We start from the raw sequence: 139,901 nt of genomic DNA, 5'->3' as shown, positions 1-139,901 counted from the left end.
GTCCCTTTTTGTGGCCCCTAGGCTTACGGTACAGGATGTGACATGCCAGCAATCCATTTTATTGACCCTTGGCCACATCCTTATATGATGAGACCATCAAAAAGTGTGACCCTTTTCAGCTGAATAAATGCTCTGGGCCCCCGGTCTAGATGCAAATATATCTGAGGAGATAGTGGTGTAATGATAATATATAAAATGATGTAAAGTGATTAAAGCTCATTCCCATGTAGATCGTCATGAAAATGATGCGAAGTTTGTACTACTGCAGGCTTCATGTAAAGGCATATTTTCCCCCAGTGTACTAGAAATGAAACGTCTGTTCCTGTGCACACTCATATATATCTATATAAAGGACCTACATAATATATATGTATAATTATAATGTCGAGACTCCTGAAGACGGCGTATGACGCCGAAAATTCGAGTCGAATAAACTCATGCTTAATTGGCCATAAATGCATTACCACTTTGTTTCTTTATTTCTTCGTGGAGCCAATACGTGAAATCTCAACATATTTGGATGTATATAGGCCTACATAATATGTGTATATATGCATACATTTATATATATATATATATACATATATATATATATATATTATATATATATATATATATATTTATATATTATTTATATATATATATATATATATAAAATATATATATATATATATATATATATGTATATATATATTATTTATATATATATATATATATATATATATATATATATATATATATATATATATATATATATATATAATAAACACTGTGGATCCAGCTTTAATAGGGAGAAAAGGCCAAAGGGCCTAAGGGAGACAATGTGTGTCTCCATGTCTCCTTAACGTTTTCAATCATATTGTAATATATCCCATTAAATTGCATGCATTACAACTTATCACTCACTGTGAGCACCTCACTCCAGGATTAGCCTGAAATATGCACAGTGTACTTTGACCCATTATGCTGAATGCCCTTTAATGGTGACATCATTTTCCGATTTAGAACGGACGACGAGGGAATGTATCGAGCGTGAAAGAGAGTATAGGGAGAGAGATCATAAGAGAACGAGAGAGCCGATGGAAAAGTACCATTTACGATTGGGGGGGGGGGGGGGGTTGGTGGGAAGGGCCCGTAAGGAATTCTTTGGAATAAATTGCCGGCGAACAAAGAGGTAATAAATCTCCTAGATCTTTAGTGATTACATGGAGCGTTGTATAGCTCCATGGTGTGAGTGTATGTGAATATGACTGTATACATGACATAATTGTGCCAGTAAGTGCGTTTGCCATTTTTAAGTGAGAATAAAGAGAAAGATATGGGCGTAAGGTATACAGCTGGGCTGTTCGTGTTGGACGCACAGGAGTGGGGAATTGCCAGTCAATATCTTCTTTTTGTTTGTGTATGGTCGACGAGCGAATATGTGGTAATGTGGTGCACAATGGTTTCTACCGTCGTCGCGTCTTTTATAATTCGTGCCTCGAAATGTTCTTTTCTTGGACTGCGCCAGTTTATTCTTTGCAACATAAAACACCCATTTTTTGTTTCCTCATGTTGTAGGTTCTTGGCTTTGTGTGTAGTACAAAAGGAAATATATCCTGAGTTTCATAAGATGATACGAATTTTGTGCAATATAAGTGTAGAAAGATTTTGCCTAAGTGACGAAAATGAGGCAAATTAACAAAGCAGGGTTTTATCTGTTTGAACTACCACTATATGTATCATTTATCAATGTCTCCAAAGACCAAAAAGAAAGAATGATGACATTGAAAGTGTTTGACAAACAACAAAATTAAGTTCGACGCTGAAACGAAATGATGGGTTTTTTTATATCCCGGGAGCTCCTATATTCTGGAAAATAATTTTCGCATTTTGTCTTGATTTCTATACTCCTACAGCCCTCCGTCAGTCATCTTCATCAGAGATTCCAGCTACAAAGATGATTGATACATGTAATATCATTGCTACCAAGGCTATACGATCACGATCACGATGACGAAACGACCACGATGATTTGAAAGGCCACAGCCAAAATGATGGGTGTAGAATACGACGACTGAATCTCGATCTTTGCTACGAGTCCCTACGACCATGATGGACCCAGGGTCCATCTACCACCAATTCAGCCAGAAGGTTGTGAAGCTACAATGTTCCATAACGACCCACCAGCTCGCGTTCGAAAAAACAAGAACCAGAAAGAAATGCCAGGTGTAACATAATGATATTATCTTCATCTTATTGACGAAAAAAATAATAAGGCCGCTTGACGGCAATGATATAACGGATAAATCTGTAGCACATGTACCTATATAGCATATCGTCGACGACCGAAGCGTCGTCGTCGACGATATGCTATAGGTGCGTGTACTACAGATTTTACTCAGTGACCCCCGTGGGTGAGGGTCATGTCATATGGATAAACATTGAACTATACCCTCTAGATTAATCATTTTATGAATATTGCAATGGTACTAACATGCCAGATACTCGAATTTTGCATTTCATTTTATTGATTATTTATTCCCCCCCCCCACCCCACCCCAGGAAAAAATGGAAATAAACTCAAACATACTAGCTAGACCTCCACCCTGCCCTCGGTTGATGTCGGTCCTAGTACACAGACGCCGAGATGAACAGTTTTAGCGCCAATGTCATTATCTTTTTTTAACATAACAGAAAAACAAAAACAAAAATGAGAGCGGTTGACGTTTCAAGCGTATCGATCGCCCATTAAACACAACATACGTATTATGATATTACGTTGCTGAAAGGAAAGACTGGTCGTGAATAAACGGAAGGGGAGAGAGGAACCGAGTTTGTCACCAACTGGTCACGAGATTCTACTCTAACGTTATGTACACGTACACACGGCCACATCAAACAACGCCGACGGTGTTGTTATTGTTTTAAGCTCTTTAGTGCCATTTCGCGCATGCGCTGTGCCACGAAGTATCGTTCGATCCTCTTGAATAGGTTGTGAAAGAGAAGCGGAAAAAATGAAGGAGAAATAGAAAGGGGGTGTCGGAAAGCAATCTCGTGACCAGGTTGCGAAAGCCCATGAATTTCGTTTTGTCGTTATGGTTGGTTTTTTTTTTTCTGTATTGCTTTGTCTTGTTTGTTTCATCAATAACATAATACTCTGTATGGCTTGGGCTAATATCAGTCCAACATGCCCGAGACATGACTGTATCAGGCATATATCTCCACACACAGTACGGCACGCAGGCGTCGTGTTGTAGCAGGGAGGTGTTCTACCTTTTCAAAAGTATTCCATGTGAATACGACGTAGTTCTTTTCGAACCCGTCTACCTCATTTCCAATCAAGCAAATCTGAGAACTAGCATCATTTTCTGTCTGGACGATAACTATAATTTTCTACCAAACAGTTATCGGTGTTGTCGTCGTGTACATACGCACTGAAATACTCACACGGGAAACAACAAGTAGGCCTACATAGAGCCTACATGTACTATAGATAAGGGAATATGTTAGTGTAGATGTCTGGATGAAACGTATGGGGCCTACGTGTAGTATATACATATACCTGAAAACGATCCCCTAACATTATGCCTGTGACAGTCAAGCGGTATAATTGTGAGTGATCTTCATGCACCAACCGACGTGATGCTAACTGTGTTACGTGGCACTATATCTTTGGTGGGCTCACCCCAAATGCGACCCCATTATGCCCTACACCAGGACGAACAGGAACCTAGTCATTATGTCCCTTACTGTTATGAAAGTGTTGCATTAGCGGTTGAAGAGGGAACAAGAGGACAGTGCACGCGATTGAAGAGGACAAGACCCTTTTCACACCCGAAAGATTACACGCGCGTCCAAGTCGCACTGCGGCTTATTCCTTCGCTCTAACTCCATCATGTGTAGGGTACCCTTACAATATAGGCTACGTTATTATAGTGTTCCGACTCCGAATCCAAACTTCGATACCATTGGAATTAAATCACATCCAAAAAACTGCTACATTGCAAACAGATGAAATTACCATAAAAGCATGGAATAAGTTTCCAAAAATATTAACGGGCAGAAGAACCATTGTTTCAGTTTATTTCAAGTCTTTCATCATGTGGATTATTAGAGAGGTCGGCACTCCAAAAGTGTGAGAAAAGTACCAATACAAATTTTATATTTGTTAGGGAATGTGGGATGATTCCTACCATGACATTTCCTGTAGCTGTGTGGTAGTGTACATCCTATATTTATATACTCCTTAAAATATTCATTCCAGGTATATAAGGAGTCTGTAGCAGAGAAAATAGATAAAATGTGACTTTGATGATCCGTAACATTTTGACTCGTTTGTAGAGCCTAAAGAGGACACTGCAGAACATACAAGTTGAAGGCTTTCAAAACTCGGAGACGACGTTTTCTCACAAAATCGACTAAGGAGCCGGAATAACATTCGAAATCCAAGTAATGCACAATGGTGATCTTTGGTTGGCGCTCAGGTTATTCAAAACACTCTGCGAAGAACGCTGTATGTAGCAAACAACAACAGTTCACCACCGCTCAATACACACAGCCATGCAAAGAAGCCATAGCGAAAGATTGTCCATGCAGACATTATCAACTGCTCACTGTAGAAATCGGCTGTAAGTAGATTTGCCATTGACGTCATGGCTTCCTGGTCACGTGATGGGCGTTGTCGTCAGGAGGAAATGTCACTCAGGTCGATTCATCAACCAATTTCATAATCAGTTAGACTCGCAAGAACAGGAGTTTACTGACGCAATGTGCGACATAATAATACAGACTCAAAGAAACGTTCTGTATTGCTTTCTGTTTATTCAAAATAATGTTACCGTTAGGGCTTCTTCAGAAGAAATCGAAACAGGAAGCATTTGTAGGTTTTTTTAGACTACTCAAATTATAAATATGTATTGACAATTGGGGGGGGGGGGAGTAGTTAGTAATGCTGAGGAGCAGAATATAGACCTACTAGTAAATCAATATCACCAGGGCTTATCAAACGAAGCCTGCAAACAAATATGAGAATGTCACCCAAGCTGTAAGCTGATCATAGAGCCGGATGTTTCAATAATAGGTAGTGGTATATTGGTATTTTGAAGATTCACCTGTTTTCATAGAGCAGTGGTGACTAACTCGGCCTCAAACACCATTGTAAGGTCATTGCTGTACAACTCGACTTTCTGCTTTGGTGCAGAAAAATTATTACGTGACAAAAAAAAATACATTGAAAAGATTCAACACCCACAACTCCATCCTTGTCGAAGTTGTAATCTTTTGTAACTCTCAAATGATAATGATGATGGTGACGATGATGATGATGATGATAACAATGATAAAATAATAATAATAATAATAATATTAGTAATAATAATAATAATAATAATAATAATAATAATAGTAATAATAATAATAATAATGATAATAATAATAATAATAATAATAACATGTGAGTACGTAAACGACAAGGATACACTGTGACCAACTTACATCAAAATCATGTGAAATTTAGAAAATGAATCATACAAGATTATGAAATAATAAACTTTATGTCCGATGTTGACGAAATCCTATGGTTTTGTTTGTCTCATTGTGTAACTCTTTGGAAACATAGATGCGATACATTGTAAATCCCTTCTCCCTGTCCTCTCTTATCAGCAGAACGGGATAACCTTGTTATGAAGAGGTCGCATACACTTTTATGACAAGATGACTTGCAGGTCTCAAATCTTTACATTTCTTTTGTTTTTGCACCCTGATGTATGAGTGAGAATCTAACTAGGAAATTGTCATGGTTTGTTTAGTTCTTGTTATAATGAGCTAGGTTCCCCTAAAGCTCTACACCTACCCCCCCCCCCCGCCTCCTAAGTACAATGTACAGTTATTCGAGCGTAATCAAGCACCAACATTTCTGGATGTCTATTGTATCCCTTCATGCTACGCATTGTGTTTTAATTTGCAAATAAAATGAAAACGTATTCCTTGTCATCGCATGCATGAACAAGTATGCATGTTGAGTTATGAGTGTATTGTGACGTAGTGGAAGCTAATAAATCATACCTGAATCGAAGAAAGATCATCTTGACGATCAATGGAGTGTCACTTTAACTCCCTGAGTCCCGTATATTATAGGCAGCATGTTTACATACAACGTGAATGGTACTTTTAGGAGGGTGGTCCTGAAATTTTGAAGAAGATGAAAGGAAGGGGGAATAATGTACGTCGGTCTTCATGTCTGCAAAGGAATATTTTCACATTAGAGCACTTTGTGCTTTCAACCTTATTATAATTTGCTCATACATCTATATGACAGGTGTACAAATTATATGCACACAAACACGTCTATGTAATAATTAAGATATTTGTATGCATATGATTATATGCACTAATTATATAACTATAGATTTTGATATTATATTATATATATATATATATATATATATATATATATATCTATATATATATAATGTGCATGTCTTCACAGAGTATAGCAATTCTGCCCATATTTTACACATTGATATAAAACATACAGTTTGAGATTGACACTGTCCAAAATAACATGCTGAATACGCAATTCTAATATTGGTTGATACCTTACTTATGATTGATTTTCTGCTTCAGTTTGATTGCATCTGTTTAAGCAACAGGCCCAGATGTAAAGTTTAGTTTGAAGATGTGTCATTCACCGCTTCTTGCATAGACGATGAAATAACATTGAGACGGACATCACAAGACATCTCCGTTCGTGGATGGGGGGGGGGGGGGTTGGTAGTTGGATCAGAGAATAAAAAATAATGGGCTAAAGATGGCGCTGTTACAATTCTATCTCATGCAACTCTATTGGCTCAGGCTTTTTATTCTATAGGCCCTACATGAAAAGAGCCTTGTTATCTGGCTTCTTGTGGTCTTCACAAAATAATTATTTTTGTTTTCTCCAACTGTTGTTTTGAAGAAGGTTTCTCACACTTTTTCAAAATTTTCTTCCCTTCGAATCATAGCTTGCATCAGTGTGCAACTTTGTAACATTGCTTCTTCTTCTTCTTCTTCTTCTTCTCCTTCTTCTTCTTCTTCTTCTTCTTCTTCTTCTTCTTCTTCTTTTTCGTGGGTTGTATGGCAGGTAATCGACGACGAAGTGTATTTACTTCAGTATTGTCAAATTTCTGTTGAGGAAGTTATCCTGTTTCAAAATGGCTAGGGGTCTATTTGAACACAGTGCTCTACAATTTTGCAGACGCCATCAAGCGGGCATTTGATAGGCCTGGGTCAATTAGTTCGGCATGAATATTGCATTATTCCTCCGCCTTCCAAGGTTGCCATTAGCATCCAATGATGGCAGCACTGTGTCACTATATACTTCTTATTGTCATGGCTCAGGGATCAACCATTAATAGCCTTCGATGGGTTGCCATGGTTCACAGTTATTCATCGTTTGCTAAAAATCAAACCATTCAACAATATTTTCTGCAAACTATTTTCTTACTATCATATTTTCTTACTTTCATATACTATCAGAACCCATCCAAATAATGAGTGATTTCTAGCGAATCAAAGACCGGAGGAGGAAGAGGAAGTAGAGGAGAAGGAGGGGAGGAAGAGGAGGAGGAGAAGGAGGAGGAGGAAAAGGAGGGGGAAGAAGAGGAGGAGGAGGAGGAGGAGGAAAAAGAGAAAGAGGAGGAGGAGGAGGAGGAGAAAGAGGAGCAGGAGGAGAAGGAGGAGGAGAAGGAGGAGGAGGAGGAAGAAGTGGAGGGGGAAGAGGAGAAGGGGAGGAAGAGGAGGAGGAGAAGGAGGAGGAAGAGGAAGAGGAGGAGGAAGATCGTTAACGATCGCCCCATCACTGTGCAGGCATGCTAACCTGGAAACATTGAACTGCACATTACTTGAATATGAGACCATTCTGAAGCAAATAATTTTCACACAACAATAGATATATAATTTACTCTTAAATGAATCCCACAAGGATTGGAACAATCATCCTCCAGCATTCCCACTGATTCCCACTGATCAGTTACTAGCCATCTCCCTAAGTAAGCCTATATCCCTTCCTCGCACTGCTCCCGACTGCTACAGCAGCACCGTTGTCAGATTATGAAGATGTAACTATATAATATCTGTTCCCCACCCCTTCCAAACAAAAGCATATTTTACTTCTCAGGTTACGTCTAAATTTGTGCAATTAGCTGTTATTCGATTTCCACTGATGGAATAAAACATTCACAACCTATCATGCAACTATACGGTCACGAGCAGGTATCAAGAGACTGCGCAATCAAAACAAGTGATGGCGCTGTTCATTTTCGGTTAGTTTTTATAGAGTGACTTTTGTATTCGCAGAGTCGATCATGGGACAACTTCTGTGTCTGAAGGACACTGCTGACACTCGTATGGTCGAGAGGCCCGAATTCACGAAGGTGGTACAAATGAAACCGTGATTAACTAAACCATGGACAAAAACCATGGAGCGCCAAGTGTCGCATGGAATATTTCGTTATGAAATCAGTCATTTCGTCGATGAAATGATTATTTTGTAACGAAATACTAAAAGAACATTTCGTCCATGAAATGATAATTTCGTTAACGAAACGGTCATTTTGTCGACGAAATGACCAATTCCGTAACGAAATATTCCGTGCGACACTTGGCGCTCCATGGTTTTTGTCCATGGTTTAAACCATGGTTTCATTTGTACCACCTTCGTGAATTCGGGCAAAATAAATGGTCGAGAATGCATGCGTCAATCGTTGGAGGCATATAGCACATTCTGATAATAACATGCAGAAAATGACTTTTGGTAGTGTAATATAGCTGTTGCATGCATTCACCTTACCCTCGTCAACACTGCATACATGGCTACATATTCGTATCCATGTCCTACAGGGATAAGATCAGGCACTACCACTACGAGTTGACTGTTTCGTTAGGTCCTCAAAATAATGACACATCATCTCTGAAGATACAAAGTTAACACCTAGTCCAGCAGGGAATTGGAGGTAGGAGGGATCACAGGAAGACTTGCCCTCTTTCGGCAAAATGATGATGATGATGATGATGATGATAATGATATAATAATAATAATGACAATGATAGTAATGATAATAATAATAATAATGATAATAATGATAATAATGATGATGATGATGATAATGATATAATAATAATAATGACAATGATAATAATAATGATGATCATAATAATGATAATGATAATGATAATAATAATGATGATGATATAATAATAATAATAATGACAATGATAATAATAATGATAATAATAATGATGATAATAATAATGATAATGATAATGATAATAATAATGATGATGATGATGATGATAATAATAATAATGATAATAATTAAATAATCAGAATCGGATGAAAACGAAATTAATTAAATTAAATTGAATTATATATATTTACCAAACAAATATCGCCAACATAATGAAAACAATGGGTTATAAAAAAAAGAAGAACCGGCAATAGCGTACAGGTTATTTGAGGCCAGTCCTTTCAATGATATATATATTATAATATAACGTATTTACAAAATTCACAGAAGCAATTTTTTTTTTATGTACATATTTGCAGGTTTTCATTGGTGATCATTACACATTACTTCATAGAGATAGGCCTGCTTTCGTAATGATTTCCGAAAAGCGTTACGGGTGCTCATCTTTTTTTTCTCTCTTTTTCTTTTTTACATCCTGTGGAAATCGTCTCCAAATTATACTGCTCGCATTTGACATAGATTTTTTACCAGTCTCAGATCTGATTTTTGTCGGTTTGTAATTCATATTTTTGTAAACCTTGTATCATAGTTTCAGATCTGATTTTTGTCGGTTTATAATTCATATTTTTGTAAACCTTGTATCATAGTTTCAGATCTGATTTTTATTGGTTTATAATTCATATTTTTCTAAACTTTATCATAATCATGCTCAATTTTAAAACAAATATAAAGGATAATGGAGTAGAGTAACACATAGTATTCTCTTCAATTTGAGCCCAATTCTCTTGTCACGTACAATCGAGTGTTTAAATCACTGAATATTTACAATGTAATTGATTCTTAGACTGCCGATATATTTTAGACGGTTAAAGATTTACCTTCATACACCTTCATATACATGTTAACTGAGAAAATGCATATACGCCTGCATGTTCAATGAAAGAATGCAGAAATGTTAGTAGAACACATTGGTGGAAATTATTGAGGAAAATCGGACAATCCGTTTAAAAGTTATGAATTTTTCAAGTTTCAGCGCCACCATCGCTGGATAGGAAGACTACTGCATCTTGTGATGTCACATGTGTAGAACAATACGTGTACAAGAAATTATAAAGACTATGTAACATATTTTCACTTTTCTTGCAAAAAATGAAAGAGCAATTGATTTTACCTCTTTCAGAAGGCAGGGGTAATAATATGACCCTTAATAGAGGTCTACATCAGAGATATTTAGTTAACAAAATGTGTACTTTTTTCAAACAAAAAATACATTCTGTGAAATTTTCTTTATAATTTCCGTATATCGCTTTACGCATGTGACAGCTGTGGCAGTCTTCTCATCCAGCAGTGGCTGCGCAGAAACTTTAAAAATCAATAACTTTTGAACAGATTGTCTGATTAACCTCAAACTTGCACTGATGTGTTCTATTAAATTAGGCCTACATGTTGCTGCATTAACTCAATCGACATGACATGTATAAAAGAGCCAATATGAAAGTGAACTAGTGCTTGTTCTTTAAGGTTAACGTTTCTGTCGCACATTCAATATCTATTGCATATCTAAAAAATATAGCAAGTTTTTCTCAAATTATTTCCAGTGTAAAGTAAGCAGCAATATTTTACATCTGATAATTGAATGGTGATAAGATGATGGTTTATGCAACAAAACTGCTCAAGGACGTCATTGATCTATAACGCCGCTCAGTTCAATACAACTCATTTGACGGTGTAATATGACTTTGATGCGAGTTCAAGTAACCTGTTCAGCCAAAATACGTACTTTTCCATCAAGCTGTAAATGATATGATTTGAGCCCCATCTTCTCATGATGTCATTTTTGTTGTTGTTGTTGTTGATGTTGTTGTTGTTGTTGTTGTTGTTGTTGCTGTTGGTTGTTGTTGTTGTTGTTGTTGTTGTTGTTGTTGTTGTTGTTGTTGTTAAATGTACGTATTAATTTCTTAACGTCCCTCAACGGAAGCACAAAACTCCTGATCGGTTTCTGACAACACAACCGACACTGCATGCTTCAGATATAGCATTATAGCGCCATCTACAGTTGTCTACACCAATATTTTGCCTGTCCGGAAGCGTAATCACGGGGGCATTCATGAAGCGTTTTGTCAGATAGTTCGTCTGACAAACTGTTAAAAGCTACAGAAATCCTTGCATCTTATTGGCTGAAAGCAAAGTTGTCGGACAAAATGCTTCATGAAATGCCCCCGGAGAGCCCGGAGATTGTTATCATATTTGCCGCATCATGAAGTGTGCATTCGCTCAAAATATAAATGGGAATACACGTACCATGAATAATGCTTGAATTGAGAGTGTGTGTCAATCATATCGCTGAAACTTCTTTAACTTTCCATATCGAATATTACACAGCTGCGTTGTGAGAAGGTGGTAAATCGATTTCAATGTAGAATAAAATGCAAAGAGACCAACTTTCCCTGAGGGGGAGGGGGGGGGGGGGATTTGACAATGAAATGATTTTAATCCCGGAGATTAAGGTCTTATCTCAATCGGCTCATATCAATGTGAGGTGATATCTATCCCACTAAAGAATCTGATATATCACATTGATTATAAGGGAAATATGTAGAACTCTGATATTCATGTGATGAAGGTACTTTTTTTAATTTTTTTTTTTAACGATGTATGTGTAACGTAGAGATGTGCTCTCCAACAGGGTAAAATGTACCTATGAGATTACTAAAACGCACATTAGAAATCAATAAAGTTTTCCGGCTTCTTTACCTGTAGCCTTGATTTAACATTGAATAAATGAGTGACTCATGAACGATGTTTGTTCAGTCTTTACTTTGAACCATTTTGGTATATTATGTAGTCATACTTCCTTATGCAGGAGGAACTTTATTTCGGCGCTTTCAGTGAATAATACAATTGATATTTCACAACATAGCATAATGCTCATTAACTGCAGAAAGAAATAAATGAATTAAGGCATATAAATGACAAACTTACTCAAAATAAAAAATGTATTATATAAAAGTGGACTTAAATCAGTATTGCATTGTTTATAGGATCATAGGTATTGATAAGACAGGCAAAGAAAGCACAGATGGCCGCTCTCTTGGCATACGCTTTGTCACGCATCCAATTTTGGGGACGTAAGTAATAAAAGTTGTGCGTTTAATTCAGCCTTCACCCTTTTGTTCTTATTATACCATTATTACATAATTATTACCATTTGTTGCTAAAGTATGCGTCTCGTCTCTCTTTTAAACAGTATGAAACATAAAATATCATTGTACAGTATTGTAATAATCGGTTACAGTTCGTTGTTCCGAAGGTTCTTTAGTCCGAAGGTTTGTTATTCCGAAGATTCGTTATTCCGAAGGTTCGTTAATCCAAAAATGTAATAAGGTTTGTTATTCCGAAGGTTCATTTATCCGAAAATGATATAAGGTTCGTTATTCCGAAGGTTCGTTAATCCGAAAATGAAGCAAAGCTCGTTATTCCGAAGGTTCGTTACGGACCCTATTTCATTTCGGATCAACGAACCTTCGGAATAACGAACCCCATTTCATTTTCGGATTAACGAACCTCTAGGTATAGGGACTTTTTGTGTTTCGGATTAACGAACCTTAGGAATAATGAACCTTCGGATTAACGAACCTTCGGAATAACGAACAGCACCCGTAATAATCATTATAATTCAGACGTTTTTTGTTTAGTTTTCTGAGAAGACAAAGTGGAAATAAATTCAAGTCAATCAATCAATAACCAATAAACATAGATAACCAACACCATTTTTATGTGCACGCGTGTGTATGTACAAAACTGTATAAAGTTTCAAAACCTTGTAGAATATGAACTAAGCATATATACATACATATATACATATATATATATATATATATGCATGCATATATTATGTACAGTATATACAGTATAATGTTTGTGTGTGTTTGTGTGTGTGTGACAAAAGAGGCATAATGAAAAAAAAATGGAAAAGTTACACATCACAAGCGCTTGATTAAAAAAAAATAATAATTTGACGTGTATGTTTTTGCCTTTGTATAACGCCTAGTATAGAGTAAAACAAACCGTCATAAAAGAGCTAGCTCTTGTATGCATTTGGAAGCGATAAACACATCAGTCATTCGTAACAATAATTAATGTATTATGTCAAATTTTATTAATCCATTCTTTTATTATTGTACAAGTTGGCTTACTTATCCTTTTTTCTAAAGGAGAATTTAATGTCAAAGGCAAAAGAATTATTGAAGAAATTCTGAGATTAGCATATCGACGATATCCATGCTTTACGAAGTGGATTTTTCAAAGTTGTTCGTGAGAATTCATTTTTTTTTTCAGAGTTTATTTAGAATTTCTATAATCCAGGCGTGTTTTTCCTGTAGCCATTTGCTCAAAACATGGACTCTACGACTTAAACATTATATTCGTATACCTTATCCTGCTTGCTTGATATACTACACTGAATACACAAATTTAGTATCATATGTATATATGCATTATTTTGTTTGTTTTGTTTTTTATTGTTCCATATTCCACATTTCAAGAAATACATAAAACATAAACATCACAATACAAAAGCCTGGATGAATTGTCAAATACAGCTTATAAGGCAATAAAACATGTGAAATATGAGGAATCTACATAGAAGCATTGCTTGTAGGGTGTAGATTCCCAGATGCGGATGTGAGATTATTTCTTACTTGGTATATGTAATTTAAGGAATGACAATTTGTGAATTGGAGAAATATAAACGCCCAAAAGTAAAAAGAAAAAGAAAAAACAAAGAAAACAATTATACATACATACATACATACATACGCACACACACACACACACACACACACACACACATATATATATATATATATATATATATATATATATATATATATATATATATATACATATATATACGTATATGGTACATAATGTACAGACCCTGTTAAATCTAGTATACGTTCTTATCATTTGTTATATTGTAATAACATTCAGATCATTGAGGAAAATTAACTGCTGTATACTAAATTGATTGAGAATATAGGGATATGAAAATATACTCGCCGATTTTATGCAAAGTTTCTTCCTAAAAATAATTTCATATCAAATCTGGGGGAAATCGTTTCAAATGATAAAATACGAAATAAAGCATAAGATGTACATTTTATTTTATAATGTATTAGCTGAATGCTTCTTATGATTTGATTTGCAAGAATAGAATGTCTAGTTTTAATGAAACCACAGAACAACAGTTTTCCTGCAAGGTGGAAAAAGTTATTTGAATTAAAGACAAAAAGGCGTAATAAAAATAATGAGACATAAAGTTCACTTGGTCGTTAAGACACTCTAATTTGGTTTGTATACAGATACAGTGGCAATAAACTTTCATTACTTTTTTTTTTATACCAAATCATTATGTTGCCACGACTGTATTTTAGAGTGCAGAAAAGTGTCCGAGGAAAAAGAACAATGGAACATATTAAAATATCCACTGATATAAAGAAAATTACGAAAATCCACCCCATAACGATGGACAAAACACGTCAGTGCTTATAAATGATTCTCACGTGTTTGTCCCATTCACTTTGAAACCCATTATCAGTCCAACTAGAGAAGCGTTTAGTGAAGTAACACCTGATGATTTACAGAATCGGAAGAATAGCCTGAATGAAAAAAAAATGGAGAAAAGTATAATGACACTGAGTGATATTGATTAATCGTTTTATGTTTTATGAAAATCTTAAATTCCCATTCAGATAAGTATGTTTCTTCGGTTAAAGGCATTATTTATTTACCATTTGCAGATGAAACAAAAACCCAGCTTTAGTACTTTAAATAGTTTTAAAAAGTGAGTTGGGGATAGAAACAATCAATGTAAAAATTTGAATTAGTGTAATTAATGCTAAGTATTGTTAAATATACAAAATGGGAACAATGGTTATAATAAAAATGTTTCTAGACTAAACCGTCTGCAGTTATGGTTTAGTGAGGAAAATAGTCTTTAGTCTTTATTTTTTGACATTTTTACGTTGTAGGATGTTTTGTGATACAACAGAGTTTACTGACGTACACAATTTATATGCATCAAAATGTGATATCTTGAACAGTTTTTAAAATGACTGCTCCCAATGGTAAACAGTACCTTTAAATTTTGATGATAAAAAACATCCTATACTTCCATGGATAACAAAACTCTTTTACGATCTATAAATAAAAAAAAATAGTGTTAATATGCAGATAGAATCAAACGCACTGAACAATTCAATCGTACAGAAATATACAATGTATAAATTATTTGTACAAGAATTTTGCGTCAGGACAGACGAAGCATTTTAAGGATGAGATATTTCATTATAAACATGAAGTAGATAAGACTGATTATATATGATAATCAGTGCCATTGTTAAAGACAATGATAAACCCTGTACAATTAAAGTTAGGTGATATGGAAATAAGAGACCCTGTGTTGATAGCCGATGCATAAAATGTTTATTTTTCTCAGATTGGACATGATCGCGCCAAAACTATTTACATGTCTTAAAGGTCCTTCACACACCCAAGTCTAATTACCTTTTTTTTTTTTTTTTTTGCTGACCCGGTTATAAGTTGTGAATCAAGATTCCGGTATGTTTTTTATGAAATTAGAAAGTTAAAGAAGTACCGGACCAGATGGTACTGACAAAGTTGTTTCAAATAATATAAATGAGAATATTGTTGAACCTTTAACTTATATTTTCAATCTGTCATTGAGTAATGGTGTTGTCCCGTTGCCAATGAAAGATACAAAGTAATTCCAGTATATAAGAAAGGTAAGATAGAAGACATTTGTATAGACCTATTTTTTGTTGTCTCCGATTTCTTTTTAGAAAAAAACGTTGTTTACTCACGACTCAATACATTTCTCAGTGGTCATAATATTATTTCTGATTCACAATGGGGATTTCGCAAAGAACACAGCATCTCTCAAGCAATATTCTCGTTTGTTGAAAGGGTTGCCACAGCCGTAGACCCTGAACACGCATGTTTTGTCATACAGTGGGTATCTTTCTGGACCTCTGGATAAATGACTTCGATGCAATAACTATAAATTATTACTTTATAAACTGTGCTACTAGAATGGTATCCGTGGTGAGGCCTTGGATTGGCTCAGGAGCTACCTTGCTGATCGCAGGCAATACATTTCGTATATTACGCACAAACTCTAGCAAATAACTTGTCCACTGTGGTGTTCCTCGAGGCAGTTTATTGGGACCTCTTTTGTTCATTTCGTAGGCTGCATTACTATATAAAAATGCGTCTAATATCTCATCTTTTTTTTACTGTTTGCAAATGACTCAAACTTGTTTTTTTCGCATTCACAGTTTGATGGATACCTTACATTCTGAAGTAAAAAAATGGCTTTGTTGGATAAGGTCAAGCAAATTGTCTTTAAGCCTTCTTAAAACTAAGTGTATATTATATAAGACTTTGAATAGTCTCCCCGATGATATAGTATTGATGAAAAAGTTATAGATAAAGTTACATCAATCAAGTTTGTAGGTTTGATAATTGATAAACTCTCGTTGAAGCCATTTGTTTGTTATACAATATCTCGTAACATTGGTGTTATTAATAAAGTTAAAATATATTTTCCCACCAGTTTCGGTTGAGGGCGGCTTCAGGTTTCCAACATGTTTGATGATGATGTTTTTGAGATAATGAGAAACTTCTTCTGAAATATGAAAACGCATATAATTCTGAAAGGAATTCAAAGTTTATTTAATGGAAATTCAGGTTTTGAAATTGCAAAGATATCCAAAACAAAGCCATGACAGCCATTCTAATAAAATGTGGGACTCACCTTTTATTATAGGATCGTTTTGTTTTGCTTTGTTTATGGATATCTCAGCCATTTCAAAACCGAATTATATCAGGTAAATTTTGAATTCCTCTTAGAATTGTATGCTCTTTGACATTTCATAAAGTGAATCCTATATGCATTTTGCAAGAAGTCAAAAGGTGAATCCTCATCTCAACCAATACTATACTTACCATCCCTTTAATGTTATATTCAACTTCAATCCTGCCTTATCTGAACGACGTTTTGTACTCAGTTATAACATGAGAGAACACTTGTTCAACTTATTTCGTTATAGACTACGTCACGTCTCCAGAAAATAAAAAAGGCCTTCGTGTAATTTGCCACGCATCTTTGAGATCTGTCATCGATGTTTTATTCTCCGAAAACAAGATTTTAAAGGTAACTCTATAGTCATTATTATCGTCTTGGTCAATTCATGTACAAACTCATAAATAGTTTATTACCTCCCATTTTCACTGGCATCATTTTTGCGAGAAACTGCTCCTTCCATTATAAATGCCCAACTCGTCACTCTTAATGAATCCCATTTGCATTTAACTATAAAACACAGGACTATTTTCACACAGTATGCATTTGCATTTGCTGTATCTATAGCTATTACTCAAATTTTGGAATGGTCTTTGTGATAGTATTAAAGCGTCCCCAAATTTGAGTTCTTTCAAAATTAATTTGAAGAAGAAAAAATGATTATCTATAAACATCTGTCTGAACCTCATCATCAAAGTTAACGTTTTATATAAATATTAACATTATGAAATCGTAAAATGTTGCGAATCCTTTAATTGTTGCAAAAGAACCGAAACATCAAACTTTACTTTCTTTTAAAATTAAGCAAATGCTCAGCGGCTCCAACCATCAAATTCTTGGCTATAGTCCTCTACTTTTTTTTTTTAATTTCTACACCACTTCATTAGGTTTCTCTCATTCTCTCTCTCTCTCTCTCTCGCTCTTCCTTCTCTGGAATGAGGATGAGGAAGACTACTGAGGTTATGATGTTGTATCATGTGGACAACAATATAAGGAAAATATAAAGGGAATTCCGCAAAATTTCACTTTCAAAGCATAATGAAAAAACATTTGATTAACCGCTTTCAGAAAGCAGGGGGAATAATCACCCTTACCATATGCCAATATTAAGTTGATGGAATGTGTAATTTTTCATGAAAAATGAATTTTTTTGGAATTCCCTGTATTGTTATCCAGACATACGTCATAATCTCTAGTAGTCTCTTCATCAGATGGTTCCAACACGAAGACTTTAAAAATTCATAACTCTTGCATCGATTGTCCGATTTTCCTCAAACTTTCACTGATGATTGTGTTCTACCAATGTTGCTGCTTTCACTCAATCCATATTTCTCTTTGGGTTTTCGTTTCCTTTAACAGTATAATATCATTCATTTGATTTGTTACATTGCTTTGGAGCATTCATCCTCATTTTCTGCATTTACGTACATATAGTTTGTAATCTTATAAATTTCGTTTATTATGTACATTGTAATGCAATATATTCATGCATTCAACTTCTGTGAAATATTCATATATTTATTATGTTTCTGTTGGAAATGCAAAAACAAATAACTGATGAAAACGATGCAGTTCAAAATGTTCATATACAAAAAGACTCTACTGAGTTTTGAGAGTGAGATATATGCTTCAAAATCAATTTCACTTTTCCTTTCTCTTATCATACTTCTTCAGTTTTTGAGACGGAACTCATGCAGACAAAATGGCGAATTAAACTTTTGAAGGGCAAAGAAAGAGATATATAAAGTATAACATTGGCCAAAATAAAACCGCCTATACTTAGATGTCCAAAGAAGCGAAAATTAAAAATACTGTTTTTGTGTGTTTTCAGGCAGTATTATCTATATTAGAAAGGCGTCCACATGGATGTCATTTATAGTATATAATGCATAGAATTATTTGTATATAAGATTTATGTGATATGGTGAGATTTGCTCTTGGAAGCTTTTATATCAGGCCTCCATCCATTTCAAGCTTAATCGCTTATGATGGTGGTCTCCTGCATTCATTGATCTCTGTTGTTTACTGAAAAAAATACTGTATATCTTATTTTATGTTTCTGTGTATCTACATTGCTCAATGCAATCACCTATGTGTATCTATTTACTGTTATCGATTTATTTCACTGCACCTGTTATTCTTTGTTCTTTGTACTTTTTGAAGTTTGTATTCAAATTGCATCTGATTGAATGCAGAAATAAAAGCAAACAAACAAACAATATCATGATTTTGTCAGTGCGTGTAGTACGTCTCAACGGTTGAAAATGAAATTCTTATATTTTTCCCCCATTTTTTCCCCAGTCGAATTGAACTGACCGAATTATTGAATGCAAGTGCATGGAATCCAATACTACGAATACATGTACTAGTACAAGTTTATTGAAAGGCATAACAAATATCGATTTTACATGGATTATGCGAGTGCTTGTGTGTTTGTTGGTGGCTTATGATGATGTGTATTTTCGGGTAGTCCGTATGTCAAGTGAACTAACCACTGAAACCGTCCATTTTTTTTTTCCTGACATCACCGAATCACGTGTATACTGTACATCTTGAAGACATGCACATCTCTCTTTTCATCCAAGACAAAATCTAATACTAGTACTTTGCTGAGACAGGTTACAGCACAACTGAAGTAAAATCTGCAACATAGCAGGGTGAGGTGGTGTATCATTTAATCCCATTAGATAATATGACCTTGAAAAGCTTGTCGTACATCAAACACAGCACGGTGTCGGTGTACGCCATCAACACACCATTGAACACGCAGCACATTCAGAACGGTGTACGTACAGAGTGCATTAGGTAATCAAGATCCATTCAGGATAACTTTGTCGCCTTCGTGTTCACCCGTACCAACACAAGTGCAATGTAGACACGGTATCGACGTAGGAGAAAATCTGTATCCATCAGGAGAGCCGCATCCCGTATTGATTTCATGTGTGCATTTGATGGAGACACTTAAATCCTTTGAAGACTGTCAATTTCAGTGAAGACGGACAGATTTTCGTGTTTGGACCAACTGAAGGTAAATCCTACGAGTAGTAGTGTGTGTAAATTCGTATTTACTCTCGCATGTTTATGCGCGGGGGCGTCTTGTCTTCGCACCGGGCCGTGTGTGGGTCACTGATGGGCTCAGGCAGGGGGCTAATGGCGCTCATGTGCGGAGGATGTGGGGTAAAGGGCTTGCCAAGGTAGACGTGATGACAGCGTGCTCGTAGACCTCTGCATGCATTTCGTGAGATGTTAGTGATTGAGACTTATACCATCTACAAGTCATTCTGTCAAACTGCCTCTGCCAATGTTTAGAGAAAATGATTTAATATCACTTTCCATGCATTGATATCATAAATGAATGTCTATCAAGACTTGATAGATTAGAAGTGTTTGTAGGAAATTATAGAGTCTATCGTTAGTATCTGGTACATGGTGGTAGTGCTCGGTAGATAAAGTCTTCTGTAAGACTGTATCATGCTTGATGTTGCAAATTTTAAAGGTTATATCCGACAAATTAATTTAGTAAATGCATGATTTTTGTATTTCACATATTGCACCAGCTGGCATAAACTAGATATCTTGTACCACTTACTAATTAGATTCATGTAACATTACACATTTTATGTATTCATGTTTATACTCTGTGCTGTAGGTACAATGTACTGTAGCTAGAATTTAGAAATCTGTGTCTACATTTGAAGATATATCTTCATTAAAAATAATTTTCTTAATGGGTACTCCCATGTGATGATGACACTTGAGACAATTCTCCTTTCTAATTACCCTGCATGATTTTTTCCTTTCCAATACACAAAGAGTCATTTGTTGCATACCTCGGTATTGATGATGATTGAAGCCTGTACGTGATTGCAATTTGGAAGCGCAAAATGCTTGTGTGCAGTAATTTAAACTGCCAAGGGCCCAGTATGGCATGTTTTGCACTAGCACTAAAATGTGATCTAGAAACATAGCTAATGTGGGTGTGTTTGCAGAAAGTGATGCAGGAATGTCAGTCTTCAGAGATAGAAAGTTATTGTAAAATCAGCAGATATTGACTGTAGATTTTTTTTTAAAAATAATTTTAATTTTTTTTTTTACTAACCCAATGCGGTTTTCTTTGCATTTCTCGCTATCGCATATAATATATAAAAACTCAGAAATGGCCGTGGTGCTATTTAATTTCCATAACAGTGAGTCAACAATGCTGTGTCAGTGCACAGCGCATGCTCTATTTGATCATACATGAATAACACGGATTGCTATATCTACATTGTGTATCTGGAAACTACAGTAGTGTTGTAGTTTTTCTTAATAAATGCTACATTTGTATGGTGGTAAAATAGATACATGTATCTTCAATTTTAAGCTCTGAAAATGCATACAAGGTACTGTGAAGCGAGAATATTTTAGTCATGATACATGTAAAAAGGGGAAATAAGATGTGATTACAGCATTATGCTCTGTCCATGCCTGCTGCACAGTAAATTGGTATTACTGGAAATATTTAAGAATGAACTGCATAAGTATTACTCTGCCTGCTCCGCACAGGTGCCTGAGATCACCTCATTCATTTGCACATAGCGTGTGGCCAGCATAATATGGACCAGACCGCTAGCGACTGATTGTGTACGTATTTATGTTAACCATCAAATCTGACCCATGCTCAGTTTGATGCTAACTTAGGTTCAGTATTTTTGCTTCCATAGAATGTATATGGTACTCTAACATAACAGGGCTCTTAATGTCCAGGAAATCCAGTATAAGTGAATGTAAAGATGTGATGTTTGCTTAGAGTTTACTGGCTAAGATTTGGAGTTGTCTTGTCCTATATGATTGTACTATGACTTGGTGGCAATCAACAGTAATACTATGCATTTGTTATGTATGGCACCAAAGATTTGTTGCATCTGATGGCAAGTGGATTTCTTGATTAAATTCTTTACAATAGTACATTTAAATTCCTCTCCTCTCTTGGGCATATTTTATTACAGCATGCATGTAATTACTGTACCTTGGGAGTATGGCTCTGCGTGCAAGATGCAATGCCTTATGTGAGAAACCATCATTGTGCGAGCAGTGTATCTAACAAAGGTCTGTGGGATTTACGTCATTAGTTGCTGTGAATGTGCAGCAGTTGATTGTATAGCTATGGATGTACAATTGTGTACATGTAAAATGGGGAGAGTCCTATGAGATATAACATCACGTTCTTTTATGCTTTAGAACTTGTTTTGATTTTGAAGATTGGAAACTATATGCCTTAAGTGGAAAGGAGGCTGTGGCATAAAGAAATGTTTGCATGGATTCTCTCACTTTCCCTTTGAGATTTACATGGTATTGTTAATTACTTGACCAAAAGAAAAGGCATTGAAAACCACAAGTTCTCCTCCTCCTCTCCATCTTCTTTTATCCTTCTTCCTTTTCATCGCAATTCACTTCTTTCGAATGAGGCACAGCCCTTTGCATAGAATATGGAGTGTGCAATAAACCACAGTCTCTTGTACTAGTGAAAACCGATCCCAAGATTGTACAGGGGAAAGTGTTGATTAATGGTCAGTCCTAATGGCAAATAATTTGATCTCTTCTCAGATGAACAATCATTTGTCCCATGGGTTAAAAATGTGGGAGAATGACCATTACACTCATGTCATGTTTGATGTTGTACCATGCATGATTTCTTACCATGCATTTTGTAGATGAAGCAGACCATGTCGTTGTACATATGTAGGTCCATGGGCAAACCAACTATCACCATAAAACCATTCAAAGCAAATTTCTGGCATTTACCCGGTGTCAGGTTCCCTCTCACTGCCTAACTGATGGTTAGTTTTATCATTGAATTACAGTTCTGGTTGTTTGCGAGTGTTCTTGAGGTTTCCCCCACTCAGGAGAAATTTCCATGGTAACTCGAGACTTAATGTAGTGGTCTTCGGGATGGCCTCCTTGCAGCCTCATGTAGCCACTGCAGCAGCCAGTGGTGTTCTCTGGTTGAATTTTATGCAAATGTTTTCTCCTCTGTGGTTGCTAGCTGATACATCTCAATCTGATCGATTCTCAGAAGTGTCTCCCTTCGACAACATCCTTTCCTCCTCTAGAAGAATAATTGCAGAATTTAAAAATCTGTGAGTTTTTCTCCCCATCCAGTTGGAATGGTGGCTTTGTTTTAAATAAAAATTTGCTTCCATGTTATATGAACATTTCATCATTAAAAACTCCCCACTTTGAAGTACCAGAATTGATATCGCAGAGAAACTCGGCTATTCGTAAGATCATCGTAATCAGTAGTGATAAATTACATGCATTGCATATTGAAGTGATATTATATGCAGGAAAGAGAACATCTTTGAACTGGCTTATCTCCACAAAATATGTGCAATACCTTTCATGCACATGGTGAGAGAAAATTGCCGTCACCTCCATTCCGCATACATCTCATTCAATATTGGTGCTGGGGATACACCCCTTCCCTCCAGCGAATTCCTCTTTTTGGTGGAAGAATGGGGGAGAAGTCAGATTGTGTGAGATATTTTATTCTAATGAGCAGACATTTATCATTCCGTCTGACTCAAGCTGTGACTCAGTGCTCATTTCTCTTGTATCTCAAAAGACTTAGAACCCCCCCTCCACCTGCCATCCTTAAAGGGGTATTCCAGACAATTCATGTAATTTTATACCATATAGGATATAATCCATGGTGCCATGTAGGCCTATAGATTAGTGGAATTTATTGTGGCTATTGAGTAGATAAACCAATACCCTGAAACTCCCCCCCCCCCAATATAATACCATAAACAGGGATGATGACATGGTAGGCTTATATTCCAATAATGTATCGCTGTCCATTACAATACCATGTGCCTTTTAAGTTTACCCATGGAGCTACAATATGTACTTTGTAGATGTCCATGGTTCACCTGAGCAGAATGTAATGTTTTCTTCTTGTGTTCTGCTTCCTAGATCACCCAATGGTTTGCAATCATACATTCCTATATGAAGCTGTTATGTCATAATCCTTGCTCATTGTGATTTGTTATAACTTTTGAAAATAAGTCCTATTCTTCATCCCAATCACTATAAATTCAAAAATTCTGTACCCAGTTTAACCAATTTAAAGTGCAAAAGTCTAAAAATTATTTGGAGGTCTCCTTTTTAATGATTTCAGCTTTTTTCTCCCATCTTTGTAGAATTCTAGCTTGCAAGCTCATTATCTGCAGAAGGTATAGCTGCATTAAACTATTGGATATCATTTTACATTGTAGTAGCTCCAAAAAGCAACAGTTATTACAGTAGAAACTACAGAGTCATTTCATTCTGATACTTTTCTGGTTTGCTATTACAGTTGTGTCATTTGCTTGTTTGTTTGTTTTTAACTGCTGAAGGTACCAGCATCTTTTAGTGACCCCAAAATGGAAGGGTTGCACTGATTATTTTATTATGATTATTTTAAGTGTTATGCTGCATGATGATCTTGAATTTCTAGGTTGGGGAAGTGTTGATTTGTGGCAACAGTATGTATATAATGTGGGGAAAATACTTTGGTGGTACTTTTCAAAACTGTTGTCCGTAGAAGTTTAGATGTTCAGTAATAGGTCCTATGTACGTTATGCCATACTTATATGATCATGTATGATTTCTGGACTTACAGGATTTGAGTCATAAGTCTGTAAGAAAATTTTGTGCGTGAAAAAACAAGCAGTGAGTGTTAAATGCCTTTTCAAGGGGCAAATTTGGCAAAATGTCATTTTGGAGATTATAAAAATGCATTGAATTTATATGATGGGAGGGAATACATTGTTTACATAATTATGTAAGTGTATTGTTCATTACAAGAATATATCATCAGTTGACTTTCATGAAATTCATGAAAATAAACCACTGTGAAATTATGGGATTTTACAACAGGGGTCCTTATCGAGCTGGAAATTGAGCTGGTAACACACAACAATTCTGAATTTTCCCCAAAATTACGTACCAAGGAAGGGTAACATCCTTTAAACAGATGGACGACCTCATTAGCCAATCATGGTGGAGGGTCTCGGTGAGAAAGGAGAATCCTCTTACAGTAGGTTCATTTGGGTGACTCATGTTACGTGCAGGCCTAGAAATCTTCATCTCAATGTTTAATGCCATAGAACAGCGCATATTATTGAATATAAAGGACTGCAGGCAGAGAATTGGTAATGCCTATGGGGTCTTGCAAAAATCTTTTCAATTTGATACACAGGAAGCCAGCAAAACATGCCTCAGTAATTTTGATGATTAGATCTAAATAAAGACAAACAGCAACACCACCACCACCATCACCACCACCACCACCAACAACAACAACAACCAAACCTTGGAGGACATACACACACACAAAAAAAGAAGAGAATTCCAGCACAATTCCATTCAGTACTGGATTGTAGAAATTATTGGCATAAACACTTGTGTGTTGCATAAACTTCACATTATTACTTTAATGTACTTGCCTTTAGAAGTGTTTCTTCACACTCTTTTTTGATGATTTACCTATAAGTGATGACTGCTCGTGGCTGGAATGATGCATACAATGTACATACATGATACATATTCCAAAGTTTTTACTGGCTTGCTTTGTAGGTAAACAAATATCTCAGATTCAATCTTTTGTCATTTATCGATAATGCAACATGAGAAAAATGTAATATGATTAATTTCTATGTAAGTTGCCAAGCTACACTCTTTACCTGATATGTTTGCAATGTAGGTTTGTGTATCAACAGATTGTTCATAACAACCAAATAGCCTCTCAAAGGCTATAATCTACTGAACCAATGCTTGTAAAATGCTTTTAAAGGGGATGGCTAGTAAACTGATCAGTGGGAATCAGTGGGAATGCTGAAGAATGATTGTTCCAATCCTTGTGGGATTCATTTAAGAGTACATCTATTGTTGTGTGAAAATTATTTGCTTCAGAATGGTCTTATATTCAAGTAATGTGCAGTTTAATGGTTTTGGTCCAGGTTAGCATGCCTGGTCAGTTATGGGGCATTAATCTGCACATTACTTGAATATTAGACCATTCTGAAGCAAATAATTTTCACACAACAGTAGATATATAATGTACTCTTAAAGGGTGTGTACAGTTCTGGTCGAGGTGAGGATTTAGCTTTTGACGTTTTGCGAGATATTCAGAAACCACTCTATGAGATGTCAAAGATCATGCAATTCTAAGGGGTATCAAAAGTTTATTTGATGAAAATCGGTTTTGAAATGGCTGAGATATCCAAAAACAAGGTGAAACAAAGAGATCCTAATAAAGTTGTGGCCTGTCGCCTTTTATAATTATCACTTTTTTGTTGTTGATATCTCAGCCATTTGAAAACCAATTTTCATCAAATAAACGTTGATTCCTACTTAAAATTACATGCTCTTTCATATATCATAAGAGGTTTCTCATTATTTCACCTGAGAATGTTCAAAACATGAATTCCCACCTCAACCAGTACTGTACAGTCCCTTTAAATGAATCCCACAAGAATTGGAACAATCATCCCTCAGCATTCCCACTGATTCCCACTGATCGGTTACTAGCCATCCCCTTTAAAGTACTTGAATGTATCTGGTAGGAACATGAAACCTATTATTAACATTGAATACTAGGTCTGAGAAGAAGAGATAGTCTGTGGTTTGCATGTAAACTGGCCTATTTTTATTTCTCAAGCAAGTCTTAGGGAGCCTCAAGATATCATGCTATGATCTTCGCAGTGTTGCTACATTTGTATTCTGTTGATGGATGTGAATGAGATCTGGTGCTTGTGTATCAAATCTGCTACGAAACACACAATACATGGTTGTACATATGTGGGAATATACTGTGTATACACCTTCATGTAAATTTTTAAAGCAAATTTCACGGGCAAAAAACCCCATCTTCCATTACTATACACTAACTTGGAAGGACACTGTAAATTATGAACCCATATTTATGTTGAATCATCCAAGCATACATATTACATAATATGTCTGTGTTCCGGTGTAAAAGATGTTCACATGTACGTGTAGTTGCAGATATCAGCTCCTTTCAACTGTTGGTATTGTGCAGAAAAACATTCAAACTATAGTTTTATATTATTATTTTATTATCATTTTATACTATTATTGGTAAAGTGCTGGGATAAAAGTCTCTTTAAGACTGGAAGAGTCTGGGTATCTTGATTTAGTGAATGGTTTAAAAAAAAGATGTTGTTTTCTTTCAAACAGAACTATAAGCATATTGTGCACTTGTGCATGTATCTGAAGGGGTATCAACTGTCATTTAAAATTGATTTGAAGACTTTTGTACACATTGTACTGCTGTTTTAGTGCAAATGAAGTGTGAAGATATGAAAAGAAATCAAAGCCAGGAACTAAGAAAACTGTTATTTCTTCTTCTTCTTCTTCTGATTTTTACTGTGATGGAGAAAGAAACATTGCAAATACCTGAACACACTTAAAAATGGTACTGAACAGATGAGAAAAAAAAAAATGCTTGTGATCGTAGCTGTAACGATAAATGTACTGATATACCATATCATTTTTTGCTTGTCAAGAGATGAAAATAAAGTGATTGTTTTAGTTTCACATATATCCCTTTGAGATACACAGTAGTGCATAAATTTATGCTGTGCGTGTACATAGTATTCAGGATATTTAATGATTTCAGAGTAATTTTGCCAGTTCCTGGAAACAATGTAGAACAGAATTTGACTGAGTTCTCTCGTATAATGAAATGTTGTAACCATAACAACACATGAGTTGTATGATTTATGATATGGTGCCATTTATGGAGGGTAGTCTCATCAATTGACACATCAAACCCTGGAATTCTTTTGTCATGGAAATGATCATCCTGAATCCATTGAATTGGTAACTCTGAAGTTTACTGCATTTCCTATTTGGAGAGATATTAAAAAATGAAACTGGTTAGTTCTTCATTTAATTTGCAGGAGAGATTTCCAAGAATTTGCCAATGTAAACATGAATTTTCATATTCTAAAATGTGCCGTCAATTTTAGAATCAGTTATAACTCAATACAGTTGAATAGGCCCTGTACATTTCAGCAGTTGAAACAATCATATGAACAACTAAGGGTTTAAATTTTTTTTACTCAACCTCATGAAATATGAACCTTAAATATTATAAATCATATTAAAAGGATTCAGCTTCAAAGCATGAACAAAATGGTGTCAGGGAAATGAATCTGTTGCATTAGCAGCTCTGAAGTTTATTGTGTTTCCTATTTGGAGAGATATTAGACATACCGTGTAACTTGTTATATTCATTACATAGATGCAGGAGAGATTTTTGCAGGACTTTGCCAACATAAGAGAGAGAAACAGGAATTTTCATCTTTGAAAATGTGCTGTCAATTTTTAGAATCATTTAACTTGGGGAGTTAATAATCTTTTCATATTCTGAAACTGAAACAATTATATGAACAACTAAAGGGATTTATTTTATTTTACTCATATGAAATACTATCCTTGAACAGTGAAATAAAGTACATTTTAAAAAGAGTTCACACCATGCCAAAAATATGTAATTTCTCAGATTACTACAATATATGGGTTAAGGCAGATCGAGGTCTCTGCCATTATCGTTATTACCCCAGCATTGCCAGATTGGCACCTACACACCTGGGTCAAGAATAAGGCATGATGGGTAGCTATATCCTGTCATGTCCGAAGATGAACACATGATGCAGGTTGGGTGTCGTCGACTGTTAAGGATTGGTATAGTTTTGGTTGAGATGGGGCTTCAGGGTTCTAACTTTTTGTGTGTGACATAATGAGAAACCTCTTATGAAATATTAAAGAGCATGCATTTCTGTTAAAGAGGAATTCAAAGTTGATTTGATGAAAATTGGCTTTGTAATGGTGGAGATATCCTAAAACAAAGGGGTTTGAATGAAAGGTGACACCCGTGTTACAATTAGGACCACGTTGTTATATACTTTTTTGTTGATATCTTAGCCATTTCAAAACCAATTTTTATAAAATAAATGTTGAATTCTCCTAGAATTGTGTGCTCTTTAGTATTTCATTTAAGTTGTTTCTAATTGTCTCACAAAAAGTTGGATTTGATTCCGCCATCTCAATGAAAACTAATAGGTATTTGAAGACTGGATGAACATTACTCTTGCTCTACCTTTTAACGTCAGTCAATTGTAATAATGCACTTACTTTAATGTAAAACAGTTTAGCTGTTGCTGATTAAAGGGAATTATTATTTATAATTATATCATGATTGTGATTACTTTGTGATTATGACATTTAGTTGGTTCCTGTGTCAATTTATAATATTTGTGAAATACACATGACATAATAATTGTATGATGATGATAACAATATATTTATATAGCTCATTTCCCATAAATGCATGTTAATATGCACTTTACCATTAGATTATTAACATTAATGAAACAAGTGAGTTTTTGGATGACACTTACACTTGTATTTTGAAAAAAAAACTTTTGTGACCAAGACTTCACAGGTCTGTATGAGAACAGTAGAGACATCACCAACTTTTGAGAACACAATTCAATCATTTCCCCTGAAATTATTGATTCAATGATGATTTGAGGCAAATCAAGTGTAAGGTACAATCACTTGACTTCAGTCTGCTAGCTGAAATGCTCCCACTTCAATGGGGCTGAATTTGTGAGTTCCTTATTACCTATGTGTTTGCATTCGTCTTAGTCATGTGGATGTCGTGTTGTTCCTTCCCCGTTTCATAATGCACACACACTCTTCTACTCATCTTTGGACTTTGTGCATGTCTCTGTTTATTGTGTTTGGTCATTTCCCTCCCCCCCCCCCCAAGCTGTCGCCAGCCACTTCAGCTTGTCATGTGCTCCATGTCCTCACTGTACAGTGTGAGATATTAAAGTCATAAATGCCTGGAGATATCATAATGGATTGAACTTTGATGTATGCTGTCCATTCTCGTATTGTTACCTACCAAATTCAGGCAGGACGGTAGAAAGCCGATGTTCATTTTTTTTTTTTTTTTTCACGGTTTGTGAGCACTTTGTATGCAGCTCAAAATGTTATGCTCATCAACACTGAAGGTTGTACATTCATACCATGCATATATTTCTTTCATCTACATGTTTTCATCTAAAGAGGAACTGCAGACCCCATTTGAAAACAGTTTTGTTGGAAATTCCCAATGGTATACAATTTGTACTATAAAGCAGCATAACAGTCAAAAGAGAGAAATGTAGACAAATTAAGAGAAAATTGTAGTTGTCAGCATTTAAACACCAGCAAATCCTTAACTGTAGCAATCTAGTGGAACTTCAGATTTACAGTGTTGGCATGGTAACCATAATTTCATGTGTGCAGAACTTCTAATTTGTTGTAGAGCTAAACCTTGAGGAAAACAGGCAAAAAATCACATATATATGTATACATGTACAGCTGTATATATTTTTTTCTTTATTTGAAGCTACTGCCTTGAATTCATTCTTCAAGAAATATAGATAATGTGTAGGACATTGATGTCTGTGTTGTAGTTAAAGCAGAATTTTTGTTCAGCTAAAGGTACATACTGCTATCACAGAGCCAGTGACAAAACCTATTCACTTGGGTGCAGTCTGATTTCAAGCTTTCCACAGACACTTGGCTGATATATGTAAGACCCCATAGCGTGTCAGGAGACTTGTCAATATCCAAATGGCCTATAAATTGCCTGATTTTCTTTTTCAGTCAAGTCTGCTTGGAGCCTTTGTCTATTTTGCTTGAATTGAATAAATAATGATGCTAAAGTTTACTTCACAATCCATACTCCTGTCATTTTCATCGTACATGTACATTGTCATAAACTGTGAGTAAGTATGTGTTATTGTCAAGAAGCATACAATCTATAAATTTAAAAGTCTATCAACAGCAGAAATATACCAACAAAAAGAGGTGCCACATGTGTCCAAATTTGAGTCCTTTACATTTCTTGTGGGTGGTTAGTTAGCTTTCATGTAGATGCTCAAAACACAGTGCAGTTTGAAAACATTTTAGCTACTGTACAGTGATATTGCATGCTGTAAACGCACCAATGGAGCCAAAAGACTGGAGCAGGGGGTGGGTTGTTGGATTCAGTGTTGCATTTGGTTGCTCATGTGTAATCATCTTTCACTGTAGAATGATCTTCTTTTATGATCAAATTTGAATATTGTGGAAGTTTTGAAAACCAGCATGTAAACTACACTGTACTTTAAAGGGAAGATAAACCCCAAGAACAATGTGGATTGAGTGAAAGCAGCAACATTAGTAAAACACATCAGCGAAAGTTTGAAGAAAATCGGACAATCGATGCAAAAGTTATGAATTTTTGAAGTTTTGGTATTGGAACCGCTGGATGAGGAGACTACTAGAGGTTATGACGTATGAGTGGACTACAATATCAAGAAAATATAAAGAAAATACTACAAAAATCCATTTTTCATGAAAATTACAAATTCCATCAACTTGATATTGACATATGTTAAGGGTAGCAATTATTCCCCCTGCTTTCTGAAAGCGGTTGGTCCACTGCTCTTTCATAATTCTAGAAAAGTGAATATTTGTTGAATATCCTTTATATTTTCTTTGTATTGTTGTCCACTCATACGTCATATCCTCTAGTAGTCTCCTCATCCAGCGGTTCCAACACCAAAACTTTAAAAATTCATAACTTTTGCATCGATTGTCCGATTTTTCTCAAACTTTCACTGATGTGTTCTACTAATGTTGCTGCTTTCACTCAATCCACATTGCTCTTTGGGTTTACCTTCCCTTTAAGTACAGAAGTAATTGGAGCCTTTTATGCATTACCGTTGACTCCCGTTGCGACTAGTATAAATGGATCCCCAACCACACTTTTGGTAAAGTAGATTGTGGTATTATTCAAAGGATGCACAGATGAATTATTTAACTCGACCTGGCAATTAAAAGGGAGTTTACCTGACAGGGTCTTGGCTCAAGGACTTAGTGAATTAATTGCCCTAATTAACTGTGTTTTTATGTGTGTGTGTGTGTGTGTGCAAGAGAGAGTTAGAATACCCATGCATATTCTATGTGTGATATGGTATGCAGAGTGTGTGTTGAAGTGTATAGGGCTAAGAATCGTTGGAGATACAGTATGCCTACCTGTACCTTAATACAAAAATACAATATAAAACTATTTTTAACAATTTTTTTCTCTTTGCTGATACAATTTTGAAAATAGAGTGTGTCAGTGCTGAGAATTTAAAGTTGGACTCCCAATTTTGTTTTTTTCATTGTATATAAACTCCTGGGTGATGGGCCAGCTTACATGTAGATCCCAAAGGATGCTATTCTATCCTTTTAGGCTGTTTTCCTTCATTTGCATAAATTTAATATGCATTCTTCTCGTAACCTCATGTATATATCTTGCACATGTACTTGTGCCTAATTGTAATGTTCACAGAAGATGTTTATCTGGTTTTATACTGACAAACTTAATATAATTAGATTAAATTAAGCATGTGTAAATCATTTAGAATGAAGCAAAGTTTTGCTTTAATTCCAATTTCTAATAATATTTGACGTAAATGGTCTTTGCTATGATTGAAATAATCATGAATTGCAAATTGACTGTGTTGCGAATTTTCGCTCTGCACAGCTAATGGACAAATAAGAATCACCAAATTCGGTAAAACCAAAAGTGATGACAGCTCTATTTGTGGTGCACCATCTTTGCTTCTTGTTTTCTGTGGTTTTGTGGTCAGAGCAAGACGCAATTGACTGGCAGTGGAAATGGGGCTTTGAATAATTCATTCGTGCTCTGATGCGCTAAATGGATAGCGAGCCGGATAACTGTGGTCAGTCCTGGCTCCTATCAAAACTAGCCCTTACCTGCACTACTTTGCTCACTTGTCAACCATTCCTGTACTCATCGTAGACCTTCCCTTGAGTTATATGTTTTCATGTTCATGTTAACTCATTGAAATATAGCATGGTGCAATGCAACACATAAACTTCCAATTTTCGCTCTCGACATAATATCAGAAATTCTCTTTGTGTCAAAGAATGCCACTTGATTTGCACATGAGCCAATACCTGCTGGTACTGTTGGGGTTAAGGCACTGTTGAACAGTGATCATGTGAAATGTTTCTATTGTCTGACGAGCCTTTTGTTTGCACCCCCCAGAGGTAAGGTAATGTAGCCCCCCAGCACTTTGCTTTGTCATCTGTAAATATTTACCTGGAAGATCATTTGCCCAGCCTTCTATGTATGCATGATCACTTGTGGGGGATTGTCTACCACTTCATCAAGCAGGCCTTTTTTAAAGATATATTTTGTCTGTGTGATAATTGCCATTAAAAGGTTCCCAATTACACTAAAAGTCTGAGTAAAAACTGGGACAGTACAGCCTGAGCTGATCTATCCTTGCCATTACAAGAGTACAATGCAACATTCTTGCTTTCGTGAAGCTTTAGAAGAAATCTGTATCTTGCAGGTTTTACAATAGAAAGTGCTGCTTAATATTACTTGTTGTGTAATTTGCTCACATGTATTGAGTGTATAGTATAATCCATGCATTCAGTGGTCTATAATGAATCAAACACAAGAATACTCAGAAGTGATCAGCAACTTCTTGAAAGAGGGACTGCTATGTGATCAGTAACTTGCTGTAATCCAGTTACCATGGCAACTGTTAGAAATTCTTAGTATATCTTTTTAATTGGGGTTGAAAGTACTATTGTTCTTTATTCAAAACACATAGTGTGAATTATATGAGAAAATTTTGCATACAATAATAGGAAAAATTTATTTAACAATACAGATGTACAGTAGATACACTGTACCAATACACACAATGAAATCAACTCAAGGAATAGAAAATATGAGTATACGCCAACTTACAGTATACCCCAAAATTTATCAATGTATTGTTTACTTTCAGGATGTGCCAGTTAGCGTATGTCTAAAGTACATCCAGAGGTCTAAGCTTGCCTGGGAAATCATATAAATTTGTTAATTAATGTAGAAGATTGTCTGTGTTATTGAAGTGATTTCCATTTTGAGTAATGTTTAATAAATTTGTGCTTGTCTCTCCTCTTTGATCGCAGTTGTATTGCTTGTATTATGTTGTTATAAAATCCAGTTTACAAATTTTGCCATTTATTGACATGAGATTTTATGCCTGAGTTGTACAGCTATTGCAAATATGTGTTGTAATTTCTATTGCTTCAAGAGTATTATGGTCCAAAAGGGTGACACAAGAGTTACTCTGTGACACTTGCTGTGGTCTTATTTTCTCCAAGGACTTTAGGGTTAGGGTTGTGATAGGGTTGTAGGTGTAGTTGGATGTAAGGATGAGGATGAGGGATAGGGATAGGGTTTGTTAGTGAGTAGAATTTATGTTGGCTTAGTGTGCAGATATTTCATTGTAGCAATATTATTGTCACATGAGCAAACGTCAAGGAACTGCCCAAAAGACATGTGTGACTGTATGCAAACTTCAACCAAATAGAGCTATGTATATTTGTGTGTCACTGTCATTCACAAAATGTGAATATTATTCATGTGTACTCTATTGTTACAAATTTCATAAAAATGAAGCTTCAGTTATGCTGCAGAGGTAACCGTTGCAAATGATTGACAGTCAAAGTGCAGTGCTGCTTGACCAATAGCAATCAGAATCAAGCATTCAGATGCTTTAATTTATTTTTTTTTTCCAGGCAATAAAAATGTTCTCTTAGCTGGTGCCACTAAAATCAGTTTAAGAATAATATCAGTGTATAACAAAACGCTAGTTCATTGTATGAACAGTTTTTAATATGGTTTGGAACTGCAGTCGCTGCTACACTTGTATAGCTACAGGTCAGAATGAGATGTGATCATGATTCTAAAGAAAGGGGGTGGGGGGGGGGGGGAGCACAGCAATGATAAATTTCCCTATCCAACCTGTCCGTCAGCTTTCTCTGATTCCGATCTACTTGGGAAAAGGCTGGTTTTCGTGGGGCAATGCCGTGGTTTGTTTGATGGGTAAATAGCAGTGTGATTGCGTGACGTGACTGACAGGCGGGCGAGGCAAGATGTTGCTCATGTCTCAGGTCGTCAGCTTGGACGGAGCAGTCTACATTCTACATCCGAGGCACATGATGTCTTGAGATTGGAAAGGAGGAGAGAGACATAGGGAGAGACATGAGAGAGATATAGAGGAAGAGATAAGTAGAGGTAAAGAAAGATAGAGGTAGAGATAGATAGAGGTAGAGAGAGAGGGAGAGAGATATAGATGACGAGAGAGAGAAAGAGGTACAAGAAAGAGATAGAGAGAGAGAGAGAGAGAGAGAGGGAGAGATAGAGGAAGAGATAGATAGAGGTAGAGAGAGAGGCAGAGAGATATATAGAAGAGATAGATAGAGGTAAAGAGAGAGGGAGATAGATAGATGAAGAGATAAATAGAGGTAAAGAGAGAGAGAGAGAGATATACCTATAGGGGAAGAGGGGGAGGTAGATTATATATATGTAGAGAAAGAGAGGAAGAGATAGATAGAGGTAGAGAAAGATATATGTAGAGGAAGAGATAGATAGAGGTAGACAGAGAGAGATACAGACAGACAGAGGGGGGAGAGAGGTGAGTGGTAGATAACTCTTGAGCTTACATTTGCGGCAACCTCCGGAAATTGGAGCGGTGCGGTGGAATATCTCACCAGACGTTTGGAGCAGCGTGCTGAGGTGATAGGCATTGGACTTGACTTTGATTAAGGTTGCTTTTTACACAGACCAACGTCAGTCCCAACACGCTGTCAGATACAAGGCTGCATATGATTTAGAGCAGTAGATTGGGCAATGTCAATACCTGTATGCTTCTGGAACAAGTATGTACAGTGTATTACTGCCCTACATCTGCATCCCACATTGTGCAATGAGACCACTAAATTTGCAGGGTGCTTTTTGATTCTTGTGAACTTTTTTTAGTTCTTTTCGTATTGTGACGATTTACTTTGTACATTGCAGTGATCAGTATCAAATTTGAAATAATGTATGCTATCCATAACACTGTCTATTATTGTTTGTGTCAATAAAACTTCAAGGAAACTTCAAAAGACAAATTTGAGGGAAGCTCACAGTTTGATTAAAGAAATTTGATATTCACCTTTTCTCAGTTCACGGAAACACAGAATATAAAGAACGAAGCAATTCATCACATATCTTTCAAGGTGTTGACCATATTCCATCAAGAATTATTTCAGTCATTTTGATTTGGTATGAAAAACAAGTCAAGTTCGTGTCTATGATATCTTTGTGGTGAAAAATTGCAGAAATGAAATTATACTGAAACTCACTTGAAACTGATACTCTATTGTGAAATTGTAGGAGGATAATCAAGAATGGAAATTATGGTGTCTGTGATAAAAATCATGCCTTAAAGGGGAAGTCCAGGCGATTTTCATAATTTCACATCATGCAGTAAATAAATTGACAGCTCCATGTATAGATTTGTAGAATTTATTGCAGTCCTTAAGCAGAGAAACCAATAATCTGCAAAACTCAAAACAAATTACTCTGAATAGGGATGATGACATAGGAGGTTCACATATTTTAGAAAAGTAGCAGTGTATACTGTAATTCTATTTATTACAATACTGCTTGCTCAGCAAGTTCACCTGTGTAGAATTCATTACATGCTTTCTTCTTTTGTTCTGTTTCCCTTAGCCCCAACTCATGCATTCTTATGGTGAAGCTGCCATGTCATTATCCTTGTTCATGATGATTTGTTATGAATTTTGAAAATATTCTTTATCATCAACCCAATCACTCACTATAAATTCTGAAACTCTTTAACCAATTTTAATAGCTGTTCAAATGTAAAAGTCTGAAAATCATCCTGATTTCTTCTTTAATAACCGCAAGTATACACTTGCACATACACATGTACGTAAACAACACCTGAAGTCATCGGTGTAAAAAAAAGAAAAGAAAAGAAAAGAAAACAAAAAATTGGTGGTTATTGCATCCTGCTATCTCAAGGCACAAGATATGATTTGATTTTGTGTGTGTGTGTGTGTGTGTGTGTGTGTGTGTGTGTGGGTGGATTTCCCACTCTGATGTGTTCTTTGATTAATCCAATTGTGCCTTCCTCCAGTAAAGAAAAGAAATCAGGTCTAGATGACAGTAGTCGGAGTGAGATTATGCCCCAATCTTATTTGTGGGCATGCGGATTGAGTTTTCTAAGCATGTCTGTTTATTGTGTGTCGTCTTTACTTGCAGGGCAGTTTGATTAGTTGAGGACATTCAAATGAGGGACTGAAGGGCTGCAGTTTGTGACAGACACATAAAAGGAGTATTTCGTGGTATTTCCTGAGTAAGCTTCGCCTACTAATACATCGTTCGGATACAGTATATGTGAGCATACAGACATTGATATGCGTGGTATGACTAAATAGGATAATCGAATGAATCAGGAGTCAAACGATGCTTTGTTATATATTGCACTATGTATATTCATTCCACGTACTAGTGAACAGGCATTCAGACACAGAGGCCCAAATTCACGAAGGTGGTACAAATGAAACCATGGTTTAAACCATGGACAAAAACCATGGAGCGCCAAGTGTCGCACGAAATATTTCATTATGAAATTGGTCATTTCGTCGACAAAATGACCGTTTTGTTAACGAAATTATCATTTCGTGGACGATATGTTCATTTAGTTACAAAATGTTGTCATTTCATTACAAAATAATCATTTCATCGATGAAATGACTGATTTCGTAACGAAATATTCCATGCGACACTTGGCACTGCATGGTTTTTGTCCACATATGGTTTAAACCATGGTTTCATTTGTACCACGTTCGTGAATTCGTGCCATATTGTATTTTATGTTCTCTATCCATCTACATTGTACTTTGTATACTGTAAAACCAGAAATTTTTGTGTGCATGAAACTTCAGCGAATTTCTTGAGGAGCCAAGATTCATGAAAGTAAAATGCACTCAAAAGTGTTTTTTCTACACAATGCATTGAATGCCAGTTAATTTAAAGATGACCATACTAGTAGTATTCAAAATTTCATGTGTGAGGAGAACAGTTGGGAAAGAGCATTGTTCCCCCCCCCCCCCCTTAAAAGGAGCAGAAAGCTTTCTCTTGAAAAATTGATACGATTTAGAAGTCTGATATTCCTGGACCACTTTGAATAGTCCCACATATTCATGTCTGTGTGGACTGCGCCTTGTTGTTTAATGAAAGAATGTCAGTGTTTCAATAAATGCTCTGTATATACAGAGCAGATTACTGTGAAGGTATTATCTAGAGCACTTTAGTCCATAGACAGAATGAAAATGACTGGGAGAATGGTAACAGAATGGAACCAGAGAAACGGTGCTACTGTACTTGAAGTATTTAGAGAAAGCCATGAATTGAAATTGAACAGCACCCTTCTGCATTTTGAGGTCATTGGGTCGGGATGGGGAATATGCTTCCAGTTTGTCGACGGTGCGCCCTCAGTGTCGCAGATCAAAAACAGAAGCGGTCAGATCGCATGTCAGTAAGCTGATGCACCGGCGAAAACCGACGCCCACGAACCAGTCGATCCTGCGGCATGTGCTGATCTGCAGGCCTTGTTTGTCAGACCGGGACTGAGCTCTGTATTGTGTGCAGTCGTCGCGGCGCACACACACGTCATAATTAATCTCCAGTTTCGGGTTTGGAGGGAAGATTTCCAGATAATGTCCACAAACGTCTTTGGGCGTCATGTAAAGAGGGGAGATAAAAGCTGCCTTTCATCAAGACCGTGTCCTCAATTCTAGGATCGCATCTTCCGGTAACCATGGAAATGGACATAATTGCACAACTGTTTATGCTTTAGGTAAATTTAGGTAGATCTGCCTTTCTTTGAATTTTCCATCGCAAAAGTATCCCCGTTTAATTACAAATCCTCGTGTCAAAATGTGTAGTACGTTGGCATCTGTATTTTTTTTTAAAGTTAGGTAGATCTACCTTTGTTTAAAATTCTCCATTATAAAAGTATCCCCATTTAATTACAAATCCTGTCAAAATATGTAGTACATAGGCATCTGTATCTTTTTTTTCAGTCAGGTAGATCTGCCTACGTTGTTTGAATTCTCCATTGTAAAAGTATCCCCATTTAATTACAAATCCTTCTGTCAAAATATGTAGTACATCTATAGGCATCTGGTGTTTTTTTTTTCAGATAAAAATTATACAAAGTAAAGTTCTTCCACCTTTTCTAGATATCTTTAAGCTTATCTGGTACTGTTCATTTAGAAATTATATTCTATCCATCTTTTGTTTCTTTAGCTTAAAATTCTTTTGATGATGAAACCTAAAGACCTTAACCATGCAGATATTCACATTCCTTCTGAAAGTTATTGATATTGAAAAGAGTATGTAAGATCAGAAAAAAAAAAAATACCATTTGAAAATTGCCAAATCAAAGTGGAATGTGTTATGCAGGAAAGGTCAAGCAGATTTGATTACTCTGTTGAAAACCAAGTTTCTGTGATGAACGATGAAAAAAAAGTTTTCCTCGATAGATGAGTTACATGTAAAAAATGTATGTATGTGTGTGTGTGTGTGTGTGTGTGTGTGTTTGTTCGTTCCATACATTCATGAAAGAGGAGGCAAGCAAATGAAGAAAGTCATTGACCAAGTTTGCCTCCTCAGTGCAATAAAGTCTTTGTGTCATGGCCTCATTTTTGTTGAAGAAGTGGCTCCTTGCAACTGATTGGGCGACGTTATTGCTTCTCTCTCAAATTATCTGTAATGAGCAAGCACTAGGCTCTGTTCAAGACTCATTCTAATTGTCTTTGATTCCCTCTTGGTGTAGAATTTGTGAAAAATCAAAAGGGATATGTATGGACACAGTAGGATAGAGTACTACAATGTACTCTTCTTATATGTCTTTTGACAAACTTTTGCCTGTTTTCTTAGAATTTCTCCATGATTATCAAAATCTAGCCCCTCGTGTCTCCAGATTCTAAAGCACTGACCATTGACCGCAAGCATTGACACCATGCCGCTGGTCATGTTTGACATTATTAGCAAGGTGGTATAAAAGTAGATTGCTCATTATCTCATCATTCTGTATATATATATATATATATATATATATATATATATATATATATATATATATATATATATATACCACTGTCTTAAAGTATTGTAATTCTCCTGAAGGAAAAGGTCAGTTTGAATTCTTACAGTGGCAGGTGCTGTGAGGTATAGACTCAAATAAAGCGGTGGTCACATGACCAATACTGCTAATTTTAGAAATCTAGAGGAAACTGAAGCAGGTGGTTTACCAACAGTCAAATATCATTTCTTTCTCACCAGTTTCTCTGACACGACACACTTTTTATTTTAGCCAATCTCTTTCCCTTTCCCTGTGTTTCTAAAGTTTGCTGTATAGGTTAGATTGCCCTCTCCCATTTCTGTGATGAATATCATAGGTATAGAAATTTTGAGCGTAGAGATGTTGCATCATAAATGGCTGTGACTGCTCTATAAGGTTAGTTGGTAGATTACTGTCCCTATGAGGTCAGACAGATAAAGCACATGACGTCAGCTACCTGGAAGACATCTGTTTTCCCTTTTTTTTTTTTTAATAAACATAGTTTTTATTTATGTTTGATTTGGTTTAGTTCTGCATTAAAGCAAACACAAATTCCACACAAATTTTTGAAGATACAAATAATGACAAATGCACTGATTGATATAACAAAATATTAAACAAGTGAATTAACATAGGCAATAGTATCACACAATAAACATTTACAAAACAAGAAAACAACAAAAGTATATGGTAATTTTTTTCTGGTAAAGGAGAGAGATAATTGAATGCACGAGATTGTCAGCGTGAGTGGTTTAGCCTGGAAATGGACATGGCCTTTTAAACAAAGAAAGTCTTGAAGAAAGTCTAAATCTCTGGTGGGGGTTGTTCGATAGACACTCTCATTTGGACCATCCCCGTTCACGGAGGAGCTTGATTTGGTCAGCCAGGGCTCCGCCCGGACCGGTAGACTGAAATCCGGCACGGTCAATTAGTGTGCAGACTGCGATCCGAGGGCATCGGGGAACTATTTGGTGTGGATGACCGTCTTCCCCAGTGGACGATATGCCCTTGAAACATGGTGACCTTCTCCGAACTCACAAGTTGGGGGGGGGGGGGAGGGGTGACGGATGTGGGAAAGGATAGTAGAGATGGGGAGATGTCAGTTTTGGCTTACGGATATCAGTTTTTAATTTGGAGCAGAAAGGTGAACGAGGGGCAAGCGGTGGGGTTCGATAGGTGCCTTGGCCCCCATGTTTGGATGTTGGCGAGGAACGGCACCTAATTGAGATTTGTTTATTAATTTGGGACTCTTTCTCCCAGAAAAGGAGAACTAGAGTAATAGAGATAGAGGGAGAGGGAGAGGGTGAGAGAGAGAGAGCAAGGAAGTAGATACTATACCAGAACCTTGTGAGCATAAGGGGGGGGGGGGGGGTAAATAAATCTTTCAAACTCCCAAAAGAAATCATTAAAAAAAATCGTTGAGAAATCATTGAGGGTTCACAAGCATAATAGACAGAAAACAATATGACTGGAATGTGCTGCATATGAACAAAGCTCTTTTAGCAGTAAGAGTTATACTTTAGGAAGAAGAAAGTATAGTTAGATGCACCTAAAGTCCTTACATATTTCCTGAAATGGGACTCACTTTGGATGCTGCTATTCCAGTTCACACCAGGGAACCCGTGGCTTTGATTTTGCTGTCAATTAGCATTTTTCCATTTTCAATCTCTCCCGGCCTCATCTTGGCCGTGACATTTCCAATTGAAAAGTGGCAAATATAATTGAAAAGCCCTCAAACATCAGAACTGGGGGCACTAATGCAAAGTTTTGTCAGTACAGTTATTGATTTTCTATATCTTTTTTTTTTTTTTTACCCCAACAGCAAAAAAGGATGCTGAGTGCATTAACGGTATAGTTCTGTTTATCAGAGGCGATCGCGCTCAATATCGTAATCAATCGATCAGAGATGAACGAGAGAGTGGAATTGTCCTTAGATATCTTCATAACAGATCAATGTTTCCCCAATCCAATGCCGATGACTCTTTTACATCACCTGCTGTGACTTTGTTGTTGTTGTCCTTGTTCTTGTCCTGGCTTTCATTTGCAGTGACACCTTGCGGACTGATGAGATCTCCACAAATAGCGATTTTTTTGATTGACCCTCTGCATATAATAATCACAGATGAGAGATCGGCTAGAGAATAAGTGGCCAGGTTACTCTGTATTGCTCAGAGCAATTTACTGATATTCCTTCCAACTCATCAATACCTTTTGCGCAAATCTTACCGGGCTCAGCACTCTTATTCCAGAGGTGCATATATTCATTTGGGGGAATTTTCTGTCTTGAGCCCTCATATAAACTCAAATGTTATTGACTTTTCTCTCTCTCATTCTCTCTTGGTTTGCATCACTCTATAGCTTTGTCCGTCCAGATTGGCCAACAGCTAGTTGCTGTAAGAGTGGAAAAATTTTTGCACAAGTAATTTTTCATGCTCTGTTGGGTAAAAGGAAGTTTTTAAAATTCTGCATTAACTTTTTAAATTCTGCGGAATAACAAACATGAAATAATATTTTGTACAATAAGCAAAAAAAGAGAAAACTGTGAGTATCTTTGCAATACTTTCTTGTCATGCAATATTCACTAAAATTTCCACTCTGAAAATGTTCACTTTTACAGTATTAAACCCTTTGTTTGCCATGCCACTCAGCTGTAACTTGCTGCATACTTTGCCATCAGTAGTCTGTTACTGTAAATGCACAAATTTTCATGGTGCATTAATTTTTGTGCATAAACTTTTGGCTAGTGCAAATTCTAAAAGCTGCAATTTTCACATGTGTTAGGATGCTATACACAGTATGTGAACAGTGTACATGATAATTTGTTGTATTCCATGACTGCAAATTTGACCATTTGCAGAATAGTCTGGAAGAACCCATTTGGGAAGAATTAAACACGCTGAATATATCGTCTGTTGAGAATGATAAGGGCGTTAAGTTACCACAAAACCCATAGTGTTCAAGACCACTTAACGCCCTTCTCATTCTCAACAGACGATATGGCGTATACTGTATGTGATGCATTTGTTATATCATAGAATGTTGTTTTCAGAACTTAGCAGTCATCCAGGAAACTCTCTTCAGTTTTTGAAAGCTCTAGTTCTTAAACATGATCAGACAGGCATTAGAAATGTGACTAAAAATGAGAAATATTTGCAGTCTGAAAGCTCTCTCATATTACCTACTCCTCTCACAGCAATCATAGCAGTCATTCCCAGTGTCATGTGGTAAAGTAATCACACTCTCACATCTCGTCTACTCTTGGACCTCTGGACATTCCTACCATGGGAATCACCTGTCAGATTCATACAGCTCTTGATTGAGATGGATCCCAATATTTCCCAAATGGTGCCATATTCATATTTTCATCCCCCCCCCCCCCCCCCCCCCGCTAGTCGCTTCAAGCAGTGTATCAGAACGGACAGATTAATGTAAAGTTTGATGCATGGAATCAAATTGGTCTTTCTTATTCAACATAAATTCTCCTTGTTCTCCTTGCACAAACTATAGTCAGTGGTTCTGAAGAAGGAATTCTATAAATGCCTATCAAGATCAAAGTCAATATTTTCTTGTCTTGTCAATTCAGTGTCTAAAGTTGCAAAGCACAGAAGCATTTTGCCTGGAGTTTTTGATGACAATGGTATTAAAATAACAGTGATGTTGTAATTTCTTTAACAGTGTCATGTACAAAAGAAACGCACATCCTTTTCAAAAATAATGATGTTAAACAATATATGCACTTACTGTTTGAAACAAGATATATGGTACCCTTGCAGAATAGATAAGTGTAATTTGGTAATATTTGAAGTCGTGACGTATACATCCCCTCTATGTTGTTATCTTATGAAATGATACCATTTCATTCCTTGTTTGTCTCTAAAATGAACAGTGTGTTTGATGGGAGAGCCCTAGTAAATGGCTCACAAGAAAAAGCATTTGTAGATTGAATATTAACCCGCCCTGTCGAACTAGATGGGCGCAATATATTTCAGTGCCTTGAAGTGAGCCGCTCGTGCTGAAATGGAAAAAGAAAGAAAAATCCTTGCCTGTGGGGTCAACAACTATTGATGCATTTTGTTTTCTTCCTTTTCCTCTCAACCTTGATGTGTCCTCTTATTGCTGTTAGAAACCTTGGCTTGAAGATATCAATTTGCATAAGTGCACTCCTTTCTCATTTAGTCCTTGCTCTTTACTGATTAAAAAAATAGTGCTCACAATATCTTTAACTGTCCTCATTTTCTCCGGGTTCATATCATTTCCGTGTGACCCCTCTTTTTTTTCCACACCTGCATGCCAACTTTTCTGTGACCTGTTGTTTTACTGCCGGTCAGATCTTCCTTTTGTTTATTCATCTGTTCATCTGTCAATCCATCTGCCCATCTTTCCATCTCTCTGCTCATCTTTTTGACCTTTTGTTAATCCAACGTATGTGTGCGGGTCTGTTTCTACTGTGTATGTGGTATATGTGGTATTTAAGAATGAAACACTTACGACTGAATCAAACATGAAAAAGTGTGATAGGCCATCCTGTCAAATATAAATCACCTAAAAAGGAATGCCGAAAGTGGACCAGCTACCAGATTGAACCAACCCTTGAATTACAACATTATTCAGACCAACAAAGATTGTTATCACTCACTTTACCCAAGAACAATCCCAATCTGGAACACACTGCCAGCAGAAACTAAATCGATACTTTGAAATCCTGTTTGTCTAAAAAGAGATTTTAAAGTCCTGCAACTGTACATGCATGAGGGACTGCATGTCTATAGCCCAGCAGTGGCGGTTGGTGCAGTACAAACAAGACAAGACAAGTGGATCAAAGCTTTCCAGTTTAAATTGTGGAACGTTTTTGAATGTTTTATATGAAGTAAGATTTAAAAGAATATAGATAAGAAATAGATAAATGTTTAAAATGTTACGTGAGAATAAATGGTCCTTGATGGTGATTGTTTGAATGGACATGAGCCCAATGTATTAAATGTAAATGACTTTTCATATGTGTCAAGAGACGATTCTAAAGCATTATATGACACACAAACACACAGTGCTTTTGAGAAGTGGATATAAAACCTCTAGCCTGAGGTATAACAGAAACAGGGAAGGGAACATTCCTAGGAATTTTTGGTGAGAGACAGTATGAAAAAAAAAGCCTCTTTTTTAGAATAATCTGTCACTGTCTGAGTATGGCATCATGAATACAGACTCTTTGCAAGCCATTCTCAGAAATCTTGCGCTCTTCCCGCACACAGGAAACATTAGGAGGCTACAGGATAAGGCACTGGTATTGTTGCACACTCATTTGATTAGTGAGGAAAATTTGTTCCTCGGCTAGCAGGCCGCTTGGAGTACTAGTACATCGACAACGCGTGTGGATGCAAATTTGTCTGCCGCTTTGTGCAGCATGCTGGTCTCGAGGACGCTGTGTTGAAACAAGCATATTTGAAATCAAATCTAGGCAGGAGACATGCCATGCTGCCCTGCATCAGGTTAGGACTAAAGGGACGTTGGTGCTTTATGACAGTTGTCAGAGATGCGCCCTTCTTCTGCTCATTTTGCTATCATTTCCCTTCGATAGAGAGTTGTCCTTATTATTAACGAAGGGTCACAAGGAGAAGGGAATTATCTGTATGTAGCAAAGTGGCATCGTTTTTTTTTTTGGAAAACCATAATGTGATGTAATGTATACCTCTGCCATATGGAGAGACACAGAGGATCTGATCTGACTTTTTGTGAATAGACCTCATGGCGACTCTCCCACAGTCAATGAACTTCTGCCTGTTAATGCCATCTCACCACATCGAGGAACATTTCCAGAGAATCGTCTTGCATACTTAATTTAAAACGCGATACGTTATCAGTGGCACGAAGTTGTCAGTTAATCAAGCTCAGACGATGCAAAAGAGAGTAATAGAGTACTAGCAGCAGACATCTCCGGGTTTTTTTTTCCTGAAATGAAGTAGCATTAAACTTTAAGTTGTGATCCGCAAATAGCATTCCTTTTGTTACCAATTATAGACTGCTTTCCTTTGAACCACTGTAAGGCCACCTATCCTAGAATATTTCATTGACATCTTATGCAGCAGGGGAAAAAAAATTGAAATTGATTTGTCTCCTGAAGATGTGAAAGTATTGAAAATTAAATAAGTGTTTTTTTTGTTGCTGTTTTATTCTTGCAGAGTTAAGGAAACAAGTTCTCTTACATGATTGGACAATTGCTGTCTGTAATATTTGTTGCCTTTTCAGATTGAAATTGTTCTTTTCCTTTTTTATATATTGCTCTTTATACAAACAGATGCTGAACATGTAACATTATAAGCTGTGGTGAGAAACAAGGTTGAAAAAAAAAGAGCCCACTAGCTTGCAACAACCCAGCACTCTGCCTACAGATAAATAGGTCTAGAGTAAGATGAGATGAGTGTAAGTGCTCCTTTAAACCTTCTCTCATTACAAGTCAGAGCAGAGGGGAGCTGTGAATATTGATGCGATCCCTGTTACCATGACGTCATTCTCCATCCCTCGGCTGGCTCCCTGCCACGGGTAATTGCCGTCATTCGGCTCCGATGGACCATGCAGCATCACGCTATAACCACGCGCCCCCACGTCTCCGGTGTAGACAGCAGTGTGGAGGCTCACATTGCCATCTTATCAATACCAGGGACTATAAATATTCCAAGTATGCACTGGTGTACCATTCCCATCAGACAGTTCTGTAGACATTATGTAATACCATCCCCCAACCTCCACCAGCCTCCCCCTTCCCCTGTGGCTATAAAGGTAATTCGCCAAGAAATCTTGCCTATCACAGAACTGCTAGCTTTTCTGATTTTAGTTGCAATCAATAATTAACATGTGCTCTTGAGAGAGTTTGTAATGCTTTTAAACCAAAAAAAAAAAAAAAAGGTTTACCAAAAAGGTAGTCCATCTATGTAACTTGCCTTTAAAAGCCATGATTGATTAGACTATTTGCCCTGAAGCGAGGTCACCGTAGAAGCGTTACATCAGAGATTAATATGCAAGTTTATATTTAACAGAATCCAGCAATGTATATCCAGTGCCAACAGTCTAGCAAGATACCTGTGCTATCTTTGGTAGATGGTAAACTATCGTAGATGAGCATGAGTAACAAGCGACAGTACTAGTTACTTGTACTGAATGTTGTTACTCAGTGATTCCCTTGACATGAAGTTTGACGTGAAGTTTTGTATTTTAGTGTGTTGTTATACCCCAGATATCGCTACTTCGTGGCCCATGCAATGTGCTTGATGCATACAATTGTAGTAGTTGGTAGTTGCACATGATTTACCGCTTTTTTAAAGAAACAATATTTTTTGTGTATTTCTCATTCGTGCATTTTTTTTTCATGGTTCAGAGGTGATTTGCAAAGTTTGTGAAAATCATACCACAGCATATATGTCAGCTTATAAAGTATTTATTGCATTTATGAATTCTTTATTTTGTATTTCACCACTTGTCAGATTTTTGAAATAAAAAAAAGAAGTTCAGGGAGAAAGATTTTTAGTTCCCTTATATAGTGATTTTTTTTTTCTTGTATTTTGTGTGTGTGACTGTGCCAAACTTGTTACCCATTTCATCGATGCTTCAAGATATAAAGACTGCCTCAGGTATGTACAAAGTAATGACTGGATGTATGGAGGCTTTAAAGTACAAATGAATAAAGAGGCTGCTGAAAGTTGCCAGCCGTATTGTAGATCACTTAATCTCCCTCACTTATTTTCCCTGAGTACTCCGTCCATTAGGAGCTCGATATTCTTCTCTTACTAGCACGTAACGAGCTTTTACTTTCTTGAGAGAAATGGGGAAACAGTAAGAACTCGCCATGGATCTTAACAAAGAGGATCCCAACATCAGTCCGAGATGTTTTGCAAGAATCGTCCTAATGCCGATTTGCTGTGCAGGTGAGCTCACCTCTTGTTACCCCTGGATTTCTGTCGGAGCTGTAGATGACATTGAGGTGAATGCAATATCTTGCCCTTTTATATCAGGTGACCCAACTTTTTTTTCCCTCAATCTTTCTTTATTCATTTTTCTTTTCTTCACGTGTGTAAAAGAAACTTTAATATCTTGCGTACATCAAGTAAATTTATTGGTTTTGTTCAAGTAGGTTACCATCGTCAACAGAAGTCTTGACATCGATGGCAGTATTCTAAATGATGCAAGATTTTGGGCTTTCAAGGCCACTGCATGTCTTGATATTTATATGTAGAGTTTTTGAGAAACTGGTGACATAGTGCAAGCACATCCCATTTGAGATTGTGCAAGGATTTTCTTGTCCTCTTTCCCAGAGATCGTGGCCGTTTCAGATGCGAGAGACAGCGATTGCAGCTGCTCTGGCCACAATTTAAATTCTCAAGAGTTGATCTTTTGTACCTTGCTTTAGTTCCTGGCAAGGTGAACAGCATTCACTGACAGCTTGCAGTTGTCACAGTTTGATAAAGCTGCTGCAACTCTCTACACAGATGAATTCCCAATCTGTATTCAACTTACTGAAATGTTTTCATTATCCAAATTGCCAGGCAATTTGTTGTCTGTCATGTATTCTGCTTTGAACGTACATACTTCGATTTTTTTTTTTTTTGGGGGGGGGGGTTTCGTTCATCACATTTTTTTTTTTTTAACTACTGACTATTGAAATTAGTTGTTAAAGTTCAGTCATACTCAAAATGGTGCCCCAGTTTGCTTATATGGAAATGCTGTGGATGGATGAGGAAATATGAATGAAACTGAATGGATGGATAAAACTGGTTTTGGTACCAAAAGGAAGCAACATTGACATTAGACTTGCAGTGAATGGCTCTCCCGAAATATCACAAAGGGGCGTAAAATGATGCCAGAGTAACCTTTGAGTTCAGCTTTTGTTATAAAGAAATGCTTCAAAGTCTTGAGTAGATAGTTCAAAATGAAAATTCAAATGTATAGTCAGAGTCAAGGATTTTCTGTGTGATTACAATCAAAATTTAATAACAAGAGATTGGTTTACCATCACATTTGAATTTTAACTCTGCATTGAATTACAATAAAGTTTGTTCATGACAACCTGAAAGCTTGCTCCGAAGTTTGTGTGACATTGAAAAATTCAATACTTTCACATGGATAAGTTCACTTGTTGATTAAATCCACAGGGCCAATTCTAGGGAAACTTGCTTGTGTTGAACTTTGGGGATGAGATCATTTCTGTTAAAGATTTGATATGAATAAGAACAAAGGGAGTTAAATTGGTTTTACGATAATTCAGTCAGGTGCAGAATTGATACTAATTTTCACAACGCAAAGAAAATTTTATCTGTTTCATGATCCCGAAGCCAAGAATTTTTGTATGTGAATGGGCCTATCGAGCGACATGGATCAAGTTATAGTTTACTCCACCCCACCAGTGTATTCATTCAGTAGTAGGTCATGCTGCTATTAAATGTCCATTCATGAACACCAACTCTGTTGAGATGCTGTTCAGAGATCGGATAACACCCTGGTAGGGGTGGTGTAAGCCATCACTGGTCCGTCAGATGCAGGATCCTAGTCTTTAGACTCCAGACTTGTGTGACATAGAAAAATTTAATACTTTCTTCACATGGTTAAGTTCAGTTGTTGATTAATTTCTCTTGGCCAATTCTAGTGAAACTTGCTTGTGTTTAACTTTGTATATGAGATCATTTCATTTTAACCCTATCTCTGTCACGGGCCGATTAAATCGGCCCAAAAACTGCAATAGAAATGCTTCGGCCGATATTATCGGCCCTATTTTGATTGACAGATTACTTCAAAGGCTATGACACTACCACTCTATAAACTCATTTGTGATTGGCTGACAGTGTAAGGAAACGATTTCCAGCGTGAAAAAAGTTCCCCACCTTTAACCAATCAGGACAGCTTTCTCAAAGTCCAAGAAATTGTGGTGGCCCCGCCCATGTTCATTTGCATTCAGACTGCAATGTTTTGTGTACAGTTGTGCCATGTGTGGAGAACTTACACGAATCTGTATATGTGGGACTGTAATAGAGATCGCCGCGAGCGATGAAAAGATCATACACGTGGGTCAATTTTCATCTATTTTATCTAAGTCAAAATAGTAAAACATGAAGTGAAAACATTCAGATTAGGGATTTCAACATCTCTGAATTCTATGAAGGGGTATAGTTTCAGTAATATCGGCCTCATAAATGATCTGAAGAATAGATGAACACTGCACATTCGGTGCAGCAGTTGCAACTGTTTACTCAGCACTAACAGCAGTGCAATGGGTCTCTAGTTAGCCGGGGCCAGCGGGGCAGGTGTAGGGAGCAAAAGGGTTACAGTAGCTTCCTGCTGGCGGCCTGAAGCTGTACAGTCTTGATGTTGGGGTATGTTTGACTGTTTATTATTATTACATGATGAAACCGTCAATATGCGAAACTTCAGTTCAATGCAGGTTTATCATAAAGAAAATGACTGCTGTGATAGTTAATTCTGTTTCAATAAGGAAAGTGCAGAAAGTCATAGACTAGCATAAAAAAATGATCAACTGGAAGGCATGGACACTCCAACGTCTGAATATTGTCAATAACCAAACATTTTTTATCCTTAGGTTATCTTATCATTATGGCATTATTATAGGACAAGATTAATATAAATTTGAAAGAAAAAAGCACAATTCAATTTATATTTTCAGCTTGACAAGATACAAACACGAATTGTCTACTTTCAGGCCAACATCAGTCACAAAATCAGAAATTACACAAAATGTGTGAAATCTAGGTTGTAATTGCCACAGACTTTTGTTCATAAAATGAAAAGTACTGATGCTACTGATGAAAAAATCATACCATCTGAAAGCTGAATAAATTCTCTACAACATCTATGAGACCTTTTTGTGATGCAAGCTCATGTTGTATGGAAAAATGAGGTGGTAACATGTAGAAATAAGTCTGCATTGATAATTATGTGACATAAGAGGGCGTCCTACTTAAAATTGAAGTGCGCCCTCACTCAGAATATTATGGAAAATGAAAGTTTAGACCATAAGCTTTCAAATGATGTATAACATGACACATTTATGTCAATAATAATAATCAGAAATGGCCATCAACAATCTTGTGTCTGTGCACTGCAAAATGTCTGAGTAGTCTGGCTACAGCGTATGTGACAGATATAGGGTTAAGATTTAATTGATATTAAAAAAAGGAACAAAGGGTGTTGAATTGTTTCTACAATAGTTCAGTCAAGTGAAAACTTGATGCTATTTTCACAACATGAAGAAAATTTAATTTGTTTCACGATCCCAAAGCCGATAATTCTTGTATGTGAATGGACCTATTGAGCGACATGGATCAAGTTATAATTTACTCCACCCCACCAGTGTATTCATTCAGTAGTAGGTCATGCTGCTATTAAATGTCCATTCATCAACACCAACTCTGTTGAGATGCTGTTGAGAGATAGGATGACACCCTGGTAGGGGTGGTGTAAGCCATCAGTGGTCCATCAGAGGCAGGATCCTTGTCTGTAGACTCCAGACTTGTGTCTCTGTATCGCTGTGGTGTAACCAGATCACGGCAATGCAGTCTTCCTTTAAAGCTCAAGAAACTGTAGACTGTCTCCAAGATTCTTCTGGACTTTGGTCTACATACGAAAACAATGATCTAAATCCTGCTGCTTAAACAGCAGAGGGTCTTAAATAGCAAGTGCCCTTAAATCTTCACAAAGTTCTATTAGTTCATGGGATGTCATTTCGTGAGTGCCTTGGCGTCAAAATGTGTCTCAACATGATTGCAGATGAACAGTCATGTGACACAATTGAGTACCGGTTTGTAGACTTTACGGAGTCAAGGCCTTGTTTATAATACCAATACATGTGTACAGTGTGTACAACAACTTTGTATATGGACTTTGTATAAGCCACCTGTATGTGACATACAAGAATGTTGTGTGTCAAGGGTCAAAGTGAACTGTGGTATACGAACAGTGCAGTAGTGTGGCACGGAAACTACTTGTGCTTTTGCACTAGGGTGTTAATTCTGCCATACTACAAATGTGTACTGTACCTCCAACAGTTGAATTTGATACTGTGGATCCACAGATTAATTCATGCATGAATACCAAGCCACATGAGGCAAAGTTTTGGCTGTAGGTATGGGTATTGATGCATGGCTGTCATGTTGAAAGTTGCATAAAAGTGTTTGATATTTTGTTATGTTGTAAAAGGAATTATAGTCTCATCTTTGCATAGTTATATCAAGGTGTAGATTTCATAGGCTGTTGATATACCAGCACTGCTTGGAATGGAGTGTGTCTCAAATATGAAATGGATAAAGCTATTCCAAGCCGTTCACTGATGGTCCTGTATATTTCATAACCTCAAACTTTCAGAAGACATTCTTCTGATGTGTTTCGCAAATTTGGTTTCTCTCAGTTAATCTTCCCACAGGACAGTGCATAATTATAGTCTACAGTGTTTTGCCTTGAGGGGTGCGTTTATCAATCACTTCTGGTGCAGAATTAAGGTTTCCAAACAACTTTCAGGGAGTTTGGGCAGTTATAAAATGCAAAACTGTTTTGACAATGGGGTTAGAAACATGTTTCTGAAACACTGAAAAAAGTGCTGTCGCAAATGTGTTTGAATTAGAAACGTGTTTCTATAGAGTTGATAGACACAAAGTCATTTTGAATGCACTTATAGCTCAGACCTGTCCATGCCAACCACTGTCAACTACACATTGTATCTCTGCTCCTCGGGTCAAACTGTGCAGTGGAGCTTTGTAGTGATGAGGCCTCCCGATCGTCTCACCGACAGAGTTAATAAACAACTCGAGAAACGTGATCCTAAAGGCGTTTGCGAATGCATCTTGATAGTGGGTATTGAAACACGTTTCAAACATGGGAAAGATGATGATAAACGCAGCCTCAGAGACATCACACTGAGTTTTGATGCCGCTCGCTCACTCCAGGCTTTTGCTGGAAATCACATTACTTCCCTGTGTCCAGAATGCTGTCTGTTGCGCCGTCTACATAATGCATGACCCTTGATGTCGTGTGGACTCGGTACAACCTCAACAAATTGTTCAATGTGCTCATTAGCTGACAACTTCAAGTCACATGGGTGATTTTCCGGGGGAAAAGTACTCCCAACATTTGCCCTGTGCGAATGAGATACCCCCCGAGTCATTGCAAGTCGTTTGCCCTTTGAAAAATTTCAGCGGATGATGTCAATATGGCATTTCAACTGCAGCCAAGGCCAGCTGCACTGTTAAGTGGTTTCTTGGAAATTGTCCAGACGGGGAATCTCCATTCCTAACGGACGGAATGTGCATGAACCCTATTTGTTGTGTCATGTGATCATCACATTGCAAACGTAGCAGATGCGCCCTCGCGACTGACAGTGTGCACAGTTAGTGTTGGAGAGAGACTGTACTGTTGCATTAGCTTATGTAGTGTGTGCCTTGGTGAGGATTGTGTGCTTAAGTAGCGGAGGCCAAGCAAATGAAAGTGGCAGGAACAGATATGCATTTTATTGCAACTGATGGACAAATTGCCCTATGGTGACATAAATGAACACTTAAGTGTTTTAGTAGTAGCCATGATATTATTCAAATGCTGAATAATTATGCCTAATAGACTACAAAGACACTGAATGTTATGGCTACTACTAAAACACTGAATTTAATCAGTGCTTATTTGCGTTGATGAAGGGCAATTTGTCAATCAGATGCCATAGAAACAACTCGAAGCAGAAATCATTAATTTGAATAAAAATGCATTAATTTTGTTCTACTTCAGTCCATTAAGAAAACAACACATTTCTCTTACTTGATGCCATATCTTTTCATCATATAAATATTCATGATAATAATGATAATAATCATTGCTAGGATTTCATATGGTAGAGTGGAAAAAATCCTTATCAGAAACCTGTAAATTGGTAATTTTATTATCAATTCTTTGATTGGCAGCTCATTTCAGAAGATTAATATAAATGTTTCTGCTTGAAATTGTCATATATCATTTGTGTGTGTGTGTGTGTGTGTGTGTGTGTGATTTTATGCAGCTTTAACAACCAGTTTATCCAGTTTCGTCTTATTTCTGTTCAATACAAGACATGCAGTGAAATCCAGAGTTGCCAGTTTGAGGAGGAGAAAATGATACTTAATACTGGAAAGAGATTTTTGCTGTTTTATCTTGTGTGCTATCAATTCCATTTGCTTGGCTAATATTTCATGGTTCCCTTTCATACCTTATTTGTCCCCGCCGAACGATTTCGAGCAGGGGACTATGAAACGGGCTCCGTACGTGTTTGTGTCCGTGTGTCCGTGTGTCCGTCCGTGCGTCCGTGTGTCCGTCCGTGCGTCCGTCCGTGCGTCCGTGTGTGATCAAAATGTTCAAAATGCTACTCCTTCGCCATTTCTAACCCGATTTTGATTCTGTTTGCTTTATATGATAGCACTACATGGGAGCTTTGAAACTTCTATAAAGAATTTCAGTTGTGACCTTTGACCTTGACCTTTGACCTATATTGTACATTTTGCTTCAAAATGCTACTCCTTCGCCATTTCTAACCCGATTTTGATTCCGTTTGCTTTATATGATGGCACTAGGTGAGGGCTTCAAAACTTCTACACAGAATTTTGACCTTTGACTTCTTTGACCTTTGACCTTGATTTTTTGCCTATATTGTACATTGGCTACAAAATGCTACTCCTTCGCCATTTCTAACCCGATTTCGATTCCGTTTGCTTTATATGATGGCACTAGGTGAGGGCTTCAAAACTTCTACACAGAATTTTGACCTTTGACTTCTTTGACCTTTGACCTTGATTTTTGACCTAAATTGTACATTTTGCTACAAAATGCTACTCCTTCGCCATTTGTAACCCGATTTCAATTCCGTTTGCTTTAAGTGATGGCACTTGGTGAGGGCTTCAAAACTTCTACACAGAATTTTGACCTTTGACTTCTTTGACCTCTGACCTTGATTTTTGACCTGTATTGTACATTTTGCTATTAAATGCTACTCCTTCGCCATTTCTAACCCGATTTCGATTCCGTTTGCTTTATGTGATGGCACTAGGTGAGGGCTTCAAAACTTCTACACAGAATTTTGTCCTTTGACTTCTTTGACCTTTGACCTTGATTTTTTACCTATATTGTACATTGGCTACAAAATGCTACTCCTTCGCCATTTCTAACCCGATTTCGATTCCGTTTGCTTTATGTGATGGCACTAGGTGAGGGCTTCAAAACTTCTACATAGAATTTTGACCTTTGACTTCTTTGACCTTTGACCTTGATCTTTTTACCTGTATTGTACATTTTGCTACTAAATGCTACTTCCGGCGGGGACATATATTACGCACCGCGTAATTTCTACTTTTCCTTGTCTTAAGCTGATGTCATCAGATTACTTATGTGTTTGCCCTTTTATTCTGATGGGAGCATTGTATCCAAGTGGGATGTTTTCAATTTGGAATGTGAAAGGGCACCGTGATGGGGTTAAGGGGAGCCATTTGAAAGCCTCAGCACCAAATGACCAGTGGTGACTGACCATCACAGATTATATCATCAATCATCTACCCATCACAGGTATTGACATACCGAGGTCTTGTGAGGAGTATCCCGGTAGAATAAATATATCACTGGATGCTCGGGCCTCAGAAGGGGGAGTTCAAGGGGAGGGAAAGAAAAGGGGTTTCAGACTAGAAAAAAGAACATGTTTAAGCCATGCTTAAAGATTTTATTTATGGTATTCAAATTATTTTGCAAGTCTGAAAGCAAATTACAACCATGCTCCTTCCGAACATGTTACACAAATAATGTTAGCTACCTTGCAGTCTTGATAGATCTGGAGGTTTTATTTAACCCTTTCTCTGCCAGGGACTTTGGACAGTGTGTGCAATGCTATGGGGTTTTCGGTGCCAATTGGCACTCAGAGCATAGAAAGGGATAATGCAGTTTTACCTGATTCTTAGTTTGCATGTATGGTTTGAACAGCCTTACCCATAAAATGCGCTCCAGAAAGGGGGAATGTAGTGAGCCGTATTTGCTTTGGCAATGGTGAATGCATTATTGAGTACAACTTCACAGTTACTTCATGGAGAGTAGCACGTTTGCTCAATAGCCCGTAGAGTTTGTATGGGCTGTTGTAAAATATATAGATTGTCACTACCAGAAGTGGTCAGTTCTGGGCGATTCATTGCTGCGTCTGAATGCCTTGAAACTTGAAATGCGATTATAAACAAGATTTTCATGGAGTCTGAAACTCCGGGGAAAAAGAAGAGGTCAGAATTAATGATACGCTACACACGAGGGGGCCATGCCCTTCTTGCCGGGACTTGGCTTGGGCATGCATACAAATGAGACCAGCTGAATTTTCAAGGCCATGTCGAGATCTCGTGTGCAGGTTGTTTCTGGGCCGTTTGAAATGAGAGCCGTTGCGAGAGAGAGCTGAGTGGTTGGAAAGTGTAGCAGTAGCTCGTCAACGAAGGGGGATGATTTACATAGATGCACGTATCGTCCGAGTGACAGCTCGAGATGTAAGGCATGCATTTTGGCTTGTAACTGATATTCCCGCACCTCAAACGCAGAGCAGAGAAACTCGGGAAGATGGGCAGTAATTCAGTGGACGAGCCAGGGACATAAAAGCAGAGAAATAAATCAGATGAGATGAATGATGTTAGGATAAAAGGATACATCCATGAGCCTTCAACAAGATATCATACAGTATGGGGAAAAGAAAGAAAGAAAGGAAAAATAAAAAGAAGGCATGAAATTTACTTCTAGCAATAGACATGTCACGTATAAAACCACTGCATTCTTTATGCTTTTCTAATGCGGAGATGCTTTAACTGAGACAAATAACAATGGTTTTCATTTATTCTCTCTGATAAGTTTTCAGGGTAATTAAAAAAGAAGCAAACACACTATCTGACAGTTAAACAGCTAATAATTTTTCCTATCTTATATGCAGATTGACAAAGAAACGCTTATCTGATTTGCTACAATGTTAGAGAATCAAAAATATAAATGTTTAATTGAGTGATTTTCTTTCCCCCTCAGGGATTCATTTTATACCTTAATCGTGCCATGAATGGAACCTTTGAAATGAAAATCATGCTTGAGTAGCCACCATATGACAGATTGCACCCATTGAATAGGTAATCTGCATATCATATCCATCTACAGGTCATTACCCTGCTTGGATCAATATAACCATCGACAAGTTTGAAAGCTGCTGAAGTTTGTCCACCTATTTGACACTGATAATGCATACAGTCAACTTTGCCTGAGTTGAATCTATTTGGACTTAAAAAAAGCTTAGACCTAGAGAAAATCCAACTCATGAGGGATTAAAATCAATAGAATATAAATACAATATAGATATAATATAAATACAATATAAATATAATATAAAAAGGATATAAATATAATATAAATAGAAGAGAACTTGAAAAGACCTGTGACTTAGGCGATTGTTCGACTTATGTGAGGTCCACTTAATAAGGTTGACTGTATTATAAATGATCATTCCAGCCATCATCAGTGAAAGAAGGCTACAGTAACCTCACATGATATACTTGAAGAAACAGTGTTCATTTTCTTGAACAGTTAATGCAACTCAGCTTCTAAATATTGACTAAAGTGCCTTGGAAAGACCAGCTCTGTAGACAGTGTTTACCAGAAACATTGATTGGGGTCATGCTTCTGTGTAGTGTAGAAGTTCTGATAGCTGGAATTCACAAGGCATTGAGATTTTTCAAAGACTAAAATGGCATCAGTGAAAGAAACTGACCACATGAAAAACCCTGTTGTGGGAGTATGTTGAATCATCATTGATATTCAGCATATTTTGCTAGATTCCCAAACATTTATGAAAATTGTATACTTACACAAAAATGAGACATGATAAATACCCCCCCCCCCAAATGTTGAGCATGACGAGAATATGATCCAAAGCCTTTAAAGGGATGGCACTGTTCTGGTTGAGATGGGGATTCAGGTGGGTCCCACATTTTGTTAGAGCTAATTTGTCATACTTTGTTTCTGGATGTCTCAACCATTTCAAAACCGATTTTCACCAATTAACTTTGAATTTTTCTTGTGAGAATTGTATGGTCTCTAATATTTCATATAAGTGGTTTCTAATTATCTCACAAATAGTGCAAACTTGAATCTGCATCTCAACCAGAACTACACTAATATGTGGGTTATCAGGATCGTGTTAGAGAATATTCTCTATGAGAAAAAGAGAATATAAGAAGGAAGAGAAATTGATTGATTTGAGCAAATAAACACTTCCACAAAGAAGAGGGTGAGGAGGGTTTGGGAGGACTGCATGAATGCATGTATGAGGCTGTCAGATGGAAGAGACATGAGGAGCTGTTGAAAATGGCTGGTATACTCCCCCTAGCAGGGGCGGAGAACATTTGAGCGGAATATTTCTTCTCCTGGCCGTCCTGGATGCCCGTTTAAGAGTGAGTGACCCTAGCTGGTGGCAGGGGGGGGGGGGGCGGTCAACGGGATACGTCTGTGGTCGCAATGTCAACAAGCGATGTCAGCCCTTTGCACATCAGTCTGCATATCACACCCCTTCCTCAAGAAAACCAAAAGTCATGGGATGATTGATGGAGAGAAGAATTGGAAATGATGATGAGAAAGAGAGGAAGAAAGAAGAGCTATGGAGGTGAGAGAAGAAGGAGGAGAATGAAGTTAATAACTTGTCAAAGAAGAAGACTGTGCTGAAAAGTCGAGGTGAAAGATATAAGGAGGTGGTAGAAGTTCTGCTGTAAAGCCAGGAATATTCGCGGTGTGGAATTTTTGTGAATTGGAGTTGACCGTCTTTTTCGTGGCACGACATCTTTGCGAATTATCACTGGCATTCAATGTATTGTGTAGGTAGACAAGAATTTTTGCATGCATTTAAATTTCACAAATCTTGGCCCCTCACGAAATATGCAAAAATATCACAATTGCGAATTTAACCACTAGCGTTAATTCGCAAAAAGCTAGAGTCGCTACGTATATGGTGTAAACAGTAGAGCAAAATGAGTTGTTGAGGGATCAGAGGAAAGGGAGAAAAAGTTGGCAATGATGATTGGTGTTAAAGCAGATCAGAGAAAAGGGAGAAAAAGTTGGCAATGATAATTAGTATTAAAGCAGATAAGAGAAAAGGTAATGAAGATGGGAAAAGCATGGAAACCGTGGGAGGAGAAGATGAGAAGTGGGAGGGACGATAAGCTTTGAAGCTCACTTATTTAGCGAGACCTAGAAACATTCTTCAGTAAAGTATGTGTGTTTGCATGACGTGATCGATATAGAGGGGAAGAAGAGAAAGAGATTGCGAGAGAAGGAGAGAAAGAGAGATAGCACTCCGAGACAGACAGATAACTGGAGGGAATTTATTCCCTCGGTCACGCCAGAATGAAAATCTTGACATTTTTTTTTTCTCTCTCTGCACTACGCTCTCCTCCTCTCCCCTGAATAAAAAAAAAGGGAAGAAGTCTAAACAAAAGAATTGTAAAGAAAGTGGGTCGCTGGTTCTGGCTCCAGTTTGCCTAGATATCGGCGACCGTTTGCCTCCGATCACGTCCCCTCACGGGCCGGTCAAACAGGGCCGGGGGAAAATGTCAGGGGCCAAGAGGAACTCAGCCTTGCAAACGTGGTTGAAGACAGCTCTGTCTTCCTCTTCCTCCTCTTCCTCCTCCTCCTCCTCCTCATCTCGCCCCTCATACCATCCCACGCCCCCGTTGATATTGCTTGCGAATGAAGCTTTTTTCCATGGGACACCCATTTGGAGAGGACATTTGCAGAAGAGGACAAGTGGTTACCTGACCTACGCAGTCCGTTGAGCTGGGATGCAGACTTGAGATTTAGGGAAACATTACATTTTTCTGTCATTTGCCGTAATCTTTGGGCGCATCAGCGGCGTTGAGAGTGAGATGGTTTTGCAAGGGTAAAAATGGCCATATATTGACCCCATTTCTCGTATACAGCTGATTGCTACATGATACACATTTTTGTGCTTTGCCTAATGCATCTTGTGGATTTAAAAAAAGAAATTTTTTCAGAATATTAGATGTGTCATGCCACTGGAATATAATATATATATATAACATACATTATTTCTTCACGAATCAAAGCATGTAATAAACAATCCTAGGTTACTACCTGCCCACATTCAAGTAAGTAAAAGGAAAAAAGAAATACAATGGACCATTACAACACAGTGGACAGGGACACAAATATAATTATATTCAGCACATAAGAAATTCAAATGAAAGGAGAAAAGGCTTGTGTTAATTGTATCTTGTGATATCCCTCATGTAAGACTTACATTTTTTCTTGTGTGTGGTGTGTTTATGGTAAATACATTTTATCACATTGGGCTGAATTTTCTATGGCTGTCAAGACCAACAACAAACTCCAACAACAATCAAGCAAGCAAACACTTCATAAGTAATGCTGCTACCATTACGATATCGGTGACCAAAATCACTAATTAGATTTCTAATTGAGCTGTTTCCATAACAGATTATTTTAAAACATTCTATTGGTAAAACCTTGTTCATGGTAAATCAAACTGCTAGTTGATTTTCCCTTGTTTGAATCTCTCAGCACCAACTTTTCAAACACAGTTTTTCATAGCTCCATCTGTACACAATAGTATTAACCCCTTGAAGTCGAGTTCCGAGAATACTTGGGCAGGTATCTATGGGAAATGGATGCTATAGCAAAATTAGTCTGTCCTCAATGGGTTAAAGAATCTGGTAGCATGCACAAGACCTTGCAGCTCAATTTTTTCAAATTGGAAACATTGCTACAGTTTGTGTGTCCATTTTGCAACTTCCTCAACAATAAAGCTTGAAACTTCTTCGTGATGGAGGGGCAATAAAACTTTAGATTTGCATTTATTCAGACCCTGAAGAAATTCCAGTTGTTGCTGTAGGTACTAAAGGGGAGCTTATTCTCAAGTGATGTGGATTAGTTTTTCATTTCATTTAAAAAGTGAGGTTTATTACTGCAAGATTTCATACGCAATGTTGGGAGACATTATTCTTTAACCATGCAAAATTTTGTGACGTTTTTAAAAGGGATATACACCCTTTAAACAGTGCATTGAGTTGTTGTTGTTTTTGAGGGGGGGGGGGCAATTGTTGAAGGGGCATCAGGTGATCGAACTGTTGATGCTGTGAAAGGATGCCTGCAGCATCATTGTCACTACTTCCCTTGGCAATGCTCCCCCCCCCCCAAAAAAAAAGAAGAGATTCTCTGTCCATTCTAAGTCAGTTACTGTCTGTTAAGTTCTTGGGATCAATGAGCTACAAACTGGTGACATTTAAACAGCTCTTTTGGTATGGAAGCAGGTCTCTCTCTTTTTTTTTAAAATCTTCTTTTTTCATTTTCTGTCTCTCTCTTTCTGTCGGCATCAAGGAGCATTTCAGTTCCCCGAACTTGACATCTCTGTCTTCTGAATTCTCTGTAGGGTCTGTGGCCGAGAGACGTGCTGCCCTGACTTGTGACTTGATCCTGGAACCAATACCTGCCTGCTGGTATTTGGACCAACCTGATCTTTATCGGACATCTCTCTGGACATTTAAGGTAAATGAAACTACACTTTTTTTGTTTCTCACTCTCTCTCCCCATCCCCCTCTATATCTATTTCTCTTTCTCTCACTCTCTCTTCTATATCTATTTCTCTTTCTCTCACTCTCTCTTCTATATCCACTTCTCTTTCTCTCACTCTCTCTTCTATATCTACTTCTCTTTCTCTCTCTCTTCTATATCTCCCTCTCTTTCTCTCACTCTCTCTTCTATATCTACTTCTCTTTCTCTCACTCTCTCTTCTATATCTACTTCTCTTTCTCTCACTCTCTCTTCTATATCTCTCTCTCTTTCTCTCACTCTCTCTTCTATATCTACTTCTCTTTCTCTCACTCTCTCTTCTATATCTACTTCTCTTTCTCTCACTCTCTCTTCTATATCTACTTCTCTTTCTCCCTCTCTCTCTTCTATATCTACTTCTCTTTCTCTCACTCTCTCTTCTATATCTACTTCTCTTTCTCTCACTCTTTCTTCTGTATCTACTTCTCTTTCTCTCCCCCTCTCTTCTATATCTACTTCTCTTTCTCTCCCACTCTCTTCTATATCTACTTCTCTTTCTCTCACTCTCTCTTCTATATCTACTTCTCTTTCTCTCTTCTCTTCTGTATCTACTTCTCTTTCTCTCCCACTCTCTTCTATATCTACTTCTCTTTCTCTCACTTTCTCTTCTATATCTACTTCTCTTTCTCTCACTCTCTCTTCTATATCTCCCTCTCTTTCTCTCACTCTCCTGTATCTACTTCTCTTTCTCTCACTTTCTCTTCTATATCTACTTCTCTTTCTCTCACTCTTTCTTCTGTATCTACTTCTCTTTCTCCCCCCTCTCTTCTATATCTACTTCTCTTTCTCTCCCACTCTCTTCTATATCTACTTCTCTTTCTCTCACTCTCTCTTCTATATCTACTTCTCTTTCTCTCACTCTTCTCTTCTGTATCTACTTCTCTTTCTCTCCCACTCTCTTCTATATCTACTTCTCTTTCTCTCACTTTCTCTTCTATATCTACTTCTCTTTCTCTCACTCTCTCTTCTGTATCTCCCTCTCTTTCTCTCACTCTCCTGTATCTACTTCTCTTTCTCTCACTCTCTCTTCTATATCCACTTCTCTTTCTCTCACTCTTTCTTCTGTATCTACTGCTCGTTCTCTCCCCCTCTCTTCTATATCTACTTCTCTTTCTCTCCCACTCTCTTCTATATCTACTTCTCTTTCTCTCACTCTCTCTTCTATATCTACTTCTCTTTCTCTCACTCTTCTCTTCTGTATCTACTTCTCTTTCTCTCACTCTCTCTTCTATATCTACTTCTCTTTCTCTCACTCTCTCTTCTATATCTACTTCTCTTTCTCTCCTCTATATCTGTTTCTCTTTCTCTTACTCTCTCCTTATGTTTCTCTCAGTGTTCCTTTCCCTCCTTGAAAGATTACTTCTCTCTTTCTTAACCCTCTGGGTGCTTTGAGTGCCAAGTGACACAGAAAAGTTATTGACTTGTGCACACTGTCCAAAGCTCAGAAAGGGTTAACTTATACCTGGCTGCCACTGTTGAAGTATTTTCCAGTGAGTATCTTCTCTTCATTCTCTATCATTCTTTTTTTTTTTGTGTGTGGTCTCCATTTGTCTTTCCTTCATCCTTGAAAGTGTTTGTGTTGAGAAAGAGAGATAGATAGATGAATATATATGTATGTGTGTGTGTAGAGAAAGAGAGAAATGAATGAATAAATTAGTATACATTAAAGTGTGTGTATATGTTCTTGTAGACAAAAAAAAAAGAATATATGTATATGTGTGTATTTAGAATATACATTGTATGTATGTTTGTGTGCATACAGAGAGAGAGAGAGAGAGAGAGAGAGAGAGGGAGAGAGATAAGTGATAAATGTATGTATTTGTGTGTATTTAGAAAAAAGAAACATGAATATTGAATATATATGTATGTGTGTGTATAAAGAGAAAGTGAGAGACAGATGAATATATGTTTGTATGTGTGTATAGCAAAAGAAAAAGATAAATGAATTAATTTAAGGGTGTGTGTGTGTATAGAGAAAGAGAGAAATTATGAAGAAACAGTGTTGATGATGATGACAGTGAGAATGGATCACCTGTGCCTATAACCATACAGCGAAAATGTGACAAGGAATGAGACATGCACATGCCCAAAAAAAAGAAGAAGATTGTCCATCAGATATATATACAGTCATGTCTATTGGTCTATCTATTTATCTGTCTGTATAATTAAACGGTATGTATATAGACATAATAATTAGTTGATGATATCTATCTGAGTGTGATTATATATCATGAAGAAAGGTCATTAACCAATTTTACGTGAGCATGAGTTATTCTAGTTTCAGTGCATTTCATCCTCTTTTGCAAAGCACAAATAATACTTTCTCAAAACAAACCTCTCCCATGTGGGCCATTTGTAATGTATCATGCAAGGAATACAGAATGACTTGTTTTGTCCCGACTGTTGGCTTGCTTTCCTGTGGATTTTCCTCTTTTACTGAGATGACAAGTTCACGTAATGGGAGCACCATACAGGGAAGAGAAGGCCTTTTCAAAGACTGTCATTCATTCATTCTTCCTTTAGCATTTAATCATCTCATCTTTCCATTTTGTTTCTTTGTTTTCTTCATTGACAATCCATTCATTCATTTATCTATTTTTCTATTTTCAACAAATAGAAATCATAAACACTACATCTGAATACAAAATATTTCAAATATTTGCTTCTGTACTTGTTATATGTGTCCATGCTTCATAAACCAACAAAAAGTCGCACGCCCCGACTTTACATGAGGACTTAAAACAAGTTGAATAGGTGAACGTGATCACTCTTTAGTTTTTTCTGTATTTCCTGAAAGAGAATTCTTCTTTGACATGATTGTTAAGTTTGAAATTGACTAAGAAATTGTTAATTTTGTAGATCTTCTACAACACTTTATGGTAGAGTGCTGTGATTATGTGTTTTTGACTATCCCCTTTTTTCTTCTAAATCCTATACATACTCTTCACTCTCAATACTAATAGGTTTTGAAAGGACACTGCTGCTGCTTTGAAATTTAGTAGTAGTCATGAATACAATGTACTTATATATTGTGCAAAAATTTCAGGCTAATCTTAGAATCTCATCATTGTGGTTACTATGGAGTCTATCATCCAGTTTTTTTTTTTTGTCCTATTTATTGCACAAAGTGGGGCCTAATGAGGATTATGCGCTCGAATTAACCCTGAGTTGAAAAGGCTCTTTTCTGAGTAAACACTTCTCCAGAGTGTGTACATTCTTTCCCTTATTTAGATTGTATCAAGTAATACCTCATTTGAAAGCTTAGAACCTGCTCTTTTAGAATCTGTCCTTAACTAAACATTCTTGTCTGGCAACTTTTTGGTGCTGTTGTGGTGCAGGGTCACATATATGATAGAGGTAGCAAAATTTTAACAAAGTCACATCTGATTTCATTCATTTCATCTATTCATTTTCATTTTGAACAAAAGAAAATGTGCATTACATGTCAGGCTTATCAAACAACAATATTCATATGATTATTATGAATATATCAAAATAAAGTGTAATCACAATATGATTATTATTGTATAATTATATTGTAAATGAAATCAATTTATGTTGTCTTAAACAATGGGTAATTAGGTAGGCTGTTGGAAATGAAGGGGACTGCTAAAAAACATAGAACTTGTGTTTTACAGTCCCCTCAGAAAAAAAAAAACAAACAAACTTTGAATCTAAACAACCCTTTGCTGCTCATGGAAAAAAGTGGAAACATAAAGGTGCACCTCTGTTCTAGTATTCTTCTTGTCTCCTCCTATCTCTCTCTCTTTTGTATCCCTTTTTATCTCATCTCCTTTCTCTCTTCATCTATAATTGCATCTTTCTCCTTTCAGTGATCTCTTTCTCTCCCATTCTTCTCTCCTGTTATCTCTCTTTCCTCCTTGTCTCTGTGATTGTGCCTGTTTCATCCATCTCTCATCTCTTCCGGGTCTCTTCTTTTTGTCTTGTTTCTCACTCCTCCCCATTCTCTTTCTTTCTTGCATGTCATCATTCCTTCTCTTCCCTTTTCTCTTCCTATGTTCCTTAATTTCCTCTCATCTCTCTGTCTTCCATCTCTCTCTCTCTCTCCTTATCTCCTGTCTCTCATCTACCCTTTCTTTTTATTCTCTCATATGCTTCTTATGTTTCTACTTCTCTCTCTCTCTCTCTCTCTCTCTTTCTTCTCCTCCCTTGAATATTAACCTCAAGTAAGGCTTCCCAGAACTCAATCTTACTCCCTTTGGCTGCTCCAATTTTCCTCCCGAGCAACTTCGGAGAAGGTCCAGGGATGAGGAGAGTACAGAGCCAGAGCCGTGACAGACCCTGGATGCACCCCTAAGGACTAGTTTAACCCCCTTCAAGAGGTTTATAGAGGGGAAGGAGGAAAAAAATAAAAGAAGAAGGGCTCGTAGATGTTGTGCATTATGAAATCACCATCATCAAATCATAGTGCCCCTCGAGGTTGAGGGTATGATGGAGTAGTTTCACCAGAGTAAACTATGATGATCTGTTTGCCCTTTTGGAAGTTTACATGTGGGAATGAGTTCCTTTTTTGTTGTTGTTTTTGTTTGCTTCTGTATTGGCTCTTCTTTTCATGCTGTAGGCCGTAATGGATGGAGCTCTTCTAAAATTCAACTATTTCCATGTTGTGAGACTCTTGTGAATTTCAAAATGAAAAGAGTTTTGTCTTGATTCCAGGAATGATGAAGACTTTGTAGTTGTCGAGTTGATCAAGTATATTGAGTCTGTCTGTGGAGGCTATGATTACTATACATTCTGAATATGTTTGATTTATACAGTATCTATCAAATATTGAAGCTGGTACTTACAGTAAAGAACAATGTGAAGAAAAAGTGTCATGCTCATTAAATTAACGGAAGACAACTGCAGGAAAATAAGATGTTCAATGATAGTCCTTTAAAGTGTACACATTGATTCCCCCTGCCAAAAAAACCCAAGAAAAAACAAAACAAAACAAAACAAAACAAAACAAAGCAAAAACAAAAACAAAAAACAAAACAAGATTGGAAGCTGATGAAGCGATCTCCACAGATTCTTAATCATGTGAGATTGACTCGTAATTATGGTTAGGGTTGGGTAATTACTGAGTTAATCAAGCGGTAACCAACCATAGTGCAGCCTCAGTGTGCTAGGTTACAGGCCTCAGTGCTGGGGGGATTGGGGGTATATTATGAAAGAGATGATGAGATCAAAGTAGATGGACAGATAGATAGGAAGATGGCTAAATTGGTATATCAAATATATGACTGGAAAGATAAACAAATAGCAAGCAAAAGATACACAAACTTGTGCTTTTGTTATGATTGATAAATGTATTTAAGCAATTGTTTGTATATATCTCTCTGAATATATATCATATATAAGTATATTATATATATGTATATCTATATATATATCTGTATTTTATGTAGGTGTATGTGTGTGTATGCATGTATGTGGATAAATATACCATAAGCAGATGAGTCTGTTAAAGAGAAAGAGAAAGAGAGAGAGAGAGAGAATAGGAGAGCAGGGAGAGAAATTGACATGCAAATGCCCAACTATATAAAAAAAAATGAAAACAAAAACGGACATGACAATTTTATTTTCTTATATGAATACACAGGTGAATGGACAAAAGATATATATCATTTATTTGTTTTCATATCCAAATGATACAAAATTATTGCAAAGTAGCATTAACAATTTGTACAAAAAGGTGAAACATCATGAAGCAAAATACTGTTACAAACAATTTTATAGTAAACAGAAGTGTAATACATGTACAGCTGCACCTACAAGCACATATGAATACACATAATTGACATAATTTGATCTTCATGAAATCACCATGAGTTGAAATAACTCTAGATAGTAAAGGAATATGGAGAATATCAAAGCATTAAAAACAGATAAGCAGGAAAAGGAGAAGATAATTTCCAGATAGGACTGTAAAAGAAAGTAGATGTTGCCATGTTAAAGTATGAAAAATTCTGAATTCTAACCTCCCTTGTGCATCTTCCCTTTTACATGTTACGCAGGTGAGTAGATATTTGCTAACTGTCTGAAATCCTTCTAGGAGGTTGGCCACAATATATAAAAAAAAAACAAAAAGAAAAACAGAAAACCCCCCAAACAAAACATGTGCCATGTTATTCATGTAGATGGCGCTGTGGCATGAGTAGAGCAATCACGAATGTCACTTTGGGACACATTTTGCCCCCGTAAAATGTCAGACAGCACAGTCGGGGCGCACGGGCCCACTCCGTGCCCGGAGGCTGGACAATCGAGCAGCAGTAAGTTGACACAAATGTGAAGGAGTGGAGAGGCATTTGCGTAATTCCTTTCTGAATCGCGGATCATTCCCATGCCCTGTAATGTCCTATCAGGGCGTTCAACTGCATCTCACATTGTGGTTCTCGATTGATGCAATAAACAAGAAAAGTGTGCTCGCGTTCTCTCGTAGGACCGTTATAAATAGAAGCTTTGGATTGAAATGCTCTGAACATGTCCCTGACGAGTCTGTGATGATTTCATGCCGTCATGCAAAGGCAGATCTCTGCAGTAACACATGGGCAGTCTGGACCGTGGCAGTCACCTGGGTGGACGTTCACATCTGGGCTTCCTGTCAGGGATGTGTCAGGTATGTGAAGTCTTGACAGAGAATCAACAGAACGAGTGCTGAGTATAAATGTATCTGCACCATGTGGACAACACCTTCATCATCACCATCGTGATCATGATCATCCTTATCATCATCATCCTTGTCATCAACTTCACTGACATCATCATCATCCATACCATCTTCATTGTCATCATCATCCTCATCATCATCCCTATCCTCTTCCTCCTTCCTCCACATTATCATCATCATCATCATCATCATCATCATCATCATCAATCATCATCATCATCATCATCATCATCATCATCATCATCATCATCCTTATCACCATCACCCATCTCTTCCTCCTCATCACCATCCTTATCTTCTTCTTCCTCCTCCTCCTCATCATCATTGTCATCTTCATTCTCGTCATCCTTTTTATCACTCGATCATCTCTCTGTAGCATTTCGGTTTTTTTTATTTCATTCCATTTGTTTGCCCTGCATGGTCCAAACAGAGGGTCATGAGGCCACAAACCTACATCTTGTCTTGCCTGGGGCATCAAGTCACTGACTGCTTGTCCAGTCAAAAGGGCCATGCTTTCATATTTGCAAATGTTTTGAAGATCTCAAACTCATCAGATTAGACTGCTCTGTTCACACTCAGTAAAATATCAGAATGCCTCAATATTCTTGCAGAGTTTTTGGGCATCTAACTGCACTTATTTCTGGTGGGCCTGAGATGTAAATAACAGTATTTGACAGAAGGTGTTAAATGTCGTGTGATTAAAGAACAGTGAGAGTTCCATGCTATGGGAAATATTCACAAAGCTTGTGTGCAAAACCTTGATGAGCATCCAATAATTCTAAGATAAACATGGTTCTTTCACATTGGGATATTTTCACAGTGAAACTTCTAAAAGTGTGAAAGGTTAGCTCAATATTTTAGATTCAGTGTGAATGACCCTGCTGAGGAGGATTCAAATTACAGTAAAGTGGTATGTTCCATATAATGTAGATTTTATACACTTTTAACATGTCATTCTTCTATCGCCACTAGAGATAAAATTTAGACACCATCCCTGCCCTGTCTATGTGTTTGAGCTCCCTATTGCATACACACACACACACACACACACACATGAGTATTAAGGGCAAATCACACACACCCTTTTTGGTTCGCTGCAGGAGACTTGCTATAGTCAGTAAACCGAATCAACCTGTTACACTGTGCCATATCAATGAAGGAAACAATAACCATAACACATGCCAGAGCACTTAGCAGTTATACTTAGCAGTCACCTCACCGCCGGCATGACTTTTCAAGGAAGGAAAGCGTAGGCTGTAAACACCAAGAAGTCATTGCTCTTCCGGAAGATCCGCCACATTCCATTGAGACGTAATTGTGTTGAAGTCCACGTTGACTAGTCTTAGCTCTCCTGGAGCCGTGGTGGCTGTCCCTTCGCAGGTTCTTCAGGTTGCCTCACCTGCGGTGGGACAAGCAAGCCATGCGAAAGAGGGCAACAGCCTGTCTGAGAGTGTCGAGAGAAATCGGGTCGCGTAACCATGACAACGTCTTCCCTGCATCTAGAGGGGTTAATGGTCTCGTATACTTCTTCTTTCCCCATCTTTGTGATTGAGATTCTACCCCCCTGTGGGAGTGAACTCAACGTGAATTGGTGCTTTTTGTGTGCGTGATGTGAGTTTGACATCATGTAGAGTTACGTTGCATGGATGATGTGTAATTACTTTGTATCCATAAGTGGAGAATATTGAGTTTTTTTCAAACGCTCGAGGGCTAAAAGTGGTAGAGTTATTATATCTAATGTCAACTCTGACATAAATGAAAACTGACGTGTGCTGCTTCTTTAAACCATGGAAGACACCTTTAAAGCAGCATCTTATCTTTATCAGATGTGAAAGAAGTGATGTTCTTGAGATAGTTATAATGCGTAATAGAGGAATAGAGGAAGGAACACAAATATGAAAATTTTTCTCCTCTGTAGACTCAAGAGATGTTGGCCCGGCTTGTAAAATAGACTAAAAATAAAGATTTCAGATGTCTTCTACAGACCAAGGTGTTGAATTCTCTTTTCCCTCGTTTGTATGCATACATTACTGTAAAAGTGGATATTTTTGCGCAGCTAATTTTTCGCGCTTGGCCGGGTGAGAAGAGTTTCGCGTGTTTTTAATTCCGCAGAATCAAGACATCACGCACGGGAACATATGGCAAGCAAAAACTACTTGCATGATTTTATTTTCGCGCTAGTTTCTGGTTGCGCGAAATGCGCAAAAATTTCAACACCGCGAAAATTTCACTACTCCACAGTAGGGCACAGATGGCATATTGTGTATAGATTGAGGACTATACCATCAATACAATTTAGGGGAGAGTGGTAGGGATGCAAAAAAAAAAAATAGATGTATGTATTGGATGTGTATAGAAAACAGGTCATTGGGGAATTTAGGTATATCTGCTTTTTCTAATAAAAAGAGTTTTTTTTTTTCTCATTAACATACATAATTTAGTGGTATAAGATGCATTTTGTGCTCTTGTCAGTTCAATTCTGCATTCGGCCCACTACACATCTGTTTCAGCCATTAAAATTTCAGATTAAAAGATTTTAGTGGCTCATCACTCTGATACATACTATACATTGACAAACACACACACATACAATTATTGTTTGTTTTTTCTGCACAAATAAGGTAATTAAGAGAGGAGGGTTGGGTAGGATGATTATGTTGAAAATGAAAATGAATTTCGTTTTGATCGATGGAATCATGGTGTAACAGTTCACATGCCTTTTTAGTGTATAATATTTTTTGTCTTTGTGGCTGTGATTTTTGTGGCATGGAATGAAATTTGAATAAAGAATAAAAAAAGTGTGTGCGTGTGTGTGTGCGTGCGTGCGTGTGTGTGTGTGTGTGTGTGTGCGTGTGTGTGTGTATGTGTTTTATTTATAAGCAGTCCAAATTCATGTTTTGAATATAGTTATACTTTGCTGTTCTTTTGATAAAGGACATACAACTCTTCTTTCTCATGACCCTAAGTGCTTTCTGGAATTTTCTATTTTCCTGTATGGAATCTGCATCTTGAAGTGCTGAATAATTCTCGAGAATAAGTGAAAAAGACAAAATACACAGAAGGGAGAAAACAGATATATCTGCCCGAAAATACCCAGCGAACTTTGTAAACAAAAGTGTTTACCGAGACTAATGCCTCGGGAGGCGCTTATGGTAATACTGAGGGTCGATGGCTACTTTTCGAGAGGTTCATTTCCGTTAGCAACGACAACGTGACCTCTTTTCTCTGGTAGGAACACTCATGAGTCCCTTGGACACATTTTATGCAATCTCTCCTCTCCCCTCAGGAAGGGATATGAATTTTGTTTATCTGTCCTTTTGTTAGCATATATACTATATATCTCCCTCTCTCACTTTTTCTCTCTCTTTGTCTGTCATCTGTGCCTAGCTTTGTGTTCTATGTTCCTCACCATTTATTTCATTTTGTATCTCATTCACAGCTTCTCTCTGAAGCTTGCATCCTTTCTGCTGTTTAATTATATTGACTGTTTCCTGTAATCTCTCCCTCTCTCTCTTCCTCTCTTTCTCTATCTATCTATCTATCTACAGTGTATGTCTCTATTTCTATCTCTCTCTGTTTCCATCTCTCTATTTCTTTTATATATCTTTCTCTATTTCTATCTCTCTCGATCTCTATCTCTCTGTCTATCTACGTCTCTTTCTATCTCACTCTGTTTCTATCTATTTCTTTTTTTATATCTCTCTCTATTTCTATCTCTATCTCTGTCTATCTCTCTCTCTTATCTAGTTCTCTATCTCTCTTTATCTCTCCCTATCTCTCTCTCTCTATCTCTTTTCCTATCTCTTTCTGTTGTTCATTTGTCTGTAGTACTGTCTCTCCATCTCTGCCTCGGGTGAATTTTGTATCTTATCATGGAGCACATTATTTTTTTCGTCTCTACTTTTCTCTCTACTACCTTTTTCTCTGTATTTCACCGATGGTGGAGGAAGTTTTATCCATCCTCCAATGTTCCTGAGTGTGTGTTGCCGCTGTTGTCTGTACTCACCCAACATGAATGCACCTGCCGAAGGAATGTCACACTATCGATCAGTCCACCGCCCCAAACACTCCCCACCACCCACTGTCCTGTCTCCTGTGTCGTAGATTTCTTCGAGGATTACTAAATTATCATGAAAAAAAGAAAAATGTGTTCTGCACAGCTTGTAAGTTGAGCCGTTTTGATGATTATGGTGGTGAATGATCTTGTCTCTGGGCTGTAAAAATAGTTGTCTTCAAACTATTATGGGATACTTTTGAGACTGATATTTGGTCTTCTTCTGTGCACTTACAAAGGTAAAACAATACCCTTTCATAAGAAGAGTTTTCATGAGCCTAATACATGCTGTTTTGTGCTGTTCCTTCTAAATCAAATTGATTTTAGTAGTGAAAAGTCTCATTTTGATATCTATTTGCTCAGGACTCCTTTGTCTTCTTGAATTCAATGTCAGGAGTTATAAAAGCAATTCTGTAAAGAGTAAAATTTGTGGGATTTAGTGACTTTTAAGTATAATTGATATTACTGTTTTCAGATTTAATTTGATGCAGATCAAGCACTCTAACACTAAATATGTGGCTTCCAGTAGAGACATGAATAGCAATTGTCGGTATTATACCATTGTTTAACCCATTGAAGACGAGTCTGGAGTATACTCGGGCATGTTGTAGCAAAATCAAACCGTCCTCAATGGGTTAATGAACTGCTGTGAGTAAACAGTCCACCTCATGCTTGGAGAAGGCATATGTGACAAGACAGTTTCCAGACACGAATGCATATGAGTGGGATTGGCAGGTGTGAGGATTGACAGGTCAGTTTTACCCAACAGCAGTAATGTATGTGTGGGACTAAGGACGTGCCAGCGATTCATAATGAGTGGTGGATCCTTCCAGGTGTTGCTCCCGCTGTGTTGATACAGGAGGACCCGTATGAAGATTTTTGCAAGCCCGGGCGCGCTCAGTGCGTACCATCTGCTGCCGTGAATTTGACGATTATCGATGGACTCTTAACACGATTTTACGCCTGATGTTCTAACACTTTCCAAGCAGTGGCAGATAGAGACATAGCATTTGCTCTGTACGATGGATGAACATGGAAAAAGAGGAGCTAGTAGAGGAAGAGAGGGAGGGGGTAGGAGAAGGGGGAAAAAAAAAATTGCGTGGATGCACTTTCAAAAGGTCAGGATAATATATCCCCAAGCCATGACAAGCGGGGGAAAAAAAACAACATATTGCAAGATTGAACAACCTCTTTTAGGCAACCTGGTGTGGGAGAAAGTCGCCGCAGACCCCGTGTCTCGGATGCAATGTGATACGGATGAAATGCACAAGCAAGCTGTTGTCATCGTCATGAACGTTACCGATGTAACCTTTTATGCTTCTTTTAGAGGTGGGGGGGGGGGGCAGTCTTGATGGGATGGTTTCATATAATGTGTATTTCTTAGGGCTGTTATAGGGCTTGTACCGTGGACCATTTCTACCAAGCTTTTAGCTCGCTCGCGTACCTTTTTGTCGCTAGCTGGTAGCATTGTGATGGACTTTTAGATGAAGCATTAGGTTCCATCTTGAGTTGAAATCACTTGGTAGTGGAACCGAGTGGAAGAAAGCCATTAGTCTATCAAGGTAGAACAGACTTAATGGCCTTTTTGTAATTTGTATTTATTGCTAATGACGCAAGTAGCATACTCCAACCTTTTCTTGAAATGGGTTGAAAGGGCTGTGTAGTCTGTATTCCAGGTGTCTTCCTTTAATTTCATACCACTCTCAGTCTCCACAGAAAGTTTGTACCTGTCATTGTTTCGTACACATACACTTGTGTCGAGCATGGACTTTCCCCAAAAGCACTTCTACCATTCTTGGACAACAATTCCACAAATAGGGTAGTGTATACACCATTAAATAACAGGTCTAGGTTTTTTTTTTTTTTTTTTTTTTTTTTTTTTTTGCGAATCGAGACTTCCAGACAATTTCATGAGTGGTTGAATACAGTAATGGCTGGAGACATGTATGCAGGCTTACTGCATTCATGTCGGGATCAGAGTTGATAATTTGGAGTGTTTTTAAGTTTGTGAAAAGCACCAGACTCGCAAAAATTCACAAAAATAAAAACCTTGCAAAGTCTATGGAGTATACAGTAGTTGGTATGTCGTCATCTTGGTAAGATGTTGCTCAAGTTATTGGCTGAAAAATATGTGTGAAATTTCTCTGAGGGCCCCACCAAAAAAAAAATTATAGGATATCTGTCGTTGAATTGAGGTAGTGAGCCAGTAGAGAGGGTATCAATTTGTTAAAGGGTAGAGGGTCATCTGGCCATAGGGTCATCTGGCCATATCATCATCAGAGTGGCTTTGAAATGTGGGGATACCAATGCAGAGGGGTTTATTGCCACTTGGTCTAATATCAGATTGTCTACTTCCTAGTTCGTCTAAAACCACTATGGCTTAACTCATTTGGTTTACTATCAATTTTGTCTAATGCCCATGTGGTCTAATCCTCACTTGGTATAATGTCCAGTTTGGCTAATTATCATTTCATCTAATGACCAGATGGTGTAATTGCAATTTTGACTCCTTGGATATTTTTTTTTTTTCCATTTTGTCTAATAAACTGTGGGTATGAGATGAAATCGTCATAGCCCATCTGGAAGTAGACCAACTGGCAATGAGGCTAAGTGGCAATTGGACTAAATGGTCATGAGACAAACTGGTTGTAGATGAAACGGAATTAGACCATGTGGGTTAAGACTTGGTGACTATACGACAGAGTGGGAGTAGACTGTAATAGATCACCTACAGAGGTGGGGGGGGGGGGGGGGGAGTTTGCATTTTGATGATGTATTGCTGTTGTTACAGGCAACATTTCATGGAATGAAAGCCATGGAAGGCCATTAAGGACAGAACATTGAAAAACGGCAAAAGCGGAGGAGCATTCTTCAGTGTTCATATACTGTCATAGTTCGGTTCAAGTTGAGGCCTGATCGCACCTGCCATTTATATTTTCTTGTCATCTCGAGGTGAATGTTTTGATCCACTGTGATAAAAATTGTCCAGAAAAAGACATTAGGGATGACAACTATGATCTCAGTATTTCTTTCTTTTCCCCCATTCATGATTTATTGTTTTGGCTATATTTAGTATCTTTCCCATCTTGAAGGTAGGGTTATTATACTTTAGCTCTATTACCCCCTGGAGGCCAGTGTCACATGCTTCATTTCTGCAATAGAGATGTAACTTTTTGTGGTTTTCCATGGTTGTTGCAGTCTTCCGATTCTCTCCCCCCCCCCCCCCCCCCCCCCCCCCCCCCCCGGCCAATGATTGTGTATGCATGTGGCTGGTAATTTTCACTAAATTACCATGGCGATTATCTTTGCCTGAATTTGGAGCAGAAATGACCAATGAGTTTTAATACTTCGCAACTCACAATAAGAATGCTCTCATTTGTGCATTATTGCCATACTGTATTATAAATTAGAGTTTTTCCCTTCTTTTCTCTTTTTAACTACAGTTGAACCTCTATTATCCGGCCTCCCTTTGTCCGGATCTCTCTATTATCCGGACGCAATCTCGCCGTGATTTTTTTTAAATAATTACGGGAAGAAAGGGGGATTCCCAACTCCTTGAGAACTCCTACCCAAACACACATGAATTACATATTACTTCCAATATGATTAACATACATTGCATCAAATTTCCTTCCAAATTGCTTACCTTCAGACATTTCAACATCCCGAAACATCCCCAAATGTAACAATGAAAAGGTTGCAGTATACACATTACTACATGTGGTACTACAATGGGCTACATCAGTACATGTGTATGTATATGTACATGTATAAAGCATTGAGTCTCTCGTATCCGGCCAAATCCCTTATCCGGACGAGCCCCGGTCCCGACTTGTCCGGATACGAGAGGTTCAACTGTATGTAGAAAAGTGAAGATTCGTATTGAGCTGGGCAGTCACACATGAAATGGGACCCTGTTGCTTTTAGGTGAATATCTTACTCCACCAAGACATTTTTCCTTGATAAGTAGAGTTTTTTTTTGTTTCCTTTTATGAGCACTAAGAAGTCAAGAATTGCTCAGCAGGGGGAAGATTGTGAATAGTATTCAATGGCACATTTCACCAACGGAGTGCAATCTTGCGCAATCCTAACGTGCTCTGATATTTCGCTTAACCCACTTCATTGTGCAAACCTGGAGCACTACCCAAAATTGCAGTGGACGGAATTGTAATCGCACCACTCTCTCAAACACCAAACCGCCCTGCGACAATGCAACGGCCACAATCTGCCCGTGATTAAATACGTCCCGGCGAAAATTCGGCGGGGAGCCAACGCAGCGTGACATGAATGGGTGTAGAGCCGCAGCTCTGAAGACCGGGGGCAGGTTTTTGGAGTTGACGTAATGAACCGGTGACTTTGCCTGTGGTGGTGTCCGGTACCTGGGAGAAAAATTTGTGGGGAGGAGTGTAATGATTTGGAGAGAGATAAGTAGTTACAGAGGAAGATAGATAGTGACAGACCGTCCAAAAGTGAGAGATAGAAAGAGATAGATAGATATAGAAGGATAGATAGATAGGTAGAGGGAAAGAGAGAGAGAGAGATAGACACACACACCCACCTACCGACACACACACACTCACCCACACACACACACATACATGCACACAATGTATGCCACTTGATTCATGAAGAGTTTCCATTTTATAGACAGTAAATAAATGGAATGAAATGAAATGAAATGAAATATATAGAAAGATAAAGATAGAAAGAGGGAAAGGATTGCAGTAGAATTGAAAAGAAGACGGATGAGGGGTCTAAAAAAAATGTAGAACCAAGAGATAAATACAAAAAGTTATGGATAGATAGATAGATAGAAAGAGGATTGGAATGAAAATGAAAAGAAGAACGAGAGGGTCTTAAACAGTGTAGAACCAAGAGATAGAAATATATAAAGAGATACTAGATAGATAATATATAAAGAGATAGATATATAAAGAGATACTAGATAGATAATATATAAAGAGATTGATGGAGAGAGAATGTGTGTTTGAGAGAAAGAAGGGGAGTATGGTCAGAGAGCAGGAGGAGAAAAGAGATACACCTGATATGATGAAAGTGACGCCCCACCAGCTGGACAGTGCCTTTGATGTCGTGCCGCTCTGAAAACAGACCCCGGGAGTCCTCCATGAGATCCGTTCATCGGAAGAGTTATGATATACTCACTGTCATATTGCAACATAAACCGTATTCGCAACGGGCACGCATGAAGTATTTTTAGAACAATATTTCTTCCTCCCCCCCCCCCCCCCCCCCCAATGCCGGGATGCAACATTTAGCAATTTACACCCTTATGTGTGACTGTTTAGATAGGGATGCTGCAGTCTGCACTGTGGAAAGTGAGGAAAATACGGTAATGAAAGAAATTCTGACATTTGAGAAATATTGCCTTTGTGAGGATGAGAATAACTTCTGGAATAAGTAGACCCGGGTGGTTATCTTTCAAATTGAATTACTGTTGAAGGGAGCAGAAGATCCATTGTTTCCATTAGTTTGAAACTCTTTAATTATCACTGAAGTCAGGATATTCTGCCAATATTTTGGGCTATTCTTGGATATGAAGGTAGAATTGTAGAGGTCTGATGAGCCCCAAGGGAGAAATTCTGTTCAGGTCATTTGGGGGCTAAATCTTCCAGCAAGGAATTGCTGTTTTATTGGCAGTTCTTAACAACACTGACACATGCTACAGCATTGTGCAGAACGGACTTGACACAGCCATACATTTGTGACAAAAATCATTTGACAAGAATCATGCAGTAGAACTTGGTCTGTATGCATTACTGTAAGTTGCTCCCCCATCCCATCAACTTGTGTAAAAAAAGTCGTATCATCACTTTATGATGATTCATGATGGCGTCACAACACACTCTGCAATGCATGGTCATAAGTATGAAATGAGGATTGGATATTTATCATACATCGTGTTGATTTAATGAACAAAGAAACGAATGTAGAACAGAATTAAAGAACAAAGATTGAAACTTGGACAAATGTATTTTACTCTTGCCTGACTAAGGAACATTTCATATCTTTTAATAATTTCACAAAGTTGTTCTCAAATTATTACCATTTTATGTTGATAGAAGAAAGAAAGTGTATTTATGTGATTTAGCTGTGGTGATATAATTTTGAATTATATGTACTTGTCTAAATGTTAATTTTCAAAACATAGTATCTGATATCATAGATATTGGATATGTAGGCCTTATGATTTTCAGAAAATAGTGTTGTCCAACAACATTTTACGCATATCAGTTTAAAGCTGAAACAGCTGTATGATTAATTGCATAACAGTGATTTCTGTCTCATGGTCACCAAGTGCTTGTTGTACTTCTTAGGTCACGTGGAAAATCTGCATTGATTGTCTTTGGTAGAAGACAACTCTGGCACATTAGCTAGGCAAAGAAGAACGGTAGGTCTGCATGAATGAATAGATAGATAGAGAAATAGGCAGGTAGATAGATAAACTAATAGATAGTCAGGCAAAGGAGAAATATAGAGCAAGATGAATGAATACATGAATAGTTGGTTAGATAGGTAGATAGATATATAGATTAAAAAAAAAAAAAGAAGAGAGGTTGATCTAGATGAATGAATAGGTAGATACTGTAAATGCCATACATTTAGCGAGTCTAAATTTTTGTGAATCGGGACTTCTGGGGCCCGTTGCATAAAAGTTACTATTATGGTAACTTTGCCATCCAATGGTAACTTCCATGGAATTCTTGATTGTGATTGGTTGTTGAGTATTGTTGCCATGGTAGTTACCATTGGATGGCAAAGTTACCATAATTGTAACTTTTATGCAACGGGCTCCTGGACGATTTCCCAAGCAGTTAATTCGCGATCATGGAGTACAGTACTAAATGGAGAAATGAATGTGTGCATTCATATGGGATCAGAGTCAATATTTTGCGTGTCTTTAAATTCGCGAGTAGCACCTGACTCGAGTAGTTAATTTCCCGAGTAGTTAATTCGCGATCATGGAGTACAGTACTGAATGGAGAAATGCATGTGTGCATTCATATGGGGATCAGAGCCAATATTTTGCGTGTCTTTAAATTTGCGAGTAACACCTGACTCGAGTAGTTAATTTTCCGAGTAGTTAATTTGCAGTCATGGAGTACAGTACTAAATGGAGAAATGCATGTGTGCATTCATATGGGGATCAGGGTCAATATTTTTGTGTGTCTTTAAATTCGCAAGTCGCACCTGACTCGCGAAATTCACAAAAATAAAAATGTCATGAGATATTCAGCGTATACAGTAAATAAACAGATGAATAGATTGGACAGAATAGCAAAGGAGAAAGGCAGTTCTAAATGAATGAATACCAAGATAGGTAGACAGATAAATAGATATCAAGACAAGAAAAAGGGTACATCTAGATGAATAGATATATAGGTAGGTAGATAGATGGATAGATAGATAGATAGATAGATGGATAGATAGATAGTTGAATAGATAGATAGAGAGATATGGTGATGAGAAAGAAGCAAACAGTAATAAACACTGGCAGTCAAAGTGGGTCAAACAGAAGTGACACTGTTGCAGACCTTCCTCATCTTAATCCCCAAAGACATGACCAGAATTTGATTTATACCCATGGATACTTTCCCTAGTCCCCCCCCCCCCCCCTCTTCGGCACCCTAACCCCACCCCACCCTCCCAGCCTCCCCCCTGCAGCACGTCGCGGACTCATCAGCTCGTGCCGACCGAGACTTAATTTGATTAAGCGGTGATGTAACGGGTGTATTCGTCGCTATTTGCGGGGCTCTTGATTTAATTCCGGAGAGCCGGAGTCGCTTTGAACACCTGGCTTATTCAATTAAGGTCCTCCCTGTTGTTCTTGTGCTGGTCACTGGTACAGCGATATAATCTCCCCCTTCTCCCTCTCTTTCTCTTTCTCTTCCATTTTTCTCTCTCTACGTCGTCTCTCGTCGAGGAACTTCGGTGTGGTCTTGACGCGTGCATGTCTGAATTTCGTGCGGCAGAATTAGGGAAGATGTCAATATGGCGAGCAAGTTTGGAGAGGACACCCTTCTGTGTAAATTTTCGGCTGCCATTACATGGCTTTTGAGCACCTCGGCAGTCTTTGATTGACAGTGCTGAAAAGCTGCCATCCAAATTAGTGGGAGGGCGCTATTTAAGGACTCATATCTCACGTGCCTGTTGCTGGCATGTTCATTTTCATTTAATGAACTAATTGCAGTATTTGTCGTGATAATTTTACCAGACATTTCGTTTACATCCGTGTCATATCTATGCATGAAAGATGGTTGTCAGTTGCAAAGCACACAATCAGTGAAGACTTCTTGCTGACACTAGGTTGTCATAATTATTTGTGTGAAATGTAGTTCTTAAAATATCAACGTTAATGCATTGGAACATATTTCTGCCAGAAGCACTTTCATTTCCTTTTTGGTAAGATTAATGTTTGGTTTAATATTTTTGTACAATGCTGTATTGAGGTAAAACATTTGCTGAACTTTATGTGTGATTCATAATTTCTGATTTTCTTCTTTTTTTTGGCAGAGAGAGAGAGAAAGAGAGAGGAAAACAAAGAGAGATAGAATAGATTTGTTTTGCATTCTTCTATATTAAAGGGATGGTACAGTATTGGTGGAGATGAGAATTGGGCTTTTAACTTTTTGCGAGATACCAAGAAAACACTTATGATATAGTACAGAGCATACCATTTTAAGAGGAATTCAACGTTTATTTGATTAAAATCGGGTTTGAAATGACTGAAACATCCAAAAACAAAATAAAGAAAGCGATCATAATAAAGTGTGGGCCCCACACTTTATTAGAATCGCACTTTTTGTGATATCTCAGCCATTTCAAGACCAATTTTCATCAAATAAACATTGAATTCCTCATAGAATTACACGCTCTTTCATATTTCATAAGAGGTTTCTCATTATCTCACCAAAAAATGTTAGAAACCTGAAATCAGGTCTCAACCAAAACTATACCATCCCTTTAAGGGATATTTTCTGTCTTCATGGCACTAACAACTTTTTTTTTAATGATATAGTAGGAACACTTTAAGCATGATTGTCTTTGTTGAGAATGAAGTATTCTACAACAGCCATATCTTTTTTGGTTAATTTTAAAGAAGATATGATTTTTTCTTTTTGCAAGACTTCAAAAACTTCTATTGCATGTGATTTCCTTCTACGTACGTGTATGTGTCCAGATTTTTGTTTAAATAACAATTTGTTGATACAGATGCTGATTACAATTTATTTTACATTTATTGTAAGATGATTGCAAAAGAATAATTCATTTGTGACACTCTTCTTTATTCTGTATTTAAGTTGTTGGGTTTTTTTTTTTTGCAAATTTGTTCAGATATATTCTGCATTAAAGAACAAAAACAAAATGACAATGATTCGTCCATGTCTATAAAATCATCAAATCTTACAATAAAAGGATGTAACTTTATGATCTTGAAACTAACTCACCAATATACTGGAAAAAATCAACTGGTATTGCTGATGAAGTTGTAACTGTATGTTGATGTCAGCATCATCTTTAGTTGAATGTTTTTGTAGAGGGCAAGAACTACTTTGAACTAAATTGAGTTATTTATTAAGTAGTTTGATGATGCTTTATTTCTTTGTCTTCCTTTTCCATCAAAACAAGGATAGAGTGCGAATCAACTAAAAATTAATCTTTTATGATAATAATAACCTCACAAACATGTCAATGAAATTACCAGAATCAAAGATGGCTGACATGGCTCAAAAGTGTACTAACTTTAAAACATTGGAATCATGCAGACTCATGTGTCCAGTCTGACTAGCTCATACTTGCCCTCAACCCCCTGATCAGTTTCAATTAATGGAGGTGTGGGTAAAGCAGCTGAAAACTAGCTGGAGTGATTTAAAAACTGCCAGTGATTATAACTTGGTAGAGGTGTTGTGGCATTGGGAGCGTTATCCTTTCGAATCTGAAGATTGTTCCGTTTGATGCGTTTGCTGCTAAAGTGGCCCCAATTTATGAAGCAAATCTACCTCTTTGTTAACCCATTGAGGATGAGTCCCGGGTATACTCAAGCAGGCATCTATGGGAAATGCGTGTTGTAGCAAAATCAGTCAGTCCTCAATGAGTTAATAGAATTATTTCCAGTTTATTATGTTCTCCGCACACTGAAACTAGATGGCATTAGGTAAAAATGATGACACAACATGTTAGGGGTTGGGCTGAGATTAGCAGGTGCTAAGCAATTTTAGCTAAATTCTTCTGCCGTCATTTGCGCACAGAAAAGTTTATGAATTGTTAAAGACCGGAAATTTTAGAAGCCCTCGGAATGGTAGAGCAACAGAGATGAGATATATATAGAGGTGAGATAGAGTAGAGGTATTTGCATGCTTATTATATGTATGTATGTATGTGTAAAACTCACAAACCCATGTACACACATTCATACACACAATACATACATGTGTATTTGTGTGTGTATTCCATGTAGACATACACACATGCACATGTACACATAAACTTAATACATACAGTATAACTACAATTATACATATAGTGTAACTACATAATTATATACATATAACTGCTCTTATGTTGTGTTTGTCTGTTGTGAAATTGTTGTAAGTTGGACATTTTGTCCCTGTATTGTTCCAATGTTCTACTTTGTATTTATCGTTCCTGTATTTTTTGTAAATGCTTTTTATCATGATGTGGAAAGTAAATGAAATGAAATGAAATGAAATGAAATATACTGTAGATTAACTACATATATAGTGTAACTACATTCATATATCAACAAACATAGGGAGAGACAATGAAGTGAATAGGAAAACATAAGGAACACAAAATGTAGTTTAACCCTTTCTGTGCAAATAAGTCAAATATATAATGCACAAATTTCAAATGCATACATATAGACAGGTAATCAAAGTGGCGTGCAGTGGGTTGATTGAAAAATGACACTAAATAGATCTGGGCCCTGTTTAATGAAGACTTATAATTGATCATATAGTTGATATCTATCATAAGTGTGTGGCAGCCTGTGTGGTAAGGAAATTTATAATCGCTTATCTTTTGATTAAAATGGGACCTTGACCTTCTATAAAGATTAAATTGGTACATAGAAATCTAAATTAATGCTAGCATTTTCCCCCCTGGATTAGAAAAAAGGAAATATAAAGAATAAGAGAGAGAAAAAAAAAGTATATTTTTTCACAATGCTAAACAGCCCTTCCATTAGTAAAATGACTACCATATCATCCAGTGTGTGTTTTTTTTGTCCCCGCCGAACGAGTTCGAGCAGGGGACTATGAAACGGGCTCCGTACGTGTGTGTGTCCGTCCGTCCGTCCGTGTGTCCGTCCGTGCGTCCGTCCGTGTGTCCGTGTGTGCGTCTGTGTGTGATCAAAATCTTCAATTTGCTACTTCTCTGTCATTTATGAGCCAATTTTAATTCTGTTTGCTTTATATGATAGCACTACAAGGGAGCTTTGAAACTTCTACACAGAATTTCAGTCGTGACCTTTGACCTTGACCTTTGACCTATATTGTACATTTTGCTACAAAATGCTACTCCTTCGCCATTTCTAACCCGATTTCGATTCCGTTTGCTTTATATGATGGCACTAGGTGAGGGCTTCAAAACTTCTACACTGAATTTTGACCTTTGACTTCTTTGACCTTTGACCTTGATTTTTGACCTATATTGTACATTTTGCTACAAAATGCTACTCCTTCGCCATTTCTAACCCGATTTCGATTCCGTTTGCTTTATGTGATGGCACTAGGTGAGGGCTTCAAAACTTCTACACAGAATTTTGACCTTTGCCTTCTTTGACCTTTGACCTTGATTTTTGACCTGTATTGTACATTGGCTACAAAATGCTACTCCTTCGCCATTTCTAACCCGATTTCGATTCCGTTTGCTTTATGTGATGGCACTAGGTGAGGGCTTCAAAGCTTCTACACAGAATTTTGACCTTTGCCTTCTTTGACCTTTGACCTTGATTTTTGACCTGTATTGTACATTGGCTACAAAATGCTACTCCTTCGCCATTTCTAACCCGATTTCGATTCCGTTTGCTTTATGTGATGGCACTAGGTGAGGGCTTCAAAACTTCTACACAGAATTTTGACCTTTGCCTTCTTTTATCTTTGACCTTGATTTTTGACCTGTATTGTACATTGGCTACAAAATGCTACTCCTTCGCCATTTCTAACCCGATTTCGATTCCGTTTGCTTTATGTGATGGCACTAGGTGAGGGCTTCAAAACTTCTACACAGAATTTTGACCTTTGCCTTCTTTGACCTTTGACCTTGATTTTTGACCTGTATTGTACATTGGCTACAAAATGCTACTCCTTCGCCATTTCTAACCAGATTTCGATTCCGTTTGCTGTATGTGATGGCACTAGGTGAGGGCTTCAAAACTTCTACACAGAATTTTGACCTTTGACATCTTTGACCTTTGACCTTGATTTTTGACCTGTATTGCACATTTTGCTACAAAATGCTACTTCCGGCGGGGACATATATTACGCACCGCGTAATTTCTACTTTTCCTTGTTTGTTTTTGTTTTTTGTTGAGGCATCCATACTCTCCTCATTCTGCTAAACACTGACCTGGAGAAGGAAGGGGGGGGGGGGGAGGAGCAGAGAGGGCGAGAGAGAGAGAGAGAGAGAGAGAGAGAGAGATGAGAAAAAAAGGCTCAGCTCTAAGGCTGCTTTCACATGGGTTGAGAAATATTATTGCAATGCTGGAATTACAACTACGAGTACAATTACAAACAGGATATTGTCTGTACGCACGACCAAGGAAAGCTTCACAGATTTCAGAGTGAGGAGAGTAGGTGTGGCTCCCGTCAGTCACTCTTGAGTGGTAAGTAGCGCGCTTTGACTGCAGTACCAGCATATGTACCCTGCTACAACAAAAGAATCCGAAAGTCGGGGAAGGACAATTTTCTGAAAATTACATGACATTATTCCCTTACTCTTCTACTTTAATTTCATATGTAGCACAACTCATAAAAGTACTCGGTTGGCGAGATATCGATGATTTTATTAGGGCATGTCAAGTGGTTGTGGAAATCAGAGTTTCGAGAAAAACGCCTTCAAAGTTTTCCTTCCGACGCTATCATGATCAAGGGGAGGTGAGACAGTTTTCTCCCCCAAAACACAATTTGGAGGCCAATCCGTACACACGCCCTCTTGGTTCCATAATTCTGGGAGAATCTCAGTTCAAAAACACCTCCGGACCGTCATTTGAATCAGGATTAGATTTGCGAGTCAAATTTCAACTCGCCCTCCACGATTCGAGTTTGCATTATACATATGGCCAAAATGCTTCATTTGAATCATGATTCTAGTGATGCGTCATTAGAATCATGATTAAAATTTCGCTCTCCTGGTACGTGTGAAAACAGCCTAAGCGAGTGCATAGCTGGATGGAAGGAATGAGCGCAAGAAAGCCGGAGGGAAGGAGAGAGAGGGGGAGAGAAAGGGAAGAGAGAAAATAACGGCTGGTAAAATGCACACACCTAAGCACCCATCAGCTTGATGAAACATAAATTCTCCTCAAGGTTACAGCGTTATTGTCTCAGTGGATGATGAGCTACAAAACCATCCCCCCCCCTCCTCCTGCCATTAAACTGTGATGAGCAATTCATTTGTGATATGTTCATAGCATCCCATACTGTCACAATGCATTCCCATGGGCATTGGAAGAGTAGCAGACATTTCCAATTTGTTACAACATACGAGATGGCTTGTGACTGTATATTTTCACCGGGGGGGGGGGGGGGGGGGAACTTGGACAAATGTGTAATTTGGGAGACTTCAGGTGTATGAAATATATGTAGAGCATCTTGTTGCCCTCATTTTAAAAAAAATGAAATAATGAAATGAGTTATGCTTCGTAGTCAAGTGGATAAAATGTGGGACTTTGAACATAAGGTTCTTGGTTCAAATTCCTCCATATATGCTGCTCCTATGGATGCACCTGCACTCTGTTGACCATTGTAGGAGCAGTGTGGCATAGTGTATCAGACTCATGACTCCCAATTGGAGGACAGGAGTTCAAATCCAGGCTAGTACTTACGTTGTAGGACAAGATGTTTTTATCCACCATGTCCATCTGGACCCAGGTGTATTAACAGATACCTGGCAAGACAACTACCTTTGCAAAAATACACGACCTGTATACTGTTTTTGGTTGCATTCTAGATGACCAACTAGTGATGATTTGTGTCTCTTTGCTATACATATGTTGCGAAACTGGTGGAGAACCTCTCAGTAGCAAATTTCATTGAAAATGGTGGCAGGTTCATATGGAAGCTGTTCCTGACCATTAGCAGGCTGATATTGTACATTGATCACTCTCAAATGATGAAACATCAGTCATCGTGGAATGCCTTCCCAGAAGAGATGTGTTGCTGACCTTGGAGAACTAGAGATTTTAGCCCAGTTGTCATGGATACAGTTCCCACCCCTACCCATCAACTAAAGAGATTAATGTGATAATTTGACACTTAAAGGGATGGTATAGTATTGGTTAAGGTGAGGATTCAACTGTTAATATTTTGCAAGATAATTAGAAATCATTTATCTGAAATATGAAAGAGCATACAATTCCAAGAGGAATTAAAAGTTCATTTGATAAAAATCAGGTGTGAAATGGCTGAGATTTCCAAAAACAAAGTTAAACAAAGTGATCCTAATAAAAGATGGATCCCACCTTTTATTAGGATCGCTTTGCTTTGGGATGTCTCCGCCATCTCAAAACCAGTGTTCGTATTTCATAAGAGGTTTCTCATTATCTCAGTAAAAATCATCATCAAAAAATGTTGGAAACCTGAAGCCCCATCTCAACGAAAACTGTACCATCCCTTTAAAGGTAGGGGATACCTTTTACAGAACTAAAAAAAATGCAGCAAAACATTAAATATGAACCTCAGGGGACTTGTTTTGGCCACTGCTGAGAAATTTGGAAGTCAACGGTTATCTACAATTTGAATAATGTGCAAAACTCAACTACTAAGTAGTTCTGTGTGTCAGCCACACCTAAGCCTTTTTGTTGCAGTCTTCTGTATTTTTTTTTATCTATAAACACAAATCTAAAAGTATAAGAGCTGATGTAATAACATATAGAGTGTGTGGCAAGAATGTATATTATAGAAATGTTTGTAAGTTTTGATGAACTTTCTTCACAAAATATACAGGATGGACACACATGCAGTGCATGGGTCTGCAAAGGTAGCCTAGTAATGTACTGGAATTTACGGTGAGCCCCGAAAAAAATTCAATTCAAAATCTAACGGTCAATGAAAATGTACTAAATGTTACCTTCCATTTTCAATACTTTATGGGAGTTTCTAAAATGATACTCTCTTCAACATACCACTGTATTTATACAACTCTTCATTTAAGGCATGCAAATGGGATTCCCTACCTTTAACATCCAAGAAGTGCTTGTATCCTACACTGCACACTGCAGAAGACCATGGATGATATACTGTATTTTCAAGATTCATTTCTTGTCTTATACAAACTTTAAATCCTTCAATTATGCATTGAAAATGCTCTTATCCCACTGGCTCAAATCTAGATCTGCGGGATAATTATATTTCCTATTTCTAGATATAAATGACTTCTAACTCAGTGTGTTCCACATAGGATTAGTTTGAGATCAATTATTATGATCAGCTGGAATGCTGAAAGCGATGACAAAATATGAACTATAACATTCATGATTTATTCTATTTAGGCCCCACTGAAAGAGATTTAAATTCAATTACGAAATAATTACAAGGCAAATTACATTGTATCTTTGTAATGTAATGGTTTATTCAACTGCTTTGATTACAAAGCCAGCCAGGTATTCAAGACAGTTGTTTGGCGCTTTAAAAATCTAACCATCTAAAGTTTTTTTTTTTTTTTTTTCAAGTCAATTCTCAATTTGATGTCATATTGTGCCAAATTGCTGATGCTGAAAATATAGAATGATGAATACGCCTACAGAAATTATTTACAGCCATGAGAAAGACTGCATACCGTTGGTTTTGGGGTGTTAATGTCTCTATTTTGTCAGCAGGAAAGAAATTGTATACTTCAGGCGTGGATGGGTTAATCAATACTGTGTGCTCTTTCTTTCCTTCGTTTTCCTCTCTGTCGTAATCCAATTTGTTGGTGCAGCTGAAAACGGCAGCCGTGCAGTTTGCCGGCTGACCGCTGCTGCTCTCTTCCGCCGAATGCGGGGAATGGCCAGTGAAGCCTGGGAAGCTTGGGGGGCTAAGCGCAGATTGTCCACTAATGTCATTTACAATCGATATCATTGATCACGCAAATTCTGTGTTGTCTGCTCGTCTCGTCTGGTCGTTGGAATAACAGTGGTGGAGTGGGCTGCGTAATAGTAGCACCCCTTCTGCATGGGTACGGCCTTAATGCGGTCTCTTGATTTCAGAGCAGTTGAAAGACCGAACTGAAAAACTGGAGCAAGGTACAAAAGACCCATGTGGGTTGGTGTTGTGTTTCACTGTGCAATTTGCTACATACAGTCTGTACCTCACTGCAACATTACAAATGTATGTTTCCTCACCACATACATGGATTTCTCCTCAAACTGGGCTTAGTCCCATGCATTTGCATTTGTGCGGTGCAGCACCCATAAAGGTCCGAGTTAGCTGCTGAGAATGCCACTTGATTGGACTAAGTTCCATAATGAGCCATGAAATCCTATTTCATTGGATGGTGGAATCCTGTTTCAAGGAAGGACCTTGACTTAGTTCCATGTGATCTGGTCAAATTATTGATTGTTCACCTTGACTTAGTTGCTTGTAATGTGGTAAAATATTGATCTTTCACTGTTGATAGGTACAGATGTAAATCTGGTCCACGCTCAAGTGATTTGCCAGATTAGATGGATGATTTGCGGTGTATTTGATGTATGGCATCACAGGTGAAGTAAAAATAGAGAGGAACCTCGTGTTTAAGCAGATGACACGCATGAGCAGGACTCACCACAGCACTTTACGATTGAGATATTTGGCTTAGGCTTTGCTTTTACAGGCTGCAACCAACTCTTTCAAATGTCGCAATTTCCTACCAATTTGTATGTATGTATATTGTATGTATATGTATATGTAATGTGTGCATCTCCCCCCACACACAGATGAGAGATCAGGGGGGGCGTTTCATCAACGAGTTCGTCGGAGGTTTTCACCGACGAATTTGCTATCAGCCAATCAGACGCAAGGATTTACACTGACAACTGTTAAAAGCTAATGAAATCCTTGGTCTGATTGGCTGATAGCAAATTTGTCGGTGAAATCTCCGACGAACTCGTTGATGAAACGCCCCCCTGATTGGCTGATAGCAAATTTGTCGGTGAAATCTCTGACGAACTCGTTGATGAAACGCCCCCCAGTTCTCCCACCAACATTTCAATATTACAGAAATTACAGAAGTTACATTTGTGAAAGGACTTTTGCCTGTATTTTGATTTTGTCAGTCTAATGCTAAAAAAAAAAAAAAAATAGAACCTGCATGAAATGAAGAAAAAACTGTTAGTTGTTTTGAGTTTGATTCTGCGTTTGATTGGAAATTCATGAAATCTGGAAACAAATATGAATACGTAATTTCCAAATTCCATTAAAAAGTCCAATTCCATTGAATTCATATTGATGAAAACACAGTGTATGATTCACAAATAATGGCAAGTCTATTGAAGTGGAATATTCCATCATGCAGTCTTATTGGATTTCCATGTCCTGGTGGATAAGTCAAAAGCTAACATGCTATCATTTCAAATCTGCTATCATCCCCGAAAAAGTCTGTACCGTCTCACGGGAGTATTGTGCCATTTATTACGATCTCAATCTGCCATTCAAGGACAGCTATCCTTGAGTTTTATTTGAACCCTCGTTTGTGATCGCGACCAATAACATCTGGCGCGGAGTCGCGAATTGCTCAAAAGGACAAGAATGAGCTATATTGTAGGGAAAGAACCGAGGGTTCAACGTTTTATTAGATTCAAACCCTAAAGGTTAGCGAAAAGAGGTCCCTACGATCGATTTTATTTCGAAGAAGAGGCTTGATAGAAGATGGACAGATGCCTAAGAAGTGTAGCTGAGGGTTAGTTATCTCAGAGGATTTGGGGAGAGGGGAATATAACATATGTGATACATAGGCATAGATAGTGTGTTTGCCATACAATTTTGGGTCTTTCAATTCACTTGGGACTATGTAAATCAATTATGCTTAGATTTGTATTTAAACATAGAACCTCCAATGGTGGAAATGAGAAATCAATGTTATCCTTCTTTTTCAAAAAAAGAAGAAGCAAAGATATGGATTCATGTCGTAGGAAAAAATTAATTAATTGATATTTAACTAACAGGGGATAATTCTGTATTATGTTGTCAATTGCAGGGATATCAGTTTAAATGTGCCCCCCCCCCCCCCGAAAAACATACGGCAAGAATGTATTCATACTATTATATAGACAGTACATTGAGGGAAAAGCACTCTAATGCAAAAAGTGGGATATTGCTGTTGGCAGGGACATATACATTATTGTATATGGTAGTTTAAACTAATAGTGTGTTTAGGTGATTGTGTGCTTTTTTACCTATTATGTGTGTGTTGTGTGACTTCCAATATGTTGATTTGGAGAAGAATGAAAAAAAAAAAAGTCACCCAAATCCCTCTACAATCTCCCTCTACAAATGAACTTTGTAAGATTGCAACACTGATCTATAACTGGACAAACATGTCAGGAAAAAGGAACCATAAGACTATATCCTGTCATCTATACATGCTCTCCCTGCAGCGACAACTTTCATCTGTAGAGGGAGACAAATTGAAGAAAATTCGTACCTCTCAAAGCATGCATTATAGAATTTGAATACATTACAGAGTCGGTCTGTTAAGAAGATTATTATTTTTTAAAGTTTTTGACAATACCTCACCCCGTATGCTAAACTGTCTTCTGTGGATAATCAGGAGGGCTCACAAAAAATCTTGCAGACTCTTGTTTGGGGGGGGGGGGGGGGGGAGGTGAATGATACCATCTTTAACAGGTCTTTCAACTATAGTTGAGCTTCTTATGTGATCTCTGCTGGTCCCTTTTCTCTCCCCCCCCCCCAATCCTCCCACTCTTCATTTCAAATGCCAGTCAGAATCAGCTGTGAAGAATAATAATCGTGCTGTTCTTTACGAGCCGCCCAGAAAGTCGGGGAATTCAATTTCGGCCGGGGCAGCGCAGACGTCACAAAAGTGCAGTGACTCTGAATTACACGAGATTTGTGCATTTGTTGTTGCTGTTGTTGTTTTCTTTGGTCGTCAGGTCTGAAGAGAAATTTCAGAGAGACGGGGGGGGGGGGGGGGGAACAGAGAGGCAAGATTATTACCCTATCCTTCCTCAAGATTTGTTTTTTCTTCATTGATTTAGAATATCTATTTATTTTCTTTTTTTAGTGTGCAGAAGTATGGTGAAGCATATTGCAAATAAACAATGCTCCCCATGCATGTTGTGGAGAAGTGTTCAGGGGTGACTGATTTTATTGATCCTTTCTTGTGACCTTTTAACACTCGAGGCTTGAGTAAACCTCACGGATTAAGACTGGCTCTGCATTGAGAAGATGGTCAATAGACATGAATAAATTCTTTAAGTCCAAGAGCACACATTTCCTTGGGTTGAAACTGTATCATGTTTGAAAAATACTTCAGTATTCCTTAAAGGTCCTGTTTACCTTTGGTAACGGTGATTTTGAAAATGTTCAAGATATCACATTTGATGCACATGTGTAGGTCTGCTGTATAACAAAACATCCTACCATTTACACTTTTTGCACTAAAGCCTGAAATATATGGAGATATGAATATTTTCTCATTAAATCGTAACTGTAGATGGTTTAATCTGGCAACATTTTTATTATAACTATTGTTCAAATTTTGTGTATTTAACAATACTTAACATTGATTATGCAGATTCAAATTTTTGCAGTTGTTGTTTCTATCCCAAACTCACATTTTGGAACTATTTTAGAGCAGTAATGCTGGGTTTTTGTTTCATTTGCAAATGGTAAATTATGCCTTTAAAAGCAGCCACACTATCGTTTTCTAGGGGAAAGTCCCACACCACAGGACTTTTCCGGCAATGCACGATCTATATAATGCAGGGTGAGTGTGCCCCTTCCACCAATTTGCATTAAGATCCATCCTCATCCCAACTTGTGACAGAACTGATGGGATTTCTTTGGAGATATAAGGTTTCTGCAAGATTTTTCTAGGGATAAAGATATTATCAAGGAGACAATTACTGCATCTTTTTTAGTATTCAGAATCCCCATTCATCCCTGAACACACCATGTGCAATGATATTTGTGGCTGATCACATTCATCCCAGTTCCTCTCTTATATTGAATTGGACTTCTTGTAAACCTGCCTACTGTCAGCAGAGTTTGATTTCATTTGATATGAAAAATAAATATAGATGCTCGAACACAACATTAACATAATATACACAAATTTATGCACACTTACATTTGGTCACACTCACAGCACATACACACACATAAACATGCCATTACCTTTTAATCTCACTGGAGATGGAGATGAGCCAGTAGGGAAAATGGTGATATGTCATCTACGACATGAAATCAGCAGAAGAGATCAATTACAACTGGGAGATATTTAGCCAATATTTCAGAATTTTTGATCATTCTAATACCAGCTATTCATCTAGCGTGGCTTTTTCCACATAGGGGGCCATTTGAGAGTAGTCATAGTGACTGATTCTAGTGGCATCTGCATGGGATAGTCCATCTTGTCATGTAAGCCTATATAAGGTGCATACTTCTTGAAAAGGAAAGTTATTTCCATGCTTCAGCTATAGATGTACACCTGTATGATGGCCAGGGTACTGGCATCGTAACATCCATGACACAATTTGTTGTGAAGCTGTAAGGGAAATACTACATCTGCCAATTAAGTCATGTTTTGCAGATGTTTGCTGCCCACATTACTTGAAATGTTTTGAATAGACTGGGCTCAAATGGATAGGTCTGTGCTGTGGTGGTAAAAAGGAACAGGTGATTAGCTTTTGGTGGTGATCTATCATGATCCCAATCCAGGATTTGTTTGTTTGTTTTACCCATTGAAGACGAGCCCTGAGAATATTCGGGCAGGTGTCTATGCGAAATGCCTGTTACAGCAAAATCAGGCTGTCCTCAATGGGTTTAAGGATGTGTGCGCAGTTTGTGAAAGTTTTATGCACGAACAAATTTCTGGTTTTACAGTATGTTTCATTGCCCTTTTTTCAAATAAAAACAGTTTCCTCAAGGTGAGATATCTTGTATATACTTCAAATGTAACCAAGCAAACTCTGATTTTGAAGAGGGAATGGGGCACAAAGAAAGCAGGAGATATAAGTGGTGAGTCAAGAAAGCATGATAGATTGTGCGTGTCGTAAATGAGCCATAAAGATAAATCTCAGCCAGGCAAAAATCACTCGTGGATGTTTCCAGGAGTATTGGTGAATCCGCGCCAAATGCGATTCCTATCAAAAACGAAAAAGAATGATTATTGTATCAGTATTACGAGGACCTTGATAGCATTCCCCCCCTCTTATAGAATATTCCGCTGCGATGTTGACGTATCACAAGCTCACCGTAAACTGTGATTACCTGCATATTGTATAACATGCGCACCCCTGCTCTACCCAGATTTCCTCCGTATGCATTTCGTGATGTGCAAATCAAGACATTTGAGAAATCCCACTTTTTAGAGGGGAATCGGTCTCCCAAAGACAATTTGTTTGATTTATGAGGAGGTGCAAACCACAGCGGGCAAAGTATTGGATGCATGATTAATTCATAAATTCCGTTTCCATGCCTATTTGCCCACTCGCTACCTTGGGCTGCTTTCTCGTAACTCATTGTATAACCGAAAAGACCTGATTTTAAACAAAAAAGAAGTTCAAAAAAGGAGGTCGAGACAGATAGAGATAATTCTTTGAGTTATAAAATAAAGAATAAAAACATGCTCTTGATGTGATCCTTTTGAGGTGAAGTGGTTTGCATAGATTAATATTCAATGCATATTTCCACATATTTTAAGAGGAAATGTGATTGCTGCAAACTGATAGTGAATTGAAGAGTATGATGTAGATTTGGTGAGTAAGCAGCAAAGGACTATTAAAACAGTGAATTATTAAACAGTAGCACAGAATGCAGTTTGCTAAAATAGATATGAGATCCTCAGGAATTGATATAGAATTTAAAAGCATGCTGATATTTTTTCTCTATTTTTATAGTTTTTGCACAGTCATTCCACAAAAAGGTATCACAAGAGTGAAATCGGTGGAAAATGTAATGCAGCATTATGTCGCAGGATTTTCATTTCATGCAAAAAGGCTAAAAGGACTTTTTTTTTGTTTTTCCGGGAAAGCAGTAGGACACCACATAGTCACACCTCCATGAGTACAGAATTTCTATTGTCACAGTAGTAACAGCTATCAAGGCAATATCCAATCATTGCGGATCTACTTTGTAGGAGTATGGAGTGGGTCCAGTTAACTTGTATAGTGTGTAGTATCCCATCATGTTTGTTTTGATGTCCTATGATATGCTACTGTGGTTACATAGATCTGTTTGTCCTTGTTGGTAATGATATATTGTCCACCTCTTCACATGACATATATCCATTATCTTTCAAGCATTTTTCTCTACCTCTGTGTTTAGTTCAGCTGTCTCCTTCTCCCTTTTATCAATCCTGTGCTCTAATTTGCGAATCACATCTTACTGTGTACATGTGGTTGCTATCATTTTTGTAAACAACTTCGTTTCGCGTACGTACGTACACATGTACATATACACAGTGACTGCGACTGTGAGGCTACTCATTCGTCTTTCATGGAAAATGGTTGCCATTTCCGTGCTAAATTCAAGAATCTGTGAGTACCAAATCTGTTGACATTCAAGATGTTGTATAAAACAAATAGTGTATGGTCTTTACTCGTGCAGTGGAACCAGATTTCCCACTCGTGACCATTCACTATTTGTATAATATTGTTTGCTTCCAGTCAGAAGTAAGATATAAAAGCAATCTTACGTGAGCATTATTCTGTATATTGCCTCTCTGATTTGAAATTTTTGTTTCTCCTTTGTTTCCTTTTCATCTCTGTGCAGGTCTTTGACCAACTTGGAATTCATCTTTTGGGGAAACAAGGAAAACAAAATCCAGCCAAAATTTGATTTTTTTTTTCCAGGAAAGACAACATCAATTTGCATCGTAATTGGATTCACTCAAGGTGAGGAAATCATTCAGACATTTTTTTTTTGGTTTTATTTTAAAGAAGGAATCCTTGTACTAGGAATGTTTCTTGGCTTTTTTTTTATTCTGATGGTGTAATGTTGCTGGTGCAATAAGAGGAAATGTATGCTTGCTCTGTACTGTCCTTGTAAAATGTGAGTCAAGTTTGTGCATGCTCAGTGCTTTACTGGTGTAAGGCCCCATTACAGTAGAGCAAATGCCCTACAAATTCCCAATGAATTTGAAAATTTGAAGGTACGTTTGCATCCGTTGCTAATACTGAAATAGTTCATAACATGTTTGACATTCTTTGTGTTCATTAGCTGTTCATAGGGATTTACAGAGATACATTGGAGATTTTGGGCATGTTCAAAATGACAAAATTGGTTCCAGCATGTCATTGAAGTTTGAAGACTTGTAAATGTCCAACTAGGTCAAGTTTGGATGGAATACTGAATGCTCCCAAATGAGAGATTCTTTTTGCAGGTTGACAGAGAATAAACAGGTTCGTAATCTGCCCGTGCGAAAGAAATCATGCAGTATATGTGCCCCCTTTCCATGGTCAACTACATGTGCCATAGGACAATGAAAATATCAATCCAGCGTGAGGTATGAATAGAGCATGCACAGATTTGCCTACAAACTCTTTCTCGAACACAAAAGAGGATTGTGAATGGGGTCAGCAAAAACCAAAATAAATCTACTGAGATCAGCCTCGATCGCTATGTCGTACATCCTATATGAGTGTTATCATGAAACAAGAGCACACTTTAGCAGAAAAAAGCAAATAATACTGCGATATATGCAGTTTTCATACAGAAAGAAAACAGATATTGACAGAAGAAACTCTAATCTTTCTATATAAGCCATTTTTCTTTGAAACATAACACACACACAAAAAAACTATTAATTTAGGCCACGAATGGAGGCAATCTTGTCTACATTTTGAGAACCTGGTATACCATGTTCCTGTAAGGACAAGTTAAGTACCTGGACACATAAAGGGTTAATTGGGGTACAACAGAATGGTACTCCATGTATGAGGATGGGCAATATGTTAATGATGCTGCTTGTAATAGTCTTTTCCATCCAGGGTAGCCTCTTCAGTATTAACCCCTATTCCCCCTGTAGGCTTCTGACTCCGTCAGTAGCACAGCGTTGTCAAGTATTGATGTAGACCCTTAGGTCAGGAAAGACAGAATGTGTTAAACATCTCATCCCTGGAGGAATTTACGAGCTGGTCCTGATTTAAATCCAGGCTCTCTTCCTGGCCCTTTGCCTGCTTTGAGTGCCGATTAGCACAGAAAACCCCACAGCATTGTACACACTGTCTGCTATGTCCCTGGCACTGAAAGATCATTCCGGAGCCTCAGCCATTGCGCTGCACTGCAGTACTCCCACAAGTGGCGTAAGGAAGGATGGTTCTAGAAGAGAGACTTTTATTGCAGAATGCTCGTCTTGAATTGAGGTTGGGAGTACAGTTGATGAACTTGTATACTCTGTGTGCTAGGCTCATTCTGGTCACATCAACACTTCACAATTATCACCTCCCACACTCTTTACTGTGCTGCTCGTGATCAACCCTGCCCACCCTCTCTCTATGGTAGATGGTGCTGCCATTCTCCCCCTTTTTAGGAATAATTATTGAGATGAATTTGAAACTATTCGTCATCAAGTGAAGTGCTCACTGCTGTGTGGCATCCCTGGTAAAAGCGCTTTCACTGTAAACACATCTGCAAGAACCACAAATCATTCCGATCACACATCCTCTTTTAAAGATTGCTCTTGTCTTTATAAAACATGATATTTGCATCCAGTCCCGAAGAAGTGGGTCCCTTTTTGTTATTCCTTGATCATTCTGATTGTCAAATGGACTCCAACTAGATGAATTATGTCATGCTATAGATTTTGACAAATGACAGCATTATGGCTTTTGGAGATATTTGATGGACTGCAAAACCTGTATATTCACCACACAAGGTCATATGTTTCATATTTTTGACTCTGTGCAGCATACTCATTATTATTGGAGATGTGAGATGTTCCAGGAAAACGGGAGCAAAAATTTGGCATGTATAAAATGATGTTTGTAGTGGGTGCCTGCGTTGGTGGTCAGAAAGTGTTTGTCCAGCTTACTTTGATAAATAGGCCTGTAGAAGGCTTGCCAATAGATATAAAAAGCAGTCCCCACCTCCACATACAGATTTTTTTTTTTTTTTTGCTCAGCATGGATATAATTGCCTAAGGTGAGGATGCATACTGTAGAAGTGAACATTTTCCTGCATTTTGCGCAACCAGAAACTAGCATGAAAATAAAAGCTTGCGAATATTCTTGTTTGTTTTATATTCCACTATATACTGTCTTTATTCTGTAGAATCAAAATCATGTGAAATTTGTTTTACCTGGCAGAGCACAAGAAATGATTAGCACAAAATTATCTACTTTTAGAGTAGTGTGTTTTGGTAGCATCAAGCAGATACCAAAATTGTGCACGCCATCTTGTTGGGTACAGAATATATTGATAGTTGTGCTTCAGCAGATCTTTGGTTTTACTCATTCATTTGTATATCTTTTTTTTTCTTTGTGCATTGGAGGATAATTAGAATGAGAAATCCCTCATCTCCTGTTCTCAAATGGGATTCGTTGGATGTATTCAGCGGCAACAAATGATGATTGAATGGCCCCATTGGTATCACCATCTCGTCTGATTGGAGAAATTACTTGGTCAGTCCATGAGCTTAGAATGAGTCTGAGATTAATTAGGGAATGGACGTCGGTCTGTTGTAATGACTCAGAGCTGGACAAATCTGCTGTCACATCACTCCTTTCATTATCATTTTGTTCGTTGCAATCTCTCCCACCCAACTGATCGTCAGACTACAAGATGGCTGTCCTGCCAGAGGGTAGGGAAATGGAAGGTGTTGGTGAAACCCACACCTTGGCCACAGGCATGTGGAACATGCCGGTCCATGGCATGTTCCACATGCCTGCCACGCCCCCTTCTCATGCACACGTGATATTAGAACCCGGTTTTACTCAATAAAACAGACTTTGAAATTTTGTCAATGTAAATCAGTTGTAGAACCTAGTACAAACAACCAGTAACCTGCTAAATATTTGAAGCAAATTCTGTATGAAAGAAACTGACGGTTTCTTAAATTCATGTGCTTATTTTTTTTGTTCTGGTGTGAGTGTGGCAAAAGCATTTATTTTTATGGAGTCTCGATCGTTTTAAAAGCAGTGTTTAACAGTGTTTCTAGTTTCTAGTGTGGATCTCTGAGTGTGATGTTCCTACAGGCTACAACTGAGTATGATGATATGTGGAAATGAAGTTTTTATGAAAAAACAAAACAAAAACAAATTAAGGTTGAAATAAATGATAAATGCTTCAGAAAAAGTGAAAATACTCAATCTGTTCCATACTCAGTAGTGATGGAATAAATTTTTAGTGAATTGTTTCAGTGAGCAGGATGATTTCTGTTCATAGATGTTTGGGATAGTGGTAGCCTTATTTAAAAACTTTCTTGTGCTTAAGGGTGTTTTTGTTTGTTTTGTTTTCCCATCCATTTGAATTTCAATATACAGCTCACTCGACAGAGTTTGATTATTCGCTAAATTGAGCCACCTCAGTATCAAAAGAGTTTCTCTGAACCAGAGTTTGTCAGCCAGTATTGGTGATCTTGTAAGAACATCTCTCTTGAGTCAGATACTTCACTTGGTTGCAAAATCTTTTAACAAATTCAGAGAGTATTCTTTGCGGCCAATATCCTAGATTTGTATCAACGTATGCACAGGAGATGCGTCTAACCTTTAAGGGGATTTGCACCAGCCCATGAAACTTTCATGGCAGAAATCAAAGTGAAATTTGATGGATTAGAATACTTACGCTGCTGTCAGCCAGTTGCCGTGCACGGTTGTGTCACTGCAAAGCACCAATGATCGGTATCATGTCACAGTTAGGGATATTTTGTCCATCCTACAGATGGACTGGACTGTGATATTTGTAAGATGATACTTTGTCCAAATCACCATTATGTGACATGATGAATAGGCTACATTCTTTTTTTGACATCTAGTTAAAGACAGAAGATTTGTAAGTTTTTAGATTTAAAAAAAAAGTGAGATATGGTTTGCACGATGCTCCAGTTAGATGGAACTTAAAAGAATAATTTGATAAACTTCCCTAGCTAATGTTTGAAGACTGAAACACATTTTCAACTTTTCATATTTTATACTTTCAAATGAAAAGGTTTAGGTATCATCTGGGAATCTCCAGATCTCAAACTCACTAATATCTGCCTCTGAACTGACAAGGCACTCTACCGTCAGGGAATTATTGTATCCCTAGACTGTAGTTTAACTTTAATATAGTCCCATAACTCTGTGGGTGCATTTATGCCCAATTTGCGAAAGCAGAATCTGTTTTTTGAAATGCTTATTCAAGGTGCTGATCCAAAACGCTGTTTAGGAGGTACTGTTTGTATGCTTATTATTATTATTTAAAAAAAAATAGCTCAATAAGGAGCTAATATTGCAAGTATGCACTGTGAATTATTGAGAAAAACTATACACCGTTTATGTAGCGAGCTGTTCAGTATACATGATTTTACATTTATGTTTCCCCAGTAAATGTGATCAGGGAGAATCACTGATTGTAGATGCATCTTTTTGTGTGTTTTTGAATCAGCATTTTGAAACAGTGTGAGTTGGGATGCAATTTGGGTCAAAATGCTGATTATGGCCCAAAAAAGTTAAGCATGAACACACCCCAAGTTACTTTCACTTCTTTGGGACAATGTGCAATCCAATTCTTGGAATTTGATGCGGACACGAGAAGGTTTACAAATATCTTGGAGGCAGGGCTATAAAAACTTGGCATGTATCCCTACCTCCCTCTGTCTAATAGAGGGTAGCCAGAGTCTTGGCCAAGCCTGTGTTTGGACAGGATATCATTTCATAGGGTAAACAGGGTGCTTGCTACCGACACCCGCATCTAAAGATGAAATTTGGGGTGTTTGAGATGAGAGCGGATGACACGTCGTCCGTGTCTGCGATCAGGGTTTCGTTGTAAGTCGTGTTATCGACCGTAAATGTATGAAACGTGTTGGTAAGGTGAAAGAGAGAGAGAGTGAGTCATGCACTCAACTGAATGCTTGATGTCCAACGATTCAGGAGTTTTGTTTCCAAATTTCCTCCCTTGACTCGTGCAGTGTGACACATGGGACTATCCAATGTTTGCAAAGCTTTATTCAGATGGACAAATGGCTGATGCATGATTTTTTTTTCATAAATCTATTCATGTTTTTATTTGGTGTGTGTTTGTGTGTGTGTGTGTGTGTGTGTGTGTGTGTGTGTGTCTGTGTGTGTGTGTCTGTTTGTTGCTATGGCATTAGAACACTTCTACTTTTACTTATTATTTGAAAAATGAAATGTATATTCCATTTGCTATTTTTGTAAGGGAAATATTCTGTTATGTTGTACAATAATACCAAAGTGAATTGATGTTTCTGGTATTATTTGAAAGGAAGAGAATAAACTTTGAAAAAAATTGCTACAACATTATATAAAAATGTACATATTACATGATACCTGTTGACCAAAAAATGCATTTCTTCTCATTTACTTTCATTTTATTCATGCCTGCATATTATCTATTTATGAATCTATTAATTTTTCATGCAGTGCTTATAAACACAGTGAGTGTATTTTCTTCATTCCATAGAAATGTTTGCTAATGTTGAAATCAATATTTCATATTTGAATGAACATCGCTACATTTGCCATGCTTCATGTAAAATAACCCTATTCTTACAAGATTTTGAAATGGCTTTTCAACACATGTACATGATGTAGGCTAGTGGTTCAGCAGCAGTATTTAGCCCACAAATCACAAACATGTCAAGTATTAAAAAATCATATTTAGTATGCATTTCCTTTACACACAAGAAGACAATATGGTTTTTGCACTTTTTTGGTCAAATTTGATTTAGTATGCCCTGATATGGATAATTTTCAGCTTTTTAACCAAAATCTAGGCCTTGTCTTGAGACTTTGCTATCATGCATCAATCTTAATTTTAGTATTTTGCCGAGTGGTCTGCAGAGCCTTGTTTTGTTTTTGTTTTGTTTTTGTTTTGTTTTGGTACGAAAAGGGGGGGGGGATGGGGTCTTCTGCTGATAGGGCTACCTCATATTACAGATCTTGTTTTAGTGTGAATGTCACATCTCCTGAATAAAATGTGAGCGGTGGTGACCTGGGATTGGAATCGATCGAGGTTAACAGGAAATTTGGGTGAGGGAGAAGACGGAATGGGAGAAGTGGGAAGAGGTTTCAGAAAGGAGAGACTCCAGTGGGCAGAAGGAGCCCTTTCACACTGGGAGGGAACTCGTTTATAAACATGCTTAAAGGGATGGTACAGTATTGGTGGAGATGAAAATTGGGCTTGAACTTTTTTGCGAGATACCAAGAAAACACTTATGAAATAGTACAGAGCATATCTTTTTACGAGGAATTCAAAGTTTATTTGAAGAAAATCGGGTTTGGAATAGCTGAAACATCCAAAAGCAAAGTAAAACAAAATGATCGTAATAAAAGGTGGGTCCCACACTTTATAAGGATCACTCTATTTTGGATATCTTGGCCATTTCAAAATCAATTTTCATCAGATTAACGTTGAAATCCTCATATGAAATCCTCTTTCATATTTCATAAGAGGTTTCTCACTATCTCACCAAAAAACTGATAAAAACCTGAAGTTAAGTCTCAACTGAAACTATACTATCCCTCTAATGGTGATTTGCATGCTTTTTTTTTCTTCTTTTAAGTGTGATCACAAACTTCAATTGAGATTCTTTTTTTTTTTTTTTTTTTTTTTTTAAAACAATCATGTTTGACCAGTCTCAGCCTGTCAGAGGTGTTTCACATTGGAGATTTGCTTGGTCCCGAGTGCATGCTTGTCTCTGTTGACAGTTTGATCACGGCTTTTTGTCTTTATTTTATCCGTTTTTTCTTTGATAGTACTACGGATATTGTATATTGGTGCTTATAATTCAAGGTCTGTACATATGAGCTTTTCAGAAGCAACTGGCACTGTGTATGGGGATGTTATTTAGGAGTTTTGTTTCATAAATGTACATTTGTTCATGTAATTCCCACAGTGGGCAAATAAAGGTTCCAACTTTCTTTAACAAGCCCTTTAATTATCTTTCCCACTTCATCAGGTAGAGAGGGATGGTTGTAATTCACAGCAGCTATCAAAATAAACTCACTGCCTGTAAGCTATTGTATTTTTTTTTGTGTGTGTGTGTGTGTGTGGAATGTACACATAACAGACTCAATTGTGGTAAGAAATGGATTTAATTCTATCACCATCTTGCCTCTGGAAATGCAGCAAGACGTGATTATATCTGTTAATTCTTCTTGCCTTTTTTTTTTTTTTTTTTTTTAAATATCATCATTCCCTCCAGACATTCGTTCATAAATGCGTTAAAATGCATCATAGGCGCGAGTGAGAATTTAGCATTGTGATAATGTGATCACAAATGCCCAGTCTGTGTTCTGTGTAAACTGCTCATACCCAATAATGTTTCAATACTTATGGCTTTTTGGACAGCCATAGTCATACAACCCTGCATATTCCAATGGAGCATGGTGTAGTACAAGAAGACAAGTATTGATTTAGAAGATGCTTGTATGAGATAAGTGTTTTGCTGTGCATACAAGTCCCTAGTGGAGCTTTCTGTATGATTGTTTTTGTTTTTGTTTTGTTTTGTTTTGTTTTTTTTTACTGTTGTAGCTGGGCCAAAAAGGAAGATATTATTATTTTCAAAAAGAATATCCCCTGGGGACGAGCAAAACACAAGCGATGAGATCAATATTCATTTACTTTATGTATTGCTGAAGATGTAAAAAAAAAGGGTAATGCTAATAGAGTAATGGGAGAGAACGCGCTCACCCCTTTAAACCAATCAAACTTGTGGAATGCCAAAAATTGGAAAAATTTCCGCAGATATTGACATGGAAAATGGCATGTTTCTGCAACATGTAATCAAGTTTGCAGGAAGGCAAGGAGACAAGGAATTTATTGATGAAATATGATGCCGAGTACATTATTGATTTCGGGAGCATTTTATCCCATGTTCCGTTCCAGACGCAGGTAATTGTGACTTAAGTGAGCATGTAAAGGATGTGAGCCCCGGAACATGTACACAAAGACTCCCATATTTGATAATCTGGAACTTGTAATGCGGGTCAAATGAACAGAATGCTGCATGGAAATATTCTAAATTTGACATTTTTTTTCTCATTTATGTGTTAGTGCACAGTGGATGGAACTAGAAATGATATAGAGCTCATTTTTGTAGGGGACCAGATAATTTTGAAAAAGGAGTAATTCCTATCGCTTTACATAGTTTATGTATTTTCCTCTGAAGATATTTCTTATTTGTTCAAAGTTTGCATGGACATGCAGGGTTTGTTGTATTCCATGCAAAACTTCCTTGGAAAGTTGTCCGCATGGTCGAATAGAATGCGTGCATCACCGTAACTTTTGAAGTCGTGATGGAATAGGTACCCATTATGGTAGATCTTTAACACTTGTGAGGAACAGAAGATATAGTCTTGTGTGAATGATGCCGTATTCACGCACGCGATGAGTATGAAGTGCTTTTCTGCAGATGAAGCTTTCTCCCAAGTCCATTATCCGTACAAAATGAACAGTCTTTAGAGTGATTTTCTTGGAAGTGAATATGCAAAAAAAAAAAGAAGAAAAGAAGAGTAAAGCCCCACTCAACAACAACTGCGAAATATAGATCAGATCAACATATGCAACAACTGTGGAATATGGGCCAGCACTCATGTGAAATGGCAGAGAAATGGGTCCATTTGATTAGTATTCCAGACCATAGAGCAGGAGAGGTGCGGTGGAGAGTTGCTGATTGTGAGCGGCCATCACAGAGACATTTTTTTTTTTCTCTCCTGCTTTCTCCTTCTTTTTTCTCTCCTTTTTTTTTAATTTCCAAAGAAAAAAAAAAAGGTTTATGCGGCTGGAATTGCAGATGGTCTTGATGCGGAATAACTCTCCCTCTCTCAGATTGCAGACGATGCTGTTTTCCTTTGGACGTGGCGGCCATGATGTACGCCGTGCCCGCGGCACTTCTCAAATGGGTATTACTGACGTGGAAATTATCCCATGCGGCATCTCCTTTCATCGAGATCCACATTTCTATCGCTTCTGCTTTTTTTTTTGGACCCCCTCCCCCCCCCCCCCCCCCGAAAAGAAAAATGAGAGGCTATATTAAGATTGGAATAAACAAGATGTCATGATGTCATCATTTCGTACAGCGTTGCTACGAAAATAAATTCAGCAGATGTAACGGATGATCCAGAAATTTTATATTTTCATTGGGATCCTTCACTTTTGGGATTCAAATCATTTTCAGGAGTCTTAATGCCCAGGCCTTTTGAAGTATGGTCTTCACAGCATTTTCTTGAATTAACCTATTTCTATTTCTAGGAGTATCCTTGCTCTCCCAGAGAAATCCTGCTAACCCAATTTACTTTTGTTTCAGCACATTTCTTTTATAACGTGGATATTAGAATATTGTTTTGATAATTGTTCTGATCAAAAATAGAAGGCAAGTGTTAAATTGGATCAGTCATGCATTTTTTTTTTTGTGTGTGATTGTAATTAAGGAATTACAGAAAGTCAAGCAAGCAGTCTTTAATGCTTCTTTTTTCTTCATTTGATCATCTCACCTGTGCAGCTGAATTCTGTTGAAAAAGAAAACAAGTTGTTCAACACAGGCCCATGAACATGCAAGAGTTATTGGTTGCTTGGATTGAATTGCAATAATCAAAATTTCATTTGCCACTGCTGATACATGCAACCCTCCCCCCCCCCCCCAAAAAAAGAAAAGATTGTTCAGCTGCAAGCATAGCTCTTAAAGTGTCTGAAGATGTGCATACTTAAACAATGACCACAGTTCCCTAGGGGGAAAATAAATTCTTGACATGGCAAAAAATAACAAAATTTTGGTGAGAGTTGCTAGGCAATTGTACCAAATGCTACTTGAAACAGTGTCAGACAGATCACTGACTTATGCACATTTTTTTTAACACTATGCAAAGTTCATTGCAGCAATTTGTAATGAGAAAGCAAAAAAATAGTGATGTTTATCATGTGACTTACTGTATGCGAGTGCCACTGAACAACACGCAAAATGCGCAGCAAGCTGACTATGCCATTGTTATGTTGTCGTCAATGACCGTTGAACTTACTGCTCATGTGCACAAAAAGTCACATTCTTTTCCCCTCCATAAGATAACCTTACATGTATGATTCTCATTTGCAGAGTGAATGGAAAGTCAAACTTTGTGTTTTGTAATATCCTGATATTTCCCATAGAAAAGTGCCCTATCTACAGGAATTAACTTTTCACAGACAACATGATTGTGAAATGGAAGTGTGGTGACGAAAGACAAGTTATACAAGGGGCACAGTGCATTCTGATACGAAATAAAGTAGAAAATGAAGCGCACTTACGTTCTTTTGTATTTTATATATATTTGTGTGTGTATACTATGGTAATTTAATTACAGTGGCACAATTGTACATTGATTATTGCTAAAATGGCATTGGTGCCCTAACAGCTGGAGATTTTTATTTTGTATTTTTTTTTTCAGAGGAATAAGAATTCTCAAAACTATGTCAAAACAATCTTACTCTCAAAATGAATGCATTATTTCTTTGGTGGAGCTCTATCTTGTCAGATAGTGGATTTTCAGCTGAGTAACAATTTATGCATGTCCTTGGCTACGACAGAGAGGAAATGAAAAAGTCATAAACCATGAATATATGAATTTCTCAGGTCACCTCAGTATCAATTTGAAAAGATATTGAAGATGAAAAAGGAGTTGTTTTTTTTTTTGTATGAACTTAGACTGCTCATCAGATTGAAGAACGAATACTGTATTTTAAAACTTACAAGTTCTGATGCACAACAGATAAATTAAAATTCCAGTTGAAGAACAAAATTGTCAAAAAAAAAATTATAATTCAAAGAAAACAATAAAGGCAAGTTTGTATAGAATAAAAAAGTGGTCATCTCAGTTTCAATTGGAGCAGACGTTTCAGTGAACATGAGTTATATGGACTTGTCTGCTTATTGTCAAAAAAAAAAAGAAAAGAGAAGATTTAGGGATTTTATATAAACAATGTTGGACCTAATATCAGATGCACTCAAAGGCAAATATGATCATCCGCTCGTCTGCTGAATTTGTTTTCATGGCAATGTCCTACGAAATGATGACATCAAGCGATAAGTGATGCCGTGTATACCCAATTTAGATAAAAAGACCAAATTTAAGTTTTCAAGATACAATTTTGAACCACAGATTTTTTTTTTGTCTTCTTTGTTTTGATTGTGTCGAGGCCATGTGAGGTGAATATCCTGGGTGGAAATGCATTATCAGGCCTTGGGCATTTCCAATGTATATATCTTTGTTTTATTTTGTTGTTGTTTTTTCTGTTTGATAGAGGTTGCAAAAACACGCAAATTTCTCCTTTTGAAGATTTGAACAATATCATTTGGAGGGAGATGATATTCTGACACACACACACACATACACACAGACACACACTCATGCACATGCCGAAATGAGGACCAAGTATATTTGTGCATGGAATTAGGCTGCCAATGGGAAATTCAATCAAAGTTATGAGCTTGTACAATTCAATTGTCCACGAACTCAGATGGATGGAAACCGAAGTGGTGTAGTGGTAAGATATAATACTATTAAAGTATGCAGCTGCAGAGCTTTATGGTTTGTATAGAACATACAGAAAATGAAGATCTTCTGCTGTGAATGCCCAAGACGATGGCTCTCCTTGGAGCTGGAATCTCTTCTCTGTATCAACTTGACACCAGACTCTCCCATAACAAATGCTATTTGAATTGAACTGTTCAACAAGAACAAATAAAGCAGTGAAATTCTGTTCAAAATCTTTACAAAATGTTGAGGAAATTTGTGGCTATTTTAGCATCCGGCATTAGCATCCGGCAGTTGTATACTTCATGCAGAAACTTAAACACATGGCAAAGACTGGACTGATTGAAACTTTCAGAGGTATCGTGTTAAGGACAAGTTGAAGGGACATGATGAAATTCACCCAGGTGCCTTGTTCAGGACAGGATCGTGATGAAATGGCAGGGAGGTTATGTAATAAAACTTGTAAAGTGCCCTTTCATAAGGATGAGAAGGGAAGCCAAGAAATTGATTTGTTAAAACTAGTTCAGACAGGGCAAAATGGTAAAATGTCAAGTAGGCAACTTGTTTTTAAAGTTGCAAAGGAGGATTTTCTAAGGATGAGAAGACAGGGACTCTGCTTGTTGAAACCTGACAGATGTTGAAACTTGTCAAGGCGCCTTGTCTAGTATGAGAAAGTAACTTTCAGAAACTCAAGAAGGCACCTTCTTATGTTTGTCACTTGTTGAATACAATTTGTACCTTGATCACACGACGGCGATGTCTGTGCCAATGCACCCACTGGCTGTGTAAACTAAAAGCTCTGGATTTTACATTTCCTGGAAGATCCACTTTGCTTTTCAGTAGATCACTCTTTCCCGTATTTCCTCTTCTACAAGCACATTGCAAAGTGTGCTTTGTTTTCTTATTTTATAAGCAGTTGTACATGTATTTTGCAATATACTTATGTCTTCGTACTTTGTACGAATTGTTGAACAATATGAATTGTGAAATGTATACTTTATATTATGTATGACTTTTAGTTGGATGAAGGTAAAGTGTAATTGAAATTGAAAACTGAATTGAAGATTACAACATTTTTTGTGTCCCTACTCGTAATGCAGCGAGGGGAATGCATTCGTGTTTGCTACTCAAGACAGAGGGAGGAAGTAGCATTTTCAGATGATTAATATTCAAGTGAAATGAAATATTTAGATGCTTTTTGAGTGCAAGCTTAAGATTACTATCATGGAAAAAGTGTGATTGTCATGCAGCTACGACCAGGATTTTTTTTCAACTCTTTCAGTGAACGTTGTTATGCAAAAATCGGTCCAGCATGATTTAAAAAACAAAAACGCAAACAAAAACTCGTGCAATAATTTGCTGTACATGGCATGTGTGTAAAGCACATGAAGAAACAAACCATCAAATATTCTAATCCCATAATGCATCTGGCCACACGGGGCCTGCACCGTCTTGTGCTAGGGATGATACTTTGGTCATTGTTCATTCATGAGCAGTCTGGAGATTCAGAGTGCTTTTAATTGCAGGAGAGTTATTTTTCCTGTCATTTGTGAATGGCCGTGTACATAATTGATTTTTGCATTATGATGCAAAAATGATAACTCCTATGTGTGCATGCAACTATTGTAACAATGCAACTAGGCCTCACATACAATTGTAGAGGATTATGATTTATGTTGTCAAACCGGAAATTTTCATCTGCATGAAACTTTTGCAAATTTTGCTAGGAGCGAATAATAGCGAAAGTAAAACGTATGTAAAAGCGTATCAAATCCTTGTTGTATTACCTGTTCATAGTTACTCGTAACCTTTCCATCGTTGACAATTCATGAAAGTTTCATGCTGTGAAAAAGCCTGTCAGCTCCAACTTACAAAAGTTTCACGCTGCAGCCATGTTCTGGTTACTGTAGTAGGGTTAATAGGATTACAGATTTCATATTTCATCATCAGTGATAGTCATGATATCTCTGCTGGAAGGCTGATTGGTCAGAAAGTCTTACCACTGGCTGTCTTCTCCTTCTTCTTCTCCTCCTCCTCCTTCTCCTTCTTCTTCTTCTTCTTCTTCTTCAGTTCTTCTTTGTTTCCTCTTCTTCCTCTTCTACTTTTTTCTTCTTTTTCTTATTCTTCTCCACCTCTTCCTATTTCTTTTTCTTCTCCTCCTTTTTTTCTTCTTCTTTTTTTCTTCTCTTTTCTTCTCCTTCTCCTCCTCCTCCTCCTCCTCCTCTTCCTCCTCCTTCTTCTTCAATTTTTCTTCTTTGTTTCCTCTTCTTCCTCCTCTTCTACTTTGTCTTCTTTATCTTCATCTTCTTAGTCTCCACCTCCTCTTTCTTCTTCTTCTTCTCCTTTTTTTTTTTCTTCTCCTTCTCCTCCTCCTCCTTCTTCTTCATTCTCTCCTTCTGGCACAACATGTCTCTTGTTGATACCATTTGCTGACCAGTGGTAGTCAGCTGGGGCGAACCACGGAGGGGTCAGTATCGTTGCCCAGTGTCTGGTGCGGATGATGTGGGGCTGACCACTTCACCAGGTTTGCACCCTGCTCTTTGCAAGATAGTGAAGTGAGATCTTGTAAGGTGTGTGAATCGTAACTCCCTGACACACATGAGACCTCCATTTTATTAGGATGCCAGACAGACATAGGGCTGAGACAGACACTACGCAATTTGTAAAATCCTCAAAAACTTTTCTTTTTTTTTGGTTGTTGTATACGAGGAAAGTCATGTAAAGTGCATAGAGAGTCTTGTAAATTATTATATGCTCTATAAATGCAAATTGTTATTTCTATTATTCATGTCCTGTCGAATGGACTAAGTGTTTCTATCTCTAGATTAGATGGGATGGCTTGATGACATCCAACGTCGCTCAGGTGGACTCAATTATGGGACTCAAACGTGAACCATTTTGAATTGCAAGGCAGATGCGCTACCGACTGAGCCACCTCACTGCCAGTAAATGTGATGAAGGGGTGAAAACAGGCGCAGTAAGGGTGAGGAGACCTGTGCCTCGAGCCCTCGAAAAACACTCCAAGACTCCGCCAAGCATGAGGCCAACATTTTCGGCCAACATTCGCGCTTGTCCCCCGGGAGTGCTGCGGCGGGGAAAAGCGTAAACGTGCGGTCACACTTCCCACCGCTTATGCAGTCTTGGCGTGAAGAGGCGCGTCTCTGTTGACGTAGAGATTCGTTAACTCCTCCCTTACTAAGAGTTAATGTTGGGGTAGATTTGCACAACATGCATAGATCAAATACGTTTAAGTAACCTGTGCCAACGTGGACATCATGGGTTTATATGATAAACCGAACAGAATTATAGACGTATGTTATCGTCTGTAGGGGGACAAGACCTCATATCTTAAAATCATGAATTTTCAGGAGAATGAAAAAGTATTTTATTTTTACAACATTATTGCAAAATGACATCAATGGTGATGTCAAATAATGTGGAAACATCGTTTTGGATGACATTGATGATTTTTCTGTTTTACAACTCAAATCAGTATCTTTTATGTAAAAAGATATTCAAAATTGAGTTAGGAGGTTTATTCAGGGCGGTGAGTTGGCTCAGTCGGTAGTGCGTCTACCTCACGATCACGAACACGATCACGGTTCAAACCCGAGTCTGGACTGAGCAATGTTTTGTGTAAGCATACCGTTCCCTCTAGCAAGAGGCAAAACACTCTGTCCCTCGGATAGGACATAAAATGGAGGTCCGGTGTATGAGAGAGTAACAACTCACGCACGTAAAAGATCCCGCTTCATTCATTCATCGCAAAGAGCAGGGTGTTTAACCCGGTGAAGTGGTCCCACCTCGCATCCAACTGGACCCCATGGAAGACCAGCTTAACGTAGCTGAATATGGGCTATCCAGCCATCTTCTCAGATGGAAAATGAACAAACAAACAAACAAATTCATGTATGTTCATTGAGATACAAGGTTTAGTCATCCAAGATATGATGTGTGAATCTGTGTTTTGTTTTCTGGCAGTAGGCTCACAGAATAAAAGTGTTAGTCAAGATCAGGAAAGACCACAGACTTGCCCCATACAGAATAATCCAAGAAATGACTATCCAAAAAAGTGTTAGATGTAGGTCTGTCTTATTCAGGGATACAATGAATAAGAAACCTTTGGGCACATTCTTTCCTCTGAATAATCAGTGATAAAAAGTATCTTTTAGCCTGATTAAAAAAACAGGTTTCCTAGTTGTGTATTTGTATGCATGTCTGATATTTTAAGCAATGGGTGGAATGCATATGAACTTGCAAAAGAAAATATAGCATGAAAATCATATATGCACAAGGAAAAGTTATGTTGGCTTTCTGGGAAGACTTCCCGAGGGGATAAGAAGAAGAAGAAGAGAGAGAGAGAGAGAGAGAGAGATATATATATTGACAGAAAAGGAGTAAAGAAGGGAGACAAAAGGAAAAGAGAAAGGATGAACGAAAGAGAGAGAGAGAGAAAAGAATATGCATTATCAAGAAGAGGTTAAAAATGGGTTAATCATCAGAAGAAGGCAGGGAAAGAGGAGGGGGGAACTCTCGACAGATTTCAGAAGCACTTAGATTTATCAGACAAATGAAATGAAAGAATGAGGGACTTAGGGGTTGAGACACGTCGTGATCGAAAAATAATTAGATTGTTTTCACATGCATGGAGACGTCGGGCAGGGACCAATTCTTGAGAATGTAGACTTGGTAATTTGAATTATTGAGGAGAAAAAAAAGAGAAAAGAAGGCAAGAAGAAACTGGTTTAGAAGACAAAGGAAAATGCGAGCGAGAGTAACAAGAAGATGATTTGGCACAAGAACAACAGAACCAACAAAATGGGAACAGCAGAGATGTGTTAGGGAGGAACTGTAACTACTACCAGCCTTCAAATGAAAACATCTTGTCAATTAAATTTCCTTGACATGACCCTACAGGCCTATGCAGCCATACAATAACACATATATACACATTCAAAGAAAAAGTGAAAAAAGAAAGGGGTGATTCAACAGACATAAGTTAGCAGAGAAATGATACATTTCTTCCCCTCCCCGCCCACACTTAAAGGTATTTCTTCATACTACATGTGTAAGAACATTTTGTAATGGAACAGCTTTAAACAAGATGGGTCAGGGGTGACACTCATTGCAAAGGTGGGGGAAGGGGTAATGGGTGTGGTCATTGGAGATGGGGCGCCACCAGGTGGTATTGGTGTTACAAAGTGTTTTAATAATAAGGTCTTATGTACCCAGGGTAGCCTCTTCAGTGTTGCCACTGCTCTACCAGAGTACTTTCAATGTACAGTTTTTACTGTGCTCTGAAAGCATTTTGTTGTACAATTGTATGTTATCATAGAAATGGAATAGAGATTAATAAAATAACTTTGAGGGGAGGAAATGATTTTCAAAAACTATTGATGAAGGGATGAGATATGGAAACTGTGAGGAGTTTTAAAGTTGGAAGGGAATTACAGCTGAAACGGAACAATGTTTTGAACTGATGGTGAGCACACAAACAAATCACAAAGAAGCAAAATAGAGGCTGCACGTACATCAAGTGAAATATGCAGGATTTTAATGAAAACAAATAAATTGCCTTGCACATGTGGCATTTGCAAATTAAATTGCAAGCCCTTGCTCTGCATCTAATAATGTTCCTCCTATTGTACCAGAGGGGGAAAAAAAGGATGAGGGAATCTTTAGCTCTTTAACCCTTTAAAGACCACCGTGGCAAACTTCTATTGCTAGTGAACATGTGTAGTCTTGGCTTTCGGAGTGACGGGGTTAAGCTGCTCCAAATCAAGGGATAGACAGTCAGCTGTCTTTACCAGCCTGGCAGTGGAGCCTGGGTGACTTGGGGGAGGCGGAGAGATTACTGACGGAGTGACGTCGCTACATGTTGCTCGCCGGAAAAATGACTTGATTGCTGGCAGAGAGGGCGACTGTTTACCACAAGGAGCCGGTATTACATCTCGGCTCTTGTTGACGATGTCTCTCATAAGTGGCAGGCTAGAAATCAGAGGAAGGGGGCGGAATAAATATATGAATATATATTACATGTATATTTATGCATCTGTATTAGCTTTTTCCAGGGGGGGGGGGGAGTAAAAATTATTCTTCATATTGGGTTCCTAACTAAGCAGATTTCATATCGTGACATATCCAGTAAGATGACGATCTATTGCTCTACGTACTACGATCTTGTTGGTCTGCAAATCTTGGGCTGCGCTCCATGAAACCTTTGTTGTCAATTATTTGTAGAACACAAAATTACCTGCTGCATTGAGTGCTGTGCTATTGCTTATAGGTCTCAGTTTTGGGATGTTGTTTTTATGCAGATATTACAACCAACTTTATCATGCGGAACAAATCCATACATACTTGGTATTCACATGTTTATACAGTGTATCATTGATTTCTTTTGTGCCAAATAATGCCTGTGACAAATGTCGAATTCTGTTTATGTTTTGTTGGGTTGCCTTTGCCCAACCAGCTGTAGAGATTTCACTCTGCTGATTTTGACGTGGGCATTTTTGTCTGCTGTGAATATGGATTCTGTTGTAGCTTGTCCTGCCATTTACACAAAGACATATGCATATATGAGCTTCCCAATCCTCACAGAGCTTTGTTCAGATAGAGATTACTTAATCCCCGTAATCTGTACTGTGTCACCATGGTCATCCTGTTGGACTGAGGCACATTGATACACCTATTAAAGGTCCAGTTTACCTTTGGGAGCAGTGATTTCAAAAATGTTCAAGATATCACATTTGATGCATATGTGTAGGTCTGTTGTGTCATAAAACATCCTACATATGAAATATTTGCAATAAAACCTAAAATACAAGGAGATATCAGGGTTTTTCTCAATAAACCGTAACTGTACACGGTTTAGTCTGGAAACATTTTTATTATAACAATTGTTCACATTTTGTGCATTTAACAACACTTAACATCGATTACACGAATTCAAATTTTGACAGTGGTTGTTTCTATCCCTAACTCACATTTTAGAACTATTTTAAAGCACTAATGCTGGGTTTTTGTTTCATCTGCAAATGGTAAATTATGCCTTTAAAATCTCCTCCTAACTTGACAACTTGGTCAAGTTGGTTGAATGCAAATGAAAAAGAGTGACAAATTAAGTGTAGAGCCTGAGCATATAAAGGCTCAATACCATTTTGATTTAGTTTCATCATACCCCTGTCATGGAAACTTATAGAAAATGCATCAAGATGATTTCTCAGTCATTGGCATCTTGTGGTCAGTAGGGGCAGGTGAGAAAGATGAGAGAGAGGGAGAAAGATAGCAAAAATATTTCAACAAGTTTTTGTTATATTTGCATTAGATTTTTTTTATGTCTTATATACTGCCTTGTCTCATTTTGGATTAAAAAAAAAAAAAAAAACTTCTTGCAAATGAAGGGAGAGCATTCCATCTTCCATGGAGGTATGTAATCTGCAGAGATCAAATTTTTCGAAAACATGATTTGTCCAGTTCTGTTGAGTGCTCATTCGTGATGACGATGGTAGTGATGATGATGATCTCCGTTCTTTTTGAAACTCCCTTATGAGTTGCCTAAGAAACACGTCTCAAGTCCCCCCTGTACCTCCTCCTCCTCTGTAAATCCCCGGGACGACATTTTATCTGTCGCATCTGAAGAGGATTCATGTTGATCCTACAGATGGAGAGAATGTTTTATGGTAAACATTCTGCATCTGGGACACAAAGCATCCCCCCTCCCCCCACCTCAACCATCATGCGGGATTCCTGCTGATCTGTTGCTTGGTGATTCCCAAGATTTGCATCACTAACCTGCTTTGCCGGTGCCGCATCAGTCATCCAAAGCACTCTGAATCCGCCTGAGTGCTTGTCCCTCTGTGCCGACATCATGCTTGAAACATTTTCAAGACAAATGTACCTGCTCCACACAAAAAATTATGACGAATTTCTTCCGAGAGAAGCTTTCACGTGCAAACAGCTCGTTGCAGAATTTTCATCATCGTTATCATCATCATCATCATCATCATCATCATCGTCATCATCGTCATTACCATCATCGCCATCGTTATCATCATAATCGTCATCGTTGTTGTCATCGTTGGTATCGCCATCTTCCATCAAGGCTGCTAATGTTTCACAAAGCCTTGAATAGCCTGCCCCTGCACTTGTACTGTGGGAGCTTGTATTCCGTCATCCTACACCATGTCTGAATGTCCTCTAAGCTCTCACCCCGGTGGCGTGATTTCATAAATATATATCGCATTCTTCCATGAAACCCCCCCCCCTCCTTCTTTTTATGTGCAGTACTTGAAAGATATATGTTCCTCAATTTTAGCATCCAAGGGGATTTGTCTGAGAGCTGGCAGATTTATGGCGTGGATCCGAGTTGGGGATCAGAAATCCATCAGTACCTCGAGTCTATCGTCCACAAACGCGGGTGTTAAATGCAGCCAGAATAAGACTTGCACTTTGTCATGTAATATTCCATGTCTGCGCGTGCAAGTGATCGTATTCTTTCATTCGCGTGCCGACATTTTTTTTTCCTGGTTGTATTTCTTTGATTTACAAATTTGTTTGTGAATATGTGTGTGTCATTTTTTGTTTTGTTCATTTGTACCATACATTGTACATCTCTTTCAGCTTGTTGAGATCAGTTACTGATTTCTTGGAGTAATTAGGGTTCTGCTGTTGGATATCTTCCATTAAACAAGTCTACATCTACATTAGATTAACTATTAAGAGATACGCTGTGTCTGGAAGTACCTACCACCTTAAAAAAAAAAAACCCAAACCCAATGACTTGTATTGATTCCTTTATTCTTACTAATGCATCTATTTTTATTTCAAATGTTAAATGTTTCTGTTTCGATGATGATGGGGGAACCATTATTTAGCCCTAGTTTTCAAGGCAAGAACGCATTTGACCAGAAATTGGTTTCTGATGATGTGAATGTTGCAGTAATTTTTGATCTCAAGAATTTTTCAAGCATAGGGTGTACTGAGAGCATGAAAGAAACAACTAGTCTCCGTGGTTTGTGGTTTTAGAATAATAGTATCTGCCGGAACCCCCCCCCCCCCTCCTCTTTTCCAGCCATATCATTGGGGACATGAATTCATGAATGTGGGGTGAAAGAAATCATGGCAGTCATTTTTTTTTTTTTGAATTGGGAGAGAGCTTTTCTTCAGGGATCAAAAATTGCTTTGCTTGTTGGAAATATGAGGTTTTTTTTTTTTTTTTTTTTTTTTTATTGCTCACAAAACTCTGTGTGAAATTCATGCTCTCAGTAATATTCTGAGGGAAATGCAATAAGATAACTTCCAAGATATGAACTTGTCCTTTTCTATCTTTTTGTGCCGTTCAGTTCTGCAAACTGGTAAAATAAAAATGTTCATTTCAAATCGATAAGAGTTGCTTTAGTTCTTTTTTTTTTTCAAACAGAAATAGTTCCCTGAGCAAAGTTAATGCTCTGCACAAGGTTTCCAAAGGAGGTACATTTATAAGAACAGGTTTTGAAGATAACTGCAAAATGAAAAGGGGTGGGGGAAGGTTGTGCAGCTGAAATTGTTCGCAGATAAATCTTCTTCAGTAGTTTTTGAAAGGTTATTGAATATTTTCCCTCTTACACATTCTTTTTTCTTTTCAAGGAAATAAATGTGCACATGCTGACAAAAAGACCACCAGAGTGCAATATTAGAGTCCCTTTTCCCTTTTGCTTGCATTTTTTTCTCTCGTCCACACAAGTTGAGGAAAATTGGTTGTGCTGGACAGAATCGCTCATACATACATGTGATGCATTCAGCCCCAGGGCCTCGGTAAACAGTAGGGGCATTTACATCCCAAGTATGCACTTGAATAAACCATTGGCCACCTCCCCGCACACCTTCCGCGTCCATGCCATCACTGGAATTAACAAGCAGGGGTATTCAGCAATGCACCCCTCATCAGGCTCTGATCTTAAAGGCACAATCGCCCATCCTGCCACTTACCATCCACTTTTTGTGGAATCCTGTTGCCTTCTCGTCTTTGGTAGACAGCACTGACAGTGACAATGATGACAGTTGTTTAATTTTCCCATGTCACACTATACGAGGGTTTTGGCGGAACACATTAGAAATATATACAAGAATAGGATACAGTAACTATTTACAATATTTACAAGGTTATTTTTCATAAACAAGAATGAATACTAACAAATGAATTCACTAATGGTATTTTGCCACATAACAGTTTGGAAACGGAAAAGAGATTGTGAGAAATAAGTGTTTTACTACTTAGAAAAACATGAAAAAATTCTTAATGAAAAATGCTGTTGCTGAAACTACCAAAGCATAGTGAAACTGATCACAACAATGTATTGTTACATTAAAAGTGTGTCCCACACAGTTGATTGAGTGTCTGATGAAAAGAAACAAAATAAAATGTTTCTGGTAGATTAGAATAGGAAAGTTTAATTATGTCCTTCTGTTATGTAAAGAGAAAGTACCTGACATGTTTGCAAATCCTGTCAATATATGAGAGCTTAAAACAAATCTGAAAATCATCTACCAATAAGTCTTGCTAATATACTTTGATAGAAAATGCTATCAAGTTAGATTTAGCATGCTATGAGCACTACGTGCCCTACCAAAAGAGGTTTTTTTACAAGGTGCTGTTCAGTGACAAGTCATCTGCTATAGAATTACAGCGATACAACAGTGTTACTGGTAGTGCTAAAGATAATAATAGTGACAAATTGAACATGACTATTCTAATTGTAGTAATGAATGAATGAATGATAAGACAAGGCATAAGTGTGATGATATAAAAAAAAAAAAAAAAATGGTACCGTAATGAAAATGGCATTTAAAAGTATGAAAGCTTTGTAAAAATCAAGACGTTCTTGCCTCTAAAATGTTCTTTAAAGCACATGAAACAAGACAGATTTCCTCCCGCCTAGCAAGATGCAAACAGTTCCCTTCTGTCGCTAGAGCAACCCCCTTCCCTTGCAAGATTCAACCACGGTTCTGTCGCACGAGGGCCCAGTGGGATCCATTGGGCCCATCCCACGTTCCCCTTACGCTCCCCCTTCGAGTGTTAACACAACCCTCCACCGTCGCCGGGGTTTATCATGCGGGGCGAGACGCCAGAGTGGGCGTTTTTTTTGTTCCCTTGCTGTCATCCCATTTGACGACTCTCATCTTTCGTGATGGAGTTCCGCGGCAGCTGAAGGCATTCATGAATGTGCTCCTTTTGCAAAAGAAAGAAAGAAAAAAAGTACCTGGCATTTTTCAATGTTGAAGGTGAAAGAAATTTATGAAGGAATATATTCATTATGGAAGAAGAGATAGATGTCCACAGAACCCTATGACCATATTTTCTCAACTCACATTTTTTGAAATATCTCAAAGGAACTTTGGTACCCTTCGATTTGAAAAAAAAAAGATTCAGTCTGACTTACAGAAACAAACAAAAAATTGAAACAATATAAATTTGCAGTATTCTACTGTAAACATGCAACTACATGTATGAGGGTCATTCATTGTGAAAGAATGGTTCTCTCTAAACCACACGACTGCATGAATCAGTTTGGATTCATTTAAGGGCACTTCTGCAAGTTGCAGAACATAGTGAAATAAGGATATAGCTTTCAAATTATTTTGATTTCTCTCTACTTCTGGACCTCTGAGTACAATTTGACAATTGATATTCCACCGACTTACCTCTTACAGTATCCCTTGTAATGCTGTCTTGTGGAAAGATGACAATTTATTCAAGTGTAACTAAATCTTTCATGCTTTAGCAAATTTTGCTTGCATGTTCCCCCGGTAAACCTGGGGAGATCTTGCAGTGTGAAAGGTCTCATGAGTGAAATCCTGGGTAAAATGCTGCGTGACTTTTCAGAAATTCTACCCTGGAACCATCCCTGGTAAACTCGCAAATGTCCCCAGGAACTCTCATGTGACACTGTAGTGTGAAAGGCATCATGGGTAAACTCCCAGGCGACAAGCAAAGGCTGGTGTGCCCAACAGCGTTGTGCAGGCCGTTTGGCGTAGGCGCCATGATGTTTACTTCTACTGCAGTATAGAGGACAAGAGAAATTCAACCATGAGCTCTCATTGGCCAATTTGAACGAAATTCTATGATGGGTGTTCCATGTTTGATTCCCCAGTGAATCTCGCAGGTGATCCCCTGAGTGACTAGCGTTAATGGGGTATAAGATAGAAACTATTATAGAATGGGCTTTAGAATCTCTGCTATCTGATTGGTCAGTCATCATACATTGATTTTTTTACTGATCCACACTGAGCCATACGTCCGGCAATATCCCAACGCATGACTCAAGCCTTGTATGGTATTTTAGGTATAATGAAACCATGATGGGGAAAAAGGTTGAATTCATGAATTTACGGGCCCATTTTATAAAACAAATGATGCACAGGCCTATTTTGTGGATCAGTGAGAATTGGATGCTCTTATTTAACTTTGGAAACAATCTAAAACCCACTTGCTGCACTCCTGGATTCTAAAGTGAAACTCCCGCATCCAATTCTTACCGATCCACTCTGTCCTGTGCATCATTTGTATACCGCTGTAAAGCACGATGTATTTGTGGCATGAAATTTTTGCGAATTGGAGCCAGTGGCTTTTTTTTTTCGCGAATTGCCACAGGCAATCCTTGCATAATGTAAGCAAGAACTTTCACATGCATTCTAATTTCGTGAATTTTGGCTCTCGCGAAATTCGCAAAATTAGAATGCATGCAAAAATTCATGCTTTTAAAGTATCTCTTTTTCCGCTCCTTATGGTCCAGAGTTGAGGAGAGCAATCTACTTGAGTAGCCTTGAAGCTCTTTTTGAGGGAAAGTTTCCAACGGTACTCTAAAACCACTTAAATGCCAAGTATCTGCCGTTGAGGCTACTTGAGCAGATCTTCTGAATCATTTAGTCACTTTAGGGAATAAAGTCTTATTGCATTTTTAATCTAATATCATGTTCACTCACTTAAAGCATGGTAACCTAAATGCCACTAAACTATTATAAGACACGTATACATATTAAAGTGGAAATTGTAAAGTGCACCCAAAGTTATAGCTTCCAGATTCCCTGTCAAATTTGTTACAAACCTTATGAAAAATGATGCAGTTTTCCATTGAATATTAATTTTGTCATTAAGTTTTTCAGTGCTCCCCTTTTCATTTAGTTAAGCCTCATGATTGTATCATAGTGGAGAATTCTGTGATATTGTTATTTTTTTCTCCATGAACAGTTTATGTGCTTTGTTTTATCTAATAAAAGGGAATGCAAACCCAAAGAGCAATGTGGATTGAGTGAAAGCAGCAACATTAATAGAACACAACAGTGAAAGTTGGAGGAAAATCAGACAATCGATGGAAAAGTTATGAATTTTTTAAGTTTTGGTGTTGGATTCGCTGGATGAGGAGACTACTAGAGGTTATGAAGTATGAGCGGGCAACAATACAAAGAAAATATAAAGGAAATTCAACAAAAATTCACTTTTCTAGCATTATGAAAGAGCACTTGATTTACCGCTTTCAGAAAGCAGGGGAGATAATTGCTATCCTTAACATGTGTCAGTATCAAGTTGATGGAATTTGTAATTTTCATGAAAAATGAATTTTTGTGGAATTTTCTTAATATTTTCGTTATATTTTTGTCCACTCATATATAATAACCTCTAGTAGTCTCCTCATCCAGCGGTTCCAACACCAAAGCTTTAAAGATTCATTACTTTTGCATCGATTGTCCGATTTTCTTCAAACTTTCACTGATATGTTCTACCAATGTTGCTGCTTTCACTCAATCCACATTGCTCTTTGGGTTTGTGTTCCCTTTAATTTAGTTTGTTTGTTTTTGTCCCCACTAGCAGTCTGCTCTATCATAGCTGTGTATCAAACTTTTTGGAAAATGTTGTCATGGTAACAAAGTTGTTTTTTTTTTTTCCTCCATAAAATTTGGGGCTGGCTTTGTGTTGTCAGAATTGTTCGTAGGCTGCATACAGTGAATCTTTGTTGTACACTATAAAAATGGCATGAAGTAAATCTTATTACTATTCTATTCCTTTATTTCTTGTTAAAATTTCCATTAAAAATCTGGTAGTAAAACCTTGTCTCCTTAAAATGAGCCCCAATGATTATAAAGTGCCTGTGGAGAGGAAAAAAAAAAAGCTGATATGCTAATTACATTGTAATCGCGCAAACACGTGGGTCATATGGAGGTTGCTAATAGCATTGGCATTGATAATAAAGTATTTCTGAATCAATCATTAGGGTTTCTTGCATTCAAGCTAGCATGAGTAAAATGAACATCCTTTTTTTTTTCAAATATTAGTTTGACAAATTTTTTCAAGCTGGGTGCAGATATTTCTTAATCCATGGAAGAAAGAAGTTCATCATATCAAAAAGGAATTGTGTGTGTGTTTGTATGTAAATCATGATGTGTGTACAATATATATGTTTATTTGTGTGTGTATGTGTGTGTGTGTGTGTGTTCGTCGGAGGGAGTGGTTTTAAGAGATGTTGGTATCTGGACCTGTAATGGGCTGATTGAAATTTAGACTTGTCAAAGGCTTGGAACAAGAAGCAGTAAGCTAGTGAAAATTTGGTTGCAGGTGGAAAAATGATGATGAGGTAAGTTCACTGTGGCTGTATGGTGGAATATAGCCTTCCGTATACACATCGAAATAGATGTCCTGTACTGTAAAATCAGAAATTTTTGCATGCAATTGAGTTTCATGAATTTTGTGAGACCCAGGATTTGCAACATTGAAATGCATGCCAAAGTTCTTGCCTACACTATAATTCAATGGATGTCAGTGGCAATTCATGAAAATTTCATGCTGCAAAAAAGAAAAAAAAAAAAGAAAAAAAAAGGCTGTCACCTCCAATTCATGAAAATTTAATGCCATGAATATTTCTTGCTTAACAGAACCCTTTTTGAGGTATTTTTTGGAGAAATGATATAAGAAAGACCAAAAAGACTGCATTCGCATAATTGGGGAAAGTCTACACTAATTAATTTTTAAAGCATCCGGTTTACAATAATGTTTTTTGGTGGTATACTCCTGTAGTGTCCATTTGTAGGTTGAAAGAGTAGATATTCAACCTTGAACCTTGAACCGATGTATAACTTAATTCAAATGGACTCTCCTAACCTGCCTAAATATCGGAAAGAGAGAACACACTCTAGAAAATTGTGCACTGAGAAAGGAGGTTCTGAAGTAAATGTATAGGATGTATGCTCACTGTGCAATGAATGTGACAAAAAGTGGATGTGAACACTTGAGCAACAACAATGAAAGGATTATCAAATTAAGCTGAAATTAAGCATGCTTTATGGAAAATTTTTTCCATTACCAATACAACTTTCAGAGCAGTAGCATTATCCTTTCAAAAGTTATTAGAGTTGAAAAGGAAGAGTGTGTAAAGGATTTTTAAGAAATAAAAAGGGGACTCTAAGACACACTTAATCACATCATTTTACCAAAGAAGCGCTCTAGAAAAACTGCTAAAAATATAATTTTTTCCTTTCCTTTTATGATCCAAAACTTAAGAATAATGTAGAAGAAGAATTTCTCTTTCAGAAAATAGGAAAAACTCAAGATTGACTAGGTTGCCCGTTTCACCTAATTTTTGAGTCCTCATTTAGGGCATGCAATGTTTTGTGTGTTTTGGCGATGCACGATCCACGTCCATGATTACCTCAGGGGTATGACTGCAATATTGCTTTATCTTCTCTGTTTGGGAATGAAATGTAAATTTCAGGTTTTCTTGAATGACTCTGTTTGTTTGTAACTCTGTCCAGGACAAAATCAAGGATATGAAGAACCTTCACACCTTTTGTGACGGGGAGAAATTGATTCCTTGAATCAGATTGGGGAAACCTTAGTTCGGATAGGAAGCCAGGATTTGGGTCAGGGGGAAACGTGATGCTCGTGTTACCGATACGTCTCTTTGGAGGGCGTCATCTTAGATGTCTAACTGGGAGTCAGAGTGCGGGAACTATTTCAACGCTTTTCCATCTTCCTTTCCACTTTCGGTGATGCATCGTTCCGATGTCACCATTTAGAGTGAAAATAGCTTTTGCGTGACATAAATTTATCATCTTATACTGCACTGCTTTGCATGGAAATAATCTACGCTAACAACGATAATTATTTCGTTATGATCCTTGCGTCCACTATATACACTGTAGGCCTTATGGTTAATCAAAAACTTTCTTGTCTTGTCAAAGAATTGTCTCCGAAGGTGAATTAAGTGGTTTATTTTTTTTGCTTTCGTGGATTGCGCCATTCAGTCTAGATCACGTAACCCTCGGGAATTCTCATTAATTGATCATGACAGTCGATGGACCATCCCGCGGAGCATGATATTTTCAAGGCTTTCACAGCCGAAGGTGATTTCATAATTCTCTGTCATACATTGGGAGTGTATTGGTGCTGCCGAGCGAGCATGGGGTGTATGTATGCGATGCCAAAACGTACCTCTGCATGCCTCTCTACCCCCGAACTGAGGGCCTTGCGACGCCAACTCATCAGGGACGGGGATGTTTCATTCATCTCCTTGAGTTGCTGCGTCGCAGAGAGGCCCTGTTCTGTCACGTCGATGCGGTGCGATATCGGTGTGTGAAGGCGTCATAGGACTGGTAGTCTGGTGAGTTCTAGGCTCCAGGGGAATACACATACTGAGTTTGATGTATATTTGATACTAGTCTCATATACACCAGACTGTTTCTTCTCATGCCATCACTCTTCACAACACAGACTCATTCTATCAGATATAGCTCTCACTGGTCAGTACTGCAATTAGTGTTGAAAAAAAGAACAAATATTTGTACAAAAATATTGAATCGTGATAATCAGATTTACTATAATAGTCTTCGGTAGGAGTTGGAAACCCTATATGACATGTGTGTTGTGCAGATGGAGATATCAAATATGAAGTGTGGAGTTTGCTTGTGTAGACTACTCTGACATGAGATATAACCTTGTTGTTGACTTAGGTCTGAGTGTGTTATACAGGGGAGAGTACATTAGTTAAATGATAGAGGGAGGTAGGGAGGTAGAGAGGGATAGAGAGAACGAGGGAAGAGAGAGAGGGAGAGGAAGAGGCATGAATACCAAGAAGGTGAGAAAGATAGAAAGAAGGAATATATAGAGATAAGAGATATAGAGAAGGGGAGCAGATTAGAAAGAAAGATGAAAGCATTGGTGAGAAGGGGAGAGGGGGTGAAGAGGGACAAGAAAGGGGGATGGGAAGTGAGAGGGTTAAGGAGGGGCCAGGGAAGATGGGGAGGAGCTTTGATAGAAGGGGAGGGGCCTAGAGAGATGGGGTAGGAGCTTGGATAGAAGGGGAGGGGCCAGTAGAGATGGGGGAAGAGCTTGGACAGAAGGGGAGGGGCCAGGGAAGGTAGGGGGAGGAGCTTGGATAGAAGGGGAGAGGCCAGGGGAGATGGGGGAGGAGCTTGGATAGAAGGGGAGGGACCATCAGAAAAGGGAGTGGAAGGGAAAAGAGCAGGGAATGAGAAGGAAGAAAAGTAATGAAAACTCATTTATCACCTTGCAAAATCCTATTCAAGGAAAGCGTCTTTACAAGAGAAGTAACCAATCAAAATCGGTGACAAGACATATCCTTTGCATGAAATTATTTGTGTTATGTTATAACCCAGCAATTGAAGACGTTTAGGGGAAAAGAGGAAATGCTTGCTAAATCAGTGAGGAAAACTATGAATTCTCATATATTATCATCATCATTATTATCATTTTTTTTTTTACAAACAAGTGGTAGAGTCATTGAAAGTTTTGAGCCAGTGTTCCTTGCATGAGTTTGAATTTGTTATTGTGACTATTGTAATATCACTAATTCATTCAAATATTTGATGTTTTGATAATCTGTAACTTTCTTATTTCAGGGCCATTTTTATCATTCTGTCTGTTTGATTTTATGTTATCAAGCCAACTCAATGTTGTGTCATATTTCATGTTAAGTTCGAACACTTATTTTTCTTGTCTCGACAGTGCTTAGTCACTTGAAATAAAGTCACACGATTATTCCCTTTCAAGCAACATTTAATACCCCTTTCATAAACTCAATCATGCGGATCCGCATAATTTGGTTGTAAAATCGGAGCGGGGCAAGAATTATCCGCTTTTTTTCGACGCTTCTCTTATCCGCATAATAGCAGCATCGGGACCAGATTTGGAGTTTGTGAACGCAAATCCAAAGTTATGCCGATAATTTGCCGGGGTGCGGTCACAGGAGGGACGTGTGCAGTCACCATGACGATTATCCGCCTTTTTCAGGACGGGCGCTCGTTAAAAAAAGTGCGGATAATTTTCAGAGTTTTTTTATTGAACGCATTTTTATTGAAATGTCCGCATAATTCTTAGGCGGATAATTGGAGGATGAGTTTATGAAAAGGGTATTAGTTCATCACATTCTCCACCAGAGATGCAAAAGTAGGGTGGGGGGGGGGGATGGAATTCTGGTTTTACTTGTCTTTTATTTTCTCCTTGATTCATTAAGAGATCATTTCAGGGAGCACTCCCTTCCCTGTGCTATACGTTCTGTCAGTCTTCAGTTCTTCGCCGTCACATCTATCATGCAACACTGTATACCTCTCCACGCAGTTTGCCAAGGTTTCGCCTCTCAAAAATTGGCATTGCAGAATAATGCCCAGTGACATGTTTAGAAGTAGCCATTCTCAAATCGCTGCGTGAGAGTGACCTGTACCATGTACGTAGTAGTCTATGGCCCAGACTGCGGTTGATCATCTGTAATTTTCCCACATCTTGAAATGTAGCTAAAGCAAGATATCATGAACTCTCTCTCTTTGTTTTAACTTTGGTAATCAGAAATGAATGTCTCTTTGCATTTTTTCAAAGTCCCAAGTCAGCATCTTTTATTAATGAGCAAGATAATTACCTATTAAAGTAAAATATAATCCCCCAAAATATGAAGAGAATTCTATAAATTTCATGCTTTTATGAAAAGCACACAGCCCCTCAACACTTTTACTTAGATATATGCCAAGGGTGGTATTATTTTCCCTTCTGAGGAGGTAAGTGAATAACTCTTGTATTATGCAATGAAATATTAGATGTATGAAATTCTCTTTATATTTTCCTTACATTGTATCCTATTGACATCACAAACTGTTCTTACCATGCTTTGCAGTGATGTAGTTGCATGAATTTTACCAAAAAAAAATCTCATGACTTAAAAAAATCTCATATTTTTCTTGACGTATTGTCCATCATTGTCAAAAGGTCACCGATGATTTTGTTCCTTCTGCTTAAATTCTTGCTTTCACAAAATCCTCCCATATGTTACGGATAAATTCTCCTTTTACTGAACATCCCCGTAAAGGTTGGCTGTCAGATATTGCATTGATTTGAAGTGGATTCCTTTCTATTCTGAGTCTTTCTTTTTATCAAAGCATCATAAATTTATGTCATCACCAATGCTGCATTTCTTACAGTCTTCTTCAAATAAAAATTGTTTATTACTTTGTTGAATTCATTAGCTGTTTTATAGGCCTACTCTTGCATAGAATAAAGTTGCTCATGTATTGATGGAAAATGTGAAGGGCATAAATTTTAAGACATTCAAGAAAAGCTTTATCCGAATGGAAGAATTGGATCAGATCAAGTTGAATCTCGTTCATCCAGCTCAATCTTCTCTTTCATGCAGTAATGTAGTGAGGCTGTAGATGCCAAAAGGGTCTGCAGAAGAGACTAGCTATTATTCTGTCCAGTGATATGAGGCAGACTCCCACCCCAGCGCGTGTAATCTCATCCTAACTGTTTGCTTCACACGCATTTACTAAATCACATACACACACATACACACTCATGCATACACGCATGCTCACTCACACACACACACACACACACACACACACACAAAACACACACACACACATGCTGCTCACTCAACATAGGAAGGTAGCCAAGAAATCAGGCAGGTATCTCCCCCGCTCTCTCTCTCTCCATCTCATCACTGCGTAACTCATATATGCGGGAGCATGGCAGAGAATCGAGCATAAACCTCCCTCGCCTCAGCCAGCCGTGTGGGGGTAAGACAGTGTGTCAGTACATGCATCTGTTCCCCCTTGCTCGACAGTCGATGATTCTTCGGCGTCGGCGGCGGGCGAAGTCACCTGACCAGCCAGTACATGTCTCAAATCCCACCCCATCCGTGCCGAACAGGTGTCGCGGTGATCCGCTCGCTCGCTCTGCTCAGGGAGACGATCGAGACACGGGCTGGAGGAGTTTGATGATTCAGCCAACAGAGGTGGACGTATATCCCAGCTCTCGCTTCCTCCTCTATGTATTCCTCCTCCTCTTCTTCTTCTTCCTTCTCACGTTCGTTTGCCGTGATTGACAGCTAGGTGTGGTGATAGGAGACCGAGCCAAATCTCCCAGGGGGGCCTTTCGAGGGCTACCTGTCGTTATTTTTAGCGGGGACTGGTCAGTCCTAGATGTTAATTGACGCCATATTGTAACGAGATCCCATGACACTGAGTATAGACGGTCATCCTCTTCTCACTCTACAGTCTTACACATCCTGGCAGCTAATCACCCAACCCAATGTCCATCGGATAGACAGATGCGGAGAGGGGGACATTTTATTTTCAGAGTGAGGGACCCAGAGGCTAACTTTAGCTCCCCCTCTCTCTCTCTCTAGCCCTATATCCTCTCTTGCAATTTTCCATGGACTCATCTCGTTGCAGCCCCTCTTCCGATGGCTGATCATAAAATTAGAGCGATAGCGATGCCATGTCGGAGAGTGTGACATTAACCTAGGAAGAGCACTGGAACTAATTGGAATAGACCACTCGATACCTTGGGCCAGCTTGGAATCAAATCAATGCGGTAACTCCTCATCTTGCAAGGTAGTAGAAAGATGGCATACATGTGTGTGTGTGTGTGCTGTCTATACCAGAGTTTCTATGTTATACATTAGGCCCGTTCACACACAAGGGAAAAAGTGCGATTTAAAAATCGATTTTCTTATCGCGATCAAAATTTCGAAATTTTTTCCAGTGTGGACAGAAAAATCTCACTAATTACCGCGATCCTTATCGCGATCCAACTCGCACTATTAGTGCGATTTTTCAGAATAATCGCGATTATTTTGCCAAGCGTCGTGTGTGTGAGCGCGATCGAGATTCGGAAATCGGTATTTTTAATCCCATCGTTCGTAGCGCGTGCGAAACTCTATTGGGACTGCGGACGGGGTCAGTCTTCGGTCATGCAAGTTTCACGCATGAGCAGTTTGGCCACTGATCGTTCTTTCCTTGCTGCGAAGTGCGATTTTTCCCTGTGTATGAACGGTTGAAAAAAAAAAATTGAAATTTGGATCGCGATTGAAATTTCGATTTTCGTTATTTGTGAACGGGCCTATTGTCATTTTAAGGCACCTACGTTGCGAATTAAGTGTTAGAATTATTTTGAATTGACTGACTGCTTTGGCCAACTACTATTACACTACACCTTCTCAGAATTCACAGGCAGGTAGTATCACCATCATTTTCCGAAAAGAAAGAATAAAAGAATTGTGTGTGAGTGTGTGTGTGTGTGTGTGTGTGTGTAAGGGGAGGATCGCTTTTGCAGATATGAGTTCAGTGTATCGTGAAGTGGCATATCATGTTGTAGATTTTTGGTGAAATGATAATTTGGATTATGATGGGACTGTTACATATTTTGCTACGTTCACAAGAGGTGCCTGGGTCAAAGTATTTAAAGAAAGTGACAGAAGTTTCACTGGATTCACTTTCTATTTACATATCTTCTTTCTTTTTTGTCAAACCAGAAGTATCATCAAATCTCTTTTCTGGTAGCCAATGGAATGTTAGGATGAGCTTGCAAAGAAACAGTGGTGGATCCAGAGGGGGCGCACCAGTGCACGCCCCCTTTATTCTTTGTTAAAGTAAAAGAAATTTAAAAAAATGAAAGGGGTTGTGTGCACCTCTCTTTATGTTTTATTTTGTGCTCCCTTTCTGGAATTCCTTGATCCTCCCCCTGAGAAGGGAGCGTATTTGGAATATACCTCTTTTGATAGAGCTTCTAATGACTGACAATAGACCAAGACTGCTATGAAGAATGCTTAGACTTGGCTGACTTCATGTAAAGAACATGCCATCAAAACACAGACTCACACATCTATGACTAGGATATTTCTGAATTGTTGCCTGATACCATTTTCTTGATTATGAAAAAGGTATTAACATCCAAAGACAGTATTCAGCATTCCATAAGATCTGCACTATGCCACTTTAGTTACTCTTGTTCTGTTTGTTTTTATTTTTGTTTATTTTTTTTTGTCAAAAAAAAGATGGCGGCCTGATAGTGTCATAAAGATTGTTTATCTCTTTTTGCTGACTCTGACGCGGTCCATATTGGTATGAATGAATTTGATAAGGCCTGCAGATTGCTAGCAGACATCAGCGTAGACTGCTGCGATATATTAGACGCAGGGAGCAAAGTGTCGCAGGGCTTGGGAGTGTGGCAAGGCCTGCCAGATTTTTGGCGTGATTGAAGGAAATCAAATTTTTATGGCAGGTTGCGATGCACTTTTCAAGCAACGAGAGCTAGTGAGTAGGATTTGGGAAGTCCTCTGACAGGAATTTATGCTGTAAAAATAAAAGGTACTCGCTTGTCATGCTAGCAGTTTATGGCTATTGTGGAAGTAGACAAGTATTGCCAATTTGAAGAACCAGTGTGTTGTTATCATCCTCAGTTGGTTTGTACACAAAAATGATAGAAAGCAAATTTTTAGTCAGTAACTTGGTGACTACCATTTTCTCACCAAGTTCACTGTTGCTAGGCTATTACAAGGTTGATGCTAGGATATAATTTATTCCTCAGATTTCAAGTCAAAGAAGGACATTTCTTGTAGTTAGCTCTTTATCTAAAGGTCAGAGATTTGCAAATTGATGACATCATCATCTTCTGTATTTTGCATATATTACTGTAAAACCAGAAATTTTTGTATGCATTTTAATTTCACGAGAGCCAAGATTCGCAAAATTAAAATGCATGTGAAAATTCTTGTCTACACTGTATGTGGCGAATACCAGTGGCTTTTTGTTTATGTCATCAGCTTCCAGCTGCATGGTGCCTCGCCTGAGCAGAGCATGCGCTTTAGAGCACGTATGCAAACTTCAAATATGCGCAACTTGAACTCCCAATTTCATGAACCCTATCTGCCAAAAGATAAAAAATCCTTTTAAAAATTCTTTAAAATTCCTCGAACACTACCAAAATTTAATCATCTGTTCCAAGTCTCATCCAAAACCGTTCACAACTTTTGTTTTATTTTGCAAACAGACAAACGAACAAACCAATGTCGACGAAAACATAACCTTCTTGGTAAAGATAATAAATAAATAAATACTCCACAGAGTATCAAATTTGCTCTTTCCAAATGCACTAAAGCATACCTTTAACAGGGCTGAGAAAATAGAAGTTGTACTGGATATGTATGAGAATGATTTCTTACGATTTCAATGTTTCTGATTCACTGTATCTGTCACAGAGTCAGATGATATTATTTTACAATGATTTTGCTCTCTAACTGTGATCTTGCTTGTGTATGATTATCCATCTTTTCCAATCATTGCTGTTAACCCTGCTCGGAATGCTAGACATTTTCCTGATTTGAAATACTAGTAATACCGTGATCGCCTAAATATTATGATTATAACATTTTTCCTCTGAATATACTGCGTATAATGCTACCACTTCAGTTCTGTGCTGTTGACATGCTGGTATCTGCCTATGCAAGAGTACATTGCCATTGCATCTTTCTGACTTTCTCTCCTTCTCTCTCCCAAGATGCAAAAGGTCACTGGGGTCGTGGGAGTGTATATCCAGTCCCTTGACTTCACTAGTCTTATTTTGCAGACCCTATAAAGGCTCTTGCTGCTCCTATATAGTCGATAATTTCACCAATCACTGTCATTCCGTTTTCAAAGCTGTTATTCTTGGGACAGTTTGGATTTTGTAAACTGATGTTGAGGCTACTTGGAGACTTTGAATCTTATGTGCTATATAAAAATGAGATTTGCTATTTAAAGCCAAAGATTGCATGGATTTGTGAAGACATTCATAGTACTGAGCGCCGATTTTTTGTTTGACATTTAATGATTTTTTTTTTCGTGAACTAGGATAAATAATTGATATGTCAGGGTTCCCCGCAGTCATGGAAAACCTGGAAAAGTCATGGAAAATGTAGAATGAGAGATATGTCGAGGAAAATGTCAAGGAAATTATTAATTTTTTATATTTTTTACCTTTTAGTAATCTTTTTTTTTGCAATACAATTTTTTTGTGTTTTAATGGGAAAATTTTCATAGAATAAAACCAGACCAACTTGTCCACTAGAGACAGTATCAAGGTGGTATACACACTGATGCTTTACATGGACACTACTTATCTAATAGTTATTTTCATTCATTTAACACTAACAACAACTCAGGTTTTCATGAAGTTACTATCCAATAAAAAAAAAAAAGAGTCCTGGATTTCTAAAATTTTATGTCAAAAAGTCATGGTAAAATCATGGAATTTCTTTTTGTAAAAGGTGCAGGAACCCTGCCTGATATGTTAACCAAATCAGATTGCTTTGCAAAAAAAAAAAAACACACAAAACAAAACAAAACAAAAACACAAAACACAAACAAGAAAACAAACAAATATGAAACCCTAAAACAAAAAGCAAAATGATTTACCAATTATAAATTTGAAAAAAAAAGAGAAGATTTTGGCATTGGTGGATATGTCCTACCAAGGAGGTATTAGTACCTCCTCAGTCATATTCACTACATCAGCAGAGGATGCAGACTTAAAATGGGCTTGTGAATGTTTGTTGCCTTCTCCTTCACCCTTAGCTACAGTTAATTGCTAGCAGTTGGGATCAGCACAGTATGCTTTGCCTTGGAGAAAGAGACCCAGAAAGAGAAAGACAGACAGACAGACAGACAGACAGTCAGACAGACAGACAGACAGACAGACACACACAGAAGTAGAAAGAGACCTCCAATGCACCTGTCTAGTCATTGCTACTTTGAAGTATTTTTATAGACACAACTGTTGTGTGCCCCCTGTTCAGATGCAAGCCAGTTTATACCAAAACTTGATAAAGAAAGGACGTATAAAGAATGATCGTATAGCCTACAGACCGTTCAGACGCTAATCTCGACCGTTCTGGAAAACGTCGTATAGATGCGCAGTTTCCCACTGCGCATGCTGTTATGGTCATGAGTGACAGCTATGGGGTCACCTTTCGTGCGCGCTCCCATTACGCCCAGCCCAGTAGTACCGTTCTATGGTCACCACACGTTCAGACGCATAATGGACATTATGGAATGCTGATTTGTTATCGAGTTCTAGTTCGAAACGATGCTCTGACCGTCGTTTCACTATACATCGTTTTGTTATACGTCGTTTCATTAGTCAGCGTTCAGATGTATATGATGCATCACGCGTTACCCCGGGGTACCATGGTACCCCGGGTAACCGCGTTGTGTAGCGCCACCTCACGTCGACTCGAGGACAGCTAGAGAAAAATGCATGCACTGTGTGTGCGTGTACATAGTCATTCCCATGCCACTGCATGTTATACTATGCGTGCATGCAAGCTGCGATACCACTAGCGTGTGCTTTAGTGCAATGCAGTGCAGTGGCTAGCACGCGCTAGCTCCAGCACCAAAATAATTTCCTCTTTTTGGCACCCAGGGTACAACCTTTTTAAAAAACATAGATAATTCAACAAAATGGCTGATTTTTATTTGGTACCCCGGGATACCATCTATGCCATCATATATTCATCGTATAGCTATACCGTTTTGGTATAGCTATACCAAGTAGTATAAATTTTTGCATCTGAACAGCCTGTTAGTTAGACACTATGGATGGTTAATGTTCTCTTTAGCTACCTGATACCTCGTTAGTATTCATAATGCATAATGCATTCATGCTGCAGGCTCGGGTCCCCTACAGCGAAACTAATCATCCCTTTGAATCAAGTGTCTCTTGTATTAAAGGCTTCTTTATCTGATCTTCAAAACATGAAATATGCACCTCCGTCAGTCATCTAATGGTAATATGCACAGTGCAGTATCAGATTATATTACATAGGTTGGTCAAATATCAAGTAGACATTGGATACATAATTATAATCATGACATAGTTAACCATTCTTAATGTTCCCCGAGGGGGAGACCATTCTGGGATGTTTTGCCATGTTAGAACATTTTTGTGTCGAGAAATAACAAACAGGGCCAAATGATAATCATATCATTATGCACAGTTGATAAGCACCACAAATTTTCATTTATATATTCGAGTGCAATGCTAACAACTTGCAGGTAACTCGTGACCACAAGTACAAACTTGTGACTTGAGGAAAATTCAGTTTTAAGGTATGCATAAATCTATAAAAAAAAAACAACCAAACTTTGACTGACCCATGTTGTACATGTCCCAGTTATATGACCTTAGTATCGGCATAATATAATACTTGACATCCCTGCAGCAATTTTTTATAAGTTTTAATGATATTACCTGATGTAATGTCACTACTCGCAATACAACAGTTTTAATCCTTGCTGCATTACTCACGTGATTGCATTATGACCACTCACCGACCAATAAAGTGAATGTAGACCATTAAATATACATCTGAAAAAAATTAATCTTTGGTAAATGTGGAAACATATCCAAAATGCTCTAATTCTCAGATGGAAAATTATGTCTTGTTTCCCTCCTGTGACAACCATCATCTATTCAATGTTTCTGAGGCTGAAGATTTGTCTCCCCTTGACCCCAGTGACTGTATCCCTTTCCCATTTCAGTTGATGTTCTGAAATACAACAAAGAGATTGAGTTGCCCTTTTATTGGTGTTGTTTGTACTGTGGATGAGGTTATAACTCGTTCTCAGATAGAACATATTGTTAAGTGCCCATTAACCTACGTAGGCACATCCTTGAACCCGTAACAGGAGACAGCAGGGGCATCCAATTAGACTAAGGGATAGAGAAAAGCAGCACTTGTGTTGAGTTAGAGTAGATGCATACCTCGATGGAGTGATATGCTTCAGAGCATACAGTCAATGTGGAAATTTTCATAAAATTTGTTCTCTTGTGAACCAGTTTGAATATTTATAGAGATATAGAACAGGTACAGAAATGCACATGCAAATGTTTATTCAAAATTATAAGAAAGTGAAGGTAAGTGAAATCTGCTAAGTTTGAAAAATTCACTGTGCAAAAATGTTTATTTTCTAAAGTGTTTTATCTCCAGAAGATCATTTATACCATTGTAATTCTTCTGAAGGTGTACCAAAAAGGAGAGGAGTAGCCCATAATGTGTACAAGCTACTCTTTTACGTGGGTGTGTCTTTTTCAGTAACACAATGACTTTGTTCAAGCAGTTGAATATGGGTTTGCATTTGTTTTGTTTTAAAATAATAATGTATGTTCATATATATATTTTTTTTAGTATGAGGATTTCTCTTCTGTTATCATTGTATTGGAAAGAATATATGTGATTAATATAAAAATGAAATGAAAATGGGATTTGAATTTGAATTGAATTGAAAAGAATTAAATTCATTTGCAGTGTGGTTAGGGATAGCACCTAGTGTGATGCTAATTAGTCGGTGACCTGTATTTTTCCTTGTAGACAACACAGTACCGTATGTCCCCCAAAATTACAACGGGACCCTCTGCAACAATAACTTTAAAAATAGTGAATCAATTCAAATACAGTTTTAAGGTATAAAAAGGTATTAAAAAAAAAGGAATGAAAGAAATCTCCAGTTACAGGCAAACTGACAGGGAGCATATGGTATTCCAGTTGAATTTAGTGTGTAGTAATTAGCTCATAGAAGACTTGTCCCGAGTATACTCGGGCATGTGTCTATGGGAATTGCGTTTTGTAGCAAGATCAGCTTCCCTCAATGGGTTAAGAAATTGATAAATAAAGCCTATTATTACCGCTCTGAACTAGATATGGGTTAAATTATTCATTCGGATTAGTCCTGAAATAATTGATAAGGCAGTTCATACCCACATGTGATTATTCTGTTGCCCAGGGGAATGAGAATGTTTCCACCAGCAAGAAGTAATTATGCATTTTTCTCCCCTCATTCTTTTTCATTTTTTCTCCCCTCGAGCAGACCCCCTCCCCCCCATATCGTTAACGAACGCCCCGTCACTGTACAGGCATGCTAATCTGGAAACATTAAACTGCACATTACTTGAATATGAGACCATTCTGAAGCAAATAATTTTCGCACAACAATAGCTGTATAATCTCTTAAATGAATCCCACAAGGATTGGAACAATCATTCCCCAGCATTCCCACTGATCAGTTACTAGCCATCCCCTTTAATGCATTGTCTTATTTGGAGAAGGCTAGAATCCCATTTTGGGACTGCATTTTGGGGCTAGCTTTTGAGGCTACATTTTGGTTTCTCAACCTCCCGGCTATGTCAGGAATGTGAGTAAAAATACCACTAGGCATAATGTCGTTCTTGCTCTAAAGTAAATACAACCCTCTCTCAGAATAGGTGGCTTAGCTACTTTTTTTTTTCCCCCGAGGAAAAAGAAAATCAGGATGTAGAGGGGAAAAATGCAAGTGAAAAAAAAAAGGTGAACAGTGTGACCTTCAAAACACAATACATCAAGTTCATCCACTGCCCCATATTTCTCCTTGCCCTCCCCTCAAGTGAAGTACCTGCGTGGTTCTTTATACCTTTTAGTGTGTTAATTCCCATTATCAACCTGCCTAATTCATAGGACCACACTTTCGCTGATGGCAATTTAGTCTCCAATTTTCAGTCCCTTTTGTGCTGTGATGTGTCATAGTGCTAGTACGGGTATGTGTATAGATTTCAATACTCTAAAACAGACGAAATATTATAATTGAAGCATCGTAAAAATAGCTGGATAACCTTGCGATCCTGTTTTTTTTTTTCAGTTTAATGTTTTTTGAACAATGTAAAAACAAACGAGCAACCTGCTCCTAGTCAGGTGTAAAAATAAGTTTTTTTTTCTTTTTCTTCAAATTGAAGGCTCTTCATTCATTTCTAGGTCCCACTTTTTAGTAAATATTTCTATAAAGGTAATGGTATAGACTGATGGACTATCTTGAATAGCCATTCCAAAGGTACTCCATTCTTTGAATTGATATACTGTGCTTTGAATTGGCACTCTGTTTTTTTTTTATATATATATCCTAGCCTTTGTTCCCTCTGAATGTCCTTGGTGTACCTTTCATGCTGGAAATGATCAAGGAAATGCATTGTAAAATAATTTCCTCGATGACTTTCCCAGTGCTTGTGATGTGCAAAATGAAATTTGGATTAAACTCAATTTATTTCTAGCATATCCAATTCTCCTTCTCACAGGTTCATTGGTCTACCACTTTCTGGCTTTTCCTGAAACTTTTTGAGAGATTGGGGAGGATGAGGTGGGGGGTAGGGGACTGAGGTATAAGGGGAGGGGACTAGTGAATGGGGGAGGGGGTCATGTTGTGAGGTGAGGGAATCATGTGGATAATGTCAACATATCTTGTTACATACCATGCTTGAACTAGGATTGGCAAAGTTCCAACCAACATTTTGCCAAATATTTTTGTACCATCTTTTTTTTTTTCAAAGTTTATTCTCTCTGTTACTGTTGTGAAAGATTCCAAGCTATACTTTGTTTTGTTTTGTTTTATGTTTTCCTAAGGACATCAAAAGGTGCATTTCCCTGAAAGATGGAATACTGTGATACTTGTATGGTAATTTGTAATGTGAACACAAATACACAAAATATACTGTAAAAACTTCACCAATGAGAATGACGCTAACAAATTACTGTGATATTTAGAACCATTGTAATTCAAATATGAATGCACTTAATTGTGATGATAGCAGCCATTGCTGACAGAATTGTTAAAATCAGAATGTGTTTTTGATATTAGGGATCTGACCAAGTGGACTTCATTATAGCTGATATTAACAAATGAGAAATTATGTGTGGAATATTTATCGCTCGTAAGTGCAGACCAATTATTTAATGTAAACACTCAGTGGACAAGTGTCAGCCCCATTTAAAGGCATAGAATTATTCTGCGGCACTATTTAATGGAAGTGGTCAGTCAGGCATAGATTTAGATGTAAGTCAAATACACCGGACAAGTGTAAACAACAGCTGCGTCTGCTGCCACTGGTTAAGCCGTTACACTTATGTAGGTCCTATAGATTCCCCCCCCCCCCCCCCCCCCGGGATTTTGTGATCGGTGCCCATATGACCCAGTTTCAAACAGAAATGGTAACCGAAATAATGTACAAGTACTGAAATAACCACAAAAACAGTGCTGAACACATGAATATGGATCTATTTGGTTTTATAACACTTATTTATGGAGGCCATAACTGTGGGGCTTCCAAAATATGAAAGAAGAAAGGCTGATTTTAGTGGGTTATGCAATGAGTCAGGTACATTGCTATGTGTCAGGTACATTGCAGTGTCGGTGCATAAATAATTATTGTTAGACAGTGCTCAAACTGAACAGGTCATGATGCCAGTAAAATGGGGTGATGTAGAATACTTAACAACAACATCAAACACAGCAACACCACTGAACACATGAGTATAATGATGCCAGTTAAAGAGGCTGATGTATAGTACATGTACTTTAAACAACGACAACAAGACGGCTACACCACTGATCACATGAGTGTAATGATGGCAGGGGATCCCATCACCTGCTCACACATTGCCTGACCAGCTTTCTGACCTATTCACACCCTGTGCTTCGCCAATTTGCTCTAGTCTGCTCACTCCAGACACTGATTCTCCACAGCAACCATCGTTTGAGGGTTCCGAATCTACTTCTCGCTCGCTTCTTTCACAGTTGAGTATAAACTTGAATCCCTGTTACCAATATCTGATTGCCATGCCAAGCAGTAACTTTAAAAACACTTTTTCTTAAAGATTGGTCTATTGTCATCTTGAGTTTAGATTATTGATCAGATATCTTTTGCGGAAGCTGTTCATGTTCATAGTTTCTTCCTGAGTTTTGTTGTTATTTTTTACAACATAGCATTCTTTGATACATTCTGTTGATGGAGAGTCATCACCATCTTGTCTGTTGTATTTTTGTTAATCTGCTTGAATACTCAATAGCTCCATACCACGGACTCATTATCATTTCATGTGATGAATCACACTTTGATGGAATGAATGGTGATTCAATGCTGAGTAAAGACATGACTTGATGTCATCGATCCTTTGATGCCACGTCATGGCGCGTCACGGCATCGTCCATCTACCGGAAGCTGTTTGGTAGAGAAATGAAGAAATATGGCTCCCATGTAGCCAGTATTTCAACCAAATAAGTTGCCACAAAAACGACATGATGCAGGAATCCATCGATTTTAATAAGTAAGCAGTACCTGCTGCTGTACGGGATCAGATCCAGCAGTGGCTGTTGGTAGTCTAGTGGATACGACGCCCATCTAGTAATCAGGAGATGATTGTTTTGTGTCCAACCCGAATATGTATGACCATGATTTTTGTCATGGTTGATACTTAAACACCGAATAATCGGTTCTTATTTATGCTGATGAAGGGCAATTTGTCAATCAGTTTTACAGAACAGGTATAGAGGATCCCGCATTCTCATTGGTCGAGAGCCATGTATCAATTTTTACTGGTAACGTGCTTGATCACTGGCGATAGACACAGTAAATATGCTGTTGCACTTACTTGAGAGTTTGTCCACTCAGCAAGAGATGGCTTACTGTACCTGCGTAGACCGGGTTCGCGCACTTGGCAAGAGATGGCTAGCCATGTCTCAGTGTCTTGCATCGGTAGTAAAAACTGATGCATGGTTTCATCTATGGCAAGCCAGAAAGAGAGACTTGCAAATTGTCAGAATTATGATAAAACAATGGAATTCTGGCAAAATTTGTCACCGTTCTATGAAAAGTAAATGATGTACGTCATAGCTTTCTCCAAGTCAGAAAGAATTGTGTGCAAGCGGTAACTATGGAATTTAGCCTAAAACCATTAGGTGACGTCAAGTGGGTTATGCACTTCATAGTTACCTTTTGCACACAATTCTTACTGATACACTCAGACCCATGCATCATTTGTATTACTACAAACTAGAACCATCATATAGGATCGTTACCCGTTAATGACGGTCTGATTTTGCTACAACATGTATTTCCCATAGACGCTTGCCCGAGTATACTCAGGCCTCGTCCTCAACGGATTAATAGAACGGAAGCCTGAGAGGTAG

General features: G+C 37.8%; 1 long non-coding RNA gene across 1 annotated transcript; it reads left to right on the top strand.

Annotated features, from left to right (window-relative positions):
* The first annotated feature begins 19,984 nt into the window (after positions 1–19,984).
* Positions 19,985–95,843, top strand: LOC140238920 (uncharacterized). The gene is made up of 3 exons (XR_011901934.1): positions 19,985–20,119; positions 61,645–61,760; positions 95,722–95,843. It is a non-coding gene; the product is annotated as an uncharacterized lncRNA (long non-coding RNA).
* Positions 95,844–139,901: the final 44,058 nt, after the last annotated feature.

Source organism: Diadema setosum, chromosome 15, assembly GCF_964275005.1.
Source record: "Diadema setosum chromosome 15, eeDiaSeto1, whole genome shotgun sequence".
In the NCBI taxonomy this organism is placed as follows: domain Eukaryota; kingdom Metazoa; phylum Echinodermata; class Echinoidea; order Diadematoida; family Diadematidae; genus Diadema; species Diadema setosum.
The sequence above is the reverse complement of the archived record's forward strand: the minus strand, read 5'-3'. Positions and strand labels throughout refer to the sequence as shown.